At 44.3% G+C, this 122,424-nt stretch overlaps 3 protein-coding genes across 5 annotated transcripts; 1 reads left to right on the forward strand and 2 right to left on the reverse strand.

Annotated features, from left to right (window-relative positions):
* Positions 1 to 2,208: 2,208 nt before the first annotated feature.
* LOC139409817 (sorting nexin-30-like) lies at positions 2,209 to 43,159 on the reverse strand. The gene is made up of 9 exons (XM_071155199.1): positions 42,894 to 43,159; positions 30,742 to 30,930; positions 22,029 to 22,139; positions 20,845 to 21,003; positions 18,697 to 18,886; positions 17,421 to 17,620; positions 9,534 to 9,626; positions 7,975 to 8,127; positions 2,209 to 3,009 (listed from the first exon to the last, which is right to left on the reverse strand). Exons 1-9 carry the CDS (start codon positions 43,032 to 43,034, stop codon positions 2,932 to 2,934), a joined length of 1,314 nt encoding a protein of 437 aa, XP_071011300.1. The 5' UTR covers positions 43,035 to 43,159; the 3' UTR covers positions 2,209 to 2,931.
* A 7,908-nt stretch (positions 43,160 to 51,067) lies between these two features.
* On the forward strand, positions 51,068 to 56,871 carry LOC139409818 (ints3 and nabp interacting protein). The gene is made up of 4 exons (XM_071155201.1): positions 51,068 to 51,513; positions 51,702 to 51,798; positions 51,994 to 52,084; positions 56,262 to 56,871. The coding sequence occupies exons 1-4, from the start codon at positions 51,489 to 51,491 to the stop codon at positions 56,367 to 56,369; spliced, it is 321 nt and encodes a 106-aa protein (XP_071011302.1). The 5' UTR covers positions 51,068 to 51,488; the 3' UTR covers positions 56,370 to 56,871.
* Positions 56,872 to 62,755: 5,884 nt separating this feature from the next.
* On the reverse strand, positions 62,756 to 97,573 carry LOC139408253 (uncharacterized protein KIAA1958). 3 transcript variants are annotated; one of them, XM_071151932.1, is made up of 7 exons: positions 97,394 to 97,573; positions 91,571 to 91,798; positions 83,360 to 84,233; positions 73,180 to 73,359; positions 65,453 to 65,647; positions 63,740 to 63,897; positions 62,756 to 63,552 (listed from the first exon to the last, which is right to left on the reverse strand). In XM_071151932.1, the coding sequence occupies exons 2-7, from the start codon at positions 91,775 to 91,777 to the stop codon at positions 63,403 to 63,405; spliced, it is 1,764 nt and encodes a 587-aa protein (XP_071008033.1). In that variant the 5' UTR covers positions 91,778 to 91,798; positions 97,394 to 97,573; the 3' UTR covers positions 62,756 to 63,402. The 3 variants fall into 3 exon arrangements, with proteins under 3 accessions (XP_071008033.1, XP_071008032.1, XP_071008031.1); XM_071151931.1 differs by having other exon boundaries at positions 62,777 to 63,552; positions 73,159 to 73,359; positions 97,394 to 97,564; XM_071151930.1 differs by lacking the exons at positions 62,756 to 63,552; positions 63,740 to 63,897; positions 65,453 to 65,647; positions 73,180 to 73,359 and adding exons at positions 75,737 to 76,252; positions 76,820 to 77,530; positions 77,659 to 77,748 and having other exon boundaries at positions 97,394 to 97,564.
* Between the last annotated feature and the right edge of the window lie 24,851 nt (positions 97,574 to 122,424).

Genomic DNA, 122,424 nt, shown 5'->3' on the forward strand with positions numbered 1-122,424 from the left:
AGAGAGAGAGAGTGAGAGAGAGAGGTAGAGAGTGAGAGAGAGAGAGTGGGAGAGAGAGAGTGGGAGAGAGAGGTAGAGAGAGTAGAGAGAGTAGAGAGAGACTAGAGAGAGTAGAGGGAGATTGAGAGTTAGTGAGCGAGAGAGAGAGTAGAGGGAGAGAGAGTGAGCGAGAGAGAGAGAGAGAGAGAGAGTAGAGGGAGATTGAGAGTTAGTGAGCGAGAGAGAGAGTAGAGGGAGAGAGAGAGAGAGAGAGGGAGGGAGAGAGAGAGACAGAGAGACAGGGAGAGAGAGAGAGACAGAGAGAGACAGAGAGAGAGAGGGGGAGAGAGAGAGACAAAGAGAGAGAGGGGGAGAGAGAGAGAGGGGGGAGAGATAGAGAGAGAGAGGGGGAGAGAGAGAGAGAGAGAGAGAGAGTAGAGAGAGAAGAAAGAGTACAGAGAGTACAGAGAGAGTAGAGAGAGAGAGAGAGAGACAGAGTAGAGAGAGAGTAGAGAGAGTAGAGGGGGAGTGAGAGAGGGTAGAGAGAGAGAGAGACAGTAGAGAGAGAGTAGAGAGAGAGAGAGAGAGAGAGAGAGAGAGAGAGAGTAGAGAGAGAGTAGAGAGTAGAGAGAGAGTAGAGAGAGTAGAGAGAGTAGAGAGAGAGTAGAGAGAGACTAGAGAGAGTAGAGGGAGATTGAGAGTTAGTGAGCGAGAGAGAGAGTAGAGGGAGAGAGAGTGAGAGAGAGTAGAGGGAGAGAGAGAGTGAGAGAGAGAGAGAGAGAGAGAGAGAGAGAGAGAGAGAGTAGAGGGAGAGAGAGTGAGAGAGAGTAGAGGGAGAGAGAGTGTGAGAGAGAGGTAGAGAGTGAGAGAGAGAGAGTGAGAGAGAGAGGTAGAGGGAGATTGAGAGTTAGTGAGCGAGAGAGAGAGTAGAGGGAGAGAGAGTGAGCGAGAGAGAGAGAGAGAGAGAGAGTAGAGGGAGATTGAGAGTTAGTGAGCGAGAGAGAGAGTAGAGGGAGAGAGAGAGAGAGAGGGAGGGAGAGAGAGAGACAGAGAGACAGGGAGAGAGAGAGACAGAGAGAGACAGAGAGAGAGAGGGGGAGAGAGAGAGACAAAGAGAGAGAGGGGGAGAGAGAGAGAGGGGGGAGAGATAGAGAGAGAGAGGGGGGAGAGAGAGAGAGAGAGAGAGAGAGAGAGAGAGAGAGAGAGAGAGAGAGAGAGAGAGGAGGGGGAGAGAGGTAGAGAGAGAGAAAGAGAGAGAGTAGAGGGAGAGAGAGTGAGAGAGAGTGAGAGAGAGAGTAGAGGGAGAGAGAGTGAGAGAGAGAGAGGTAGAGAGAGAGAGAGAGAGAGAGTAGAGGGAGAGAGTGTGAGAGAGAGTGAGAGAGAGAGGTAGAGAGAGAGAAGCATCCACTCTGCTCCATGGCTCTTCCCAGCAGGCCATTGTCTCACGTCAGATAGCGTCCCTCCTACGGGGGGCTCATCCCTCAAACGATCTGTCACGTAGGACGTGGAACACATCTCTAATAATCTACATTTTGCTCTTCTGCCTAATTCTAGTTCCTAATTCTGAAAATAACTCTCTCTCTGTAGCTATGACACACTGGATACTACGGAAACCCAATCACTTGAGTAAACTCCAGTTAGCAGCGGAGTGCAGGGCTTGTTTGAATGGCCATACGGTAGATAGTTTGCCAGCTTGTAAGGCACCAAAGTTCTGGGACTGTTCTCAGAAATCAGCAGGTTTCTGACTCTGACAGCTGGCAATGTGCCTTGCTACATTCAGCTGTGCTGTAGAACTCGGCACACTAAATCACAGCAGAACAAGATATCATGAAAACTCATTTGTGCATTAGCTAGAATTTACTAGGATTATTCAGCATTGAGTGTGTGTGAACTCGCATTGTTAGCATCCCTGCCTTTCATTATAGATTGATTTGAGACTGGTACAGCCAGCAAGCAGACACTAGCTACTGTAGCTGACGCGTTAGCTAGCTAATTTTAGTGTACATTACGAATTTCATAAATACCGATTCTTCCAACCACATAACACCTTCGTTAGATGTAGAATTAGGTAGTGAAGATTTATTAGCTTCAGGGTGATATTTTCTGGTCAGATCAAATCTGACTCCAGGGTGATATTTCTGGTCAGATTAAATCTGACTCCAGGGTAATGTTTCTGGTCAGATTAAATCTGACTCCAGGGTGGTATTTCTGGTCAGATCTGACTCCAGGGTGATATTTCTGGTCAGATTAAATCTGACTCCAGGGTGATATTTCTGGTCAGATTAAATCTGACTCCAGGGTGATATTTCTGGTCAGATTAAATCTGACTCCAGGGTGATATTTCTGGTCAGATTAAATCTGATTCCAGGGTGATATTTTTGGTCAGATTAAATCTGACTCCAGGGTGATATTTCTGGTCAGATTAAATCTGACTCCAGGGTGATATTTCTGGTCAGATTAAATCTGACTCCAGGGTGATATTTCTGGTCAGATTAAATCTGACTCCAGGGTGATATTTCTGGTCAGATTAAATCTGACTCCAGGGTGATATTTTTGGTCAGATTAACTCGGACTCTTTCAGAGGCTTTTAAGCAGACGATGTCACCTTTGTAACATTCTCGAATGTTAGCACAGCATATTGTGGCCAAACTTATTTTTAGCTATCCCATGAGTGTTTGCAAGTTATCAGACAGATCAGTGCAGGTGGCCGTTGCGCTACCTGACGTGAGACAATGCCCAGCAGGCAGGATGGGACGTTCCGACTGACTGGGTTTCACATATAGAAACACCAAAACTAAAAAGGACTTCAGTCTGTAGACCCAAAAGCCCATTTCCTTGGTCATCTCCCGTCGAGAGTATCTGTGTCTGTGTGTGACACTGGAAACTCGGGTAGAGAAGTGTTTGAGATGTTATGTCCACTTTCCAATGTGCTCCAAAGGGTAGCTGGCCGTTTCAGTCTTCCTCTGTTTCTGTCTCCTGTGGTTGCTTGTCCTGTAATACTGGAATGACAGACTCCCACGCTGCAAGGCACTGAAACGCACAGAGAAATGGTCGTGTTAACACACTGAAACACACAGAGAGATGGTCGTGTTAACACACTGAAACACACAGAGAGATGGTCGTGTTAACACACTGAAACACACAGAGAGATGGTCGTGTTAACACACTGAAACACACAGAGAGATGGTCGTGTTAACACACTGAAACACACAGAGAGATGGTCGTGTTAACACACTGAAACACACAGAGAGATGGTCGTGTTAACACACTGAAACACACAGAGAGATGGTCGTGTTAACACACTGAAACACACAGAGAGATGGTCGTGTTAACACACTGAAACACACAGAGAGATGGTCATGTTAACACACTGAAACACACAGAGAGATGGTCGTGTTAACACACTGAAACACACAGAGAAATGGTCGTGTTAACACACAGAGAGATGGTCATGTTAACACACTGAAACACACAGAGAGATGGTCGTGTTAACACACTGAAACACACAGACAGTAGGCACCAGAATGACACTGAATGCATCAAAAGACATGAGATGAAAAGGTTTCTAAAGTCATTCTTAGTTCCTCTACAGCCCATTCCTACTTCCTGTTGGCCCAGGCCCTGTTAGTTTCAATGTCACAAGTCACCAAAGGACTTTAATACATCTAGTTAGAATATGTTACTGTTTGTTTTTTCTTTATTTATTCAACCAGGTTCAGCTGACCTGAAACACTAGTAGGGATGGAGAACGTTCAGCCTCGTAGGGACGGAGAACGTTCAGCCTCGTAGGGACAGAGAACGTTCAGCCTCGTAGGGACAGAGAACGTTCAGCCTCGTAGGGACGGAGAACGTTCAGCCTCGTAGGGACGGAGAACGTTCAGCCTCGTAGGGACGGAGAACGTTCAGCCTCGTAGGGACGGAGAACGTTCAGCCTCGTAGGGACGGAGAACGTTCAGCCTCGTAGGGACGGAGAACGTTCAGCCTCGTAGGGACGGAGAACGTTCAGCCTCGTAGGGACGGAGAACGTTCAGCCTCGTAGGGACGGAGAACGTTCAGCCTCGTAGGGACGGAGAACGTTCAGCCTGCTGCACTGAAACACTAGTAGGGATGGAGAACGTTCAGCCTGCTGCACTGAAACACTAGTAGGGATGGAGAACGTTCAGCCTGCTGAAACACTAGTAGGGATGGAGAACGTTCAGCCTGCTGCACTGAAACACTAGTAGGGACGGAGAACGTTCAGCCTGCTGCACTGAAACACTAGTAGGGACGGAGAACGTTCAGCCTGCTGCACTGAAACACTAGTAGGGACGGAGAACGTTCAGCCTGCTGCACTGAAACACTAGTAGGGATGGAGAACGTTCAGCCTGCTGCACTGAAACACTAGTAGGGATGGAGAACGTTCAGCCTGCTGAAACACTAGTAGGGATGGAGAACGTTCAGCCTGCTGCACTGAAACACTAGTAGGGACGGAGAACGTTCAGCCTGCTGCACTGAAACACTAGTAGGGACGGAGAACGTTCAGCCTGCTGCACTGAAACACTAGTAGGGACGGAGAACGTTCAGCCTGCTGCACTGAAACACTAGTAGGGATGGAGAACGTTCAGCCTGCTGCACTGAAACACTAGTAGGGATGGAGAACGTTCAGCCTGCTGCACTGAAACACTAGTAGGGATGGAGAACGTTCAGCCTGCTGCACTGAAACACTAGTTGGGATGGAGAACGTTCAGCCTCGTAGCGACGGAGAACGTTCAGCCTGCTGCACTGAAACACTAGTAGGGACGGAGAACGTTCAGCCTGCTGCACTGAAACACTGGTAGGGACGGAGAACGTTCAGCCTCGTAGGGACGGAGAACGTTCAAATCAAATCAAATACAACAGGTGGAGACTGTCGTGTCTTTGGCATCATTAAAACTGAAGACCTATTTATCAAATAACTAATTATTATTACGTGATTAAACTACTTATTAATCAGAAGACTAATTGATCAAATATTAAAATATCTGAAAAGTTATATTAGGAAAATTATAACTTAAATTAGAAATCGGAATATTTTCCTTGGTGCCCCGACTTCCTCGTTAATTACAGTTACGTGATTAACCTTTTTGGGATAGGGGGCAGCATTTTCACTTTTGGATGAATAGCGTGCCCAGAGTGAACTGCCTCCTACTCTGTCCCAGATGCTAATATATGCATATTATTATTACTATTGGATAGAAAACAGTCTGAAGTTTCTAAAACTGTTTGAATGATGTCTGTGAGTATAACAGAATTCATATGGCAGGCAAAAACCTGAGAAGAAATCCAAACAGAAAGTGGGACATTGAGGTTTGTAGTTTTTCAAAGCTTGGCCTACTGAATACACATTGAGATATACATAAAGTTGCACTTCCTACGGCTTCCACTAGATGTCAACCGTCTTTAGAAAGATTCTACTATAAAGGAGGGGCTCATGAGACCTCTTTGAGTCAGTGGTCTGGCAGAGAGCCTTGGTCTCATGACGCGCGCTCCCGACAGAGTTCCAGAACTTTTCTGAAGGAATTCTCCGGTTTGAACATTATTGATGTTTTATGTTAAAAACATCCTAAAGGTTGATTCCATACATCGTTTGACATGTTTCTAAAGGAATGTAACGGAAATTTTCGAGTTTTGTCTGGATGAAGTGCCTGTGCCTCATGAAGATGGATTACTGGGCTGAACACGCTAACAACAAGTGGCTATTTGGACATAAATGACGGACTTTATGGAACTTTATGGAACAAATCAGTCATTTATTGTCAAACTGGGATTCCTGGGAGTGCCTTCTGATGAAGATCATCAAAGGTAAGTGAATATTTATGGTGTTGTTTCTAACTCTGTTGACTCAAATGGCGGATATTCCTCTGGGTGTTTTGTTTCTGAGCGCCGTTCTCAGATTATGCTTTTTCCATAAAGTTTTAAAAAATATATATTTTTAATCTGACACAGCGGTTGCATTAAGGAGAAGTCTATCTTTAATTCTGTGAATAACACTTGTATCTTTAATCAATGTTTATTATGAGTATTTCTGCAAAATCACCAGATGTTTTGGAATCAAAGCGCCAATGTAAACTGAGATTTTTGGATATAAATATGCACATTATCGAACAAAACAGACATGTATTGTGTAACATGATGTCCTATGAGTGTCATCTGATGAAGATCATCAAAGGTTAGTGATTCATTTTATCTATATTTCTGCTTTTTGTGACTCCTATCTTTGGCTGGAAAAATGGCTGTGTTTTTTTTACTTGGCAGTGACCTAACATAATCATATGTTGTGCTTTCGCTGTAAAGCATTTTTTTAAATCAGACACGATTGGTAGATTAACAATATGTTTATCTTTCATTTTCTGTATTGGACTTGTTGATGTGTGAAAGTTACATATTTCCCCCAAAAAATTTTGAGTTTCGCACGCTTCCTTTTCAGCAGAATGTTGTCGATAGAAAGGTTACGTCTTTATTGAAGACTCATCTCTTCAGTAGGTCATATGATTGAGTGTAGTCTGGCCCAGGAGTGTGAAGGTGAACCGAAAGGCACTGGAGCAACGAACCGCCCTTACTGTCTCTGCTGCTCTTTCCACTGGGATTCTCTGCCTCTAACCCTATTACGGGGGCTGAGTCACTGGCTTACTGGTGCTCTTCCATGCCGTCCCTAGGGGGGTGCGTCACTTGAGTGGGTTGAGTCACTGACGTGATCTTTCTGTCCGGGTTGTGCCGTGGGGGAGATCTTTGTGGGCTATACTCGGCCTTGTCTCAGGATGGTAAGTTGGTGGTTGAAGATATCCCTCTAGCGGTGTGGGGGCTGTGCTTTGGCAAAGTGTTGCGTTTCATTATTATTTATTTTACCAGGTAATTTGACTGAGAACACGATCTCATTTACAGAAACAACCTGGGGAATAGTTACAGGGGAGAGGAGGGAGATGAATGAGCCAATTGTAAACTGGGGATTATTAGGTGACCGTGATGGTTTGATGGCCAGATTGGGAATTTAGCCAGGGCACCGGGGTTAACACCCCTAGTCTTACGATAAGTGCCATGGGATCTTTAATGACCACAGAGAGCCAGGACACCGGGGCTAACACCCCAACTCTTACGATAAGTGTCATGGGATCTTTAATGACCTCAGAGAGTCAGGACACCCATTTAACATCCCATTCGAAAGACGGCACGCTACACAGGGCAGTGTCCCCAATCACTGCCCTGGGGCATTGGGATATTTTTTAGACCAGAGGAAAGAGTGCCTCCTACTGGCCCTCCAACACCACTTCCAGCAGCATCTGATCTCCCATCCAGGGACTGACCAGGACCAACCCTGCTTAGCTTCAGAAGCAAGCCAGCAGTGGTATCGTATAGTTTAGTTAGTTAGTTCCTTGTGTTTTGTCTTTTAGAGCAAACGGTACATTGGTGCCAGTCCAATTTCTATATTTACTATAATATTCAATGATTTCTATACAATGTCAATATATTTTGTATTTAACCGTGGGGGATTAATTTGCGCACACTATTGATTACAGTAGAACAAGCTATTCAATACCGGTTTAGGAGTGTCCACTTGGTAAATGTTGATGTTTCTCAGGTACTAATTTAGCTAAATACAGTATAAGTCATCACAAGTGCGACACGTGTTTGTGATGCTGTATGTTGAAGACCAAGACATAGAACTTAAATTCAACATATTGATTATGAATTTGGACATAAAAAAAACAGTGCTTTGACACCCAAACAGGAAGCAGCAACAGTATCGTTATCAAATTATGTTTTAGGAAAATTAGTTATACTTAATAATTGTTTAAAATATATAATAGACAGGTAAAAACGACGTAACGAGCTTAAAAACCTAATATGATGAATTGATTTTGATGATATTACTGAAAATTGGATCAATAAGAAACGCTTCCCTTTGCACCCTGTACTACCACCTGTATTAAATGGACATATGATAACATGAGCCAGTCTGTTGTAGTCTCCTGCTGTTACCTTCTCATAGTACTGGATGTTGTGGTCTGCCATGCCAGTGAGTAACTGTCTGAAGTCTTGTGTCTTGTTGTTCTGCCACTGGTCCCAGTCTGACTTCAGGTCAGCGTTAAAACACTCCACTCTGTCCTGGCACTTCTCCACGTCTGTAGGCACCTGTTGTAGAGAGGGGACAGAACTAAGCACCTGCTGTAGAGAGGGGACAGAACTAAGCACCTGCTGTAGAAAGGGGACAGAACTAAGCACCTGCTGTAGAGAGGACAGGGGACAGAACTAAGCACCTGTTGTAGAGAGGGGACAGAACTAAGCACCTGCTGTAGAGAGGGGACAGAACTAAGCACCTGCTGTAGAGAGGGGACAGAACTAAGCACCTGCAGTAGAGAGGGGACAGGGAACAGAACTAAGCACCTGCAGTAGAGAGGACAGGGAACAGAACTAACAGAATAATGCATTAGAGTATGGGTAAACTGCTAGGGACACATAGCACTCGAAGCAAGGCACTATGGGTAAACTGCTAGGGACACATACCGCAGCACTCGAAGCAAGGCACTATGAGTAAACTGCTAGGGACACATACCGTAGCGCTCGAAGCAAGGCTTTATGGGCATGTGGCTCTGCTTGGAGTCTGCTTCAATGGGCATAGCACTACGCTAAAAAGGGCTAAAGGAATGGTTGGGGAAAAGCCTAGATCATTAGCATTAGCATTGACTTAGTGCAAGCCTAGATCTATAGCATTAGCATTGACTTAGTACAAGCCTAAATCATTAGCATTGACTTAGTGCAAGCCTAGATCATTAGCATTAGCCTCTTATTTAGTGCAAGCCTAGATCATTAGCATTAGCATTGACTTAGTGCAAGCCTCGATCATTAGCATTAGCACTGACTTAGTGCAAGCCCTGATCATTAGCATTAGCATTGACTTAGTGCAAGCCTCGATCATTAGCATTAGTATTGACTTAGTGCAAGCCTCGATCATTAGCATTAGCATTGACTTAGTGCAAGCCTCGATCATTAGCATTAGCCTCTGATTTAGTGCAAGCCTAGATCATTAGCATTAGCATTGACTTAGTGCAAGCCTAGATCATTAGCATTGACTTAGTGCAAGCCTAGATCATTAGCATTAGCATTGACTTAGTGCAAGCCTAGATCATTAGCATTAGCATTGATTTAGTGCAAGCCTAGATCATTAGCATTAGCATTGACTTAGTGCAAGCCCTGATCATTAGCATTAGCATTGACTTAGTACAGAATTAGCACTGGATCATTACCACTGTACCACTGTCAACTACACTTGTTGCTTGCCTGCTCAGGAATGTCACATTCTTCATAGCTACTGTAGGTATGAGGAAAACTGAGTCATCCAACCAGACACAGAAAAACGTGTACTTATTCGTTTTATGACCTGCTATTAAACTAAGCTGTCTAAGTTTAAGCGCGTCTGTGTTTGAGTAACTGGTTTAGAGACATTGCTGTAGGCTCCTATGGATCTCAAAATGGCCCCCTATTCCCCTATATAGTGCACTACTTTTGGCAAAAGCCCATTGAGTGTTGACTAGACTAACCTTGGCTGTTGGTCTCTCTTCTTTCCGGAGCGCAGCAGCTTCCAGTTTGGCCTCATATTCTGCCTGGACGTTGTCCCTCTTCTTCAGAACAGCCTGGCAGAGCAGAAAGACACCAGATGTTACATCTATCCCACTCTCACATTCATACTGTTCATCATTACAATCCACACTTCTTATTCAAATCATAGTTTAATATCTGTTTTTAAAGGTGGAGGGAAAACTAATTCTTCAACTCAACTCCTCTTGTAGAAACAAGACTGGGTTAGTTAGTAGAGAGATGTGACTGAAACAAGACTGGGTTAGTTAGTAGAGAGATGTGACTGAAACAAGACTGGGTTAGTTAGTAGAGAGATGTGACTGAAACAAGACTGGGTTAGTTAGTAGAGAGATGTGACTGAAACAAGACTGGGTTAGCTAGTAGAGAGATGTGACTGAAACAAGACTGGGTTAGTTAGTAGAGAGATGTGACTGAAACCAGACTGGGTTAGTTAGTAGAGAGATGTGACTGAAACCAGACTGGGTTAGTTAGTAGAGAGATGTGACTGAAACAAGACTGGGTTAGTTAGTAGAGAGATGTGACTGAAACCAGACTGGGTTAGTTAGTAGAGAGATGTGACTGAAACAAGACTGGGTTAGTTAGTAGAGAGATGTGACTGAAACCAGACTGGGTTAGAAACAAGACTGGGTTAGTTAGTAGAGAGATGCGACTGAAACAAGACTGGGTTAGTTAGTAGAGAGATGTGACTGAAACCAGACTGGGTTAGAAACAAGACTGGGTTAGTTAGTAGAGAGATGCGACTGAAACAAGACTGGGTTAGTTAGTAGAGAGATGTGACTGAAACAAGACTGGGTTAGTTAGTAGAGAGATGTGACTGAAACAAGACTGGGTTAGTTAGTAGAGAGATGTGACTGAAACAAGACTGGGTTAGTTAGTAGAGAGATGTGACTGAAACCAGACTGGGTTAGTTAGTAGAGAGATGTGACTGAAACAAGACTGGGTTAGTTAGTAGAGAGATGTGAATGAAACAAGACTGGGTTAGTTAGTTGAGAGATGTGACTGAAACAAGACTGGGTTAGTTAGTAGAGAGATGTGACTGAAACAAGACTGGGTTAGTTAGTAGAGAGATGTGACTGAAACAAGACTGGGTTAGTTAGTAGAGAGATGTGACTGAAACCAGACTGGGTTAGTTAGTAGAGAGATGTGACTGAAACAAGACTGGGTTAGTTAGTAGAGAGATGTGACTGAAACAAGACTGGGTTAGTTAGTAGAGAGATGTGACTGAAACAAGACTGGGTTAGTTAGTAGAGAGATGTGACTGAAACAAGACTGGGTTAGTTAGTAGAGAGATGTGACTGAAACAAGACTGGGTTAGTGAAACAAGACTGGGTTAGTTAGTAGAGAGATGTGACTGAAACAAGACTGGGTTAGTTAGTAGAGAGATGTGACTGAAACAAGACTGGGTTAGAAACCAGACTGGGTTAGTTAGTAGAGAGATGTGACTGAAACAAGACTGGTTAGTTAGTAGAGAGATGTGACTGAAACAAGACTGGGTTAGAAACCAGACTGGGTTAGTTAGTAGAGAGATGTGACTGAAACCAGACTGGGTTAGTTAGTAGAGAGATGTGACTGAAACAAGACTGGGTTAGTTAGTAGAGAGATGTGACTGAAACCAGACTGGGTTAGTTAGTAGAGAGATGTGACTGAAACCAGACTGGGTTAGTTAGTAGAGAGATGTGACTGAAACAAGACTGGGTTAGTTAGTAGAGAGATGTGACTGAAACCAGACTGGGTTAGTTAGTAGAGAGATGTGACTGAAACAAGACTGGGTTAGTTAGTAGAGAGATGTGACAAACAAGACCGGGTTAGTTAGTAGAGAGATGTGACTGAAACAAGACTGGGTTAGAAACCAGACTGGGTTAGTTAGTAGAGAGATGTGACTGAAACAAGACTGGGGTAGTTAGTAGAGAGATGTGACTGAAACAAGACTGGGTTAGAAACCAGACTGGTTAGTTAGTAGAGAGATGTGACTGAAACAAGACTGGGTTAGAAACCAGACTGGGTTAGTTAGTTAGTAGAGAGATGTGACTGAAACAAGACTGGGTTAGTTAGTAGAGAGATGTGACTGAAACAAGACTGGGTTAGTTAGTAGAGAGATGTGACTGAAACAAGACTGGGTTAGTTAGTAGAGAGATGTGACTGAAACAAGACTGGGTTAGTTAGTAGAGAGATGTGACTGAAACAAGACTGGGTTAGTTAGTAGAGAGATGTGACTGAAACAAGACTGGGTTAGAAACCAGACTGGGTTAGTTAGTAGAGAGATGTGACTGAAACAAGACTGGGTTAGTTAGTAGAGAGATGTGACTGAAACAAGACTGGGTTAGAAACCAGACTGGGTTAGTTAGTAGAGAGATGTGACTGAAACCAGACTGGGTTAGTTAGTAGAGAGATGTGACTGAAACAAGACTGGGTTAGTTAGTAGAGAGATGTGACTGAAACCAGACTGGGTTAGTTAGTAGAGAGATGTGACTGAAACCAGACTGGGTTAGTTAGTAGAGAGATGTGACTGAAACAAGACTGGGTTAGTTAGTAGAGAGATGTGACTGAAACCAGACTGGGTTAGTTAGTAGAGAGATGTGACTGAAACAAGACTGGGTTAGTTAGTAGAGAGATGTGACAAACAAGACCGGGTTAGTTAGTAGAGAGATGTGACTGAAACAAGACTGGGTTAGAAACCAGACTGGGTTAGTTAGTAGAGAGATGTGACTGAAACAAGACTGGGGTAGTTAGTAGAGAGATGTGACTGAAACAAGACTGGGTTAGAAACCAGACTGGTTAGTTAGTAGAGAGATGTGACTGAAACAAGACTGGGTTAGAAACCAGACTGGGTTAGTTAGTTAGTAGAGAGATGTGACTGAAACAAGACTGGGTTAGTTAGTAGAGAGATGTGACTGAAACAAGACTGGGTTAGAAACCAGACTGGGTTAGTTAGTTAGTAGAGAGATGTGACTGAAACAAGACTGGGTTAGTTAGTAGAGAGATGTGACTGAAACAAGACTGGGTTAGTTAGTAGAGAGATGTGACTGAAACAAGACTGGGTTAGTTAGTAGAGAGATGTGACTGAAACAAGACTGGGTTAGTTAGTAGAGAGATGTGACAAACAAGACTGGGTTAGTTAGTAGAGAGATGTGACTGAAACAAGACTGGGTTAGTTAGTAGAGAGATGTGACTGAAACAAGACTGGGTTAGTTAGTAGAGAGATGTGACTGAAACCAGACTGGGTTAGTTAGTAGAGAGATGTGACTGAAACCAGACTGGGTTAGTTAGTAGAGAGATGTGACTGAAACAAGACTGGGTTAGTTAGTAGAGAGATGTGACTGAAACCAGACTGGGTTAGTTAGTAGAGAGATGTGACTGAAACAAGACTGGGTTAGAAACCAGACTTGGTTAGTTAGTAGAGAGATGTGACTGAAACAAGACTGGGTTAGTTAGTAGAGAGATGTGACTGAAACAAGACTGGGTTAGTTAGTAGAGAGATGTGACTGAAACAAGACTGGGTTAGAAACCAGACTGGGTTAGTTAGTAGAGAGATGTGACTGAAACAAGACTGGGTTAGTTAGTAGAGAGATGTGACTGAAACAAGACTGGGTTAGTTAGTAGAGAGATGTGACTGAAACAAGACTGGGCTAGTTAGTTATTAGAGAGATGTGACTGAAACCAGACTGGGTTAGTTAGTTACTAGAGAGATGTGACTGAAACCAGACTGGGTTAGTTAGTTACTAGAGAGATGTGACTGAAACAAGACTGGGTTAGTTAGTAGAGAGAGGTGACTGAAACAAGACTGGGTTACAGCCTTATTCTAAAATTGATTAAATTGTTTTTCCCCTCATCAATCTACACACAATATCCCATAACGAAAAATCAAAAACAGGTTGAGACATTTTTGCAAATGTACTAAAAATAAACTGAAATATCACATTTACATAAGTATTCAGACCCTTTACTCAGTACTTTGTTGAAGCACCTTTGGCAGCGATTACAGCCTTGAGTCTTCTTGGGTATGACACTACAAGCTTGGGACACCTGTATTTGGGGAGTTTCTCCCATTCTTCTCAGCAGATCCTCTCAAGCTCTGTCAGGATGGATGGGGAGGGTCACTGTACAGCTATTTTCAGAAAACTCCAGAGATGTTCGATCGGGTTCAAGTCCGGGCTCTGGCTGCGTTGTCTTGGCTGTGTGCTTAGGGTTGTTGTCCTGTTGGAAGGGGAACCGTCGCCCCAGTCTGAGGTCCTGAGCGCTCTGGAGCAGGTTTTCATCAAGGATCTCTGTACTTTGCTCCTTCATCTTTCCCTCGATCCTGACTAGTCTCCCAGTCCCTACTACTGAAAAACATCCCCACAGCATGATGCTGCCACCACCATGCTTCACCGTAGGGATGGTGCCAGGTTTCCTCCAGGCGTGATGCTTGACATTCAGGCCAAAGAGTTCAATCTTGGTTTCATTAGACCAGAGAATCCTGTTTCTCATGGTCTGAGAGTCCTTTAGGTGCCTTTTGGCAAACTCCAAGCGTGCTGTCATGTGCCTTTTACTGAGGAGTGGCGTCCGTCTGGCCACTCAACCATAAAGCCCTGATTGGTGGAGTGCTGCAGAGATGGTTGTGCTTTTGGAAGGTTCTCCCATCTCCACAGAGGAACTGACCAAGGACCTTCTTCCCTGATTCTTCCCTTCTTCCCTGACTCTAGGAAGAGTCTTGGTGGTTCCAAACTTCTTCCATTTTAAGAATGAGGTCACTGTGTTCTTAGGGACCTTCAAAGCTGCAGAAATGTTTTGGTACCCTTCCCCAGATCTGTGCCTCGACACAATCCTGTCTCGGAGCTCTACGGACAATTCCTTCTACCTCAATGTGGGACAGATGTGTGCCTTTCCAAATTATGGCTGATCAATTGAATTTACCACAGACTCCAATCAAGTTGTAGAAACATCTCAAGGTTGATCAGTGGAAACAGGATGCACCTGAGCTCAATTTGGAGTCTCATAGCAACGGGTCTGAATACTTATGTAAAGGTATTTTTTATTTATACCCCCCCCCTTTGTCTCCCCAATTTCTTGATATCCGATTGTGATCCAATTACAATCTTGTCTCATCGCTGTAACTCCCCAACGGGATCGGGAGAGGTGAAGGTCGAGTCACGCGTCCTCTGAAACATGACCCGCCAAAACACGCTTCTTAACACCCAAGACAAGGGTAGTTAGTAGAGAGATGTAACAAACAGGACTGGGTTAGTTAGTAGAGAGATGTAACAAACAAGACTGGGTTAGTTAGTAGAGAGATGTAACAAACAAGACTGGGTTAGTTAGTAGAGAGATGTGACAAACAAGACTGGGTTAGAAACAAGACTGGGTTAGTTAGTAGAGAGATGTGACAAACAAGACTGGGTTAGTTAGTAGAGAGATGTAACAAACAAGACTGGGTTAGTTAGTAGAGAGATGTAACAAACAAGACTGGGTTAGAAACAAGACTGGGGTAGTTAGTAGAGAGATGTGACAAACAAGACTGGTTTAGTTAGTAGAGAGATGTGACAAACAAGACTGGGTTAGTTAGTAGAGAGATGTGACAAACAAGACTGGGTTAGTTAGTAGAGAGATGTGACAAACAAGACTGGGTTAGTTAGTAGAGAGATGTGACAAACAAGACTGGGTTAGTTAGTAGAGAGATGTGACAAACAAGACTGGTTTAGTTAGTAGAGAGATGTGACAAACAAGACTGGGTTAGTTAGTAGAGAGATGTGACAAACAAGACTGGGTTAGTTAGTAGAGAGATGTGACAAACAAGACTGGGTAAGAAACAGGACTGGGTTAGTTAGTAGAGAGATGTGACAAACAAGATTGGGTAAGAAACAGGACTGGGTTAGTTAGTAGAGAGATGTGACAAACAAGACTGGTTTAGTTAGTAGAGAGATGTAACAAACAAGACTGGGTTAGTTAGTAGAGAGATGTGATAAACAAGACTGGGTTAGTTAGTAGAGAGATGTGACAAACAAGACTGGGTTAGTTAGTAGAGAGATGTAACAAACAAGACTGGGTTAGTTAGTAGAGAGATGTAACAAACAAGACTGGGTTAGTTAGTAGAGAGATGTGACAAACAAGACTGGGTTAGTTAGTAGAGAGATGTAACAAACAAGACTGGGTTAGTTAGTAGAGAGATGTGACAAACAAGACTGGGTTAGTTAGTAGAGAGATGTAACAAACAAGACTGGGTTAGTTAGTAGAGAGATGTGACAAACAAGACTGGGTTAGTTAGTAGAGAGATGTAACAAACAAGACTGGGTTAGTTAGTAGAGAGATGTAACAAACAAGACTGGGTTAGAAACAAGACTGGGGTAGTTAGTAGAGAGATGTGACAAACAAGACTGGTTTAGTTAGTAGAGAGATGTGACAAACAAGACTGGGTTAGTTAGTAGAGAGATGTGACAAACAAGACTGGGTTAGTTAGTAGAGAGATGTGACAAACAAGACTGGGTTAGTTAGTAGAGAGATGTAACAAACAAGACTGGGTTAGTTAGTAGATAGATGTGACAAACAAGATTGGGTAAGAAACAGGACTGGGTTAGTTAGTAGAGAGATGTGACAAACAAGACTGGTTTAGTTAGTAGAGAGATGTAACAAACAAGACTGGGTTAGTTAGTAGAGAGATGTGACAAACAAGACTGGGTTAGTTAGTAGAGAGATGTGACAAACAAGACTGGGTTAGTTAGTAGAGAGATGTAACAAACAAGACTGGGTTAGTTAGTAGAGAGATGTAACAAACAAGACTGGGTTAGTTAGTAGAGAGATGTGACAAACAAGACTGGGTTAGTTAGTAGAGAGATGTAACAAACAAGACTGGGTTAGTTAGTAGAGAGATGTAACAAACAAGACTGGGTTAGAAACAAGACTGGGTTAGTTAGTAGAGAGATGTGACAAACAAGATTGGGTTAGAAACAAGACTGGGTTAGTTAGTAGAGAGATGTGACAAACAAGATTGGGTTAGAAACAAGACTGGGTTAGTTAGTAGAGAGATGTGACTGAAACCAGACTGGGTTAGTTAGTAGAGAGATGTGACAAACAAGACTGGGTTAGTTAGTAGAGAGATGTGACTGAGACAACAATGGGTTAGTTAGTTAGTTAGAGTGACGTGAAGGAAATATGACTGGGTTAGTTAGTTAGCAGAGTGGTGTGACTGAAACAACACTGGGTTGGGTGGAACCAGAGTCATATGTAGAGAAAGTCCCTGGCTGTGGTTAGAACTAAGGAACGTGTTGGAGGTAAGAGGTCAGAGGTCAAATGGGAGACATGGGGTTGGAACTAAGGAACGAGGTCAGAGGTCAGGGTCAAATGGGAGACATGGGGTTGGAACTAAGGAACGAGGTCAGAGGTCAGGGTCAAATGGGAGACATGGGGTTGGAACTAAGGAACGAGGTCAGAGGTCAGGGTCAAGTGGGAGACATGGGGTTGGAACTAAGGAACGTGTTGGAGGTCAGAGGTCAGGGTCAAATGGGAGACATGGGGTTGGACAAGGCTGTGAATGTGTCAGGGGATATGTTTCTTAATACAAACTCTGATTGCCACACACACATCCCCACACACACCCACCCACACCCACCCACACAGCCGCTCACACCCACACACATCCCCACACACACCCACACACCCCCCCCCCCACCCCCACCCACCCACACACATCCACCCCCGCACACACACATCCCCACACACACCCACAGCCGCACACACCCATCCCCCCCCCACACACATACCCACACACCCACCCACTGAGTTAAGAGAAATCTAGCACTGTGGTACTCCTAGACTTACCTTCATGGCCTCGATATAGAGGACTTATTCTACTGTACCTTCATGGACTCGATATAGAGGACGTATTCTCGGAGCACGGGCAGGAAGTCTCCGCTCATATCCTGGGTGAGATCGTCCAGGGCGCTGGAGCAGTTAGCCATGCAGCTGGCCACGCCCTCCAGAGGCCCCTGTAGCTCCGCCTCCGACGCCGCCCAGGTGGTGTAGACTGGACCGTACTCCTTCAGCTCTGCTAGGTACTCTACACACACACACACACACACACACACACACACACACACACACACACACACACACACACACACGGAGGGGAGGAGTAAGGGACGCAAGTCAAAACCCAGCTGGTGTAGAATGGACCATAATCCTTCGGCTCCAAAATGTACTTTAGAGAGAGAGAGACAGAGAGGGGAAGAGCAGACCGAGATCACACAGTGAGACAGTCTGACAGAGTCCTAGCACAGTGAGAGAGTCTGACACAGTCCTAGCACAGAGAGACAGTCTGAAAGAGAGTCCCAGCACAGAGAGACAGTCTGACAGAGTCCCAGCAGAGTGAGACAGTCTGACACAGTCCCAGCACAGAGAGACAGTCTGAGTCCTAGCACAGTGAGACAGTCTGACAGAGTCCCAGCACAGAGAGACAGTCTGAAAGGGAGTCCCAGCACAGAGAGACAGTCTGACAGAGTCTCAGCACAGAGAGACAGTCTGACAGAGTCCCAGCACAGAGAGACAGTCTGACAGAGTCCCAGCACAGAGACAGTCTGACAGAGAGTCCCAGCACAGTGAGACAGTCTGACAGAGTCCCAGCACAGAGAGACATTCTGATAGAGTCCCAGCACAGAGAGACAGTCTGATAGAGTCCCAGCACAGAGAGACAGTCTGATAGAGTCCCAGCACAGAGAGACAGTCTGATAGAGTCCCAGCACAGAGAGACAGTCTGACAGAGAGTCCCAGCACACAGAGACAGTCTGGCAGAGAGTCCCAGCACACAGAGACAGTCTGACAGAGTCCCAGCACAGAGAGACAGTCTGATAGAGTCCCAGCACAGTGAGACAGTCTGACAGAGTCCCAGCACAGAGAGACAGTCTGATAGAGTCCCAGCACAGAGAGACAGTCTGATAGAGAGTCCCAGCACAGAGAGACAGTCTGATAGAGTCCCAGCACAGTGAGACAGTCTGATAGAGAGTCCCAGCACAGTGAGACAGTCTGATAGAGTCCCAGCACAGAGAGACAGTCTGATAGAGTCCCAGCACAGAGAGACAGTCTGACAGAGAGTCCCAGCACACAGAGACAGTCTGATAGAGTGAAGTATGAACCCACCTGACTGTTCTTTGATGATTCTCTGTGCTATCCTGTCGATAGTACCCAGCTTCTGTGTGAACATATCCAGGTAGTCTCCCATAGCAGAAAACTCCACGGGTCGGCCCCTCAGCTTGTACCCTCCGGTCACGTACTTCACCGACTCCCCCATCTTAGAGAGCAGGGCTAGGCCTTGTCTCTTATTCAGGTCCTGAGGAGAAACCACAACACGCAGGTTAACACCACGACACAACACGCAGGTTAACACCACGACACAACACGCAGGTTAACACCACAACACAACACAACACGCAGGTTAACGCAGGTTAACACCACGACACAACACGCAGGTTAACACCACAACACAACACGCAGGTTAACACCACAACACAACACGCAGGTTAACACCACAACACAACTCGCAGGTTAACACCACAACACGCAGGTTAACACCACAACACGCAGGTTAACACCACAACACAACACGCAGGTTAACACCACAACACAACACGCAGGTTAACACCACAACACAACACGCAGGTTAACACCACAACACAACTCGCAGGTTAACACCACAACACGCAGGTTAACACCACAACACAACATGCAGGTTAACACCACAACACGCAGGTTAACACCACAACACAACATGCAGGTTAACACCACAACACAACTCGCAGGTTAACACCACAACTCGCAGGTTAACACCACAACTCGCAGGTTAACACCACAACACGCAGGTTAACACCACAACACAACATGCAGGTTAACACCACAACACAACTCGCAGGTTAACACCACAACTCGCAGGTTAACACCACAACTTGCAGGTTAACACCACAACACGCAGGTTAACACCACAACACAACACGCAGGTTAACACCACAACACGCAGGTTAACACCACAACACAACACGCAGGTTAACACCACAACACGCAGGTTAACACCACAACACGCAGGTTAACACCACAACACAACACGCAGGTTAACACCACAACACGCAGGTTAACACCACAACACAACACGCAGGTTAACACCACAACACAACACTCAGGTTAACACCACAACACAACACTCAGGTTAAGACCACAACTCGCAGGTTAACACCACAACACGCAGGTTAACACCACAACACAACACGCAGGTTAACACCACAACACGCAGGTTAACACCACAACACAACACGCAGGTTAACACCACAACACGCAGGTTAACACCACAACACAACACGCAGGTTAACACCACAACACAACACTCAGGTTAACACCACAACACAACATGCAGGTTAACACCACAACTCGCAGGTTAACACCACAACACAACTCGCAGGTTAACACCACAACTCACAGGTTAAGACCACAACACAACTCACAGGTTAACACCACAACTCACAGGTTAACACCACAACTCACAGGTTAACACCACAACACGCAGGTTAACGCAGGTTAACACCACAACACGCAGGTTAACACCACAACACGCAGGTTAACACCACAACACGCAGGGTAGAGCCTTGTCCACCACTGTTACAACATTAGACTAACTGACATTTGAAAGACTTTGATTGGATACTCCTTAAAACTTGATTTGATTTACAGAGTTACGAGAGAGTGATATATACAGTATTGTCACGCCTCCCATGCTAACATACTATATAGAGCCCTGCATCAATGTTAAGCCTTAACCCTACCCATGCAAATGACCTTCAGACCAGGCCCGAATGATTCTGCCTAATTTAAGGCCCGGCCCGAAACCACAAACTTCCTCTGCTAGTCAGTCACTCCCTGAACCCCCCTGTGTAAATACGATTTCCAATCTTCTCAAATGTATCTCTGGCTCTGCTCAACGACGAAGAGACTTGACAGAGTACTTAGCTGTTGGCTACTTTTTGGTCTAAACTCCGACAACTCAAGGAACGTTATCATTTTTTTCTAAACAAATAATCTTTCCTGTCTTATTTTTGACAAGGTTGAAGCACTTCTGACACCATGTTATGATCAGTCAGACTTTACTGCAGCAGCAGAACACGAACAAATGGCTTCAAAATGTTATTGATCAATTTAATTATACCCGAGTCCTAACCATACCTCAGGCATTGATGAAAAACAGTCCTAACCCGATAACGTCTGGGCCCATCGGGCTCTGGTAGAAGAGCTCTACTAACATACCTTGGCAGAGAGGAAGGAGTTTAAGTGTTCGTTGAACGATAGGACAGGATGGTCAGCAACTCTCTTCAGGAACTTATCCAGAGCCTTCCTCCTCGTCTCAACAAACTCCTCAGAGAACCGGTCCACCACCCCCTTCATCACAAACTTCTCAGGGAGGGGCTGGAAGGGGCAGAGAGAGCACAAGAGAGATCGAGCAAGACAGGAGAGAGAGTGAGGAGAGTTGGTATGAGATGTGGAGACTTGGGTTAGGGTTAAGGGTTACCTACTGGTATGAGATATGTAGTCTAGGGTCAGGGTCAGGGGTTAAGGGTTACCTAATGGTATGAGATATGTAGTCTAGGGTCAGGGTCAGGGGTTAAGGGTTACCTAATGGTATGAGATGTGTAGTCTAGGGTCAGGGGTTACCTAATGGTATGAGATGTGTAGTCTAGGGTCAGGGGTTACATACTGATATGAGATGTGTAGTCTAGGGTCAGGGGTTAAGGGTTACCTACTGGTATGATATGTGTAGTCTAGGGTCAGGGGTTAAGGGTTACCTACTGGTATGAGATGTGTAGTCTAGGGTCAGGGGTTAAGGGTTACCTACTGGTATGAGATGTGTAGTCTAGGGTCAGGGGTTAAGGGTTACCTACTGGTATGAGATGTGTAGTCTAGGGTCAGGGGTTAAGGGTTACCTACTGGTATGAGATGTGTAGTCTAGGGTCAGGGGTTAAGGGTTACCTACTGGTATGAGATGTGTAGTCTAGGGTCAGGGGTTAAGGGTTACCTACTGGTATGATATGTGTAGTCTAGGGTCAGGGGTTAAGGGTTACCTACTGGTATGAGATGTGTAGTCAAGGGTCAGGGGTTAAGGGTTACCTACTGGTATGAGATGTGTAGTCTAGGGTCAGGGGTTAAGGGTTACCTACTGGTATGAGATGTGTAGTCTAGGGTCAGGGGTTAAGGGTTACCTACTGGTATGAGATGTGTAGTCTAGGGTCAGGGGTTAAGGGTTACCTACTGGTATGAGATGTGTAGTCTAGGGTCAGGGGTTAAGGGTTACCTACTGGTATGAGATGTGTAGTCTAGGGTCAGGGGTTAAGGGTTACCTACTGGTATGAGATGTGTAGTCTAGGGTCAGGGGTTAAGGGTTACCTACTGGTATGAGATGTGTAGTCTTGCATCAGGGGTTAAGGGTCACCTACTGGTATGAGATGTGTAGGCTGACTATCCTCCAACTTGGTCCTGAGCCAATCAAAGTCCTGGTAGCGTCTCCTCACGGTGTACTCTGGTAGGTCAAACTCCACCCGTGTTGTCTGGAGAGAGAGAGAGAGACATGGAGGGTTACACAGAGTACTGAGGTAGGTCAAACTCCACCAGTCTGGAGCAGGTATTCCCAAACTGGGGTACACACAATGCCGTCGGGGGTACCCCAAATAAAAATGGGATTCACATTTTCAAAAAAATACTATAAATATATTTCACTTTTTTTTTTTTTTAATTTCAAAACTTTTTTTCCCCCTTCACATTTTCAAACAGTCCATTTATATTTTCCATTTTTGGGTTAGGCTTTTTTCTCTCAGCCTCGTTTCACTGCCAAAAATACAATTAAACCATCTAGTGTTCAGCGAAATAACAACACAATGTCAAATACAAGTAGCCTTGTCAAATAATGAACATCCAATCACATGAACCGTTACTCTCTCGTGGGAATTCCACTAACGCTCCGTATGTAGCCAAACATAGCTGCTGCTCATGAAGGGGTCTGTACTGATGGAGCAAAGGCCATGACAGGGAGACACAGTGGAGTGGTAACACGCGCGCAAGCAGTTGCTCCTGACGCCACTTGGGTTCACTACAGCATCCACCGGGAGGGTCTTGGGTAAACTGCAGCATCCACCGAGAGGCTCTTGGGTACACTGCAGCATCCACCGAGAGGGTCTTGGGTAAACTGCAGCATCCACCGAGAGGGTCTTGGGTAAACTGCAGCATCCATCGAGAGGCTCTTGGGTACAATGCAGCATCCACCGAGAGGCTCTTGGGTACACTGCAGCATCCACCGAGAGGCTCTTGGGTAACCTGCAGCATCCACCGAGAGGCTCTTGGGTAACCTGCAGCATCCACCGAGAGGCTCTTGGGTAACCTGCAGCATCCACCGAGAGGCTCTTGGGTAACCTGCAGCATCCACCGAGAGGCTCTTGGGTAACCTGCAGCATCCACCGAGAGGCTCTTGGGTACACTGCAGCATCCATCGAGAGGCTCTTGGGTACACTGCAGCATCCACTGAGAGGCTCTTGGGTACACTGCAGCATCCACCGGGAGGTTCTTGGGTACACTGCAGCATCCACCGGGAGGCTCTTGGGTGAACTGCAGCATCAACCGAGAGGCTCTTGCTGCCAAGGGAATGCCTGACAGCTTGAAAGACATTTTGGACACTACAGTGAAAATGGTTAACTTTGTTAAAGCAAGGCCACTGAACTCTTGTGTATTTTCTGCACTATGCAATGATATGGGCAGCGACCATGTAACGCTTTTACAACAGAAGTGCGCTGATTATTAAGGAGCAAAGTATTGACACGTTTTTTTTAATTGAGAGACGAGATTAAAGTTTTCTTTACGATCATAATTTTCACTCGTCTGACCGCTTGCATGATGAGGAGTTTCTCACACGACTGGCCTATCTGGGGGATGCTTTTTCTCACCTGAAAGATCTGAATCTAGGATTACAGGGACTCACCGCAACTATAAACTGGATGCAGTCTATCACACTGCCATCCGTTTTGTTACTAAATCACCTCATACCACCCACCACGGCGACCTGTATGCTCTCGTCGGCTGGCCCTGCTAAATATTCGTCGCCAGACCAACTGGCTCCAAGTCATCTATACGTCTCTGCTAGGTAAAGCCCCGCCTTCTCAGCTCACTGGTCACGATAACAACACCCACCCGTAGCACGCGCTACATCTCATTGGTCATCTCCAAAGCCAACAAGCCTGTTTGTAGTAAAAGCATGGATCAGTCTCTCTGTATCAGCCTGAGAGAGAAACGACTGCACCGTGGCAATGTTCCTCAGGTGGTAAAAAGCTATTTTGGTCACATTCCTAATGTGTGATGCACAATGGAGTTCAGAATCTAAAATAACAACTAGGTTTTTAACCTGGTGTTTTATCTTTATTGCCCGGGAATAAAAATGTGCGTCGAGATTCTCTCTCTGTGCTTTGGCTCGGTATTGTCTTGATTTAGCTGTTGGAAGTTGAGCCACCCAACTATTTAAAATCACTAATACAGTCTAATAATTTATCCGTGGAGCTAAAATCCTCTGGTGACACAGAGATGTAAAGTTGTGTATCATCTGCCTAGCAGTGCAAATCTGTGCTTTCTGATAACGATGCCAAGGGGTTTCATATATAACAAACTGAACAGTAACGGACCCAAAATCGAACCTTGTGGAAAGACACATTTAATATGTATCGAGTTATGTTCACCAACAAAAACAACTATTGATCGGTTAAATAGGTCCAAAACCAAATCAGAACTGGACCAGAGAGGCCGCACTGAAATCCAAGAATACCGTAGGACTGTCCCCGACTAAAAAATAATATATCTCTCTCTCTCCTCCCTGTGACTAGAACCCATTGTCTCTCTCTCCTCCCTGTGACTAGAACCCATTGTCTCTCTCTCCTCCCTGTGACTAGAACCCATTGTCTCTCCTCCCTGTGACTAGAACCCATTGTCTCTCCCTGTGACTGTGTGACTAGAACCCATTGTCTCTCCTCCCTGTGACTAGAACCCATTGTCGCTCCTCCCTGTGACTGTGTGACTAGAACCCATTGTCTCTCCTCCCTGTGACTATGTGACTAGAACCCATTGTCTCTCTCACCTCCCTGTGACTGTGTGACTAGAACCCATTGTCTCTCTCCTCCCTGTGACTAGAACCCATTGTCTCTCTCCCTGTGACTAGAACCCATTGTCTCTCTCTCCTCCCTGTGACTAGAACCCACTGTCTCTCTCCTCCCTGTGACTAGAACCCATTGTCTCTCTCGCCTCCCTGTGACTGTGTGACTATAACCCATTTTCTCTCTCTCCTCCGTGACTAGAACCCATTGTCTCTCTCTCCTCCCAGTGACTAGAACCCATTGTCTCTCTCTCTCCTCCCTGTGACTGTGTGACTAGAACCCACTGTCTCGCTCTCCTCCGTGACTAGAACCCATTGTCTGTCTCTCCTCCCTGTGACTGCGTGACTAGAACCCATTGTCTCTCTCTCCTCCCTGTGACTGTGTGACTAGAACCCATTGTCTCGCTCTCCTGCCTGTGACTAGAACCCATTGTCTCTCTGTCCTCCCTGTGACTATGTGACTAGAACCCATTGTCTCCGTCTCCTCCCTGTGACTAGAACCCATTGTCTCTCTCTCCTCCCTGTGACTGTGTGACTAGAACCCATTTTCTCTCTCTCCTCCCTGTGACTGTGTGACTAGAACCCATCGTCTCTCTCTCCTCCCTGTGACTAGAACCGATTGTCTCTCTCTCCTCCCTGCTGCAGCGACAACCACAGAACATCAACAGTGTTTATAGCGCCGTCCTTGTTGCTGAAGCTGATACATAATTACAGCCACTTCTGTATGAAAAGATCTGTTTCCGATATCCCTCATTTGTTTAGGAAAAACATTCCCCATTCCCTCAACCCTTGCTCTCTTTGCGTGACACGTGTATGCATCAATAGGGCCTGACCTATACAGTATATCATAATCACATCAATAAATTGGTTCTAACAAACTCTGAACACCATAACACGCGTGACAGCAAGATGGATGCAGAGGACCTGATAAATAAACTCGAAACGGGGGAATGTTTACTGGTTGCCCAGGAGGTAAAGGGGAAGTCTGGCGTGTGGAATAAATGTGACTCGTTGTAGAAAATTCTGGAGATCAAGAAAAAGAAGGTAAGACGCAAGAGCCGAGGCCATATTATGTTTGCTGTTAGATTACAATATCGTTTTTCTGACCATTTGGAACAATGTAAACAACACTAAATAGATGACAAGCGTAGCAGAGAGTCTGTTTTTTTTTTATAAAACATTTATTACAGCCAAGACCGTCACTAAATGGAACGGTTTAGGCCTGTTTATTGTTTACACTAATTATTCAGTGGTCCCTTTGGTATTTTAAAACTAAAATGCTTGATTGCATTTCACACCATGAAGGACTTGTATGCTGTTTGATGACTTGAACAAATAAATTATTGATTGATGAAGTAAATTTCATTAAGTATTGAAATGTAGGCCTCTAAGTTACAGTATTAAGACTAAACAGGATGTGCTCTAAGGCCTACAGCCCCATGGTGGTTCTACAAGGCTGCTCCTATACTATTAATGATAATGACATGGTGGTTCTACAAGGGTCCTATACTATTAATGATAATGACATGGTGGTTATATACCACTAATGATAATGACATGGTGGTTCTATACTACTAATGATAATGACATGGTGGTTCTATACTACTAATGATAATGACATGGTGGTTCTATACTACTAATGATAATGACATGGTGGTTCTATACTACTAATGATAATGACATGGTGGTTCTATACTACTGATGATAATGACATGGTGGTTCTATACTACTAATGATAATGACATGGTGATTCTATACTACTAATGATAATGACATGGTGATTCTATACTACTAATGATAATGACATGGTGATTCTATACTACTAATGATAATGACACAGTGGCCCTATACTAAGTCTACTAATGATAATGACATGGTGGTTCTATACTAAGTCTACTAATGATAATGACATGGTGGTTCTATACTAAGTCTACTAATGATAATGACATGGTGGTTCTATACTAAGTTTACTAATGATAATGACATGGTGGTTCTATACTAAGTCTACTAATGATAATGACATGGTGGTTCTATACTAAGTCTACTAATGATAATGACATGGTGGTTATACAAGGCTCCTACACTAAGCCTACTAATGACAATGACATTACCTACAAGAGGGTTATACAAGGCTCCTACACTAAGACTACTAATGATAATGACATGGGGGTTATGCAAGGCTCCTACACTAAGCCTACTAATGATAATGACATTACCTACATGGTGGTTATACAAGGCTCCTACACTAAGCCTACTAATGATAATGACATTACCTACAAGAGGGTTATACAAGGCTCCTACACTAAGTCTACTAATGATAATGACATTACCTACATGAGGGTTATACAAGGCTCCTACACTAAGCCTACTAATGATAATGACATGGGGGTTATGCAAGGCTCCTACACTAAGCCTACTAATGATAATGACATTACCTACAATAGGGTTATACAAGGCTCCTACACTAAGACTACTAATGATAATGACATTACCCACAAGAGGGTTATACAAGGCTCCTACACTAAGCTGGTTAACTTTGTTATATTACCAGGTGACACTTCCACAGCGCACTGATGTGTTTCTGAATCCGCAGACAGCGACCAGTAGCCAACACGGGAGAAAGAGCATTTGTTATAAAATAATAAAAATGTTAATAAGTGTTGCACCATTGTTCTAATGTAATACAATCATATACAATGTCCGTAGCACATGTCCTAAACTGATGGACTGTGCCACCCCCATGGCCTCCACAATGGATCAGTCCACACAGACAGGAGCCAATCAGACAGGTGTCTTGTCCACCATATGTTTTTTACCCTGCTGAACTAAAGAAATGTCAGACAACCAACAGCCTGTAAATCAAACAATCAACCAGTCGACTAGATGGGGTTAGCCCTAAAGGACAGAGAGCTGTTTGGCATCTGTGTTGGCTCTAAGACCAAGTCTGTCCCCAAACAATTTGATTTGCTGGTTTTAAGCATTAAAAGTTCAACAAAACAAAGGAGATGATCGTGGACTTCAGAAAACAGCAGAGGGGACAGCAGTGGAGAAGGTGGAAAGTTTTAAGTTCCTCGGCACATCACAGACAAACTGAAATGGTCCACCCACACAGACAGTGTGTTGAAGACGGTGCAACAGCGCCTCTTCAACCTCAGGAGGCTGAAGAAATTTGGCTTGCCACCAAAGACACTCACACACTTTTACAGATGCACAATTGAGAGCATCCTGTCGGGCTGTATCACCGCCTGGTACGGAAACTGCTCCTCCCACAACCGTAAGGCTCTCCAGAGGGTAGTGAGGTCTGCACAACGCATCACCGAGGGCAAACTACCTGCCCTCCAGGACACCTACACCACCCGATGTCACAGGAAGGCCATAAAGATCATCAAGGACAACAACCACCCGAGCCACTGCCTGTTCACCCCGCTATCATCCAGAAGGCGAGGTCAGTACAGGTGCATCAAAGCTGGGAACGAGAGACTGAAAAACAGCTTCTATCTCAAGGCCATCAGACTGTAAACAGTCATCACTAAACTCAATATAAAACATGTACTTAATAAATGTATCACTAGCCACTTTATATAATGTTTACATACCCTACATTACTCATCTCATATGTATATACTGTACTCTATACCATCTACTGCATCTTGCCTATGCCACACGGCCTTCGCTCATCATATATTTATATGTACACATTCTTATTCATTCCTTTACACTTGTGTGTATTAGAGGTCGACCGATTATGATTTTTCAACACCGATACCGATTATTGGAGGACCAAAAAAAGCTGATACCGATTAATCGGACGATTTTTATTTATTTATTTGTAATAATGACAATTACAACAATACTGAATGAACACTTATTTTAACTTAATATTGAACATGTTTCATTATTTATTTGAGGCTAAATTGAATAAAAATCAATAAAAATCAATTTAGCCTCAAATAAATAATGAAACATGTTCAATTTGGTTTAAATAATGCAAAAACAAAGTGTTGGAGAAGAAAGTAAAAGTGCAATATGTGCCATGTAAAAAAGCTAACGTTTCAGTTCCTTTCTCAAAACATGAGAACATATGAAAGCTGGTGGTTCCTTTTAACATGAGTCTTCAATATTCCCAGGTAAGAAGTTTTAGGTTGTAGTTATTATAGTATTTATAGAACTATTTCTCTCTATACCATTTGTATTTCATATACCTTTGACTATTGGATGTTCTTATAGGCACTCTAGTATTGCCAGTGTAACAGTATAGCTTCCGTCCCTCTCCTCGCCCCTACCTGGGCTCGAACCAGGAACACATCGACAACAGCCACACTTGAAGCAGCGTTACCCATCGCTCCACAAAATTACTATAGTATTACATAGTAAGGTGTGTATATTACAGCAGTATACAGTATTACTATAGTATTGCATAGTAAAGTGTGTGTATTACAGCAGTATACATCATCGAGTATTGATTCGGTATCGAGTATCGTTTCGGTATCGAGTATCGTTTTGGTATACAGTATTTTGTTACTAAACCCGGTATCAGCATTGTTTTGGTATACAGTATTTTGTTACTAAACCCGGTATCAGTATCCAAGTCAAAGTTCTGGTATCGTGACAACACTGACACAATATCTGGGCTAGAATCCCAATTAGGCCAGACTATTGTGTTGGTTAGGAATGACCCTTCTGGCCTGGTTAAACCACACTGGTCACTGTGTTCACCATGGTTTCACTTCACAGTGCAGTGTTCAGTTTGGGGTAACCAGGGTAACCAGGGTAACCAGGGTAACCTGGGTAACCAGGGTAACCTCTAATCAGCCAAGGACCAAGTTCTTATTCTCAGACAACGTAAACACAACTAAACTAAAACCCTCAATCATTGGCAGGGTTTATAATCAGTGCTTCTTTCACCAGGGCGGTTATCCAACGCTGCCATGCATACGACCCTTATCACAAACACTGGACGGTTGCCATGATACAGTCCATCTACTCCAGTCCCATATCTATCCTCTGGACTGTGATTACTGTCTCCGTCCCAAATGGCACCCCATTCCCTACATAGTGCACTACTTTAGACCAGACTCATATGGGGCTCCCTATTCCCTATATAGTGCACTACTTTTGTCCTATGGGTCTTCCTATTCCCTATATAGTGCACTACTTTAGACCAGAGCCCTATGGGTCTCCCTATTCCCTATATAGTGCACTACTTTAGACCAGAGTCCTATGGGTCCTGGTCAAAAGGGAATAGGATGCCATTTGGGGCACAGTACCAAGCTGTTGTTCTGATGGACCCTGAACCCATTACCATTGGGACAGGGCATTCTGATTCAGCACTACAACAGAATACCCCATAATAATACTCCACATGAGGAGGGCTCTGAGAGGGGTGAGGGGTGAGGAGAGGTGAAGAGGGGTGAGGAGAGGAGAAGAGGGGTAAAGAGGGGTGAAGAGGGGTGAGGCGAGGTGAGGAGGGGTTAGGAGAGGTGAAGAGGGGTGAGGAGAGGTGAGGAGAGGTGAAGAGGGGTTAGGAGAGGTGAAGAGGGGTGAGGAGAGGTGAGGAGAGGTGAGGAGAGGTGAGGTGAGGTGAAGAGGGGTGAGGAGAGGTGAAGAGGGGTGAGGAGAGGTGAAGAGGGGTGAGGAGAGGTGAAGAGGGGTGAGGAGAGGTGAAGAGGGGTGAGGAGAGGAGAAGAGGGGGATGAGCGAGAAGGGAGAGACGACAACATTGTGTTGCTCCAGCCTCTAAGTTGGTCTATTTGATGACAGAATAAAAACAGAATTCTAACAGCAACAAAGCTTTATGGTTGAAAGGGTTGGGGCAGATGCTGTGTTTTCCCATCCACATTACAGGTTGTATTTTCCAGATCTGAGGTCCTTCAGCATCACGTGTCCTCCATCCACATTCCAGATCTGAGGTCCTTCAGCGTCACGTGTCCTCCATCCACATTCCAGATCTGAGGTCCTTCAGCATCACGTGTCCTCCAGAGGGTAACAGACTGCTTCTCCACAGACACATTGACTCTACCCACCTTAGTGACCACTCTGTAGGTGATGTAGGTCTCCATGGTGGAGACGTGTTTCTTCGGGTCGTCGACGGTGACGAAGAGGTCACGTGTTTCTCCATCCAGGTCGTCATCCAGCTGCAGCCGGTTCAGGAGGGAGGACGAGGAGGAGGGACTAGATGTCTCCACCGGCGTCCCATTGGGCAGAATTTGGTCCTAGAAGCAGGAAACATGAAGACCATAGAAACAGCTTAAGTAGTTGGATGTGTCCTAAATACCACCCAACATAGTGCACTACTTCTAACCAGAGAATACCACCCAACATAGTGCACTACTTCTAACCAGAGAATACCACCCAACATAGTGCACGACTTCTAACCAGATAATACCACCCAACATACACTACACTACAGACATGACTGGTACTCTACCGCTAATAACAGATCACATGACTGGTACTCTACATCTGTTATTAGATCACATGACTGGTACTCTACAGCTAATAACAGATCACATGACTGGTACTCTACAGCTAATAACAGATCACATGACTGGTACTCTACATCTGTTATTAGATCACATGACTGGTACTCTACAGCTAATAACAGATCACATGACTGGTACTCTACAGCTAATAACAGATCACATGACTTGTACTCTACAGCTAATAACAGATCACATGACTGGTACTCTACAGCTAATAACAGATCACATGACTGGTACTCTACAGCTAATAACAGATCACATGACTGGTACTCTACATGTAATCTAATAACAGATCACATGACTGGTACTCTACATGTAATCTAATAACAGATCACATGACTTGTCCTCTACATGTAATCTAATAACAGATCACATGACTGGTACTCTACATGTAATCTAATAACAGATCACATGACTGGTACTCTACATGTAATCTAATAACAGATCACATGACTGGTACTCTACATGTAATCTAATAACAGATCACATGACTGGTACTCTACATCTAATAACAGATCACATGACTGGTACTCTACATCTAATAACAGATCACATGGCTGGTCCTCTACATGTAATCCAATAACAGATCACATGACTGGTCCTCTACATGTAATCTAATAACAGATCACATGACTGGTCCTCTACATGTAATCTAATAACAGATCACATGAGTGTACTGTGTTGTTAGGTATTACAACTGTATCAGGACATCAAACCAGCATTGTAATAGTGGTGGGGAGGAGAGAGAGTTTTGTAATATAAGGCCCTAAAAGACAACCTCATTTAAAAGGAGCTGCTACTGCTGCTGGTGGAAAACACTGACAAAACTTTCCTGGTAGCCTGCCCAGCCAGCTGTGAGAGTTGGGCTTGAAGTGCTCTTTCCTAAACAGACAATAACAGTGTTAGCTAAAGTTAAACACTGATGTTAAAACACTGACAAATGATACCCAGGACAAATATAAGCACCCCCACCCCCTCAGGCCTAGCAGGACAAAGTCTTTCAACTCTCAACTCTCTCCGGAAGGATATGCCACCAGAACCCAGTCGGAGACTGAGATTGTGTCATCTATGGATCTGTTGACATTTCTGACATGTAAGAAATGGTGGTCGTGCATCTTGTAGTATGAACAGGGCTATAACATGATTGGGCAGGGACTGCTGCCAATAGCCAATGAGTACTCAGCATTTGAGACCAAAACAATGATGGCTTAGAGAAAAGAAACAACATGCACCGTTTGAACCACAGACTGGTGATGGAGACAGACTGGTGGAGCTGTAGAGAGAACGAGGTGATGGAGACAGACAGACTGGTGGAGCTGTAGAGAGAACGAGGTGATGGAGACAGACAGACTGGTGGAGCTGTAGAGAGAACGAGGTGATGGAGACAGAGACTGGTGGAGCTGTAGAGAGAACGAGGTGATGGAGACAGACAGACTGGTGGAGCTGTAGAGAGAACGAGGTGATGGAGACAGACAGACTGGTGGAGCTGTAGAGAGAACGAGGTGATGGAGACAGACAGACTGGTGGAGCTGTAGAGAGAACGAGGTGATGGAGACAGACTGGTGGAGCTGTAGAGAGAACGAGGTGATGGAGACAGACAGACTGGTGGAGCTGTAGAGAGAACGAGGTGATGGAGACAGACTGGTGGAGCTGTAGAGAGAACGAGGTGACGGAGACAGACAGACTGGTGGAGCTGTAGAGAGAACGAGGTGATGGAGACAGACAGACTGGTGGAGCTGTAGAGAGAACGAGGTGATGAAAACAGACTGACTGGTGGAGCTGTAGAGAGAACGAGGTGATGGAGACAGACAGACTGGTGGAGCTGTAGAGAGAATGAGGTGATGGAGACAGACAGACTGGTGGAGCTGTAGAGAGAATGAGGTGATGGAGACAGACAGACTGGTGGAGCTGTAGAGAGAACGAGGTGATGGAGACAGACAGACTGGTGGAGCTGTAGAGAGAACGAGGTGATGGAGACAGACAGACTGGTGGAGCTGTAGAGAGAACGAGATGATGGAGACAGACAGACTGGTGGAGCTGTAGAGAGAACGAGGTGATGGAGACAGGCAGACTGGTGGAGCTGTAGAGAGAACAAGGTGATAGAGACAGACAGACTGGTGGAGCTGTAGAGAGAACGAGGTGATGGAAACAGACTGACTGGTGGAGCTGTAGAGAGAACGAGGTGATGGAGACAGACTGGTGGAGCTGTAGAGAGAACGAGGTGATGGAGACAGACAGACTGGTGGAGCTGTAGAGAGAACGAGGTGATGGAGACAGACAGACTGGTGGAGCTGTAGAGAGAACGAGGTGATGGAGACAGGCAGACTGGTGGAGCTGTAGAGAGAACAAGGTGATAGAGACAGACAGACTGGTGGAGCTGTAGAGAGAATGAGGTGATGGAAACAGACAGACTGGTGGAGCTGTAGTGAGAACGAGGTGATGGAGACAGACAGACTGGTGGAGCTGTAGAGAGAACGAGGTGATGGAGACAGACAGACTGGTGGAGCTGTAGAGAGAATGAGGTGATGGAGACAGACAGACTGGTGGAGCTGTAGAGAGAACGAGGTGATGGAGACAGACAGACTGGTGGAGCTGTAGAGAGAACGAGGTGATGGAGACAGACAGACTGGTGGAGCTGTAGAGAGAACGAGGTGATGGAGACAGGCAGACTGGTGGAGCTGTAGAGAGAACAAGGTGATAGAGACAGACAAACTGGTGGAGCTGTAGAGAGAACGAGGTGATGGAGACAGACAGACTGGTGGAGCTGTAGAGAGAACGAGGTGATGGAAACAGACTGACTGGTGGAGCTGTAGAGAGAACGAGGTGATGGAGACAGACAGACTGGTGGAGCTGTAGAGAGAACGAGGTGATGGAGACAGACTGGTGGAGCTGTAGAGAGAATGAGGTGATGGAGACAGACAGACTGGTGGAGCTGTAGAGAGAACGAGGTGATGGAGACAGACAGACTGGTGGAGCTGTAGAGAGAACGAGGTGATGGAGACAGACAGACTGGTGGAGCTGTAGAGAGAACGAGGTGATGGAGACAGACAGACTGGTGGAGCTGTAGAGAGAACGAGGTGATGGAGACAGACAGACTGGTGGAGCTGTAGAGAGAACGAGGTGATGGAGACAGACTGGTGGAGCTGTAGAGAGAACGAGGTGATGGAGACAGACTGATGGAGCTGTAGAGAGAACGAGGTGATGGAGACAGACAGACTGGTGGAGCTGTAGAGAGAACGAGGTGATGGAGACAGACAGACTGGTGGAGCTGTAGAGAGAACGAGGTGATGGAGACAGACAGACTGGTGGAGCTGTAGAGAGAACGAGGTGATGGAGACAGACAGACTGGTGGAGCTGTAGAGAGAACGAGGTGATGGAGACAGACTGACTGGTGGAGCTGTAGAGAGAACGAGGTGATGGAGACAGGCAGACTGGTGGAGCTGTAGAGAGAACGAGGTGATAGAGACAGACAGACTGGTGGAGCTGTAGAGAGAACGAGGTGATGGAGACAGACAGACTGGTGGAGCTGTAGAGAGAACGAGGTGATGGAAACAGACTGACTGGTGGAGCTGTAGAGAGAACGAGGTGATGGAGACAGACTGGTGGAGCTGTAGAGAGAATGAGGTGATGGAGACAGACAGACTGGTGGAGCTGTAGAGAGAATGAGGTGATGGAGACAGACAGACTGGTGGAGCTGTAGAGAGAACGAGGTGATGGAGACAGACAGACTGGTGGAGCTGTAGAGAGAACGAGGTGATGGAGACAGACTGACTGGTGGAGCTGTAGAGAGAACGAGGTGATGGAGACAGACTGACTGGTGGAGCTGTAGAGAGAACGAGGTGATGGAGACAGGCAGACTGGTGGAGCTGTAGAGAGAACGAGGTGATGTGAACTAAATTGATTTTTTTTTAATTCTACATAGGGAATTGGAGGTAATAGGCAACTTTTTTAAGTTGAAAGGGCAGCTGTGCTACCTCTAGTCATTTGTGTCTTAATGACTTAATCAAACACTGTGCTTAAAGCATCAGACAAGCTCATGGCATATAGCAGATTTTTTTAAACACATAGGATGTGTCAATATATGGATAAATACACTTTTTAATATGTTGTCCAAATGGTCAATCAACAATTTTCAAAACAGAGCCCTATGGGCCTTGGTCAAAACAGAGCCCTATGGGCCTTGGTCAAAACAGAACCCTATGGGCCTTGGTCAAAACAGTGCATTAAATAGGTAAGAGGATGCCAGTTGAGATTCAGCCCATCACTGTGCATTCATTTACATGGGGTTCTGTTGCATATTCAGATCACAAGGCTAAGAAAGAATGGCCTATTGAGCAGATGAGCACAGGAAGCAAGCTCCTTATGGTACCCAAACTATGACGGTAAACTATGATAACAAATGAACACATTCTTGAAAGGATTTCTTTAAGGTCAGTCCAGTGATTTATGGAAAGATGGTTTAAAACAGCCTAATTCCTCGAGACCTCGGAGGCAGCATTAGTAATGCATTACACTGTGGAACGCCAGGAATGCTTCAACCAAGATTATGGGGAGGTTTGCAGGACACGGATTAAGGTCTATCCCTGGACTAAAAAGCTTAATCAATGGACAATCTATTGAAAATGCTTTTTAGTCCAGGATAAATCTCAGCTTCTACCAGCAAGCCATGACTCCTGAACAGCTAATCAAAGGGCTACCCAGACCCCTCTTTTACGCTGCTGCTACTCTCTGTTTATTATCTATGCATAGTCCCTTTAACTCCACCTACATGTACATATTACCTCAATTACCCTGAGTAACCGGTGCCCCCGCACATTGACTGTCCCGGTACCCCCTGTATATAGCCTTCACATTGACTCTGTACCGGTACCCCCTGTATATAGCCTCCACATTGATTCTGTACCGTAACACCCTGTATATAACCTCCACATTGATTCTGTACCGATACCCCCTGTATATAGCCTCCACATTGACTCTGTACCGGTACCCCCTGTATATAGCCTCCACATTGACTCTGTACCGGTACCCCCTGTGTATAGCCTCCACATTGACTCTGTACCGGTACCCCCTGTATATAGCCTCCACATTGACTCTGTACTGGTACCCCCTGTATATAACCTCCACATTGACTCTGTACCGGTACCCCCTGTATATAGCCTCCACATTGACTCTGTACCGGTACCCCCTGTATATAGCCTCCACATTGACTCTGTACCGTAACACCCTGTATATAGCCTCCACATTGACTCTGTACCATAACACCCTGTATATAGTCTCCACATTGACTCTGTACCGTAACACCCTGTATATAGCCTCCACATTGACTCTGTACCGTAACACCTTGTATATAGCCTCCACATTGACTCTGTACCGTAACACCCTGTATATAGCCTCCACATTGACTCTGTACCGTAACACCTTGTATATAGCCTCCACATTGACTCTGTACCGTAACACCTTGTATATAGCCTCCACATTGACTCTGTACCGTAACACCTTGTATATAGCCTCCACATTGACTCTGTACCGTAACACCCTGTATATAGCCTCCACATTGACTCTGTACCGTAACACCTTGTATATAGCCTCCACATTAACTCTGTACCGTAACACCTTGTATATAGCCTCCACATTAACTCTGTACCGTAACACCTTGTATATAGCCTCCACATTGACTCTGTACCGTAACACCTTGTATATAGCCTCCACATTGACTCTGTACCGTAACACCTTGTATATAGCCTCCGCATTGACTCTGTACCGTAACACCTTGTATATAGCCTCCACATTGACTCTGTACCGTAACACCTTGTATATAGCCTCCACATTGACTCTGTACCGTAACACCTTGTATATAGCCTCCACATTGACTCTGTACCGTAACACCTTGTATATAGCCTCCACATTGACTCTGTACCGTAACACCTTGTATATAGCCTCCACATTGACTCTGTACCGTAACACCTTGTATATAGCCTCCACATTGACTCTGTACCGTAACACCTTGTATATAGCCTCCACATTGACTCTGTACCGTAACACCTTGTATATAGCCTCCACATTGACTCTGTACCGTAACACCTTGTATATAGCCTCCACATTGACTCTGTACCGTAACACCTTGTATATAGCCTCCACATTGACTCTGTACCGTAACACCTTGTATATAGCCTCCACATTGACTCTGTACCGTAACACCTTGTATATAGCCTCCGCATTGACTCTGTACCGTAACACCTTGTATATAGCCTCCACATTGACTCTGTACCGTAACACCTTGTATATAGCCTCCACATTGACTCTGTACCGTAACACCTTGTATATAGCCTCCACATTGACTCTGTACCGTAACACCTTGTATATAGCCTCCACATTGACTCTGTACCGTAACACCTTGTATATAGCCTCCACATTGACTCTGTACCGTAACACCTTGTATATAGCCTCCACATTGACTCTGTACCGTAACACCTTGTATATAGCCTCCACATTGACTCTGTACCGTAACACCTTGTATATAGCCTCCACATTGACTCTGTACCGTAACACCTTGTATATAGCCTCCACATTGACTCTGTACCGTAACACCCTGTATATAACCTCCACATTGACTCTGTACCGTAACACCCTGTATATAGCCTCCACATTGACTCTGTACCGTAACACCTTGTATATAGCCTCCACATTGACTCTGTACCGTAACACCTTGTATATAGCCTCCACATTGACTCTGTACCGTAATACCTTGTATATAGCCTCCACATTAACTCTGTACCGTAACACCTTGTATATAGCCTCCACATTAACTCTGTACCGTAATACCTTGTATATAGCCTCCACATTGACTCTGTACCGTAACACCTTGTATATAGCCTCCACATTAACTCTGTACCGTAATACCTTGTATATAGCCTCCACATTGACTCTGTACCGTAACACCTTGTATATAGCCTCCACATTAACTCTGTACCGTAACACCTTGTATATAGCCTCCACATTAACTCTGTACCGTAACACCTTGTATATAGCCTCCACATTGACTCTGTACCGTAACACCTTGTATATAGCCTCCACATTAACTCTGTACCGTAACACCTTGTATATAGCCTCCACATTGACTCTGTACCGTAATACCTTGTATATAGCCTCCACATTGACTCTGTACCGTAACACCTTGTATATAGCCTCCACATTGACTCTGTACCGTAACACCTTGTATATAGCCTCCACATTAACTCTGTACCGTAACACCCTGTATATAGCCTCCACATTGACTCTGTACCGTAACACCTTGTATATAGCCTCCACATTGACTCTGTACCGTAACACCTTGTATATAGCCTCCACATTGACTCTGTACCGTAACACCCTGTATATAACCTCCACGTTGACTCTGTACCGTAATACCTTGTATATAGCCTCCACATTGACTCTGTACCGTAATACCTTGTATATAGCCTCCACATTGACTCTGTACCGGTACCCCTTGTATATAGCCTCCACATTGACTCTGTACCGGTACCCCTTGTATATAGCCTCCACATTGACTCTGTACCGGTACCCCTTGTATATAGCCTCCACATTGACTCTGTACCGTAATACCTTGTATATAGCCTCCACATTGACTCTGTACCGTAATACCTTGTATATAGCCTCCACATTGACTCTGTACCGTAATACCTTGTATATAGCCCCGCTATTGTTATTTACTGCTGCTCTTTAAACATGCTACTTTTATTTTCTATTTAACACTTTTTTTAAAATGTTATATTGACTTCTTAAAGCATTGTTGGTCTTGTAAGTAAGCATTTCACCTGTTGTATTCAGCATTTCACTAAGTTCCACACCTGTTGTATTCAGCATTTCACTAAGTTCCACACCTGTTGTATTCAGCATTTCACTGTAAGGTCTACTACACCTGTTGTATTCAGCATTTCACTGTGAGGTCTACTACACCTGTTGTATTCATCATTTCACTGTAAGGTCTACTACACCTGTTGTATTCAGCATTTCACTGTGAGGTCTACCTGTTGTATTCAGCATTTCACTGTAAGGTCTACTACACCTGTTGTATTCAGCATTTCACTGTAAGGTCTACTACACCTGTTGTATTCAGCATTTCACTGTAAGGTCTACTACACCTGTTGTATTCAGCATTTCACTGTGAGGTCTACTACACCTGTTGTATTCAGCATTTCACTGTAAGGTCTACTACACCTGTTGTATTCAGCATTTCACTAAGTTCCACACCTGTGTATTCAGCATTTCACTGTAAGGTCTACTACACCTGTTGTATTCAGCATTTCACTGTGAGGTCTACTACACCTGTTGTATTCAGCATTTCACTGTGAGGTCTACTACACCTGTTGTATTCAGCATTTCACTGTAAGGTCTACTACACCTGTTGTATTCAGCATTTCACTGTGAGGTCTACTACACCTGTTGTATTCAGCATTTCACTGTAAAGTCTACTACACCTGTTTTATTCAGCATTTCACTGTAAGGTCTACTACACCTGTTTTATTCAGCATTTCACTGTAAGGTCTACTACACCTGTTGTATTCAGCATTTCACTGTAAAGTCTACTACACCTGTTTTATTCAGCATTTCACTGTAAGGTCTACTACACCTGTTGTATTCAGCATTTCACTGTAAGGTCTACTACACCTGTTGTGTTCAGCATTTCACTGTAAGGTCTACTACACCTGTTGTGTTCAGCATTTCACTGTAAGGTCTACTACACCTGTTGTATTCAGCATTTCACTGTGAGTTCTACACCTGTTGTATTCAGCATTTCACTGTAAGGTCTACTACACCTGTTGTATTCATCATTTTACTGTAAGGTCTACTACACCTGTTGTATTCATCATTTTACAGTAAGGTCTACTACACCTGTTGTATTCATCATTTTACTGTAAGATCTACTACACCTGTTGTATTCAGCATTTCACTGTGTGGTCTACTACACCTGTTGTATTCAGCATTTCACTGTAAGGTCTACTACACCTGTTGTATTCAGCATTTCACTGTGAGGTCTACTACACCTGTTGTATTCAGCATTTCACTGTGAGGTCTACTACACCTGTTGTATTCAGCATTTCACTGTGAGGTCTACTACACCTGTTGTATTCAGCATTTCACTGTGAGGTCTACTACACCTGTTGTATTCAGCATTTCACTGTGAGGTCTACTACACCTGTTGTATTCAGCATTTCACTGTAAGGTCTACTACACCTGTTGTATTCAGCTTTTCACTGTGAGTTCTACACCTGTTGTATTCAGGATTTTACTGTAAGATCTACTACACCTGTTGTATTCAGCATTTCACTGTGTGGTCTACTACACCTGTTGTATTCAGCATTTCACTGTAAGGTCTACTACACCTGTTGTATTCAGCATTTCACTGTGAGGTCTACTACACCTGTTGTATTCAGCATTTCACTGTGAGGTCTACTACACCTGTTGTATTCAGCATTTCACTGTGAGGTCTACTACACCTGTTGTATTCAGCATTTCACTGTGAGGTCTACTACACCTGTTGTATTCAGCATTTCACTGTAAGGTCTACTACACCTGTTGTATTCAGCATTTCACTGTGAGTTCTACACCTGTTGTATTCAGGATTTCACTGTAAGGTCTACTACACCTGTTGTATTCAGCATTTCACTGTAAGGTCTACTACACCTGTTGTATTCATCATTTCACTGTAAGGTCTACTACACCTGTTGTATTCAGCATTTCACTGTAAGGTCTACTACACCTGTTGTATTCAGCATTTCACTGTAAGGTCTACTACACCTGTTGTATTCAGCATTTCACTGTAAGGTCTACTACACCTGTTGTATTCAGCATTTCACTGTAAGGTCTACTACACCTGTTGTATTCAGCATTTCACTGTAAGGTCTACTACACCGGTTGTAGTCAGCATTTCACTGTAAGGTCTACTACACCTGTTGTATTCAGCATTTCACTGTGAGGTCTACTACACCTGTTGTATTCATCATTTTACTGTAAGGTCTACTACACCTGTTGTATTCAGCATTTCACTGTAAGGTCTACTACACCTGTTGTATTCATCATTTCACTGTAAGGTCTACTACACCTGTTGTATTCAGCATTTCACTGTAAGGTCTACTACACCGGTTGTAGTCAGCATTTCACTGTAAGGTCTACTACACCTGTTGTATTCAGCATTTCACTGTGAGGTCTACTACACCTGTTGTATTCATCATTTTACTGTAAGGTCTACTACACCTGTTGTATTCAGCATTTCACTGTAAGGTCTACTACACCTGTTGTATTCAGCATTTTACTGTAAGGTCTACTACACCTGTTGTATTCAGCATTTCACTGTGAGGTCTACTACACCTGTTGTATTCATCATTTTACTGTAAGGTCTACTACACCTGTTGTATTCAGCATTTCACTGTAAGGTCTACTACACCTGTTGTATTCAGCATTTCACTGTGAGGTCTACTACACCTGTTGTATTCATCATTTTACTGTAAGGTCTACTACACCTGTTGTATTCAGCATTTCACTGTGAGGTCTACTACACCTGTTGTATTCAGCATTTCACTGTGAGTTCTACACCTGTTGTATTCATCATTTTACTGTAAGGTCTACTACACCTGTTGTATTCAGCATTTCACTGTATTTTTAGCCCGTGCGCGGCAAACTGACGCTATGAGAGAAAGGACATTGTTTAGTTTTCTACTTCTCCTGCTATTTGTAAACATAATGTATCTCTGAACAGACCACAGCTTGTGTTGGACGTGGCCCCATTTTCACTACACACATTATGATACAACAAGTTATACACAGTAAACAATCCCCATAGAGAGCATTGGCTGAGGCCAAACGGCACCCTGTTCCCTATGTAGTTCACTACTTTTTGGAGGGCTCTGGTCAAAAGTAGTGCACTATATTGAGAATCAGGTGCCATTTGGCCACAGGCCATGAGAAGGAGATGTCCCTGAGGAAAACACAGTGTCGTTGTCAGGCTGCGCTCCCCACGACTGGCACGGACATCCCACTCTGAAGAAACCAACAGTATCACAAAACGAGCTCAACTGTCTATGACTGTTTGTTTGTGTTTTAAATACCACTGCTTTCCAGACCATGGTTTTAAAATGACAACATCTGCTCTGTATCAACAACAGATTGAACGTTGTTCAAACCTGGACCTGGTATTCATGTGTATTAGGCTACGTGTGGTATTGTTATCTTGTGTTCTTTACAAACTACTGGTAGAAGGAATCTCCAGCTTGATGACTCCATCTTTATCCTGTGATCAGAAAACCTTTGGCATGGATTCATTTACAAAATGTTATACAGAGTTAAACAATGTTTTGTTAGGTCTTATTTTTTTTTTACTAGTGACAGTCACAACAAGCATCTATAGTTGATGCCATATGGTGAATTCACTGAATCCATGTAGCTTCAATAATCAATGGAAATCAGTCTCCAAACAGCTCTGTCACCAGATCGATTACACGTATACAGGATACACTGATAAAATGTCATATTGGAAAAGATATGTGGTCTGGCGAAGCAGATGAGCGTTCAGAAAACATAAATCTGAAAGCATTTGGTAACCAGGTTAGCCGGTTATTATCCTCAGCCCGTGTAAGACCAAAGTATCTAAACAAATCTCTATTTAACGTATTTATCTATCTATCTATCTATCATACCTTCTCTCCAATGCTGCTAGTGATGTTTCTGACATCTGGACTGGGTGTGAGAACTGCCTCCTCGGCTCCGAGCGGATGGCACATCTCCTGAATGGGCTTTTGTCCCGACGAAGCCAGCGATTTAGGGGTGCAGACACTCATTGTGCAAGCGAGGGGAAACCGAGAACGGATTTACCGGAAAATGTCTTAGTTTCTTGGCCTGGAATTATGGTTTGTTTTGTGATTATTTCCAATCCCGTGTATCAAATGCTGAACCCGCTGGCTGCAACCACACAACCGTCAGGTGACTCGCACCGCGCAGTCTCGGAAGTACAATAACAGTACCGGAAGTAATACAACGCTTGAGCCGGGGGGCGCGTTCGAGTGGATCACTTTTGTCAATTCGGGTGACAATCGTTGGTCAGATTCTTTCAAAGTGTGTTGCATTATTGGGATAAAATTGTCCCACTTGCACCTACATGTCCACTGCATGAACAATACAACCACCACAGGTAACCCAGTGGTTAGAGCATTGGACCTGTAACCAAAAGGTTGATAGATCAAATCCCCGAGCTGAAAAGGTAAAAATCTGTCGTTAACAAGGCAGTTAACTCACTGTTCCTAGGCCGTCATTGTAAATAATAATTTATTCTTCAATAACTTGCCTGGTTAAATGAATGTGATCAAAGGTTTTGACTGCACATTTCTGCAGTTGCTCCTCAACTTGAAGGCACTAATTGTCAATCATAAGTATTTTTTGTTAACCGATGTGAACGGGACCAAAGACATGACTGAAACAGAAAGCAGTTTGGAGGGAAAGAGGTATTCTGGAGAGAGACGTGCCTTGTGCATCTGAGCCACAATCCCCATATTCTTTGACCGTGTCAACCCAGCGGCCTCCTCAATGGATGAGTCCACTGAGACAGGTCTCCGGATTAGTCCACTGAGACAGGCCTCCTCAATGGATGAGTCCACTGAGACAGGCCTCCGCAATGGATGAGTCCACTGAGACAGGCCTCCGCAATGGATGAGTCCACTGAGACAGGCCTCCGCAATGGATGAGTCCACTGAGACAGGCCTCCGCAATGGATGAGTCCACTGAGACAGGCCTCCGGATTAGTCCACTGAGACAGGCCTCCTCAATGGATGAGTCCACTGAGACAGGCCTCCGCAATGGATGAGTCCACTGAGACAGGCCTCCGCAATGGATGAGTCCACTGAGACAGGCCTCCGCAATGGATGAGTCCACTGAGACAGGCCTCCTCAATGGATTAGTCCACTGAGACAGGCCTCCTCAATGGATGAGTCCACTGAGACAGGCCTCCGCAATGGATGAGTCCACTGAGACAGGCCTCCGCAATGGATGAGTCCACTGAGACAGGCCTCCGCAATGGATGAGTCCACTGAGACAGGCCTCCGCAATGGATGAATCCACTGAGACAGGCCTCCTCAATGGATGAGTCCACTGAGACAGGCCTCCGCAATGGATGAGTCCACTGAGACAGGCCTCCGCAATGGATGAGTCCACTGAGACAGGCCTCCGCAATGGATGAGTCCACTGAGACAGGCCTCCTCAATGGATTAGTCCACTGAGACAGGCCTCCTCAATGGATGAGTCCACTGAGACAGGCCTCCTCAATGGATGAGTCCACTGAGACAGGCCTCCGCAATGGATGAGTCCACTGAGACAGGCCTACTCAATGGATGAGTCCACTGAGACAGGCACAAATCAGGCAGCTGTCTCTTGTGCCATGAAAGACAAATCTTGTTTTCAAATATGGACCACTTTTGTCACACAGTAATTCATATACAGCACCCAAACAGTAGCTGTGCATGTGTAAAGTCACTGAAGCCAAGCCCCCCCCCCCCCTCCCTCCAAAAAAGTCCTATTACAACCTATGTGAAAGTGAAAGGGGGATATCGAGTCAGTTGTAAAGGGAAAGGGGGATATCTAGTCAGTTGTACAGGGAAAGGGGGATATCTAGTCAGTTGTAAAGGGAAAGGGGGATATCTAGTCAGTTGTAAAGGGGGATATCTAGTCAGTTGGAAAGGGAAAGGGGGATATCTAGTCAGTTGTAAAGGGAAAGGGGGATATCGAGTCAGTTGTACAGGGAAGGGGGGATACCTAGTCAGTTGTACAGGGAAAGGGGGATACATAGTCAGTTGGAAAGGGGGATATCTAGTCAGTTGGAAAGGGGGATATCTAGTCAGTTGTACAGGGAAAGGGGGATATCTAGTCAGTTGTACAGGGAAGGGGGGATATCTAGTCAGTTGTACAGGGAAAGGGGGATATCTAGTCAGTTGTAAAGGGAAAGGGGGATATCTAGTCAGTTGTAAAGGGGGATACCTAGTCAGTTGTACAGGGAAAGGGGGATACCTAGTCAGTTGGAAAGGGGGATATCTAGTCAGTTGGAAAGGGGGATATCTAGTCAGTTGTACAGGGAAAGGGGGATATCTAGTCAGTTGTACAGGGAAATGGGGATATCTAGTCAGTTGTAAAGGAAAGGGGGATACCTAGTCAGTTGGAAAGGGGGATATCTAGTCAGTTGGAAAGGGGGATATCTAGTCAGTTGGAAAGGGAAAGGGGATATCTAGTCAGTTGGAAAGGGAAAGGGGATATCTAGTCAGTTGGAAAGGGAAAGGGGATATCTAGTCAGTTGTAATGGGAAAGGGGATATCTAGTCAGTTGTAATGGGAAAGGGGATATCTAGTCAGTTGGAAAGGGAAAGGGGATATCTAGTCAGTTGTAATGGGAAAGGGGATATCTAGTCAGTTGTAATGGGAAAGGGGAAGTCAAAGTCAGAAGTTTAAATACACTTAGGTCGGAGTCATTAAAACTAGTTTTTCAACCACTACACAAATTTATTGTTAACAAACTATAGTTTTGGCAAGTCGGTTAGGACATGTACTTTGTGCATGACACAAGTAATTTTTCCAACAATTGTTTCCAACAATTGTTACAGATTATTACACTTATAAATCACTGTATCACAATTCCAGTGGTTCAGAAGTTCATATACACTAAGTTGACTGTGCCTTTAAACATCTTGGAAAATTCCAGAAAATTATGTCATGGCTTTAGAAGCTTCTGATAGGCTAATTGACATAATTTGAGTCAATTGGAGGTGTACCTGTGGATGTATTTCAAGGCCTACCTTCAAACGCAGTGCCTCTTTGCTTGACATCATGGGAAAATCAAAAGAAATCAGACAAGACCTCAGAAAAATAATTGTGTACCTCCACAAGTCTGGTTCATCCTTGGAAGCAATTTCCAAATGCCTGAAGGTACCACGTTCATCTGTACAAACAATAGTACGCAAGTATAAACACCATGGGACCACGCAGCCGTCATACCGCTCAGGAAGGAGACGCGTTCTGTCTCCTAGAGATGAACGTACTTTGGTGCGGAAGGTGCGAATCAAATCTTCCAAATGGACAATGACCCCAAGCATACTTCCAAAGTTGTGGCAAAATGGCTTAAGGACAACAAAGTCAAGGTATTGGAGTGGCCATCACAAAGCCCTAACCTCAATCCTATAGAAAATGTGTGGGCAGAACTGAAAAAGTGTGTGCGAGCAAGGAGGCCTACAAACCTGACTCAGTTACACCAGCTCTGTCAGGAGGAATGGGCCAAAATTCAACCAACTTATTGTGGGAAGCTTGTGGAAGGCTACCTGAAACGTTTGACCCAAGTTAAACAATTTTAAAGGCAATGCTACCAAATACTAATTGAGTGTATTTAAACCTCTGACCCACTGGGAATGTGATGAAAGAAATAAAAGCTGAAATCAACCACTCTACTGTTATTCTGACATTTCACATTCTGAAAATAGTGGTGATCCTAAGTGACCTAAAACAGGGATTTACTAGGATTAAATGTCAGGAATTTTGAAAAACTGAGTTTAAATGTATTTGGCTAAGGTGTATGTAAACTTCCGACTTCAACTGTACATTGACTACGTCCATCTCATTAATGTAGATCTAAATGACGGATCGCCTCTTATCAGCTCATCATCCCATTATGCCATAGTTTGTACATCTCAATTGTCAGTAGAAACACCATTTGTTTAAGTAAGTCAGCCATATGTTGTTGTTTTTTTACAAAATCAGTAAATGAGGCTGAATGAACTGTTTGGCTGCCAGACGAGGCTCCACTGATAGCCAGGTGTAGCGGTGGTAAGGATTCACTCCATGGGGAATGAACTGTTTGGCTGCCAGACAAGGCTCCACTGATAGCCAGGTGTAGCGGTGGTAAGGATTCACTCCATGGTGCTGAAAAGAAAGCTCAGCTGATATCCAGGTGTAGTGGTGGTAAGGAGTCATTCCATGGTGCTGAAAACAAGGCTCCACTGATAGCCAGGTGTAGCGGTGGTAAGGATTCACTCCATGGTGCTGAAAAGAAAGCTCTGCTGTTAAGACAGCTTTATGTAGACCAGTAGAGTAGAGGCACTTACAGAAGTTGTACACATGGAGGACATTTTTAGTAGCCTAGGGGCTGGGAAAAATGTGTCTTTTAAAAACGCATTTCATGCAATTCTATTTCATTTCACATGACCTGAGATTTTTTTTTAAACCGCATAAACGATCGAAATGGCAGACTACTTTGACACTGACAAACTGAGATCATTAAAAACGACCTTGTCTTGAATCCATCAATAGCCTAGGCCTAGGTGTGTGGAGACATATCGTAGGCTACAGTATGAGGAGGAAATTACAGTCCTAAAAATGCTTTCCAGTTTCACTGACTTACCCAATGATGCGCAGTTCACTTGCTGGTGATGGCCGATGCCAAAGTCTATCTTTCTCTCTTGTAAAACAATATTTGGAAGTAGATCTAATATATTGGTAGCCTACAGCATTATGTTCTCTTTTCAGCAGGAGCCATTTGCTTCACAACCCGTGTTTTCCCTCGATTGTATTCCAAATATTGCGAAAGGCCTTATTTTTCTCCGACAGATTTGCCGCACGTTCCCGACTGTAGGCTATTCCTTGTTATTTGGCTACGATCCACATGCTATTTTAAAAAGAAGCTATTGATCCTCAGTGGCTAAATTATAAGCCTTATCATGGTGTAGTGGGCTATTCTGAATTATTTCATTTATTTATGAACACACAGCTGTTATTCTATATCTTTGTCACATCTATTTCAATTCATCAGGGGTGCGTGCTGCAGTTCCCCCAGAACCCTTTGTGCTGCTATGATTCTATAAGGAAATAAATGTTGAAGTGCAACGCTGGAGAGATGAGAGTTGCTACGGTCACAAGACGCAGGCCTCCTAATTGTCCTTAGAATTTCTAAGCAAACAGCTGGAGGCAGGGCTTTCTCCTGTAGAGCTCCATTTTTATGGAACGGTCGGTCTGCCTACCCAAGTCAGAGACGCAAACTCGGTCTCAACCTTTAAGTCTTTACTGAAGACTCAGTATGGAAAGGCTCTGGAGCAACAAACTGCCCTTGCTGTCTCTGCCTGGCCGGTTCCCCTCTTTCCACTGGGATTTTCTGCCTCTAACCCTATTACAGGGGCTGAGTCACTGGCTTACTGGGCTCTCTCATGCCGTCCCTGGAAGGGGTGCGTCACCTGAGTGGGTTGATTCACTGATGTGGTCATCCTGTCTGGGTTGGCGCCCCCCCTTGGGTTGTGCCATGGCGGAGATCTTTGTGGGCTATACTCAGCCTTGTCTCAGGATGGTAGGTTGGTGGTTGAAGATATCCCTCTAGTGGTGTGGGGGCTGTGCTTTGGCAAAGTGGGTGAGGTTATAACCTTCCTATTTGGCCCTGTCCGGGGGTGTCCTCGGATGGGGCCACAGTGTCTCCTGACCCCTCCTATCTCAGCCTCCAGTATTTATGCTGCAGTAGTTTATGTGTCGGGTGGCTAGGGTCAGTTTGTTATATCTGGAGTACTGTCCAATTCGGTGTCATGTGTGAATCTAAGTGTGCGTTCTCTAATTCTCTCCTTCTCTCTTTCTTTCTCTCTCTCTCTCGGAGGACCTGAGCCCTAGGACCATGCCCCAGGACTACCTGACATGATGACTCCTTGCTGTCCCCAGTCCACCTGGCCGTGCTGCTGCTCCAGTTTCAACTGTTCTGCCTTATTATTATTCGACCATGCTGGTCATTTATGAACATTTGAACATCTTGGACATGTTCTGTTATAATCTCCACCCGGCACAGCCAGAAGAGGACTGGCCACCCCACATAGCCTGGTTCCTCTCTAGGTTTCTTCCTAGGTTTTGGCCTTTCTAGGGGGTTTTTCCTAGCCACCGTGCTTCTACACCTGCATTGCTTGCTGTTTGGGGTTTTAGGCTGGGTTTCTGTACAGCACTTTGAGATATCAGCTGATGTACGAAGGGCTATATAAATACATTTGATTTGATTTGATGTCTATCAGAGCAGAGAGGGAGAGAGAGAGATCGTAGAACGCGAATGTCATTCTAGTAACGTGAGAGATACTGGCATGTTTTTCACACAGCCCCGGTCACCTGTTGGTCTCAAACATAGTTAAAAATGTTACGCAAACCATAAACCCGGGCCGGATCAAACCCGAATCAACTCTTAGAATATTAGGCCAGGGTTGAAAAATCTACGTTTTCACATTACATTTTTGGGGGCAACTCAAATGAACTTTGATCTCTTTTTTTCAATTTTTTTAGGGTTGCTGGATTGAATCTCTGAGCTGACAAGGTCAAAATCTGTCATTCTACCCCTGAACAAGGCAGTTAACCCCCCTGGCTGTGGCCGTCATTGTAAATAAGAGTTTGTTCTTAACTGACTCGTTAAATTTAAAAACAAATAGATATATTCCGGACTCCGACATTGCTCATTCTGATATTTCTTTATTTTTAGTTGTTGGATTATGTATGTATTGTTTTTTTTATTGCTAGCTATTACTGCACTTTTGGAGCTAGAAACACAAGAATGATATAGGTCGCGTGTCTGAGTTTTGGGTATGTGGTTCAATGAGAGGTTTACGTGGAAGACACACGACACACAAACACCGTTTTATATGTACCAGGCATTGATCAGGTCATCTTTGGATTATGGGAGTTTTGTATATGGATCGGCAGCCAAAACGGTACCACAGCGCCTCGATAGGATACAGTCAACGGCCCTGAGAGTGTGTGTGGTCACCTTCAGGACGACACCTGTTGAGGCATTGCAGGTCGATAGTGGGGAACTGCCACTGAGGATAAGGAAGGACAAACTGGCATTATTGTACTGGCCCGAGATTGAAAAGGAGTTCAGAAGGACACCCTGCGGTCACGGCAACTGGGGAATGCTGGGAGCGAGGAGTGGATAAGCAGAGGGCGTGCGGGTGGATAATTGGGCAGAAAGTGGTAGAATATGGACTGAGGGGGAGCGAGAGATTAGGGCCGGCAATTGCATTGGAGAACGTCCCTCCGCGGCTGTTTCTGAAACCAAGTGTAGATGTGGATATGATTGAGGGTAAGAGAGAATGTGGAGAGAACGTGAGACGGTGTTTAAGGATTTTTACAGATGGTTGAAAGGATATAGTCAGGGGCAGGGGTGTGTATCCCAGATTTCAACTCTAACCACTAGGCTACCTGCCTCCCCTCCACTCTAACCACTAGGCTACCTGCCTCCCCTCCACTCTAACCACTAGGCTACCTGCCTCCCCTCCACTCTAACCACTAGACTACCTGCCTCCTCTCCACTCTAACCACTAGACTACCTGCCTCCTCTCCACTCTAACCACCAGGCTACCTGCCTCCCCTCCACTCTAACCACTAGGCTACCTGCCTCCCCAGTAACATAGGAGGTGGGGAGTATGGGGTGTAGGAGAGAGGAAGTTATGTGGAGTAGACTACGGTTTGGGCACACAGGTTTGAATGCCACATAGTGGATGATAGGGAGAAATGAAACAGGTCTGTGTGATGACTGTTTAGCGGCACAAACGGTGGAACATGTGTTTTATATTTTGTGAACTGTATAACGTAGATAGGGAGAGATTGTGTTTGTGAAGGGTTAGAGAGGATGGACGGGGGTTGGGGTTTGGGTGGATTAGTGGGGGAAGGAAAGGGGAAGGGAAGTGGTGTCTAAGGCTCTATTTCACTTTCTTAGAGGAACAGGACTAATGAAGATAATTTAATATAGGTAGGCAGTCACCGGCCTCACACTCCAGGACAATAGGTGGCGTTGTATGGATCTTAAAAGTTGGATGCGATCCGCCAACCCAATCACAAAGAAGAAGAAGACGAAGAAGAAGGAGCAAACATTTCGCTGCGCCTGCAGATCTGTGTACTCGACCAAATAAACCTTGATTTGATCGATAGTCCCCAACTTGACAAAAACGATCCGCTCGAACGCGCCCTTAGTTGAAGTGGTCACGTTACTTTCTTTTTTGTTGATACACGAGTTCACCAGAGAAGTAAAACGTAGTTATGTTTTAGCGGCTTTGTTTCTGTATATAGCAACACAAATATATATATTTGTACGTAGAACTCAAGCATTCTATTCTTTGTAATAGTTATGTAGCTATTTGAACGACTGGTGAACATCTGCTTATCCTTGGTCGATTTGTCCCAGTGCTAATGCTAACTAGCTAGCACAGCGCTCTCTCTATCTTTTGTGTTGTTTAGGCTGCAGTCACTTCCTCTGACATGGCCTCGCCTGCACCTGGAGCGGGTAAGTCAAGTAGCAGAAGGCCGGGTAGTATAGCTAGTAGGTAGCTCTGAGCAAGGGTGTTTTCTGCTGCTTGCTGATGGCGAGTCATCTTCAAGTAGAACTGGACTACAGTTGGCTTTATTTGTGCTGATTCTGCATTTGTGTAATATTATTTAGTTGCTAATCAGTATTTTTTTTTCTCTACTCAGGATTCCAGAACAAGAACCGTGTTGCCATTTTGGCTGAATTGGACAAGGAGAAGAGACGCTTGATACAGAACTCCTCCATGAATAACCCTGGCGCCAGGTATCTGGAAGCATCTGGTTATGTGTGTGTGTGTGTGTCAGTGACAAACTTTGTCTGCGCTCCTTATAGTGAACTACTTTTGAACAGAGCCCTATGAGCCCTGGTCAAAAGTATTGCATTTATATAGGGTGTTGTTTGGGACGTAGACCCCAGTGCAGCCCCTGACCCATATCCCTCCATCCCTCTCGCCAACAGCATCCCTCTCTCCAGACCAGCCCTGAATAAAGACTTCAGAGACCACGCGGAGCAGCAGCACATCGCTGCCCAGCAGAAAGCAGCTCTGCAGGTAAGGCCTTGACCTCATTCTAAAATTTCAGAAATGCACCCCTCCCTCCTTGTTTCATCTGGGGGTAAGCATAGATCTATAAGTGATTGGACGGGTGTGAGCGAGGTGTTACCTAAACCGACCAATTCAGATCTGGGATTTCTTTGAGGACGGTAGGATGGAAGGATGCATTTCAGAAGTTTTTTTTTTAGGAGGGTCATAGGTGGCCCCAGAGCCATTCTGCATGATCTCTATAAATACAGAAAGGCAGGGGTCGGCAACATGTGGCCCACGAGTGATTTTTATTTTTAGGTTTAAAAAATACTAAAATTACTAGGAATAAAGCTAAGAATGAGTTTAATGTAGAAAATCTGTTCCCAAATATTCCCAAGACAAAAAAATGAAAAGATGTGACTGTATCTTAATGTAATCAAAGAGGAAAGTGGGATATCTAGTCAGTTGGAAAGGGAAAGGGGGATACCTAGTCAGTTGGAAAGGGAAAGGGGGATACCTAGTCAGTTGGAAAGGGAAAGGGGGATACCTAGTCAGTTGGAAAGGGAAAGGGGGACACCTAGTCAGTTGTAAAGGGGGACACCTAGTCAGTTGGAAAGGGAAAGGGGGATACCTAGTCAGTTGGAAAGGGAAAGGGGGATACCTAGTCAGTTGGAAAGGGGGACACCTAGTCAGTTGGAAAGGGGGATACCTAGTCAGTTAGAAAGGGAAAGGGGGATATCTAGTCAGTTGGAAAGGGGGATATCTAGTCAGTTGGAAAGGGGGATACCTAGTCAGTTAGAAAGGGAAAGGGGGATACCTAGTCAGTTAGAAAGGGAAAGGGGGACACCTAGTCAGTTGGAAAGGGGGACACCTAGTCAGTTGGAAAGGGGGATACCTAGTCAGTTAGAAAGGGAAAGGGGGACACCTAGTCAGTTGGAAAGGGGGATACCTAGTCAGTTAGAAAGGGAAAGGGGGATATCTAGTCAGTTGGAAAGGGGGATATCTAGTCAGTTGGAAAGGGGGATACCTAGTCAGTTAGAAAGGGAAAGGGGGACACCTAGTCAGTTGGAAAGGGGGACACCTAGTCAGTTGGAAAGGGGGATACCTAGTCAGTTAGAAAGGGAAAGGGGGACACCTAGTCAGTTGGAAAGGGGGACACCTAGTCAGTTGGAAAGGGAAAGGGGGACACCTAGTCAGTTGGGAAGGGGGATACCTAGTCAGTTGGAAAGGGAAGGGGGATACCTAGTCAGTTGGAAAGGGGGACACCTAGTCAGTTGGAAAGGGAAAGGGGGATACCTAGTCAGTTGGAAAGGGGGATACCTAGTCAGTTGGAAAGGGGGACACCTAGTCAGTTGGAAAGGGGAAGGGGGATACCTAGTCAGTTGGAAAGGGAAAGGGGGATGCCTAGTCAGTTGGAAAGGGGGACACCTAGTCAGTTGGAAAGGGGAAGGGGGATACCTAGTCAGTTGGAAAGGGAAAGGGGGACACCTAGTCAGTTGGAAAGGGAAAGGGGGACACCTAGTCAGTTGGAAAGGGAAAGGGGGATACCTAGTCAGTTGGAAAGGGGGATACCTAGTCAGTTGGAAAGGGGGACACCTAGTCAGTTGGAAAGGGGAAGGGGGATACCTAGTCAGTTGGAAAGGGAAAGGGGGATGCCTAGTCAGTTGGAAAGGGGGACACCTAGTCAGTTGGAAAGGGGAAGGGGGATACCTAGTCAGTTGGAAAGGGAAAGGGGGATACCTAGTCAGTTGGAAAGGGGGACACCTCGTCAGTTGGAAAGGGGGACACCTCGTCAGTTGGAAAGGGGGACACCTAGTCAGTTGGAAAGGGGGACACCTAGTCAGTTGGAAAGGGGGACACCTAGTCAGTTGGAAAGGGGGACACCTAGTCAGTTGGAAAGGGGGACACCTAGTCAGTTGGAAAGGGGGACACCTAGTCAGTTGGAAAGGGGGACACCTAGTCAGTTGGAAAGGGGGACACCTAGTCAGTTGGAAAGGGGGATACCTAGTCAGTTGGAAAGGGGGATACCTAGTCAGTTGGAAAGGGGGATACCTAGTCAGTTGGAAAGGGGGATACCTAGTCAGTTGGAAAGGGGGACACCTCGTCAGTTGGAAAGGGGGACACCTAGTCAGTTGGAAAGGGGGACACCTAGTCAGTTGGAAAGGGGGACACCTAGTCAGTTGGAAAGGGGGACACCTAGTCAGTTGGAAAGGGGGACACCTAGTCAGTTGGAAAGGGGGACACCTAGTCAGTTGGAAAGGGGGACACCTAGTCAGTTGGAAAGGGGGATACCTAGTCAGTTGGAAAGGGGGATACCTAGTCAGTTGGAAAGGGGGATACCTAGTCAGTTGGAAAGGGGGATACCTAGTCAGTTGGAAAGGGGGACACCTCGTCAGTTGGAAAGGGGGACACCTCGTCAGTTGGAAAGGGGGACACCTAGTCAGTTGGAAAGGGGGACACCTAGTCAGTTGGAAAGGGGGACACCTAGTCAGTTGGAAAGGGGGACACCTAGTCAGTTGGAAAGGGAAAGGGGGATACCTAGTCAGTTGGAAAGGGAAAGGGGGATACCTAGTCAGTTGGAAAGGGGGACACCTAGTCAGTTGGAAAGGGGGACACCTAGTCAGAGGGAAAGGGGGACACCTAGTCAGTTGGAAAGGGGGATATCTAGTCAGTTGTAAAGGGGGATATCTAGTCAGTTGGAAAGGGGGATATCTAGTCAGTTGGAAAGGGGGATATCTAGTCAGTTGGAAAGGGGGATATCTAGTCAGTTGGAAAGGGGGACACCTAGTCAGTTGGAAAGGGGGACACCTAGTCAGTTGGAAAGGGAAAGGCGGACACCTAGTCAGTTGTAAAGGGAAAGGGGGATACCTAGTCAGTTGTAAAGGGAAAGGGGGACACCCAGTCAGTTGGAAAGGGGGATATCTAGTCAGTTGGAAAGGGGGATACCTAGTCAGTTGTAAAGGGGGATATCTAGTCAGCTGTAAAGGGGGATACCTACTCCAAGTCTCAGAGCGAGTGACGTTTGAAACGCTATTAGCGCGCACCCAGCTAACTAGCTAGCCATTTCACATCGGTTACACCAGCCTCATCTCTGGAGTTGATAGGCTTGAAGTCATAAACAGCGCTGTGCTTGCGAAGAGCTGCTGGCAAAATGCACGAAAGTGCTGTTTGAATGAATGCTTCTGAGCCTGCTGCTGTCTACCATCACTCAGTCAGACTGCTCTATCAAATCATAGACTTAATTATAACATAATAACACACAGAAATACGAGCCTTTGGTCATTAATATGGTAGAATCCAGAAACGATCATCTCGAAAACAAAACGTTTATTCTTTCAGTGAAATACGGAACCGTTCTGTATTTTATCTAACGGATGGCATCCCTAAGTCTAAATATTCCTGTTACATTGGCCGACCTTCAATGTTATGTCATAATTATGTACAATTCTGGCAAATTAGTTCGCAATGAGCCAGGCGGCCCAAACTGTTGCATATACCCTGACTCTGCGTGCAATGAACGCAAGAGAAGTGACACAATTTCCCTAGTTAATATTGCCTGCTAACCTGGATTTCTTTTAGCTAAATATGCAGGTTTAAAAACATATACTCCTGTGTATTGATTTTAAGAAAGGCATTGATGTTTATGGTTAGGTACACATTGGAGCAACGACAGTCCTTTTTCACGAATGCACACTGCATCGATTATGTGCAACGCAGGACATGCTAGATAAACTAGTAATATCATCATCCATGTGTAGTTATAACTAGTGATTATGATTGATTAAGTTTAATGCTAGCTAGCAACTTACCTTGGCTTCTTAGTGCATTCGCGTAACAGGCAGTCTCCTCGTGAGGCAGGTGGTTAGAGCGTTGGACTAGTAACCGTAAGGTTGCAAGATTGAATCCCTGAGCTGACAAGGTAAAAATCTGTCGTTCTGCCCCTGAACAAGGCAGTTAACCCACTGTTCCTAGGCCGCCATTGAAAATAAGAATGTTATTTTTTTACACAACAAATGTTCTAATCTGGGAGGTAAACTTGAAGTATTCTATCATTTGTCTGTGTATTCAGATGGAATCAAGGCCAGAATGTACCAGAAGCCACCAAATTAGAGCTTCTTTGTCAAACACAATCTAACCAGAGGTCACTTTCTACTCTGTGAACTTGTGGAAAACAACCTAATCTTCCTTTATCTTCTGTTTGTAGCATGCCCATGCTCACTCTTCTGGATTCTTCATCACTCAAGACTCGTCCTTCGGGAACCTGATCCTCCCGGTGCTGCCCCGTCTAGACCCACCTCCACCAGCAGAATAACCTTAAGAAGAAAACACCCAACGGCTAAAAGCAGCAGGTGGTTTACAGATCACCTGTTGGGTGTTGACGAATGGCAGTGGGCCACAGATCACCTGTTGGGTGTTGACGAATGGCAGCGGACCACAGATCACGTGTTGACGAATGGCAGCGGGGCCACAGATCACCTGTTGGGTGTTGACGAATGGCAGAGCGCCACAGATCGGCCCTCATTTTTCCCAACGATTCTGTTGAATTGCCACTGTTCGGTCGACACACGGCACATCGTTTAGTGCACATGGCCGACGTTTGTTTCTGGTGTTTTCTCCGCGAACAGACAGTGACAACACTTTGTTACAAGGACTTTCTGAACAAGGTCTTGGATTGTTTGTTGAAGCTAAGGGTCATGTTATTTCTGTCTATTTTTGGTGCACCGTACATCATGTGGTTTTGAAAGACAAATGTCATTTTTCTAACATTTTTTATAAATGGAAAAATAAACAAATAAAGATCAAGTCAACAACAACATTTGGACCTTTTACTTGGGAATTTGCAAACTCATATTAAACCCAGACGTTATATTGTTACAACATAGAAGGAACCAGGGTTGGGTTTACTGTTTGATGATAAAACAAATCAATTACCAGCAAAAATATTGTAATTGGATTACTTTTGAAAAAACGTATTATTACTTGGATTACTTTTGAAAAAACGTATTATTACTTGGATTACTTTTAAATTCCGATAGGATGTTTGTGAAAAAAATAAAAAAATAATCGACACCTTTCTGTTTCCTCAATAACATTCAATTCAGCATTGAAAAAAAGAAAAAAGCACACGTTTTTTAGTTTGTTTGACCTGGGTGAGTCTGACCACAAGTCAGAGACCAATATGATGACACGTCAAATGTGTTTGATGGATCCTTTTCATATAATACGAAAGTAACAAGGTAATAAAATTACTGCGTTTGGGTAATCCCAAAAATCACATTAGTTATTACAATTTTGGTAGGTAACTAACGGATTATATTTAGAAAGTAATCTACCCAACCCTGGAAGGAACTATGAACATAGCTTGTGAAATAACACATATGGAATCATGTAGTAACCAAAAAAAGAAGAGTTAAATCAAAATATATTTTTGATTCTTCAAAGTAGCCACCCTTCGCCTTGACAGCTTTGCACACGCTTGGCATTCTCTCAACCAGCTTCATGGGGAATGCTTTTCCAACAGTCTTGAAGGAGGTACCACATATGCTGAGCACTTGTTTGCTGTTTTTCCTTCACTCTGCGGTACAACTCACCCCAAACCATCTCTATTTGGTTGAGGCCAGATGATTGTGGAGGCCAGGTCATCTGATGCAGCACTCCATCACTCTCCTTCTTGGTCAAATAGCCCTTACACAGCCTGGAGGGTCAAAGACACGGTGGTTGGAACCAAAAATCTTAAAATCAGACAAGGACAGATTTCCACCGGTCTAATGTCCATTGCTCGTGTTTCTTGGCCCAAGCAAGTCTCTTCTTATTGGTGTCCTTTAGTTGTGGTTTCTTTGCAGCAATTTGACCATGAAGGCCTGATTCACACAGTCTCCTCTGAACAGTTGATGTTGAGATGTGTCTGTTACCTGAACTCTGAAGCATTTATTTGGGCTGCAATTTCTGAGTCTGGTAACTCTAATGAACTTATCCTCTGCAGCAGAGGAAACTCTGGGTCTTCCTTTCCTGTGGCGGTCCTCACGAGAGCCAGTTTTTGCGACTGCACTTGAGTTAACTTTCAACGTTCTTGAAATCTTCAGAATTTCATGTCTTAAATTAACCAGAATTTTGTATGTTTTGAATATGGTGTCATTTTGTTCATAAACCATGTGCCATAGAATCAGTACATCAAATCTCTTACCAACTATATATGGCACAGCTGCAAAAAATGTTGGTACTTAAATGAAACTGGTATACTTTTTAATGTATCACAATTTTCTTTAACCAATTTTGGTCTTTAATGCCAACAGACACGTTCCTTACTTTTTCCCCACTTCTACTTGCCTCTTCCATTTTTGTGGTAATGCTGCAATTAGTTGGTTGTGATTCTGGGTGGAGCAGACATTTCCATATGTCTGTGTTAGCTGCATGTGTGACATAACTTCACCAGTCACATTTATGATAACATTTACAAAGATTAGGCCTTTTATTTTTATCCCAAAAATGATTTTTTTTATCAATTAGTTTGAGTTTTATAATATTTGTATTTTCTGGTGGATTAAACTGATTAAATTGCAAAAAAGGGAGAGGTTGTAATCTGAATACAGTGAGAGGTTGTAATCTGAATACAGTGAGAGGTTGTAATCTGAATACAGTGAGAGGTTGTAATCTGAATACAGGGAGAGGTTGTAATCTGAATACAGGGAGAGGTTGTAATCTGAATACAGGGAGAGGTTGTAATCTGAATAAAGGGAGAGGTTGTAATCTGAATACAGTGAGAGGTTGTAATCTGAATACAGTGAGAGGTTATAATCTGAATACAGGGAGAGGTTGTAATCTGAATACAGTGAGAGGTTGTAATCTGAATACAGTGAGAGGTTGTAATCTGAATACAGTGAGAGGTTGTAATCTGAATACAGTGAGAGGTTGTAATCTGAATACAGGGAGAGGTTGTAATCTGAATACAGGGAGAGGTTGTAATCTGAATACAGGGAGAGGTTGTAATCTGAATACAGTGAGAGGTTGTAATCTGAATACAGTGAGAGGTTGTAATCTGAATAAAGGGAGAGGTTGTAATCTGAATACAGGGAGAGGTTGTAATCTGAATACAGGGAGAGGTTGTAATCTGAATACAGTGAGAGGTTATAATCTGAATACAGGGAGAGGTTGTAATCTGAATACAGTGAGAGGTTGTAATCTGAATACAGTGAGAGGTTGTAATCTGAATACAGTGAGAGGTTGTAATCTGAATAAAGGGAGAGGTTGTAATCTGAATACAGTGAGAGGTTGTAATCTGAATACAGTGAGAGGTTGTAATCTGAATACAGTGAGAGGTTGTAATCTGAATACAGTGAGAGGTTGTAATCTGAATACAGTGAGAGGTTGTAATCTGAATACAGTGAGAGGTTGTAATCTGAATACAGGGAGAGGTTGTAATCTGAATACAGGGAGAGGTTGTAATCTGAATACAGGGAGAGGTTGTAATCTGAATACAGTGAGAGGTTGTAATCTGAATACAGTGAGAGGTTGTAATCTGAATAAAGGGAGAGGTTGTAATCTGAATACAGGGAGAGGTTGTAATCTGAATACAGGGAGAGGTTGTAATCTGAATACAGTGAGAGGTTATAATCTGAATACAGGGAGAGGTTGTAATCTGAATACAGTGAGAGGTTGTAATCTGAATACAGTGAGAGGTTGTAATCTGAATAAAGGGAGAGGTTGTAATCTGAATACAGTGAGAGGTTGTAATCTGAATACAGTGAGAGGTTGTAATCTGAATACAGTGAGAGGTTGTAATCTGAATACAGTGAGAGGTTGTAATCTGAATACAGTGAGAGGTTGTAATATGAATACAGTGAGAGGTTGTAATCTGAATACAGTGAGAGGTTGTAATCTGAATAAAGGGAGAGGTTGTAATCTGAATACAGTGAGAGGTTGTAATCTGAATACAGTGAGAGGTTGTAATCTGAATACAGTGAGAGGTTGTAATCTGAATACAGTGAGAGGTTGTAATCTGAATACAGTGAGAGGTTGTAATCTGAATACAGTGAGAGGTTGTAATCTGAATACAGGGAGAGGTTGTAATCTGAATACAGTGAGAGGTTGTAATCTGAATACAGTGAGAGGTTGTAATCTGAATACAGTGAGAGGTTGTAATCTGAATAAAGGGAGAGGTTGTAATCTGAATACAGTGAGAGGTTGTAATCTGAATACAGTGAGAGGTTGTAATCTGAATACAGTGAGAGGTTGTAATCTGAATACAGTGAGAGGTTGTAATCTGAATACAGTGAGAGGTTGTAATCTGAATACAGTGAGAGGTTGTAATCTGAATACAGTGAGAGGTTGTAATCTGAATAAAGGGAGAGGTTGTAATCTGAATAAAGGAGAGGTTGTAATCTGAATAAAGGGAGAGGTTGTAATCTGAATACAGGGAGAGGTTGTAATCTGAATACAGGGAGAGGTTGTAATCTGAATAAAGGAGAGATTGTAATCTGAATAAAGGGAGAGGTTGTAATCTGAATACAGGGAGAGGTTATAATCTGAATACAGGGAGAGGTTGTAATCTGAATAAAGGGAGAGGTTGTAATCTGAATACAGGGAGAGGTTGTAATCTGAATACAGGGAGAGGTTGTAATCTGAATAAAGGGAGAGGTTGTAATCTGAATACAGGGAGAGGTTGTAATCTGAATAAAGGGAGAGGTTGTAATCTGAATACAGGGAGAGGTTGTAATCTGAATACAGGGAGAGGTTATAATCTGAATACAGGGAGAGGTTGTAATCTGAATAAAGGGAGAGGTTGTAATCTGAATACAGGGAGAGGTTGTAATCTGAATACAGGGAGAGGTTGTAATCTGAATAAAGGAGAGGTTGTAATCTGAATAAAGGGAGAGGTTGTAATCTGAATAAAGGGAGAGGTTGTAATCTGAATAAAGGAGAGGTTGTAATCTGAATAAAGGGAGAGGTTGTAATCTGAATACAGGGAGAGGTTATAATCTGAATACAGTGAGAGGTTGTAATCTGAATAAAAAGGCCATTCTTGAACATGGGGTGAGACAGTCTTACTGATCTGCTAGAGAACCAGTTTGGATTTAAGCATAACGTTTGTATGACTGAAGCCTTCAGTGAGAGGTCTAATGCTTTAATATGTAACATGTGCCATGTTATCTGCTACAATTTAGTGTTCTGTCACACACAAGTAAATCAATGCATTTCATTGCCTGGAGAACCCATTTAACTTTAAATGGTTGCAAGTATGGCCTCCTTGTCTCTGTTGATGCTGTATGGAAATGTCTTGTGCTTTAGTCCGACCCCTCAGAAACACAGAGGTCGGAGTAGAGGGCAGCCATACTACATCACCCGTTGAGCAGTTTGGAGTTTACGGACACAACGGCAAGAGATGGCATCAAGGACACTCCCGACCAGATTATTTTTTTATTGGGGGGGGGGGGGGGGTGTTTCTGTTGGTCAACAGGAAGGTGTTGAGGGACCCGTTTCCTTGTGATGATTTTTAAAGCTTGCTTCATAGTCTGGACTAATCTTTCGACGAGGCAGTTCGTTGCAGGGTGACACAGCGCTGATTTTGATGTGATGGATTCTGTTGCTTCAATGAATGACCGGAACTCTTCAAACACCAGCAGGGGGACATTATCACTAACGAGTTGCGTTGGCAAGCCGAAGCGACTGAATATTGACTAACTTTTCGATGGCTCTCTCTGCTGAAGTGTTCTTCATCACTGCAACCTCAGGCCATTTGCTGTGTGACTAGGAACATACGATCCTCCAGTCTAGGGTTTTCCAAACTCGGTCCCAGGGCCCACCCTCGGTGCAGGTTTCTGGTGTTTTTTTTGCCCCTAGAAAAACTCATCATCAAGCTTTGATTATTTTAAACAGCTGTGTAGTGTTAGGGGCAAAAAAACTAAACGTGCACCCAGGGAGGAGCCCTGGACAGAGTTTAGGAAACCTTGCTCCAGTAGGCCTGCATGTGGACTCGCTGCCAAGGCCCCTCTGGGAAGTCCCATGAGTGTAGCAGCGCTAGCTAAGGCACGTTCCTCGTCATGTGACATGCAGAACAACACTTGGCCTAGTCTTTGATAACTGCATCCTGGCCACCAGAAGTAGCTGTGTGCAATCTCCTTCATTCACACCACAGTGCCCTGAATAGAGTTCTTCAAGGAGCTGCATGATGACTTGGAAAGCCCCAGAGCAAGCAGTACTGAACTGTGAGCTCGTTTCTTCTCACCGGGTAAGGATTTAGGCTGTCCCGACAGCTCTCCTCCTTTCCCACGAGTGACAATGTACACAACCTCAGACATCACTGGATCAGTACGGGTGCCCTAAAGGGGCAAACTAAAATATCAACACATATCTCATCTCAATTAGCCCTAAAATCCCTAGTTTGAAAGCACCTGTTTTTCTGGAAGCTGTGCCATTTCCTTCCACGTGAGCCAGCCCTCTAGCAGTTCGAGTTCCAACCAATGAGATTCAACACCTCGCCATTTGAGTGACAGCTAGCAAGATGCACACACACAGCGAGCGCAGTGTGACATAGTACGCAATTTTCAGGGACTCCTTTTGGCTCGTGAGCGATACTTTCAAAACTACTGGCTAAAAAGTTTACAAAAGTACCGGAGAATCTCTTTAAAAACAACACTACATAGACCATCAAAAAGTACTGGAGAATCTCTTTAAAAACAACACTACACAGACCATCAAAAGTACTGGAGAATCTCTTTAAAAACAATTACATAGACCACCAAAAGTACCGGAAAATCTCTTGACAAAAATAAGATCCTTATTTGAACAGTATTTTCCAATGTTGTTCTCCACTACTAAAAACACTTTAAAGCATTAGCACATCGTTCAAAAGGCTAAATAAATGTTACACATTACAGTAAATCAAACATTTGTGCACTACAATGTGTTTTTAATGATAGTCATGGTGTCTGTCATCATTGATGGGTTAAGGTCATAGTGGGGGTGGCCAGACAAATGGAATGGAGCAATAACAACATTTCACTTGTTTTGAAATGGCAGTCGAGCATCACTGGGGATCAGAGGGCAAGCCTGGTCCCAGACCTGTTTGTGTCGTCATTCCAACTTGGCACGACAGCACAAACAGATCTGTGGACCAGGCTTTTATCATAAGGACAAGACAGACCAACACGAAGAACGTAGGCCGTACACAGCCGTCCCATCGCCTTTGACCACAGAACATCGGCCGCCATTTTCTGTTCATTTCCTGACGATTCTACATGTTAAAATTGCCACCGTTCGTCAAAACACCCGAGCAGGTAATCTACCGCAGATGGTGTTGGTCTGGTTTGTCCTACAGGCATCCGAGGACACACTTTCCGTCTCTGGGGTTATTTGCTGACTATGGGCAGCAGGTCTCCCTTGGTTTTCATGGTTTTGATCTTGGCTCTGATGGTGTCGTCCATGGCCTGCCTGCAGCGGTGGGCGTAGTGAGCCAGCGTCTCCTCTTTCTCGTCCCAAGGTGGCAGAGCGTGGAACACCTACGATTAAATAATACTTTATTAACACCCAAAGGACCAGCTAATACATACAACACTGAATAAATACCTACAACACTGAATAAATACAATGACAGACACAAATGATAAAAACCTAATCCCAGACTAAAAAAGCTCAATGGAGAGCCTTAGATTAAAATGTCCCCATCGGACGATAAGAAGGATTCACCTCCGGAGCGGCCAGGCTCAGCTCGGCGATGGCGGCCGTCCGTGAGATGGTGTTGCGGTCGACGCCCACGCGGTCGAACGCCACCTTCATGGAGACGCTGCGTCTGAACTCCTGCAGGGCCGCCATGTACCTGGCGATGACGCCCACCACGTTCTTCACTGGGGAGAGAGAGAGAGAGACAGGACCGACGGGGTTAAGTAATAGTAAAACAAATGCATTTGTTGTTTAAAAAGCTGATTATTTATTTATTCAACATGTTTCAGTACTAGAGAGCTCATCTCCTATCTTCGCATTGGCCACTTCTGTGATTCAGCGCCATCACCAGGCTTTGGTCCAAGTGTGCCCTCTATCCAACTCTATGGTATTGGGTACAGTACTGTAGTCCTGACTCTATTTAAGGACCATCTACAGTACTGTAGTCCTGACTCTGTTTAAGGACCATCTACAGTACTGTAGTCCTGACTCTGTTAAAGGGCCATCTACAGTACTGTAGTCCCGACTCTGTTTAAGGGCCATCTACAGTACTGTAGTCCTGACTCTGTTTAAGGGCCATCTACAGTACTGTAGTCCTGACTCTGTTTAAGGGCCATCTAGAGTACTGTAGTCCTGACTCTGTTTAAGGGCCATCTACAGTACTGTAGTCCTGACTCTGTTAAAGGGCCATCTACAGTACTGTAGTCCCGACTCTGTTTAAGGGCCATCTACAGTACTGTAGTCCTGACTCTGTTTAAGGGCCATCTACAGTACTGTAGTCCTGACTCTGTTTAAGGGCCATCTAGAGTACTGTAGTCCTGACTCTGTTTAAGGGCCATCTACAGTACTGTAGTCCTGACTCTGTTTAAGGGCCATCTACAGTACTGTAGTCCCGACTCTGTTTAAGGGCCATCTACAGTACTGTAGTCCTGACTCTGTTTAAGGGCCATCTACAGTACTGTAGTCCCGACTCTGTTAAAGGGCCATCTACAGTACTGTAGTCCCGACTCTGTTTAAGGGCCATCTACAGTACTGTAGTCCTGACTCTGTTTAAGGGCCATCTACAGTACTGTAGTCCCGACTCTGTTTAAGGGCCATCTACAGTACTGTAGTCCTGACTCTGTTTAAGGGCCATCTACAGTACTGTAGTCCCGACTCTGTTTAAGGGCCATCTACAGTACTGTAGTCCCGACTCTGTTTAAGGGCCATCTACAGTACTGTAGTCCTGACTCTGTTTAAGGGCCATCTACAGTACTGTAGTCCTGACTCTGTTTAAGGGCCATCTACAGTACTGTAGTCCTGACTCTGTTTAAGGGGTAGCTACAGTACTGTAGTCCCGACTCTGTTAAAGGGCCATCTACAGTACTGTAGTCCCGACTCTGTTAAAGGGCCATCTAGAGTACTGTAGTCCTGACTCTGTTTAAGGGGTAGCTACAGTACTGTAGTCCCGACTCTGTTTAAGGGCCATCTACAGTACTGTAGTCCCGACTCTGTTTAAGGGCCATCTACAGTACTGTAGTCCCGACTCTGTTTAAGGGCCATCTACAGTACTGTAGTCCCGACTCTGTTAAAGGGCCATCTACAGTACTGTAGTCCCGACTCTGTTTAAGGGCCATCTAGAGTACTGTAGTCCTGACTCTGTTTAAGGGGTAGCTACAGTACTGTAGTCCCGACTCCGTTTAAGGGCCATCTACAGTACTGTAGTCCTGACTCTGTTTAAGGGCCATCTACAGTACTTACTCCTAACTCGTGTGTTCTCTCCATCTCTGCTCCTCTTGGAGCTCTTCATCACCCTGTGGAGCTCCACCTCCTCAAAGCTGTCGAATAGGGCGGGGTTCTCAAAAGCCACGCCCTCATCAGGGAAACCCACCCCCATGTGGGAGGAGCTACCCGTCCCCAGCTCCATCTGGCTGGACGAAAGACCACGCCTCTTCTCTGAGGAAAAGAAAAAAACATTAAACCGATGGTCTCTGGCAGAAACATCACGCCATGTTTTTAACTATGGATGTATAATAGAGTGTCATTCTTCATCCACATGCCTCCCCACCCCTGCTGATGATGATCAGGTACAGTTTGTAGACTAAGCCTCAGACTAGACCTAATTATGTTCTATACTGAACAAAAATATTACATGTAATGTGTTGGTCCCATATTTCATGAGCTGAAATAAGAAGTGTCGGACAAAAAGCTTATTTCTCTCAAATTTTGTGCACACGTGTGTTTACATCCCTGTTAGTGAGCATTTCTCCTTTGCCAATATAATCCATCCAACTGACAGGTGTGGCATATCAAGAAGCTGATTAACTTCATTAGGGGAGGGGGCACTATTTTCACCTCCGGATGAAAAGCGTGCCCAAAGTAAACTGCCTGCTACTCAGGCCCAGAAGCTAGGATATGCATATATTTGGTAGATTTGGATAGAAAACACTCTAATGTTTCCAAAACCATTAAAATAATGTCTGTGAGTATAACAGAACTGATATGGCAGGCGAAAACCTGAGAAAAATCCATCCAGGAAGTGAGATTTTTTTATTTTTGTAGTTTTTTATTGAATGCCATTACAGTATCCATTGATTTAAGACTCAAATTGCACTTCCTATGGCTTCCACTAGATGTCAACAGTCTTTATAAATGGTTTCAGGCTCGTATTCTGAAAAATGAGAGAGTAAGACCAGTCTGAATGACTGGACCCTACAGTGTCCCAGAGGTTTTTCACGACCGAGAGCGCCCCTTTCTTGTTTACCTTTTATATACGTTATTGTCCGGTTGAAATATTATCGATTATTATGACTAAAAACAACCTGAGGATTAATTAGAAACATCATTTGACATGTAACTCCTCTACTTGGCTGGTTACTGTTTGTAATGATTTATCTGCTGGGAGATGTTCTCAGATAATCGCATGTTATGCTTTCGCTGTAAAGCCTTTTTGAAATCTGACACCGTGGTTGGATTAACAAGAAGTTAATCTTTAAACCGATGTATAACACTTGTATGTTTTATGAATTTCTATAATGAGTATTTCTGTTTTTGAATTTGGCGCTCTGCAATTTCACTGGATGTTGGCCAGGTGGGACGCTAGCATGATCATTACACAGGTGCACCTTGTGCTGGGGGACAATAAAAGGCCACTCTAAAATGTGCAGTTTTGTCACACAACACAATGCCACAGATGTCTGACGTTTTGAGGGAGCGTACAATTGGCATGCTGACTGCAGGAACGTCCACCAGAGCTGTTGCCAGATAATTTAATGTTAATTTCTCCAAAATAAGCATTCAATGTTGTTTTTGAGAATTTGGCAGTACGTCCAACTGGCCTCAACATATATAGCGTGTATGACGTTGTGTGGGCGAGCGGTTTGCTGATGTCAACGTTGTGCACAGAGTACCATGGTGGCGGTGGGGTTATGGTATGGGCAGGTATAAGCTACGGACAACGAACACAATTGCATTTTATTACATGTCAATTTGAATGTACAGAGATTATGGGACACTACCTTTCAAAGGTTTGGGGTCACTTAGAAATATCCTTGTTTCTGTCCATTAAAATAACATTTATCAGAAATACAGTGTAGACATTGTTAATGTTGTAAATGACTATTGTAGCTGGAAACGGCTGATTTTTAATGGAATATCTACATAGGCGTACAGAGGCCCGTAATCAACAACCATCACTCTTGTGTTAGCTAATCTAAGTGTATCAATTTAAAAGGCTAATTGATCATTAGAAAACCCTTTCACAATTATGTTAGCACAGCTGAAAACTGTTGTCCTGATTAAAGAAGCAATAAAACTGGCCTTCTTTAGACTAGTTGAGTATCTGGAGCAACAGCATTTGTGGGTTCGATTACAGGCTCAAAATGGCCAGAAATGAAGACCTTTCTTCTGAAACTTGTCAGTCTATTCTTGTTTTGAGAAATGAAGGTTATTCCATGCGAGAAATTGCCAAGGAACTGAAGATCTCGTACAACGCTGTGTACTACTCCCTTCACAGAACAGCGCAAACTGGCTCTAACCAGAATAGAAAGAGGAGTGGGAGGCCCCGGTGCACAACTGAGCAAGAGGACAAGTACATTAGAGTGTCTAGTTTGAGAAACAGACGCCTCACAAGTCCTCAACTGGCATTTTCATTAAATAGAATCCGCAAAACACCAGTCTCAACGTCAACAGTGAAGAGGCAGGATGCTGGCCTTCTAGGCAGAGTTCCTCTGTCCAGTCTCAACGTCAACAGTGAAGAGGCAGGATGCTGGCCTTCTAGGCAGAATTCCTCTGTCCATTGTCTGTATTATTTTGCCCATCTTAATCTTTTATTTTTATTGGCCAGTCTGAGATATGGCTTTTTCTTTGCAACTCTGCCTAGAAGGCCAGCATCCCAGAGTCGCCTCTTCACTGTTGACGTTGAGAATGGTGTTTATATACACACACGCACACACACACACACACACACACACACACACACACACACACACACACACACACACACACACGTATGTGGACACCCCTTCAAATGAAATGTTACTATTTCAGCTACACCTGTTGCTGACAGGTGTATAAAATCTAGCGCACAGCCATGCAATCTCTATATACAAACAGGCCTTTCTGAAGAGCTCAGTGACTTCCTAGTAAGTCAAATTTCTGCCCTGCTATGGCTGCCCCGGTCAACTGTAAGTGCTGTTATTGTGAAGTGGAAAGGAGCAACAACGGCTCAGTCGCGAAGTGGTAGGCCAAAAGCTCTGAAGTGCGTAAAAATCGTCTGTCCTCGGTTGCAACACTCACTAACAAGTTCCAAACTGCCTCTGGAAGTAACGTCAGCACAATAACTATTCGTTGGGAGCTTCATGAAATGGGTTTCCATGGCCGAGCAGCGGCACACAAGCCTAAGATCACCATGCGTAATGCCATGCGTCGGCTGGAGTGGTGTTAAGCTCGCCCCCATTGGACTCTGGAGCAGTGGAAACTGGCCCATTAGTTCCAGTAAAGGGAATTCTTAACACTATAGCATACAATTACATTTTAGACAATTCTGTGCTTCCAACTATGTGGCAAAAGTTTGAGGAAGGCCCTTTCCTGTTTCAGCATGACAATGCCCCCGTGCACAAAGTGATGTCCATACAGAAATGGTTTGTTTAGATCGGTGTGGAAGAACATGACCGGCCGGCACATAGCCCTGACCTCAACCTTTGCGATGAATTGGAACACTGACTAGTGGCCCAGGCCTAATCGCTCAACATCAGTGCTTGACTTCACTAATGCTCTCGTGGCTGAATGGAAGCAGGTCCCCTCAGCAATGGGTCCCCTTCCGACATCTAGTGGAAAGCCTTCCCAAAAGAGTGGAGGCTGTTATAGCAGCAATGCTCCAACATCTAGTGGAAAGCCTTCCCAGAAGAATGGAGGCTGTTATAGCAGTTATAGCAGCAATATTCCAACATCTAGTGGAAAGCCTTCCCAGAAGAGTGGAGGTTGTTATAGCAGCAATGTTCCAACATCTAGTGGAAAGCCTTCCCAGAAGAGTAGAGGCTGTTATAGCAGCAATGTTACAACATCTAGTGGAAAGCCTTCCCAGAAGAGTGGAGGCTGTTATAGCAGCAATGTTCCAACATCTAGTGGAAAGCCTTCCCAGAAGAGTAGAGGCTGTTATAGCGGCAAAGAGGAGACCAACTCTATATTAATGCCCATGATATTTGGAATGAGATGTTCAACGAGCAGGTGTCCACATACTTCTGGTTGTGTGTGTGTGTGTGTGTGTGTGTGTGTGTGTGTGTGTGTGTGTGTGTGTGTGTAAATATATATACGTTAAAATACAAATACAGTCATGGGAATCACAAATAAAACATCACAAATAATCACAAATAAAACATCACAAATCACACTGAAAAATAGTTACATTCCTACATAATCAATCATTTAAAAATTGGCCGAACGACACCAGAACATCAAGAGAAAATGGATTTTGAATTTTGTTCCACGTCTATAGTGAAGTCCAGCCAACCTTTTCATACAGGATATAGTGATCAAAACTGTCACCTGTAAGAAAACGAAGGGCACTATGGTAGATGGCATCCAAAGGTTTAAGAGTTTTAGCAGCTGCACTTTGATAAATAATATCACCATAATCAACAACAGATAAAAAGGTTGACTGAATAATCTGCTCCCTACTGCTTATAGAAAGGCACCATCTGTTTCTGTAGAAAAAGACAACGTTAAATCTTCACTTCTTAACCAGATCATGTGTTTTTAAACGTTATATCCAAATGCCTAAATATTTGCCTTCGAAAAGTATTCAGACACCTTTGGACTTTTTCAACATTTTGTTAGGTTACAGCCTTATTCTAAAATTGATTAAACACAATACCCCATAATGACAAAGCAAAAACAGGTTTTTAGACATTTTTGCTAAAAAACAGTACTTTGTTGGAGCACCTTTGGCAGCGATTACGGCCTTGAGTCTTCTTGGGTATGACGCTACAAGCTTGGCACACCTGTATTTGGGGAGTTTCTACCATTCTTCTCTGCAGATCCTCTCAAGCTCTGTCAGGTTGGATGAGGAGCGTTGCTGTACAGCTATTTTCAGGTCTCTCCAGAGATGTTCGATTGAGTTCAAGTCCGGGCTCTGGCTGGGCCACTCAAGCACATTCAGAGATTTGTCCCGAAGCCACTCCTGCGTTGTCTTGTCTGTGTGTTTAGGGTCATCGTCCTGTTGGAAGGTTAACCTTCGCTCCAGTCTGAGGTCCTGAGCGCTCTGGAGCAGGTTTTCATCAAGGATCTCTGTACTTTGCTCTGTTCATCTTTCCCTTGATCCTGACTAGTCTCCCAGTCCCTGCCGCTGAAAAACATGAGCTTCACCGTAGGGATGGTGCCAGGTGTCCTCCAGACATGACGCTTGGCATTCAGGCCAAAGACTTCAATCGTGGTTTCATCAGACCAGAGAATCTTGTTTCTCATGGTCTGAGATTCCTTTAGGTGCCTTTTGGCAAACTCCAAGCGGGCTGTCATGTGCCTTTTACTGAGGAGTGGCTTCCGTCTGGCCACTCTACCGTTAAGGCCTGATTGGTGGAGTGCTGCAGAGATGGTTGTCCTTCTGGAAGGTTCTCCCATCTCCACAGAGGAACTCTGTTACAGTGACCATCGGGTTCTTGGTCACCTCCCTGACCAAGGCCCTTCTCCCCCGATTTCTCAGTTTGGCCGGGTGGACAGCTCTAGGAAGCTCTGTTGGTTCCAAACTTCTTCCATTTAAGAATGATGAAGGCCACTGAGTTCTTGGGATGGAATCAGGATGCACCTGAGCTCAATTTCAAGTCTCATAGCAAAGGTTCTGAATACTTATGTAAAGGTATCAGTTTTTATTTGTAATATAATTGCAAAACTTTCTAAAATCCTGTTTTCGCTTTGTCATTATGGGGCATTGTGATGTCATTATGGGGTATTGTGATGTCATTATGGGGTATTGTGATGTCATTATGGGGTATTGTGATGTCATTATGGGGTATTGTGATGTCATTATGGGAAGGCTGTAACGTAAAAAAATGTGTAAAAAGTCAAAGGGTCTGAATACTTTCTGAAGGAACTGTATATGCAGGAACACGTTCGATTGGAGAACATGTAGTTCATCTGAAACATGCCTACGAGAGTTTTAAAAACAACATGAGTTTAGTTTTGCCCGTTTTAAGCACATCAGCTAGATATTCCTGCATAGCTATAAAATCTGACTGTAGTTTTGACAAAGCAGACATAATGGTATCATCTGCATATAGATGAAGTTTACAATTTAACAGATTGACCAATGGTGTTTATATTAGTAGTAAATGAGAAGTCCCAAAATCAACCCCTGTGGTACATCTTTATATACCTCTAGAAATTCAGACTTAACCCCATCCATCAGGATGGCCTGAGTTCTGTCACTAAGATCATCATGAAACCATGAACAGGTGTCAGAGCTCAGACCTATCGAGGACAACTTATTCAATAAAATTGCACGATCAACAGTATCAAAATAATTTGACAGGTCCACAAACAAAGCATAACATGTCATTGTAGTGTCTAAAGAATTGACAAGATCATTAACTACTAAAGTGGAAGCTGTAACAGTGCTATGCCCAGGACTAAACCCTGATTGGATGCCCAGGACTAAACCCTGATTGGATGCCCAGGCCTAAACCCTGATTGGATGCCCAGGCCTAAACCCTGATTGGTTTACATTCAAAATACATTTAAGGTAAAAAATAAAAAAATTGTACATCTACCAAGTTTTCTAGAATCTTCGCTAGACTAGGAAGCCTTGAAATGGACCGATAGTTATTAACATCTCTACTATCCACATCCTGAAGGAGTGGCAGAACAACAGCTGATTTCCAGACTTTTGAAATATTTCCTGATAACAATGTTAAATTAAAAAAAGTGGTTTATTGCGCCAACAATGATGGGCGCGGCAAACTTAAGCAGACCAGGGTCCGAGTGTTCGGTCCCTGTGTCTATTTTTCGTTGGATATTGCTAGCAAAGCATCCAGGACGTTCTTTTTCTGTATATAGATTAAAAGAAAAGCTTTGACTATCATTTCTCAGATCATTCAGTAAGTTTCCCCTGCCAGCATCCAGCCCAGTATCATTGTGAATAGACTTAGAAGTTCTTTCAAAGAGAGATAACCCCCGCTGAAATAAAAATGGTGATTAAACGCATCAATGATGAGGCCAGAGTCTGAATTAAATTTGTTGTGGTAGAGAGGAGGAATAGAACCCTACGGGGATTTGACACCTTCCCAGAATTTAGCCGGGTTCCCATTACAATCCAAAAGGGAGAATACACCAAATCAAAATCAAATCAAATGTATTTATATAGCCCTTCGTACATCAGCTGATATCTCAAAGTGCTGTACAGAAACCCAGCCTAAAACCCCAAACAGCAAGCAATGCAGGTGTAGAAGCACGGTGGCTAGGAAAAACTCCCTAGAAAGGCCAAAACCTAGGAAGAAACCTAGAGAGGAACCAGTAGAAACATATTTCGCTGGTGTATTTGTCAGAATAAGATCAGAGTTGACTTTGAAGGCTCTTTAGGGTTGGGCTCATGTAGTCTTAGTCATCAGCTCGGTTAGATTTAGGTCATTACACATGACTTTTTAGATTGGGAAATGCAGGCTTCAGACAATCACAATTTAGGTCACCCAGGATAATGACTTCTGACTTAGTAGAAGACAACAAACTAGTTAACTACTTGACCCCTATAACAATTATGGATACATTTTTATCCAGACAAACAGACAGGTAGTAGTGACAATTTTTTGGGAAAATTGATTTTAGTAAAGAGACAACTTGTTTTTTTTCTATCAAAATGGCCACTCCATCACCTCTACTCTGTCTGTCAGCGTTGAACACATAACCCTCAATATTAATATCCCATTATATAACATCCCATTGGGCTCATATGGTACCTGAGAAGAATGAGAGGTGCCTACCTGGGCGTAGTAAGAGCGTACCTGGTCGTAGCTGGTCTTGCAGGAAGTCACAGATGAGTTCAGCCTTCTTAGTGAGTTCCTGCTGCAGCAGCTCCTTGTCCTGTTTCAGACTAGAGATGGTCTCCCCCATCTGCTCACTGCGGCTACGCTCAACACTCAGCAACGCTCGCAGCCGCTCTATCTCACACAGAGCTGGTCCCACTGGCAACAGAGACAGGAAGGGTGAGACAGGATATAACAGTTTCAATATGTACATAATAATAATAATAATTATATTAACTTTATTACAGAAATAATTTTAAAGTACATAAAAAAGCTAAATGAAGTTAACACTGGGAGAGTGTCTATGGGTGTTGGAAAAGGCGTCATAGTTCAGAGAACATACAGAGTAGGGTCACTTTCAAACTAGTGTAGTCAGAACCCCCCCCCCCCCCTGGTTCCAACATATGAGAGAACACATGCAGAATGCACGAAGGCCAAATAAAAAGGAAACGGAAAACATTACGAGAGAAACTGGAACCTACCTGCTACTCATCTTTTCCCACTTGCTTTAAAACTCTATACAGTTATCGGTCCTGTGTTTTAATAAATAAAAGGGAGTTGGGAAAAGTTTTAAAATATCGATTAGCTATTTAGTACATACAGTTGAAGTCGGAAGTTTACATACACCTTAGCCAAATACATTTAAACTCAAGTTTTTCACAATTCCTGACATTAAATCCTAGTAAAAATTCCCTGTCTTAGGTCAGTTAGGATCACCATTTTATTTTAAGAATGTGAAATGTCAGAATAATAGTAGAGAGAATGATTTATTTCAGCTTTAATTTCTTTCATCACATTCCCAGTGGGTCAGAAGTTTACATACACTCAATTATTATTTGGTACCATTGTCTTTAAATTGTTTAACTTGGGTCAAATGTTTTGGGTAGCCTTCCACAAGCTTCCCACAATAAGTTGGTTGAATTTTGGCCCATTCCTCCTGACAGAACTAGTGTGACTGAGTCAGGTTTGTAGGCCTCCTTGCTCGCACACGCTTTTTCAGTTCTGCCCACACATTTTCTATAGGATTGAGGTCAGGGCTTTGTGATGGCCACTCCAATACCTTGACTTTGTTGTCATTAAGCCATTTTGCCACAACTTTGGAAGTATGCTTGGGGTCATTGTCCATTTGGAAGACCCATTTGTGACCAAGCTTTAACTTCCTGACTGATGTCTTGAGATGTTGCTTCAATATATCCACATAATTTTACTACCTCATGATGCCATCTATTTTGTGAAGTGCACCAGTCCCTCCTGCAGCAAAGCACCCCCACAACATGATGCTGCCACCCCTGTGCTTCACGGTTGGGATGGTGTTCTTCGGCTTGCAAGCATCCCCCTTTTTCCTCCAAACATGACGATGGTCATTATGGCCAAACAGTTCTATTTATGTTTCATCAGACCAGAGGACATTTCTTCAACGTTCTTTGTCCCCATTTGCAGTTGCAAACCGTAGTCTGTCTTTTTTAATGGCGGTTTTGAAGCAGTGGCTTCTTCCTTGCTGAGCGGCCTTTCAGGTTATGTCGATATAGGACTTGTTTTACTGTGCATATAGATACTTTTGTACCTGTTTCCTCCATTATCTTCACAAGGTCCTTTGCTGTTGTTCTGGGATTGATTTGCACTTTTCGCACCAAAGTACGTTCATCTCTAGGAGAAAGAACTCATCTCTTTCCTGAGCGGTACGACGGCTGCGTGGTCCCATGGTGTTTATACTTGCGTACTATTGTTTGTACAGATGAACGTGGTACCTTCAGGCGTTTGGAAATTGCTCCCAAGAATGAACCAGACTTGTGTAGGTCTACAATTATTTTTCTGAGGTCTTGGCTGATTTCTTTTGATTTTACCATGATGTCAAGCAAAGAGACACTGAGCTTGAAGGTCGGCCTTGACAACATCCACATGTACACCTCCTATTGACAGAAGCTTCTAAAGCCATGACATAATTTTCTGGAATTTTCCAAGCTGTTTAAAGGCACAGTCAACTTAGTGTATGTAAACGTCTGACCCACTGGAATTGTGATACAGTGAATTATAAGTGAAATAATCTGTCTGTAAACAACTGTTGGAAAAATGACTTGTGTCATGCACAAAGTAGATGTCCTAACCGACTTGCCAAAACTATAGTTTGTTAACAAGACATTTGTGGAGTGGTTGAAAAACAAGTTTTAATGACTCCAACCTAAGTGTATTTAAACTTCCGACTTCAACTATAGCTAGTCTTCAACACGAAACACTAATATAAAACTGTGACATACAGAATTGATTAAAGAAAAGTTGTAGAGAAACATGAAGAGATAAGTTTAAACCCTTATATGGCTGAGATCAAGGCTTGTCTATTTAAATATCCATTCAATAAGTTAGACACCATCGAAGGGGATTGACCATTTATTTCAGGGTAACATACTGTCAACGTTTCTCCTTCAGTCATTGGTCAAACATCATTACACACAACGTTTCTCCTTCAGTCATTGGTCTAACATCATTACACACAACGTTTCTCCTTCAGTCATTGGTCTAACATCGTTACACACAACGTTTCTCCTTCAGTCATTGGTCTAACATCGTTACACACAACGTTTCTCCTTCAGTCATTGGTCTAACATCGTTACTAACAACAATAACTTAATGCAGGAAAAATGGAAGTAAAGAACATAGAACCCTGCATTCCACTGGCGTCATGTCTTCTAGATTAGAAAACACGTCGTCCCACAGGCCATGTTCAAAATGGCACCAGATTCCCTAGAGAGAGCACTACGTTTGACCAGAGCCCTATATAGAGCACTACTTTTGACCAGAACCCATATGAAGGCAATAGGGTTTCGTTTGGGACAAAGACATGGTCTCATGTCTAACAGAAGGCAGACATGAATGATGACCTCCTTTCCTCCACAATGGTAGGATCCTCAGACCCTGACCTGCGGAAAGTCGTCAGGACATGTAACAATTCTCCTCTGACACATCCTCAGTCTACACTTATTGATGCATGCTTTCTTCAGTTTGGACGACTCCACCGACGTCCATCCATCCAGGGCAGAGCAGTGGAGGACGTACGCTGTGAAGTGTAGATACAGTGAGTTAACTGACACGTTGAGCAGTTGATGAGTCAATACATACATGGGCCCAGAGTAGAAAACACAAGTAACAATCACGTGTATGGCAACCTATTCCCTCTATATAGTATACTACTTTAGACCAGGTCCCTATTCCCTCTATATAGTGCACTACTTTAGACCAGGGCCCTATTCCCTCTATATAGTGCACTACTTTAGTCCAGGGCCCTATTCCCTCTATATAGTGCACTACTTTAGACCAGGGCCCTATTCCCTCTATATAGTGCACTACTTTAGTCCAGGGCCCTATTCCCTCTATATAGTGCACTACTTTAGACCAGAGCCCTATTCCCTCTATATAGTGCACTACTTTAGACCAGAGCCCTAGTCCCTATATAGTACACTACTTTAGACCAGGTCCCTATTCCCTCTATATAGTGCACTACTTTAGACCAGAGCCCTATTCCCTCTATATAGTGCACTACTTTAGACCAGGGCCCTATTCCCTCTATATAGTGCACTACTTCAGACCAGGGCCCATGCATTAACAATCTTCTACTCCTCCTCACCTATGATTGCGTCCACCGTTCGGCGGTCAAGAATCTTCTTGCCGTCAGGTACTTTCCCCCTCCTGCCGAAGGCCACCGCCCCTATGAGGTCTTCCTCGGTGAAGAAATGCTCGAATAGGAGATGAAAGAGTCTCATGCAGTTCCCTCTGGCCTCCTGAAACATGGCAGCTAGCTGCAGGGAGGACAGCAGAACTCCCGAGCCGGGGTAGAGCTCCTGCTGGCCCTGCAGCTGCTCCCTGTGACGGCCTCGCCAGCGCGTCGGCTCCGGCTGGGGTTGAAGTTGTGGCTGATGTGTCTCAAGATGGGACTGGAACTGGGTCTGTTGCTGATGGGTGTTGGGTTGATAAATGTGGGGCTGGGGATAATGACTGGGAGCTCTATCCTCATGGTACTGCCTTCGCTCCGTTCTCCTCTCTTCCTCTCTCTCTGTTTTCCAATCCTCCCCTCTCTCCATTCTCCAATCCTGCCCTCTCTCCATTGTCCTCTCTTCCCCTCTCCCTGTTCTCCTCTCTTCCCCTCTCTCCGTTTTCCAATCCTGTCCTCTCTCCGTTCTCCTCTCTTCCCCTCTCTCCGTTTTCCAATCCTGTTCTCTCTCCATTTTCCTCTCTTCCCTTCTCTCCGTTTTCCAATCCTCCCCTCTCTCCATTTTCTTGTCACGGAAAGACAGAACCTGGTGGATGACTGTCTGTAGACTCTGTAGCTGACCCAGATCTGTAGAGAACAACAGAGATATTTACACACTAAAACAAAACACAGAGCAATTTCTACAAAATGTGCCTAGGAGAAACCTTCCTCAATAGTGTAATTTGAAAACTAGCGTAGTTCCAGAATGGTCTCACCTATTCTAGCAACAAACTCTTCAACACGCCGCCTCTCCTCTGCCGGTTCGCTGGTCAGGCAGTGGCTTGAAGAGGTGGGCCAGATTACGTCTAAAAAAAAAAAAGGAGGAATCAGACAGGTTTATATAAATATTTTCCATTAAAAGTGGCAATGTGTCACTTTTTGGATGAGCCGAACAAACTCATAGAAATTAGAGTTATAGATCTGTCGCCGAGTCTAAGAAACGGCAGATCTGTTCTGTATGTGCTATTTCTATGCTTCCTGTTCTTAAGTTTAGTTTTTGCGTTTGTTGGTTTTTTTACTTTCAGTTTTGTCCACCAGCTTCAAACAGCTGAAAATACAATACTTTGAGTTATGGAAAATATAAATTTCACAGTGGTTTAGATGGTACAATGATTCTCTACACTGGCCTTTCTTGTTCTGTCACAAACTGAAATTAGGCAAACTTTTGAAATTTTGCAACCAGGAAATGGCGGAGCGATTTCTACATAGTGCATCTTTAACTATAATCCCTATGAGACATAATGACAACACAGTTTGGCTATACATTTTTTTTTTTATTACAGTTTATTTTACACAGTATTCACTGAACAATGCCTAGTCATAGGTCCTCAACAGTCATTCTGATTCCCATGTCAAACAAGACTAAATTTAGAGGAAAAAGTACTTCCTACCAGGAAGTTTAAAAAAAAAAAGACCGGTTGAGTTTGCGGGGAGCTTATATTCACGAGGTGGCCTTGACTGACAGCTCTTTGAAAACACCAAGCAACTTGGATGCAACGCTGCAGTAAAATCATCTCAACCTAATTTGGTGAAGCATCACTGGATCTGCATCTCCCCTTTGTTAAGTCTCGTGACGCGGTTCACAACAGCCCTGACGGACGTGTTGACCTGAGTTTTGAACAACCCCCCCCTTGTTCTATGCTGGCTAAAGACCTAGCTAGCCGGATGAAAGGGTAAACGAATGAATAAAACTTTAAATGATATTAGCTGCCACCCTACAGTCAGATTTTGGCACCAGTAGAGTAGCTTTAGAGCTATATGGGACACGCCCCTCTGCAAACACACCATCTCTGATGTTGGTTACAAGCCCCTACTTATTTAAATTAGGTGAAATAATAAATCATGTTACCATTGGTGTATTAAAAGTGATGTCACCCGATCATCTTAATAATCCCGCCTCCTGAATCCAAGTGTTTGGGGGAGTAACTTTATAATCAAACTTTAGCGATGTAGAAACAACATTTATAATTTATTCATACTTCTGATCTGGTTTCATCCAAATATCATCCAATTAAAAATGAAAAACATGATTTTGATTGGTCATGACATTTAAAAGCACATTTAATTGGAAATGTACATACAAATAACTAACCATTTCTCTCAAAGTAAAAAACAGCTCACTCCATCTTCTTGGAACAGTCTGGTGGACCTATAAAATGGGATTGAACACGTGCTCATTCACTGTTTCACATGAAGAAAAACAGTCTACTGTTGGCACCTTAATTCCCTAAATGGGACCCTATTCCCTATGGGCACTCGGCAAAAGCAGTGCAATACTTAGGGAATGGGGTGGGATTTAGGACGGATACATACAGTGCTCTCCTTAGTTACAGCATACAAGCAATCTCAATACAATGAAATCCGATTTCACAGAGCTACATTACACAAAATGGCTATAATTATATATGTGATCACTCAACAACGAAAAGGTTTAATAACTCACCTTATATTGAGATTAGTGGTGCGCAGGTCAGCCGTTTCTTCTTACTCATCCGCAACCTCCCGACTATGTGATAAAAGTTTAACATTTGAGGCCCGCAATCAACCCTAACATTGAAAAGGCACTGTACAGTCAGGGAAAGCTGAATCATTTTTTGACAGGTGTTTGGAAATTGCTCCCAAGGATGAACCAGACTTGTGGAGGTCTACAATTTATTGTAGGTCTTGGCTGATTTATTTTGATTTTACCATGATGTCAAGCAAAGAGGCACTGAGTTTGAAGGTAGACCTTGAAATACATCCACAGGTACACCTCAAATTGACTCACATGATGTCAATTAGCCTATCAGAAGCTTCTAAAACCATGACATCATTTTCTGGTATTTTCCAAGCTGTTTAAAGGCACAGTCAACTTAGTGTATGTAAACTTCTGACCCACTGGAATTGTGATACAGTGAATTATAAGTTAAATAATCTGTCTGTAAACAATTGTTGGAAAAATGACTTGTGTCATGCACAAAGTAGATGTCCTAACCGACTTGCCAAAACTATAGTTTGTTAACAAGAAATTTGTGGAGTGGTTGAAAAACGAGTTTTAATGACTCCAACCTAAGTGTATGTAAACGTCCGACTTCAACTGTATGTCAGTAAGGTATTTCTGTTAATTTAAAAATGTTATATAATGTGCAAAAATGTTTAAAAACCTGTTGTCGCTTTGTCATTATGGGGTGTAATGTGTAGATTGAGGATTTAATTATTATTATTTTTTAAATCCTTTTTAGTAAAAGGCACATGACAGCCCGCTTGGAGTTTGCCAAAAGGCACCAAAAGACTGACCATGAGAAACAAGATTCTCTGGTCTGATGAAACCAAGATTGAACTCTTTGGCCTGAATGTCAAGTGTCACGTCTGGAAGAAACCTGGCACCATCCCTACGGTGAAGCATGGTGTTGGCAGCATCATGTCTGGAAGAAACCTGGCACCATCCCTATTGTGAAGCATGGTGGTCGTAGCATCATGCTGTGGGGATGTTTTTCAGCGGCAGGGACTGGGAGACTAGTCAGGATCGAGGGAAAGATGAAGGAGCAAAGTACAGAGAGATCCTTGATGAAAACCTGCTCCAGAACACTCAGGACCTCAGGCTGAGGCAAAGGTTCACCTTCCAACAGGACAGTGACCCTAAGCACACAGACAAGATAACGCAGAAGTGGCTTAAGGACAAGTCTCAATGTGCTTGAGTGGCCCAGCCAGAGCCCGGACTTGAACCCGATCTAACATCTCTGGAGACCTGAAAATAGCTGTGCAGCGACACTCTCCATTCAACCTGACAGAGCTTGAGAGGATCTGCTGAGAAGAATGGGAGAAACTCCCCAAATATAGGTGTGCCAATCTTGCTGCGTCATACCCAAGAAGACTTGAGGTTGTAATCGCTGCCAACGGTGCTTCAACAAAGTACTGAGTAAAGGGTCTGAATTCTTACGTAAATGTAATGTTTATTTTTAATAAACTGGCAAAAATGAAACAAAAAAAATATTTTGCTTTGTCATTATAGGCTACAGTGTGCAGATTGATGAGGGGGGGGGAAACAATTTAATAAATTTCAGAATAGGTCTAACGTAACAATGTGGGAAAAGTGAAGGGTTCTGAACGAGACACCTCACTTTTTTAAATATATATAAATTAGCAAAAGTGTCTAAAAACCTATTATGGTGTATTGTATGTAGATTGATGAGGAAAATAAAAAAAAATATCAATTTTGAGAGTCTCATCATTCCAGTCATAATAGTTTCAAATCAGATCAAATTTGATTTGTCAAATACAGTGCCTTGCGAAAGTATTCGGCCCCCTTGAACTTTGCGACCTTTTGCCACATTTCAGGCTTCAAACATAAAGATATAAAACTGTATTTTTTTGTGAAGAATCAACAACAAGTGGGACACAATCATGAAGTGGAACGACATTTATTGGATATTTCAAACTTTTTTAACAAATCAAAACCTGAAAATTTGGCGTGCAAAATTATTCAGCCCCTTTACTTTCAGTGCAGCAAACTCTCTCCAGAAGTTCAGTGAGGATCTCTGAATGATCCAATGTTGGCCTAAATGACTAATGATGATAAATACAATCCACCTGTGTGTAATCAAGTCTCCGTATAAATGCACCTGCACTGTGATAGTCTCAGAGGTCCGTTAAAAGCGCAGAGAGCATCATGAAGAACAAGGAACACACCAGGCAGGTCCGAGATACTGTAATGAAGAAGTTTAAAGCCGGATTTGGATACAAAAAGATTTCCCAAGCTTTAAACATCCCAAGGAGCACTGTGCAAGCGATAATATTGAAATAGAAGGAGTATCAGACCACTTTTTCCGTTACCAAACCTAGGCTACCTTGCCTTCCCATATGTGATATGTGAATGTGTAATGTTTTCCCAAACCAAAGTTCGGTACTTATTGTGGTTTTGGGGGTCACGGGTTTGGCTGTCCGGTAAATTCAATTCAAAATGTTCCTTACTTTGTCTGTTGTGACCGGATTATTACGTCGGGCCTCAAGTTTCCACTCTGAAGTCATAAAATACCAGTTGGAAGCATTTCATGTGATTTGAACTCGTTGAGAAATGCCAACTGGTTAATGACCAACAAGCTGTGTCAACCATAAACTAAAAGTACATATATCATTATTGTAAACAAATTATAGTTTTTTTTAAAAACACAATAAATAGCTTTTTATACATATATAATGTTTTGTTGCATTTAAATGCTGTTGTAGAAGCCATTTCCTCAGTAGGTGAGGTCACCATGTGGGAGAAGTGTGTGCTCAGGATGATCGTTTCCCCAATAGTAATAACCACTTGGAGGAAAGTGGATTTCTCCCCAGTCGTATGTGGTAAATTCCCTCTTCCTTGGTTACGAACGCACCGTGACACTACCTCCTTCAGTGCCAGACGCCCTGACTAATAAAAGGTGTTGTGTCTGTAGCACGGTACATCTCCCACCCCTGGGGTAATGTGATGGCCTGTCTACGATAACGGGTGCAAGAGCAAAGTATGACCCCACCACTCGCCATCGCACAGAAGTACTTCCTGGCTGCGCCTCACAAAAAGGAGTGCGCCAATTAAGATTTTAAAGTTTGATTAACGTGCACATAGGCTTTAGTTGTTTTAACAGAATAGCATGAAATGGTTTTTTTTCAGCTCTGATTTACTTGAGGAGCAGGCCCCACCACACAGAGGAGCAGGGCCCCACCACACAGAGGAGCAGGGCCCCACCACACAGAGGAGCAGGGCCCCACCACACAGAGGAGCAGGGCCCCACCACACAGAGGAGCAGGGCCCCACCACACAGAGGAGCAGGCCCCACCACACAGAGGAGCAGGGCCCCACCACACAGAGGAGCAGGGCCCCACCACACAGAGGAGCAGGGCCCCACCACACAGAGGAGCAGGGCCCCACCACACAGAGGAGCAGGCCCCACCACCCAGTTTAGGCATAGACTTTAGGCCTAGTATTTTTACTTTGTAAATATATTTTTAGAGGTATTAGAGTTCACAGTGCGGACCGAACCGAGGTCCCCGTGCCAAACGGTTCAGTACACACATACGTGTCCTGTTACACCCTTAAGAGGCCTACACGATTCACAGAGAAACTGTCATGTCTTATGGAGCATGCAGCAGTGTTGCTGAACAGATTACAACAGACAGAAAAGACTGAAATAAAACAACAAAACAGACAGATACAGGTTTCCACCGGTATAGAAAAGGGGTAACGGTACATTATATTCTAGATGTTTAGAATCTCTTTAAATGCTCTCAGGTACACCACTCAGAAATGGCGAGGGGCCTTTTTGTGACAATTGGTTGTGTTTGTTTATGTATGACAGCAGGACCAGTGTGGTGACACACACACACACAGACAGGGAGGGCAAGAGAAGAGAAAAGAGAGCGAGTGAGAGAGAGAGTGAGAGAGCGAGAGGTTAACTGTACCTGTTGCCTCTCCTTTGGTCTCTGCTCCCAGGAGGTCCAGGTCAGGGTTCATCCCACTGGGAGAGGAGGGAGTCAGGTTCCCCAACGGCCCCTCAGATCCTCCATGGTTCAGCAGGTCTTCCATCAGCTCACTACCTGCCCCAGGGAGGGTGCTCAGGCCCTGGGTCGACACCGAAGACAGGTCCTGATGTCTGGGAGAACTAGTGCTCATCATGGAAGGTTTGGAGACAGAGCTGGAGATAGAGCCTCGGAGAGGTTTGTGAGGAAAGGAGTGGCCCAGCAGAGAAGACGACACACCACCAACCAAACAGTCGGCGTCCAGCTGCAAGGGTTTGTGTGGCAATGCATGGTGGGACAGGGAATTATTAGGTTTTGGGGACTGGGAGACTGAGTGAGAGGCTAGGCCTGAGTCAGTACCTACCCCTGCTGCTAGCTGGGCTTTAGGTACTGTGTAAAAGTCCTCAGCAGTCTCCTGCTTGATCTTCTTCACTGACTTGTCCCCCTGTCCCCTGTCCTCAGACCCTGGTCTCTGGGGGCCGGGCATGCCCCCCGGGGGACCCCTCTTCCTGGGTCTGTGATGAGGCTCGTAGTCTACGTCTCCATCCTCATCCGTCGTGGCTGAAGACTCACAGACAATATCAAACAGGTTGTTGTTATACTCCTCGGTGTTGTCGTCAGCCTCGGTGTTGTCGTCGCTGCAGTTGGAGAAGTCGCAGGAGTCCCGTGTCTGGCTGCTGTCACCTCCCTTGGCCTTGGTGGAGCGGCTCAGAAACCTCTCACCTCCTGGGCTGCTCTGACGGGCTGAGGCCCCTCCCTGGACACTGAGGCTGTCTGAGTTGATGCTTCGGCTGTCCTGGAAGCAGCCCCCCCGCTCCTTTAGAATCAGAAGTCAACAAATACATTTTACATGGATCGGGAATTTGACCTGGTGGAATGGCCCTGACAACATCAGAGAGAATACAGTGAAGCATTCAGACCCCGCGACTATTATCCACATTTTGTTACAGCCTCATTCTAAAATGGATTAAGTCGTTCTCTTCCGCCTCAATCTACACACAATACTCCATAATGACAAAGCGAAAACAAGTTTAGATTTTCTTGCAAATGTACTAAAAATACCTAAGTATTCAGACCCTTTGCTATGTATGACACTCTAGATTGAGCTCAGGTGCATCATGTTTCCAATGATCACCCTTGAGATGTTCCTACAACTTGGAGTCCACCTGTGGTAAATTCAATTGATTGGACATGATTTGGAAGGGCCTTGGTCAGGGAGGTGACCAAGAACCTGATGGTCACTGACAGAGCTCCAGAGTTCCTCTGTGGAGATGGGAGAACCTTCCAGAAGGACAACCATCTCTACAGCACTCCACCAATCAGGCCTTTATGGTAGAGTGGCCAGAAGGAAGCCACTCCTCAGTAAAAGGCACATGACAGCTCACTTGGAGTTTGCCAAAAGGCACCTAAAGGACTCTCAGACCATGAGAAACAGGATTCTCTGGTCTGATGAAACCAAGATTGAACTCTTTGGCCTGAATGCCAAGCGTCATGTCTGGAGGAAACCTGGCACCATCCCTACAGTGAAGCATGGTGGTGGCAGCATCATTCTGTGGGGATGTTTTTCAGCGGCAGGGACTGGGAGACTTGACAGGATCGAGGGAAAGATGAACGGAGCAAAGTACAGACCGATCCTTGATGAAAACCTGCTCCAGAGTGCTCAGGACTTCAGACTGGTGCGAAGGTTCACCTTCCAACAGGACAAGGACCCTAAGCACACAGCAAAGACAATGTAAGGGTGGTTTCGGGACAAGTCTCAATGTGCTTGAGTGTCCCAGTCAGAGCCCGGACTTGAACCTGATCGAACATCTCTGGAGAGACCTGAAAATAGCTGCGCAGTGACGCTCCCCATCCAACCTGACAGAGCTTGAAAGGATCTGCAGAGAAGAATGGGAGAAACTCCCCAAATACAGGTGTGCCAAGCTTGTAGCACTATACCCAATAAGACTCCAGGCTGTAATCGCTGCCAAAGGTGCTTCAACAAAGTACTGAGTAAAAGGTCTGAATAATTATGTAAATGTGATATATAAAAATATAAACCTGTTTTCGCATTGTCATTATGGGGTATTGTGTGTAGATTGATGAGGGGGGAGGGGGCTGTAACGAAACAGTCACAGGAAAAAGTCACAGGGTCAGAATACTTCCTATATGACCTTTCTATAAACTAGGGTACCAGAGGATGGGTACCAGAGGATGGGTACCAGTGAGGATTTCCCTGAAAAGGTGTTTCAGCTTTTAGAAGTCATTGATAATAATCTGACAATGTTTTAATGTCATGGGGCGGCAGGGTAGCCTAGCCTAGTAACCGGAAGGTTGCAAGTTCAAATCCCTGAGCTGACAAGGGACAAATCTGTCGTTCTGCCCCTGAACAGGCAGTTAACCCACTGTTCCTAGGCCGTCATTGTAAATAAGAATTTGTTCTTAACTGACTTGCCTAGTTAAATAAAGGTAAAATACATTTTTAAAAAATGAAGATGGGGGATCATAATCAATAACATCATAGTTATAATCAATAACATTCACAAGTTGATTTAAAACCGGTTTTTAACTGTTTTATTTGTCCAAATCCCAAGATTGTGTGACATAAAACATGACTTGCATTTTGGCTGTTGGATAGTTTGTGTATAGAGATCTCATTACATTTTGGCAGTGTAAACTGACGTTAAATTAGACATCGAACCAGGTATCAGGCTGTTGGATAGTTTGTGTATAGAGATCATTACATTTTGGCAGTGTAAACTGACGTTAAATTAGACATTGAACCAGGTATCAGGCTGTTGGATAGTTTGTGTATAGAGATCTCATTACATTTTGGCAGTGTAAACTGACGTTAAATTAGACATCGAACCAGGTATCAGGCTGTTGGATAGTTTGTGTATAAAGATCTCATTACATTTTGTGTGTCTTTATGTTACAGGTGAAAACGGTTTTCATGGACACACAAATCCCAAATTATGGAATGCTTCTAACCGAGAGTCACTTTACATTGACACTTAAAACCCTGTTCACTCATGACTGCACGGCCAGGCATGACTCCAACACCATCGTTAAGTTTGCCGATGACACAACAGTGGTAGGCCTGATCACCGACAACGACGAGACAGTCTACGGGGAGGTCAGTGACCTGGTCGTGTGGTGCCAGGACAACAACCTCTCCCTCAACGTGATCAAGACAAAAGAGATGATTGTGGACTACAGGAAAAGGAGGACCGAGAACGCCCCCATTCTCATCGACGGGGATGTAGTGGAGAAGGTTGAGAGCTTCAAGTTCCTTGGTGTCCACATCACCAACAAACTAACATGGCCCAAGCACACCATGACAGTCGTGAAGAGAGGCACGAGAAAACCTTTTCCCGTCAGGAGACTGAAAAGATTTGTCGTGGGTCCTCAGATCCTCAAAAGGTTTTACAGCTGCACCATCGAGAGCATCCTGACGGGTTGCATCACCGCCTGGTATGGCAACGTCTCAGCCTCTGACCGCAAGGCACTACAGAGGGTATTGCGTACGACCCAGTACATCACAGGGGCCAAGCTTCCTGCCATCCAGGACCTATATACTAGGTGGTGTCAGATAAACGCCCTAAAAATTGTCAAAGACTCCAGCCACCCTAGTCATAGACTTCTCTCTGCTACCACACGGCAAGCAGTACCGGAGTGCCAAGTCTAGGTCCAAGAGGCTCCTAAACAGCTTCCACCCCCAAGCCATAAGACTCCTGAACATCTAATCAAATGGCTACCTAGACTATTTGCATTGCCCCCCCCCCCCCTTTACACTGCTGTTATTATCTATGCATAGTCACTTTAATAACTCTACCTACATGTACAGATTACCTCAATTACCTTGACTAACCTGTAGCCCCACGCATTGACTCTGTACAGTACCCACTGTATAGTCTCCACATTGACTCTGTACCGGTACCCCCTGTATATAGTCTCCACATTGACTCTGTACCGTAACACCCTGTATATAGCCTCCACATTGACTCTGTACCGTAACACCCTGTATATAGCCTCCACATTGACTCTCTACCGTAACACCCTGTATATAGCCTCCACATTGACTCTGTACGGTTGTTACGGATACAGTTATCCTGTGTGTGTATCCTGTGTGTGTGTGTGTTTCTTTTCTCTCATTCTCCCCTCACAGGTGAAAATCATCACTCCCCAATCAGTCAACAATCAACCCATCAATCAGAAGACACACCTCCTCCTGTTTCCTACCCTATCACAGTTCCTTCCCCATGGTTTAAAAACCCCATCATTTGTTTGTTCTTGGTAGATTTCAGGAGAGCTCAATCTTTGTAATGCCATGTTGGTAGATCTCTGCTCTTGATAGATTTCAGTAGCTCAATCTTTGTAATGCCATGTTGGTAGATCTCTGCTCTTGATAGATTTCAGTAGCTCAATCTTTGTAATGCCATGTTGGTAGATCTCTGCTCTTGATAGATTTCAGTAGCTCAATCTTTGTAATGCCATGTTGGTAGATCTCTGCTCTTGATAGATTTCAGTAGCTCAATCTTTGTAATGCCATGTTGGTAGATCTCTCTCTTTGTGTATTAATTAACCTCTTCTTTTGTTTGAGCACCTCCAAATCACTTTGTCATCTCCTGTGAGTATTGTTTTTGCTTATGGTGTTTGCTGGTGGGAAAAGGGGAAACCAAGACAAGTCGCCCATGGGCATACACTACCCGTAGGTAAACTTTGTTAAAACACACTAGTTAGAACTGGGCGGACCACCCACTGTATTTTTGGTTAGTTAGTTAGCTGTTGTTGAAATAGGCTAGTCTAGCTTAGGGGTGTTTTGAATACTTATTGTTTCTTTCCTTGGGTCCAGCTCAGCCCCTTTTTCCTGCTTCCCCCCATTACCGTGTGTTTAGAAATAAACCCTGAGTTTGACGGTATTATTTCGGTTGTCGTGGTTATTTCGTTCACTTTTACTTTGTCACTATTATAATTTACATGAGTTATGTTACGGGTCTCACTACCATCCCCCCTAGACTGTCGGGCCAAAAGGGATTCGTAACAACGGTAACACCCTGTATATAGCCTCCACATTGACTCTGTACCGTAACACCCTGTATATAGCCTCCACATTGACTCTGTACCGTAACACCCTGTATATAGCCTCCACATTAACTTGGTACTGGCGGTGCCGTACAGTCCTAGCCCTGCAGTTCCGTAGCCCTGAGGAGTCGTACACTCCTAGCCCTGAGGAGTCGTACACTCCTAGCCCTGAGGAGTCGTACACTCCTAGCCCTGAGGAGTCGTACACTCCTAGCCCTGAGGAGTCGTACACTCCTAGACCCGAGTTGCCGTACAGTCCTAGACCCGAGTTGCCGTACAGTCCTAGACCCGAGTTGCCGTACAGTCCTAGACCCGTGTTGTCGTATAGATGGAGTTGTCATGACGTTGCCCTCTTTGGGTACAGCAAGCCCCATCCCCCTCTCCCTGCCTCCCCCTTGCCTCCTTCAACTAGGCTGCTGTGGTCAGAGAGAGGTCGTAAATTCCTTAGGAGAAGACCCTGCCTCATGGACACACAGTATAAGAGACAGAGTGAAGTTTCATAGAGAACAAAGGAATTTCTTCCACCTCACAGAGCTTGAGGTCCGAACAAATTTCAGGTTCCGGAGAAAGTGTAAAAGATGGGTGAAGAATCCAGCTACGAACTGGTCCGTTTGTTACTTGGTGAAGCTCATGGGAGACGGTGTGACCACATTACCATAACGCTGTTTATATAATAGCCTCAGATATGAGGTTTACATCTAATTGTTGTATAAGATGAATGAGTGAGTATGATACTGTTTGTAAAATTGTGTGATGTGATTTTGGACTGTTTAATGAAGGAAACTCCAATTCTCTTTTGAGTTGAACTAAATCAGAGGACCGCCACTGAGCCCAGTTAGGGTCAGGCATCCTGGGACAGCCCCTTTTCTGCAATTCCGAATAAAACCCCAACTTTGAGAAATTCTCAAGTAGACCATGTTTTCCTCCATTACGAGGGGACAAAGGTTGTAGACCATTGCTGAATCTTCTAACCATACCACGTGGTTAAACTCTTAGACTATCGATACCGACAGAATAAGAACAAGTCTTTGATATTAATTACTAGTCTGCAGCTAGGAATTCGGTATCATTGAAGAACGACAACCGCCGAAACAGCCATTCTACAACAACATGAATGAATGTCACTCTGAACTATCCCCTCTAACCACGAGAGAGAGAGACGGACAATTCTACAAAAGAAACACACTTTTCAAGAGCGATCAAGACGACACAGTGAGCGTAAATATATATATTGATTGCAATTGTTCCCGAATGAGTGAGCGTTCATGTGCAAAGGATTAGCATTTCAATTGTTATAATTATCAACTCTGTAGTAACTTCTCAGCTGACCTCCACTCCCCGTTTTGTCCACCAAGCCACGATGCCGGTTTAGCCCACATTCCCTTATCATTTCTTGTAACCATATTTACTTTGTTTGTTTATGCATTTCTGTGAATTACTTAGTTAGTTATAAATAAATGATTTAAGACAATTGATGTATGGATGACTCATAGTGAAGACTGGGTTCGTGCAGATAACCAACAATTTACGACGTTTGGAATGAGACTGACGTGAGGTAAAGTAAATAATTCATTATTTCGAAGACTAATTGATCAGATAAAATATCTGAAAGGTTATATTAGGAAATTATAACTTTGTAATCTGAATATTTTCCTTGGTGCCCCGACTTCCTAGTTAATTACGGCTACATGATTAATCAATTTGATCGTGTAATACTAATTACAGAGAATCTTTGATAAAAACTAAAAGTCTTCAGTTTAATGACAGACACGACAGAGTTATGGGCCAATTTGCATATATTAACTTTTATTCCTCTGAGTTCACATTTGGAACTGCATGAAAATAATTGTTATTTTAGTTTCAAACCATTGAAACCATTTAGAAATGTTTATCCCAATGTCACATTATTTACAGAAAAACAAACTGTCCACTGATTGTAAACTCTTACAGTACTGGGTTGAACCCCCTTTGCCTCCAGAAAAGCCAGACTTCGTCAGGGAAAGTTGCTCAATCGGTATCAAGGGACTTAAGGCATGCCAGCAAAACATTCCTCGCTCCATTAAATCACCGCCACCAGCCTGTAGTGTTGACACCAGGCAGGATGGGGCCATGACTCATACCGCTCTGCTGCTCATTTTTTCTTTACCTTTATTTAACTAGGCAAGTCAGTTAAGAACAAATTCTTATTTTCAATGACGGCCTAGGAACAGTGGGTTAACTGCCTTGTTCAGGGGCAGAACGACTGCTCGGGGATTTGAACTTGCAACCTTCCGGTTACTAGTCCAATGCTCTAACCACTAGGCTACCCTGCCGTCCCTCATGCTAAATACTGAGCGCCATCAGCTTGACAACAGGAACCGGGATTCGTTGGACCAGGCAATGTTTTTCCACTCCTCTATTGTCCAGTGTTGGCCGTTGGAGCCACTTCCTCTTGTTTTTTTATCTGATTGGAACCTGGTGTGGTCATCTGCTGCAATAGCCAATCCGTGAAAAGGACCGACGAGTTGTGTTCCGAGAAGCCGTTTCTGCACACCACTGTTGTACTGCACCGTTATTTGCCTGTTCGTGGACCACCTTTTAGCTTGCACGATTCTTGCCATTCTCCTTCGACATCTCATCGACGAGCTGATTTTGGCAACAGGATTGCCACTGACCGGATATTTTTATGTTTGTCGCACCATTCTCGGTAAACCCTAGACACTGTCGTGCGTGAAAAGCCCAGGAGCCCAGCCGTTTCTGAGAACCGGAGCATTGGAACTGGCACACCTGGCACCGACAATCATACCACGCTCAGTCGTGTAGGTCACTTGTTTTACCCATTCTAACATTCAATTAAACAGTAACTGAATGTCTCGATGCCTGCCTGCCTGCTTAATATAGCAAGCCACGGACACGCGACTCACTGTCTGGAGGAGCGAACCATTTTTGTGAACGGGGTGGTGTAAACTGGCCACAGTGTACATTGCAGTGCCATAAATGCCTATCCTGGGCTCCAGTCGGTTTCTGCCCTCTTGCCAACCCAAACATGTTCAGCTTGTCAATAGAACAGTCAAAATCACAAACATCTGGGACAAAAAAAAAAACACCTACCTTCTGGCCTGTTTTACAGGTGGCGGGGAGGGGCCAGTGGTAGGCGTGGCCCGCGCTGCACCCCCACATGGCGGTCAGGTTCCCATGGGAACCCTCGGTAAGCAGGTGTTTGAGGTTCGGGATGAGAGCACAGATGGTGCCGTGACTGTGGGCCCAGCGGACCAGCTTAGACAGGTTCTCTGAAGAAGTGTGCAAGCAGTCTTCCATCGTGAGTTGGAGCCGTTTCCCCTATGGAAAAATGTATATTACTTATTCATAATAGAAGTGTGAGTTCAAATCAAAATCTAATCAAACTTCGTCACACGCGCCTAATACAATAGGTGTAGACTTTACCATGAAATGCTTACTTAAAGGCCCTTAACAGTGGCCCTTAAAGGCCCTTAACAGTGCAGTTTAAGAAGAACATATTTACCAAGTAGACAAATACAAAGTAATAATAAAAAGTAATTGTTAGTGTAATTTAATTAATATATATATATATATATATATATATATATATATATATATATATATATATATATATATATATATATTATTGAAAACCCTTAATCTATTTTATGAGAATTTGTAAGATTATTTTTTGCATAAAATAGACGGAGACCAGTCTTTTTAATAATAGGTAACAGAATTTATTCTCCCACTTAACCAACAGCAACAGTTTATATACAGATCATGACGTCATTTCATTGCTTTAACAGAATCCCCTCCTCTCGACCGGGACAAAGTGAGGTGAAAAGTTCATTCTAACTTACTAACACACTCCCAGGTAACTTTTGACCCCTCAACATTATCGATCACCACTGAGCTGACAGTTCTAATTAACAGATAACCTAGGAATGCACTCACTGTCTTATCTAAAAACCCCAGAGCTAAGTTTCTGTGGGTTCAACCATAGGTTAACGACCTTATGGGTTGGGGACTGTGAAAACACATTCGTTTCTTCCTAGTTGGAATGGTGTTCATTAACTTTAATTACTCCTTGTCCATGTCACACAATCCCATCGTATGAACTCATATTGTTAATCAGATATAATAAAACAGAGTATTTTATTTGTAACTAAGTTTACTTACAGTTCCATTTAAAATGATTTGTTCAGTCATTTAATCATAATTTTACCAACAGTAATACAATAAGAATAACGAGGCTAAATACAGGGAGCATCAGTACAGAGTCAGGGTGTAGGGGTACAGGCTAGTTGAGGTAATCTGTACATGTAGGTGGGGGCAAAGTGACTATGCATAGGTTACAAACAAACAGCAGCAGTGTACAAAAGGGAGGGGGAACGGGGGTGGGGGTCAATGTAAATTGTCCGGTGGCGATTTTATGAATTATTCAACAGTCTTATGGTTTGGGGGGGGGGGGTAGAAACGGTTAAGGAGCATTTTGGTCCGAGACTCGGCGCTCCAGTACCACTTGCTGTGTGGTCTCTGACAATTTTATAGGCTTTCCTCTGACACCGCCTGGATGGCAGGAAGCTTGGCCCCCGGTGATGTATTCACCCTGCCTTACGGGCAGATGCCGAGCAGTAATAGGTCATCTGTCTGGCCCAGCGGCTTTGTGAACGTTGACCTGTTTAAAGGTTTTGTTCACATTGGCTACCGAGAGCGTTATTACACAGTCATCCAGCACAGCTGGTGCTCTCGTGCATGCTTCAGGGTTGCTTGCCTCGAAGCGAGCATAAAAGGCATTTAGCTCGTCTGGTAGGCTCACGTCACTGGGCAGCTCGAGTCTGGGTTTCCCTTTGTAGTCTGTAATAGTTTTTAAGCCCTGCCACATCTGACGAGCATCAGAGACGGTGTAGTACGATTTAATCTTAGTCCTGTATTGATGCTTTGCCTGTTTGATGGTTCGTCTGAGGGCATAGCGGGATTTCTTATAAGTGTCCGGATTAGTCTCCCGCTCCTTGAAAGCGGCAGCTCTAGCCATTAGCTCGATGAGAATGTTGCCTGTAATCCATGGCTTCTGGTTGCGATATGTACGTACAGTCACTGTGGGAACGACGTCAACGATGCACATCCGTGTCTTGCATTCCTCAATGCCATTGGATGAATCCCGGAACATATTCCAGTCTGTGCTAGCAAAACGGTCCTGTAGTGTAGCATCCGGGTCATCTGACCACTTCCGTTTTGAGCAACACGGAATTCACTGGTACTTCCTGCTTTAGTTTTTGCTTTTAAGCAGGAATCAGGGAGGATAGAATTATGGGCAGATTTCCTAAATGAAGTGCGATGGAGAGCTTTGTATGCATCTCTTTGTGTTGAGTAAAGGTGGTCTAGGATTTTGTTTTTTCCCTAGTTGCACATGTGACATACTGGTAAAATGTTGGTTAAACTGATTTAAGTTTGCCTGCCTTAAAGTCCCTGGCCACTAGAAGCCCCACTTCTGGGTGAGCATTTTCTTCTTTGCTTATGGCCTTGTAGAGTTGGTTGAGAGCGGTCTTAGTGCCAGTATTGTTCTGTGGTGGTAAATAGATGGCTACGAATAATATAGATGAGAACTCTCTTGGTAGACAGTGTGGTCTACAGCTTATCATTAAGTATTCAGGGGCCAAATGGGATCTAGTCATTCTGCATTAACGCCCGCTCCCTTGTCAGGGCTAAATGGGATCTAGTCATTCTGCATTAACGCCCGCTCCCTTGTCAGGGCTAAATGGGATCTAGTCATTCTGCATTAACACCCGCTCCCTTGGCAGGGCTAAATGGGATCTAGTCATTCTGCATTAACGCCCGCTCCCTTGTCAGGGCTAAATGGGATCTAGTCATTCTGCATTAACGCCCGCTCCCATGTCAGGGCTAAATGGGATCTAGTCATTCTGCATTAACGCCCGCTCCCTTGGCAGGGGCTAAATGGGATCTAGTCATTCTACATTAACGCCTGCTCGCTTGTCAGGGCTAAATGGGATCTAGTCATTCTGCATTAACACCCGCTCCCTTGGCAGGGCTAAATGGGATCTAGTCATTCTGCATTAACGCCCGCTCCCTTGGCAGGGCTAAATGGGATCTAGTCATTCTGCATTAACGCCCGCTCCCTTGGCAGGGCTAAATGGGAATCTAGTCATTCTGCATTAACACCCGCTCCCTTGGCAGGGCTAAAACACAGGTTTCTTCCTAGGTTTCTGCCTTTCTAGGGAGTTTTTCCTAGCCACCGTGCTTCTACATCTGCTTTGCTTGCTGTTTGGGGGTTTCAGGCTGGGTTTCTGTACAGCACTTTGTGACATCGGCTGATGTAAAAAGGGCTTTATAAATACATTTGATTGATTTTCCACAACATGTTCATTGATCCTCTCGTTTTAGTAGGGTCTGCTTTGTTCGACATGTTAGGAGTTGAGACATAAATAGGGTATTATTAGAAAGGTCAAGGTCTCCTCTATTCCAGTCAAATAGTGTCTCAATGTGTTTCGGTGTCCATATGACCTCGTGTTGGACCAAACCTCAAATGCAAATAGCAAGTTAACACTGCTTGTTGTCAAAGAGGAAGAAGTTGCGAGTGGCATGGGGAGGGGCTTGGCGTCTGTGACCCCCCCCCCCCAAAAAAATAAGCAGTTGACAGCATCATTTTCAATTTAAGTTTTTATGAATATACAACTGAATTTTTAACATTGATTTCCAATGGTATTGTATTTAATCTGGTAAAAGCTGCTGAATGTGTCCAAAAACTGCAATTTATTTGTAGATGATCTACCAGGGTTTGCCCTGCCTACTATCCTGTAATGGCTAATGGAGCACGTTACAATCTGCTAGCAACAGTCCGCTCACACTCACCACTGCTCAACTCCATAGTAATTCGTAGAGTTGAGTTTAAGGCCTTTGTGCAGACTGTACGTCAGATTCAGTCTTTTACGATTATCACATCACTGTATGTGATATTAATTAAAATCTTGATATCAAGCTGGTTAAATTGGTACAGGCTTACGTCAACATCAGCGGTGTATTTGATCTATGCATGTACCAGCAGCGCAAGCCTCTCGTACCAGCAGCGCAAGCCTCTCGTACCAGCAGCGCAAGCCTCTCGTACCAGCAGCGCAAGCCTCTCTACGGTTATGCGCGAGAGAAGTGAGTTCAGAAAAACTGAACATATGAATCTTTAAAAAAAGTTTACACATATAAACTTCATATGTCCCAAGTCAGAATCAAAAGAAGCTTCCCCAAAATAACATGGTAGAACGTTTATTTTGTTTGGATATTTTCTGCATTTATCAAAATTCCATCATGTAAACAAGATTATTAGGGAAATCGTTCCTTCTTGCACAGCATGTAAATGTTTAAAAATCAAACTATTATATTACTCTGACAAATTGTGTGCATACTCAAGTGTTCCTATTGGTCAGTCACTGGGATCAGCTCGGAACACCTGACACGATAAAGACACCACCAGAACGGTCAGAGCCTACGACCTAGACCCTGTTACACTGAACGAGCCAAGATGTCCAACAATCGTTTACGATGTAAAAATGTGCCAACGATGTGGAAGTGTCTGCAAAATCACAGCATAAGACAGCTAAAATCATACAGTCTGTAGAGGGTTTAAGGCCGGGAATACACTACACAACCTTAACATGAATTCGCTACATTTTTGCCATCTCAGACAAATATTCATGATCTGGCTGAAATCCTATGAACTTGGGCTAGGATCATTACGTTGAGACTCGCATAGTTTGAGCAGGTCAAGGACGCACCAATGATGGCTGTTCTGTTCTCCAGACCCCTGTCGGATGTCCTGACATGTCCTAAATTTAGGGTTTGCATGTTATAGTATGAGCAGTGCTACAGCATGATTGGGCAAGGACTGCTCCCAATAGCCATTGAGCATTCAGCATGTGAGACTAAAACAATGGGCGGATTCAATTATGTTGAGCCCAGGCCGATGCCTGTCACATCTGGTGAAAACGGGGAGGGAGGCATGTCCTTCTCAAATGGAACAGCTCTGTCATTTTGTCAACAAGGCAGCATGGTGCATCGCCCATAAACATACATATATTTTCCATAAAATACATATTTTAACATTTTCTAATTAGTTTTCATTGGGAAGGAAGAAAAATACGTTTTATCAAAAGCAATCCCTTTTGCAAGGGAAACCACAGAATCCTTGGTACTTACATAAAACCTCCACTCACCCGAGGCAACAGGCAAAGCAAAACGAACCAATATTACATCAGTGTCCTACATTACATGACAGAAATAAATAAAAAATATAACGACATGAAATTAAGACCATATTCTGCGCCTCAATACTTTAAAAAAAATACATCGGCACCTATTTGTTTTCTTCCTACGACAACCGAGAAAAGCAGGGCAGGATCAACTAGGAACTCATTGTGTGAACACCCTCGTCCTGTGGTTTTAGGGTGGATGGGAAGAAAGACTTGGGGACAAGGACATCGGGAAATGTGAGCACGTCCAAGTTGTTACGATTTCAGAAGTCGTGTAGTGTGTACCGAGCATAAGACAACTACGGCAAAGAACGGCCTACTGTTACAATTACTAGATATTTAGCAACACATAAAATATTGTTCATAGCCCATTTTGTTATCAGTGGCTAACACATTGATATAATGTTAATTCTGGGCTGGCTAGTCATTTCAACCTTTCTGCATATCGCTACCTATCTAGCTTGCTAATTATCTAGCTGGGCCCGCGGCTAACATAACACACCCGAGCTAGCCAGTTATCTTGCTAGCTATTCAGCTATTTCAAATCAAACAGCAGCCCGAATGTGAAGCTAGCTTTCGTCTACGGCTAACTAGCTAGCTACGGTCGTTAGCGTGATCCGACTCATAGAACAAAGAGACGCCTATCTCTCTGTTATTGTCAATAAACACTTACCTTTACACCGGAGACTCTTCATATAGATATTTCTTCTAATATAAAAGGAAGGAGTTGTTTGGGATGATAATAAGTAACAATCAGCGGTCAAAGCAAGCGATAGACCACTCCGACTAGCTGGATAGTGAGAGATATTTTATTCTTCTTCTTCTCCAAAACATAGAAATAAAACGAGGCCTTACCGGAAATACGTCGATTCGGATATGTAGCTACGTCATCGTGTTGTTATGAGAGATGAAAATGATCATCTTATTCATAATAAATACAAATACAGGACAATTTGTAACATGTACAAAACATGTGGAAGGATGAGAAAACTGAGGACAAAGTATGGGTTGATGTTAGGCTCATTGTATTAACAAAACTGGAAAGTTAAACTTAAAAAAAAAATTTAAAACATGTTTACATTCATTAAATCAATAGGGGGAATTCAAAAATAACTCACACTAGCTGCTTTTTAATTTTATTTCTAGAAAATGTAGATGGGTTTAGACTGTTGATAAGAACCCTCCACCGGTAATGTTATCAACTTTACCCACAAATAAATCTGGTTAGTGTACAGTGCATCCTCATTTTATTGCGTTACAGCCTTATTCTAAAATGTATTAAACCGTGTTTTCCTCGTGAATCTAAACAAAATACCCCATAATGGCAAAGCAAAAACAGGTCTTTAGAATTTTTTGCAAATGTATGAAATAAAAAAAAACATATCACATTTAGTAGGATAAAATGTATGCTCTCACTACTGCAAGTCTCTCTGGATAAAAGTGTCTGCTAATTGACAAATGTAAATTCATCACAAACTCAGTACTTTGTTGAAGCATCTCTGTCAGATTACAGCCTCCAGTCTTCTAGGGTACGATGCTACAAGCTTGGCACACCTGTATTTGGGGAGTTTCTCCCATTCTTCTCTGCAGATCCTCTCAAGCTCTGTCTGGTTGGATAGGCAGAGTCGCTGTATAGATATATTTGCACATATGGGCATTTCCACCGCCATTTCTCGCATAGTACATTTTACTGACACAAAAAGATCTGTTCGACATTTATAAAATTGTCCGGACACTTCCTATTTCTTCAGCTGTTGTGATTTTTTTTATTATTATGGCATGACTTTACTGTGGATGTAAATGTGGTTACTGTTCCGACCAGCAAAATACATTTATGAACCGGTTCCACCCAAAACAAAAGTACCAGTTTTTGTAATAAATAAATCCTATCTGATAACTCTAGTAGCTTAAACTCTGAGAGGAAAAAAGGTTCCTTATAGAACCAAAAAGGGTTCCATCGCATACAGAGCATTCGGAAAGTATTCAGACCCCTTCCCTTTTTCCACATCGTTAAGTTACAGCCTTATTCTAAAATCAATTGATTTAAAAAAAAAATCCTCATCAATCTACACAAAATACCCCATCAAGACAAAGCAAAAACAGGTTTTTAGAAATGTTTGCAAATGTATTAAAAATAATAAATAACTGAAATACCTTATTTACATAAGTATTCAGATCCTTTGCTATGAGACTCAAAATTGAGGGATGTTTTTCAGCGGCAGGGACTGGGAGACTAGTCAGGATCGAGGGAAAGATTCATGGAGCAAAGTGCAGAGATCCTTGATGAAAACCTGATCCAGAGCACTCAGGACCTCAGACTGGGGTGAAGGCTCACCTTCCAACAGGACAACGACCCTAAGCACACAGCCAAGATAATGCAGGAGTGGCTTTGGGACAAGTCTCTGAATGTCCCTATGGCCCAGCCAGAGCCCAGACTTGAACCTGATCGAACATTTCTTGAGAGACCTGAAAATAGCTGTTCAGCGATGCTCCCCATCCAACCTGACAAGAGCTTGAGAGGATCTGCTGAGAAGAATGGGAGAAACTCTGCAAATACAGGTGTGCCAAGCTTGTAGCGTTGTACCTAAGAAGACTCGAGGCTGTAATCGCTGCCAAAGGTGCTTCAGCAAAGTACTGAATAAAGGGTCTGAATACTAATGTGAATGTGATATTTCAGGGTTTTTTTATATACATTTGCAAACATTTCTTACCGTGTTTTTGCTTAGTTGTAATGGGATTTTGTGTGTATATTGAGGGGAAAAAACTATTTAATTTGAATAATGCTGTAACATAACAAAATGTGGAAAAAGTCAAGGGATCTGAATCATTTCCAAACGCACTGTAAATGGAACCCTAGAGGTTCTATATAGAACACTGTCAGAACCCTAGAGGTTCGATATAGAACCCTGTCAGAACCCTAGAGGTTCTATATAGAACCCTGTCAGAACCCTAGAGGTTATATATAGAACCCTGTCAGAACCCTAGAGGTTATATATAACCCTGTCAGAACCCTAGAGGTTCTATATAGAACCCTGTCAGAAACCTAGAGGTTCTATATAGAACCCTGTCAGAACCCTAGAGGTTCTTCTTCACTGAACCCTGCCTGGTGCCATTTATGAATTATGGCTACTATTATTAAATTAAAATATGTTGAGCTTAGAATATAATTTAATAAACAATTTAATAAATGGACAAAAGAATAACCGTTTTAATTTGTCATTATATGCAAACATCATTTGGAAATATGTTTGACCCTGTACCGGTACCCCCTGTATATAGCCTCCGCATTGACTCTGTACCGGTACCCCCTGTATATAGCCTCCACATTGACTCTGTACCGTAACACCCTGTATATAGCCTCCACTTGACTCTGTACCGTAACACCCTGTATATAGCCTCTACATTAACTCGGCACCGTAACACCCTGTATATAGCCTTCACATTGACTCTGTACCGTAATACCCTGTATATAGTCTCCACATTGACCCTGTACCGGTACCCTCTGTATATAGCCACCACATTGACTCTGTACCGTAATACCCTGTATATAGTCTCCACATTGACCCTGTACCGGTACCCCCTGTATATAGCCTCCACATTGACTCTGTACCGTAATACCCTGTATATAGTCTCCACATTGACCCTGTACCGGTACCCTCTGTATATAGCCACCACATTGACTCTGTACCGTAATACCCTGTATATAGCCTCCACATTGACTCTGTACCGGTACCCCCTGTATATAGTCTCCACATTGACCCTGTACCGGTACCCCCTGTATATAGTCTCCACATTGACTCTGTACCGGTACCCCCTGTATATAGTCTCCACATTGACCCTGTACCGGTACCCCCTGTATATAGTCTCCACATTGACCCTGTACCGTAACACCCTGTATATAGCCTCCACATTGACTCTGTACCGGTACCCCCTGTATATAGTCTCCACATTGACCCTGTACCGGTACCCCCTGTATATAGTCTCCACATTGACCCTGTACCGGTACCCCCTGTATATAGTCTCCACATTGACTCTGTACCGTAACACCCTGTATATAGTCTCCACATTGACCCTGTACCGGTACCCCCTGTATATAGTCTCCACATTGACTCTGTACCGGTACCCCCTGTATATAGTCTCCACATTGACCCTGTACCGGTACCCCCTGTATATAGTCTCCACATTGACCCTGTACCGTAACACCCTGTATATAGCCTCCACATTGACTCTGTACCGGTACCCCCTGTATATAGTCTCCACATTGACCCTGTACCGGTACCCCCTGTATATAGTCTCCACATTGACCCTGTACCGGTACCCCCTGTATATAGTCTCCACATTGACCCTGTACCGGTACCCCCTGTATATAGTCTCCACATTGACTCTGTACCGGTACCCCCTGTATATAGTCTCCACATTGACCCTGTACCGGTACCCCCTGTATATAGTCTCCACATTGACCCTGTACCGTAACACCCTGTATATAGCCTCCACATTGACTCTGTACCGGTACCCCCTGTATATAGTCTCCACATTGACCCTGTACCGGTACCCCCTGTATATAGTCTCCACATTGACCCTGTACCGGTACCCCCTGTATATAGTCTCCACATTGACCCTGTACCGGTACCCCCTGTATATAGTCTCCACATTGACTCTGTACCGTAACACCCTGTATATAGTCTCCACATTGACCCTGTACCGGTACCCCCTGTATATAGCCTCCTCATTAACTCTGTACCGTAATACCCTGTATATAGCCTCCACATTGACTCTGTACCGTAACACCCTGTATATAGTCTCCACATTGACCCTGTACCGGTACCCCCTGTATATAGTCTCCACATTGACTCTGTACCGTAACACCCTGTATATAGTCTCCACATTGACCCTGTACCGGTACCCCCTGTATATAGTCTCCACATTGACTCTGTACCGTAACACCCTGTATATAGTCTCCACATTGACCCTGTACCGGTACCCCCTGTATATAGCCTCCACATTAACTCTGTACCGTAATACCCTGTATATAGCCTCCACATTGACTCTGTACCGTAACACCCTGTATATAGTCTCCACATTGACCCTGTACCGGTACCCCCTGTATATAGTCTCCACATTGACTCTGTACCGTAACACCCTGTATATAGTCTCCACATTGACCGTGTACCGGTACCCCCTGTATATAGCCTCCACATTGACCCTGTACCGGTACCCTCTGTATATAGCCTTCACATTGACTCTGTACCGTAATACCCTGTATATAGTCTCCACATTGACCCTGTACCGGTACCCTCTGTATATAGCCACCACATTGACTCTGTACCGTAACACCCTGTATATAGTCTCCACATTGACCCTGTACCGGTACCCTCTGTATATAGCCACCACATTGACTCTGTACCGTAACACCCTGTATATAGTCTCCACATTGACCCTGTACCGTAATACCTTGTATATAGCCTCCACATTGACTCTGTACCGTAATACCTTGTATATAGCCTCCACATTGACTCTGTACCGTAATACCCTGTATATAGTCTCCACATTGACCCTGTACCGGTACCCCCTGTATATAGCCTCCACATTGACTCTGTACCGTAACACCCTGTATATAGTCTCCACATTGACCCTGTACCGTAATACCTTGTATATAGCCTCCACATTGACTCTGTACTGTAATACCTTGTATATAGCCTCCACATTGACTCTGTACCGTAATACCCTGTATATAGTCTCCACATTGACCCTGTACCGGTACCCCCTGTATATAGTCTCCACATTGACCCTGTACCGGTACCCTCTGTATATAGCCTCCACATTGACTCTGTACCGTAATACCCTGTATATAGTCTCCACATTGACCCTGTACCGGTACCCCCTGTATATAGCCTCCACATTGACCCTGTACCGGTACCCCCTGTATATAGCCTCCACATTGACCCTGTACCGGTACCCCCTGTATATAGTCTCCACATTGACTCTGTACCGTAACACCCTGTATATAGCCTCCACATTGACCCTGTACCGGTACCCCCTGTATATAGTCTCCACATTGACTCTGTACCGATACCCCCTGTATATAGTCTCCACATTGACTCTGTACCGATACCCCCTGTATATAGTCTCCACATTGACTCTGTACCGTAATACCCTGTATATAGTCTCCACATTGACTCTGTACCGTAATACCCTGTATATAGTCTCCACATTGACCCTGTACCGGTACCCCCTGTACATAGTCTCCACATTGACCCTGTACCGGTACCCCCTGTATATAGTCTCCACATTGACTCTGTACCGGTACCCCCTGTATATAGCCTCCACATTGACCCTGTACCGGTACCCCATGTATATAACCTCCACATTGACTCTGTACCGGTACCCCCTGTATATAGCCTCCACATTGACTCTGTACCGGTACCCCCTGTATATAGCCACCACATTGACCCTGTACCGGTACCCCCTGTATATAGTCTCCACATTGACTCTGTACCGGTACCCCCTGTATATAGTCTCCACATTGACTCTGTACCGTAATACCCTGTATATAGCCTCCACATTGACTCTGTACCGGTACCCCCTGTATATAGCCTCCACATTGACTCTGTACCGATACCCCCTGTATATAGTCTCCACATTGACTCTGTACCGATACCCCCTGTATATAGTCTCCACATTGACTCTGTACCGTAATACCCTGTATATAGTCTCCACATTGACTCTGTACCCTAATACCCTGTATATAGTCTCCACATTGACCCTGTACCGGTACCCCCTGTACATAGTCTCCACATTGACCCTGTACCGGTACCCCCTGTATATAGCCTCCACATTGACCCTGTACCGGTACCCCCTGTATATAACCTCCACATTGACTCTGTACCGGTACCCCCTGTATATAACCTCCACATTGACTCTGTACCGGTACCCCCTGTATATAGCCTCCACATTGACTCTGTACCGGTACCCCCTGTATATAGCCACCACATTGACCCTGTACCGGTACCCCCTGTATATAGTCTCCACATTGACTCTGTACCGGTACCCCCTGTATATAGTCTCCACATTGACTCAATACCGGTACCCCCTGTATATAGCCTCCACATTGACTCTGTACCGGTACCCCCTGTATATAGCCTCCACATTGACTCTGTACCGGTACCCCCTGTATATAGCCTCCACATTGACCCTGTACCGGTACCCCCTGTATATAGACTCCACATTGACCCTGTACCGGTACCCCCTGTATATAGCCTCCACATTGACTCTGTACCGTAATACCCTGTATATAGTCTCCACATTGACCCTGTACCGGTACCCCCTGTATATAGCCTCCACATTGACTCTGTACCGTAATACCCTGTATATAGTCTCCACATTGACCCTGTACCGGTACCCCCTGTATATAGCCTCCACATTGACTCTGTACCGTAACACCCTGTATATAGTCTCCACATTGACTCTGTACCGTAATACCCTGTATATAGTCTCCACATTGACCCTGTACCGGTACCCCCTGTATATAGCCTCCACATTGACTCTGTACCGGTACCCCCTGTATATAGCCACCACATTGACCCTGTACCGGTACCCCCTGTATATAGTCTCCACATTGACTCTGTACTGGTACCCCCTGTATATAGTCTCCACATTGACTCAATACCGGTACCCCCTGTATATAGCCTCCACATTGACTCTGTACCGGTACCCCCTGTATATAGTCTCCACATTGACCCTGTACCGGTACCCCCTGTATATAGTCTCCACATTGACCCTGTACCGGTACCCCCTGTATATAGTCTCCACATTGACCCTGTACCGGTACCCCCTGTATATAGTCTCCACATTGACTCTGTACCGTAACACCCTGTATATAGTCTCCACATTGACCCTGTACCGGTACCCCCTGTATATAGCCTCCTCATTAACTCTGTACCGTAATACCCTGTATATAGCCTCCACATTGACTCTGTACCGTAACACCCTGTATATAGTCTCCACATTGACCCTGTACCGGTACCCCCTGTATATAGTCTCCACATTGACTCTGTACCGTAACACCCTGTATATAGTCTCCACATTGACCCTGTACCGGTACCCCCTGTATATAGTCTCCACATTGACTCTGTACCGTAACACCCTGTATATAGTCTCCACATTGACCCTGTACCGGTACCCCCTGTATATAGCCTCCACATTAACTCTGTACCGTACTACCCTGTATATAGCCTCCACATTGACTCTGTACCGTAACACCCTGTATATAGTCTCCACATTGACCCTGTACCGGTACCCCCTGTATATAGTCTCCACATTGACTCTGTACCGTAACACCCTGTATATAGTCTCCACATTGACCGTGTACCGTTACCCCCTGTATATAGCCTCCACATTGACCCTGTACCGGTACCCTCTGTATATAGCCTTCACATTGACTCTGTACCGTAATACCCTGTATATAGTCTCCACATTGACCCTGTACCGGTACCCTCTGTATATAGCCACCACATTGACTCTGTACCGTAACACCCTGTATATAGTCTCCACATTGACCCTGTACCGTAATACCTTGTATATAGCCTCCACATTGACTCTGTACCGTAATACCTTGTATATAGCCTCCACATTGACTCTGTACCGTAATACCCTGTATATAGTCTCCACATTGACCCTGTACCGGTACCCCCTGTATATAGCCTCCACATTGACTCTGTACCGTAACACCCTGTATATAGTCTCCACATTGACCCTGTACCGTAATACCTTGTATATAGCCTCCACATTGACTCTGTACTGTAATACCTTGTATATAGCCTCCACATTGACTCTGTACCCTAATACCCTGTATATAGTCTCCACATTGACCCTGTACCGGTACCCCCTGTACATAGTCTCCACATTGACCCTGTACCGGTACCCCCTGTATATAGCCTCCACATTGACCCTGTACCGGTACCCCCTGTATATAACCTCCACATTGACTCTGTACCGGTACCCCCTGTATATAACCTCCACATTGACTCTGTACCGGTACCCCCTGTATATAGCCTCCACATTGACTCTGTACCGGTACCCCCTGTATATAGCCACCACATTGACCCTGTACCGGTACCCCCTGTATATAGTCTCCACATTGACTCTGTACCGGTACCCCCTGTATATAGTCTCCACATTGACTCAATACCGGTACCCCCTGTATATAGCCTCCACATTGACTGTGTACCGGTACCCCCTGTATATAGCCTCCACATTGACTCTGTACCGGTACCCCCTGTATATAGCCTCCACATTGACCCTGTACCGGTACCCCCTGTATATAGCCTCCACATTGACCCTGTACCAGTACCCCCTGTATATAGCCTCCACATTGACTCTGTACCGTAATACCCTGTATATAGTCTCCACATTGACCCTGTACCGGTACCCCCTGTATATAGCCTCCACATTGACTCTGTACCGTAATACCCTGTATATAGTCTCCACATTGACCCTGTACCGGTACCCCCTGTATATAGCCTCCACATTGACTCTGTACCGTAACACCCTGTATATAGTCTCCACATTGACTCTGTACCATAATACCCTGTATATAGTCTCCACATTGACCCTGTACCGGTACCCCCTGTATATAGCCTCCACATTGACTCTGTACCGTAATACCCTGTATATAGTCTCCACATTGACCCTGTACCGGTACCCCCTGTATATAGCCTCCACATTGACTCTGTACCGGTACCCCCTGTATATAGCCACCACATTGACCCTGTACCGGTACCCCCTGTATATAGTCTCCACATTGACTCTGTACCGGTACCCCCTGTATATAGTCTCCACATTGACTCAATACCGGTACCCCCTGTATATAGCCTCCACATTGACTCTGTACCGGTACCCCCTGTATATAGTCTCCACATTGACCCTGTACCGGTACCCCCTGTATATAGTCTCCACATTGACCCTGTACCGGTACCCCCTGTATATAGTCTCCACATTGACCCTGTACCGGTACCCCCTGTATATAGTCTCCACATTGACTCTGTACCGTAACACCCTGTATATAGTCTCCACATTGACCCTGTACCGGTACCCCCTGTATATAGCCTCCTCATTAACTCTGTACCGTAATACCCTGTATATAGCCTCCACATTGACTCTGTACCGTAACACCCTGTATATAGTCTCCACATTGACCCTGTACCGGTACCCCCTGTATATAGTCTCCACATTGACTCTGTACCGTAACACCCTGTATATAGTCTCCACATTGACCCTGTACCGGTACCCCCTGTATATAGTCTCCACATTGACTCTGTACCGTAACACCCTGTATATAGTCTCCACATTGACCCTGTACCGGTACCCCCTGTATATAGCCTCCACATTAACTCTGTACCGTAATACCCTGTATATAGCCTCCACATTGACTCTGTACCGTAACACCCTGTATATAGTCTCCACATTGACCCTGTACCGGTACCCCCTGTATATAGTCTCCACATTGACTCTGTACCGTAACACCCTGTATATAGTCTCCACATTGACCGTGTACCGGTACCCCCTGTATATAGCCTCCACATTGACCCTGTACCGGTACCCTCTGTATATAGCCTTCACATTGACTCTGTACCGTAATACCCTGTATATAGTCTCCACATTGACCCTGTACCGGTACCCTCTGTATATAGCCACCACATTGACTCTGTACCGTAACACCCTGTATATAGTCTCCACATTGACCCTGTACCGGTACCCTCTGTATATAGCCACCACATTGACTCTGTACCGTAACACCCTGTATATAGTCTCCACATTGACCCTGTACCGTAATACCTTGTATATAGCCTCCACATTGACTCTGTACCGTAATACCTTGTATATAGCCTCCACATTGACTCTGTACCGTAATACCCTGTATATAGTCTCCACATTGACCCTGTACCGGTACCCCCTGTATATAGCCTCCACATTGACTCTGTACCGTAACACCCTGTATATAGTCTCCACATTGACCCTGTACCGTAATACCTTGTATATAGCCTCCACATTGACTCTGTACCGTAATACCCTGTATATAGTCTCCACATTGACCCTGTACCGGTACCCCCTGTATATAGTCTCCACATTGACCCTGTACCGGTACCCTCTGTATATAGCCTCCACATTGACTCTGTACCGTAATACCCTGTATATAGTCTCCACATTGACCCTGTACCGGTACCCCCTGTATATAGCCTCCACATTGACCCTGTACCGGTACCCCCTGTATATAGCCTCCACATTGACCCTGTACCGGTACCCCCTGTATATAGTCTCCACATTGACTCTGTACCGTAACACCCTGTATATAGCCTCCACATTGACCCTGTACCGGTACCCCCTGTATATAGTCTCCACATTGACTCTGTACCGATACCCCCTGTATATAGTCTCCACATTGACTCTGTACCGATACCCCCTGTATATAGTCTCCACATTGACTCTGTACCGTAATACCCTGTATATAGTCTCCACATTGACTCTGTACCGTAATACCCTGTATATAGTCTCCACATTGACCCTGTACCGGTACCCCCTGTACATAGTCTCCACATTGACCCTGTACCGGTACCCCCTGTATATAGTCTCCACATTGACTCTGTACCGGTACCCCCTGTATATAGCCTCCACATTGACCCTGTACCGGTACCCCCTGTATATAACCTCCACATTGACTCTGTACCGGTACCCCCTGTATATAGCCTCCACATTGACTCTGTACCGGTACCCCCTGTATATAGCCACCACATTGACCCTGTACCGGTACCCCCTGTATATAGTCTCCACATTGACTCTGTACCGGTACCCCCTGTATATAGTCTCCACATTGACTCTGTACCGTAATACCCTGTATATAGCCTCCACATTGACTCTGTACCGGTACCCCCTGTATATAGCCTCCACATTGACTCTGTACCGATACCCCCTGTATATAGTCTCCACATTGACTCTGTACCGATACCCCCTGTATATAGTCTCCACATTGACTCTGTACCGTAATACCCTGTATATAGTCTCCACATTGACTCTGTATCCTAATACCCTGTATATAGTCTCCACATTGACCCTGTACCGGTACCCCCTGTACATAGTCTCCACATTGACCCTGTACCGGTACCCCCTGTATATAGCCTCCACATTGACCCTGTACCGGTACCCCCTGTATATAACCTCCACATTGACTCTGTACCGGTACCCCCTGTATATAACCTCCACATTGACTCTGTACCGGTACCCCCTGTATATAGCCTCCACATTGACTCTGTACCGGTACCCCCTGTATATAGCCACCACATTGACCCTGTACCGGTACCCCCTGTATATAGTCTCCACATTGACTCTGTACCGGTACCCCCTGTATATAGTCTCCACATTGACTCAATACCGGTACCCCCTGTATATAGCCTCCACATTGACTCTGTACCGGTACCCCCTGTATATAGCCTCCACATTGACTCTGTACCGGTACCCCCTGTATATAGCCTCCACATTGACCCTGTACCGGTACCCCCTGTATATAGCCTCCACATTGACCCTGTACCGGTACCCCCTGTATATAGCCTCCACATTGACTCTGTACCGTAATACCCTGTATATAGTCTCCACATTGACCCTGTACCGGTACCCCCTGTATATAGCCTCCACATTGACTCTGTACCGTAATACCCTGTATATAGTCTCCACATTGACCCTGTACCGGTACCCCCTGTATATAGCCTCCACATTGACTCTGTACCGTAACACCCTGTATATAGTCTCCACATTGACTCTGTACCGTAATACCCTGTATATAGTCTCCACATTGACCCTGTACCGGTACCCCCTGTATATAGCCTCCACATTGACTCTGTACCGTAATACCCTGTATATAGTCTCCACATTGACCCTGTACCGGTACCCCCTGTATATAGCCTCCACATTGACTCTGTACCGTAACACCCTGTATATAGTCTCCACATTGACTCTGTACCGTAATACCCTGTATATAGTCTCCACATTGACCCTGTACCGGTACCCCCTGTATATAGCCTCCACATTGACTCTGTACCGTAATACCCTGTATATAGCCTCCACATTGACTCTGTACCGGTACCCCCTGTATATAGCCTCCACATTGACTCTGTACCGTAATACCCTGTATATAGCCTCCACATTGACCCTGTACCGGTAGCCCCTGTATATAGCCTCCACATTGACTCTGTACCGGTACCCCCTGTATATAGCCTCCACATTGACTCTGTACCGGTACCCCCTGTATGTAGCCTCCACATTGACTCTGTACCGTAATACCCTGTATATAGCCTCCACATTGACTCTGTACCGGTAACCTCTGTATATAGTCTCGTTATTTTATTGTGTTACTTTTTTTTCTTAAACTTTAGTTTATTTAGTAAATAGTTTCTTAACTTTATTTTCTTAAAACTGCATTGTTGGTTAAGGGCTTATACGTTTTTCAGTTCACGGTAAGATCTGCACCTGTTGTATTTGGCACATGTAACAAATCAAATTTGATTATTGCACACAGTGAGACCATGCAACATGTGATTTGTTGAGCAAATTTTTATTCCTGAACTTATTTAGGCTTGCCATAACAAAGGGGTTAAATACATATTAACTCAAGACATTTCTGCTTTTTTTATTTTTTTATTCATTTGGTAACTTCTAAAAACATAATTCCATTTTGACATTATGCGATATTGTGTATAGGCCAGTAACAAAATATCAATTTAAATCAATTTTGTGGAAAAAGTCAAGGGGTGTGAACACTTTCTGAAGGCACTCTGTGTGAGGTCTGCTGAGGTTGAGAACAGAGCAAACGCCTCTTCAACCTCAGGAGGCTGAAGAAATTTATTCTGGCCCGCAAGACCCACAAACTTAAACAGATGCACAATCGAGAGCATCCTGTCGGGCTGTATCACCGCCTGGTACGGCAACTGCACCGCCCGCAACCGCAGGCCTCTCTGGAGGTTGGTGCAGTCTGCCCAACGCATCACCGGGGGCAAACTACCTGCCCTCCAGGACACCTACACCACCCGATGTCACAGGAAGGCCATAAAGATCATCAAGGATAACAACCACCCGAGCCACTGACTGTTCACCCCGCTATCATCTAGAAGGCGAGGTCAGTACAGGTGCATCAAAACAGGGACAGAGAGACTGAAAAACAGCTTCTATCTCAAGGCCATCAGACTGTTAAATAGCCATCACTAGCCGGCTACCACCCGGTTACTCAACCCTGCACCTGAGAGGCTGCTGCCCTTTATACAGTACATAGACATGGAATTACTGGTCACTTTAATAATGGAACACTAGTCACTTAAAAAAAAATTTAAAAAATAAATAAATAAATATTTAACCTTTAACTGGGTAAGTCAGTTGAGTCAGACATCAAGGTCTGACTAAATGCAGTGGGGGGGGGGGCAACGCCTCAGTATGGTGGGCGGGATTTCAAAGGTAAAGGTGTTGTCAGTTCTGTTGTGAGATAAAAAAAGTCATAGCAAAAGGACGTGCTCCCTAACGGGGCCAATTGCTCTGGACCTATGTGAGCATAACATTACAGAACTAATCTGATCACGTATCGGACTACAACTCAAGATTCACTGAGATTCTACACGTCTACAACCACACTACCCAGGTCTTCCTGAAGCTGAACCGTCACAAGGCATGGCAGATGAGATCGTTAGTGACAACGGGCCCCGAATTCTTGAGTTCCGAGTTCCAAGAAATGGCAAAGCAGATTGACTTTAAGCACATTACCTCCCTCAGAGTAACACATTACCTCCCTCAGAGTAACACATTACCTCCCTCAGGGTAACACATTACCTCCCTCAGAGTAGCACATTACTTCCCTCAGGGTAACACATTACCTCCCTCAGGGTAACACATTACCTCCATCAGAGTAGCACATTACCTCCCTCAGGGTAACACATTACCTCTCTCAGAGTAGCACATTACTTCCCTCAGGGTAACACATTACCTCCCTCAGGGTATCACATTACCTCCCTCAGGGTAGCACATTACCTCCCTCAGAGTAGCACATTACCTCCCTCAGGGTAACACATTACCTCCCTCAGGGTAACACATTACCTCCCTCAGAGTAGCACATTACCTCCCTCAGGGTAACACATTACCTCCCTCAGAGTAGCACATTACCTCCCTCAGGGTAACACATTACCTCCCTCAGGGTAGCACATTACCTCCCTCAGGGTAGCACATTACCTCCCTCAGAGTAGCACATTACCTCCCTCAGGGTAACAGACACGTGTAAAAGGATAAAGGTGCTAAAGGATGCAGCATAACATAGAGTTAAGGAGGAGTAAAACTGATTTAACTCTGCAATTAAACAATTTAAAAAAAGATCAAACAGTGAAAATGATTGTTTATGCCACCAGAAGTACCAGAACTAAACAGCCCAAAAACTGAGAGGTGCCGGATCCTGTTCCGGCAGGTTCTGGCTCAAATTAACCACTGTTGTTGTTTGGATGTGATATAACTGTTGAAACATGATGTTATCAAGGTCATTTCCTTAGTATGTGATGTTACAGTTCGACATGTCGTAAAAGCTGGAGCTTAGAGATAATGAGTTTCCCACTAGTAATTACCAGTTACAAGGGTGTTAACGGAGATGTTTCCCCAGTCGGATGCTGCTATTTACAAGATGTCATGAACACAGACAATAAATAAGTCTGAAGACAGACAAAATAGTTGCATAACACACTCTCTTAAAGGGTTACTGCACTTCCTGATTTGGCCTTTGTTTTTTGTTTGTTTTTAATCCATGCTCATTAAGAAATGCTAGCGGCCATGAACAAACTATATTAATTTGGGGACAGGTCGAAACACATTAAACAATTCATGGACATTTAGCTAGCTGACTTGCTGTTGCTAAATAATTTGTCCTGGGATATAAACATTGGGTTGTTATTTTACCTGAAATGCACAGGTCCTTTTTTAGGTCTAGTCAGATGCTTGTTGACGCTCTAGTCAGACGCTTGTTGACGCTCTAGTCAGACACTTGTTGACGCTCTAGTCAGACAGACGCTTGTTGACGCTCTAGTCAGTCAGACACTTGTTGACGCTCTAGTCAGTCAGACGCTTGTTGACGCTCTAGTCAGTCAGATGCTTGTTGACGCTCTAGTCAGTCAGACGCTTGTTGACGCTCTAGTCAGTCAGATGCTTGTTGACGCTCTAGTCAGTCAGATGCTTGTTGACGCTCTAGTCAGTCAGACGCTTGTTGACGCTCTAGTCAGTCAGACGCTTGTTGACGCTCTAGTCAGTCAGATGCTTGTTGACGCTCTAGTCAGACACTTGTTGACGCTCTAGTCAGTCAGACGCTTGTTGACGCTCTAGTCAGTCAGACGCTTGTTGACGCTCTAGTCAGTCAGACGCTTGTTGACGCTCTAGTCAGACGCTTGTTGACGCTCTAGTCAGTCAGATGCTTGTTGACGCTCTAGTCAGATGCTTGTTGACGCTCTAGACAGACGCTTGTTGACGCTCTAGTCAGACGCTTGTTGACGCTCTAGTCAGACACGCGAACAGTTTAGATGAAATGATTGAATAACATGTATGTGTACATTTTATTTTGCAACACGAGCGGTGCGGTAAACATGTTAGGCTACACCAAATGTAGACAACAGGAGTGGAGAGATATGATTTATTTATTTCAGTACTTGAGAGAATGTGAATGGGCAGTTAGCACCTCTACAGATGGTATGTATCTGTAGCGGGGCCATCTGTAGAGGGGTCATCTGTCTTGTAAGGATCTGTTGCAGAGAGGGTAATCTACCTTTACCATCGGTCCTATTAGTCAACGTACAATCAATCTATTGTAAAACAGACTAACTACGAGAATGTATATCCTACCAACGGGACATTAAAAATTGTAATATCTTATGTTTCACCGAGACGTGGCTGAACAACGACATGACTAACATACAGCTGGTGGGTTTTAAACTTTTTCAGCAGCATAGAACAGCAGCCTCTATTAAGACAAGGGGCGGCGGCTAATGCATATTTGTGAACAACAGCTGGTGCACGAAATCTAAGTCTCAAGGTTATGCTCGTCTGAGGTAGAGTATCTCATGATAAGCTGTAGACCACATTATCTACCAAGAGAGTTCACCTATATTTTCCGTAGCTGTTTACATACCACCACAGACCGATGCTGGCACTAAAACTGCACTCAATGAGCTGTATCCGGCCATAAGCAAACAGGAAAACGCTCATCCAGAGGTGGCGCTCCTAGTAGCCAGGGACTTTAATGCAGGGACACTTAAATCCGTTTTACCTCATTTCTACCAGCATGTTAGAGAAAAAAAAACTCTAGACCACCTTTACTCCAAACACAGAGACGCGTACAAAAGCTCTTCCACATTTGGCAAATCTGACCATAATTCTATCCTCCTGATTCCTGCATACAAGCAAAAACTAAAGAAGGAAGCACCAGTGACTCGGGCAATAAGAAAGTGGTCAGATTTTAAAATAAAAAAATGTATTTAAAAAATATGTATTTAACCAGGTAGGCCAGCTGAGAACAAGTTCTCATTTACAACTGCGACTCAGGTCTGAATAGTTGAATCGTAAAAGTTTTGTGATAGTTTCTGGTTATTAATTTTTGGTTTGATTGTTTAGGTAACACCAGTGAATTGGAACAGGAAGTTAAGGTATTCTAACATTATAATCTGTTTCCATTGCGTGAAACCATGTCAGGTCGGTAAAGGGGATTGCAGGTTGAGTTTATTTTATTTTAAAGGGACAGTGCACATTAATCACAGTTGTGTGTGTCTAATGGCAGGGTTTTCCTATCAAGCATTTTCAGAGACTGTTTGCAGACAGACTGAATTCGGATTTAATGTTACAAAGCAAGCTTGGAGCGCACGTTCAATTAAATATAATGAACCATTGAGGAAATGTAAAACTAATGATTGGAGGGAGTACAATGGAATTATCATTATTAGGTTTATTAGGCTTTATTTGTAGTAAATGTTTGGGTTTGAGAAGATTTCCATGTTTCCATGTTGCCCAGAGACAAGATATCTTAAAGGGGTACACTCACATATGGAATATTATAAGTTTTATTTTCTGAGTTTTGATTAAACACAGGAATTATTTTGATAAGGGAATGCTCTGGGAACCTGGGATACAACATGTAGAAAATGTTAGATGGTTTTTCTTTAATTTGTCTAATATAGTATGAAACACGACTGTAAAAGGGTGGTATGACCTTTGACCTCTATCATGGCTTTCTGTTGCGGTCTGATCAGCCTCATGGAAAGGGCCATTTGAATAATGATTTTGAGGTCATCTGTGACACTGATTTTAAAGGTAATTGATAATTATGAATGAGTTTGACATAGTTGCAATTTGAACCAATGAGAAGACAGAAATGGCATAGCCTTGGATTAATGGTAGACTTATGTTAAGTATCAAGAACCTAATCCAAGCCAACAGGACAGGGATATATGACATCTGTGGGGATTCAGGATTATTGAGAGCATCGAGATAACTTTAATCAACCTATGTAATAAACTTAGAGATTGCCACCATAGACAGGTGATTTTTCTACAATCCATGAGTTCAGACAGGGAGACAGTGAGACACTTAGTCAATATTTGGAAACAGAAACCATATTTGATACTGACTGCTATGAGGAAGAGCGACAGACAGAAGGAAGGGCAGACGGAGGAGCCCTCCCCGCACTGCTGAGACTTTGCAGAGAGAAGATAGTGATACCGAATGGGTAGATAACAGGGGAATGAAAGCTTAGTTGGTTTCGGGAGCTAAGATGTTAGACACTGAACCATGGTCTAGAAATGATTGACATAAGGATAATTGACTAATCTTACCTAAGCCATTGTTATGCGGCAATATGGGCAGGGCCATGTATCAAGAGGGGGTAGGTTAGGATACTTTGTGGCCTATTGGATAATCAAAAAAAAAATGTGTAATAGATAAATAGAGCAAATATAGCAATAATTTAAATAATGGATAATGCCAGACAGAACAAGTAGACATAGAAGTTGAAGATATACTAGCAGAACACATGAGAAGACTGTTTGTTAACCAAACCCGTATGTCCAAGATTTTGTGTCCGACAGGTGAATTACAGGAGAAGGTGATTCACTCAATGCAACTAGGAGACTGGGTATGGATCCAGTCCCTGAGGAGAACAGACGGGAAGCAGGCCCGTTGGGAGGGACAATACCAACTACTCCTGGTGATAGCCTTCACGGTGAGAATAGCTGAAAGAGCTACCTGGGTTCATATCACACATTGCAAGAGGGTAAGACACAGTGACACTGTCGAACAATCACAGAGTTAGGAGAAGAACCGAATACCAATAGGGTTCGAGGTGGAAACTGAATGGAATGGATTCAATATACGGCCAAATCAGTAGCGAAAGAAGAATGTTATGCCTGTGCCACAGCAAACCTCAGTTGACAACCATTCCCTTTCCATTTGATGGAATTGATGCACCGAGGGGAATGGCCTGTATGGTAAAGCTGTTCATGAAGGCAGGGAAGCCAGACAATGACAGTTGCATTGATCTGCATTATCTGTACCCCCATGTGCCCATTACATCCAGACTTTCCCCTTTCACAGTTACAGGAGGACATTAATATTGTATGGCTCAATACATCACACACGGATGGGACGTAGGGGAAGTAAGAACATGCAATAGGACAGAGAATGTTACAACCGACAAGACAATGAGGGAGTGGTTGGTTGTGTGGAGATCTGAAGCTGTGGCCTAACCTGCCTACAAATTGAACCGGTATTTGTGCACTAGTGCAGTTAGGCATGCCCTTGTCAAACACAAAGACCTAGGGCCAGGTAGAAGAGAGAGAAGGAGTGCTCCGTCAGGATCTTTTGACAATAGAGTTTACATTGATAGCATTGGAGTTCAAAGCTAGGAATCAGATATGGGCTGGATGGGAATCAGATATGGGCTGGATGGGAATCAGATATGGGCTGGCTTGGAATCAGATATGGGCTGGATGGGAATCAGATATGGGCTGGATGGGAATCAGATATGGGCTGGTTTGGAATCAGATATGGGCTGGCTAGGAATCAGAAATGGGCTGGCTAGGAATCAGATATGGGCTGGCTAGGAATCAGATATGGGCTGGCTTGGAATCAGATATGGGCTGGATTGGAATCAGATATGGGCTGGATTGGAATCAGATATGGGCTGGATGGGAATCAGATATGGGCTGGATGGGAATCAGATATGGGCTGGCTTGGAATCAGAAATGGGCTGGATTGGAATCAGATATGGGCTGGGTTGGAATCAGATATGGGCTGGCTAGGAATCAGATATGGGCTGGATGGGAATCAGATATGGGCTGGTTTGGAATCAGATATGGGCTGGCTAGGAATCAGATATGGGCTGGATGGGAATCAGATATGGGCTGGATGGGAATCAGATATGGGCTGGATGGGAATCAGATATGGGCTGGCTTGGAATCAGATATGGGCTGGATTGGAATCAGATATGGGCTGGATGGGAATCAGATATGGGCTGGCTTGGAATCAGAAATGGGCTGGATTGGAATCAGATATGGGCTGGGTTGGAATCAGATATGGGCTGGCTAGGAATCAGATATGGGCTGGATGGGAATCAGATATGGGCTGGCTAGGAATCAGATATGGGCTGGATGGGAATCAGATATGGGCTGGATGGGAATCAGATATGGGCTGGATGGGAATCAGATATGGGCTGGCTTGGAATCAGATATGGGCTGGATTGGAATCAGATATGGGCTGGGTTGGAATCAGATATGGGCTGGCTAGGAATCAGATATGGGCTGGATGGGAATCAGATATGGGCTGGATGGGAATCAGATATGGGCTGGGTTGGAATCAGATATGGGCTGGCTTGGAATCAGATATGGGCTGGATAGGAATCAGATATGGGCTGGATGGGAATCAGATATGGGCTGGCTTGGAATCAGAAATGGGCTGGATTGGAATCAGATATGGGCTGGGTTGGAATCAGATATGGGCTGGCTAGGAATCAGATATGGGCTGGATGGGAATCAGATATGGGCTGGCTAGGAATCAGATATGGGCTGGATGGGAATCAGATATGGGCTGGATGGGAATCAGATATGGGCTGGATGGGAATCAGATATGGGCTGGCTTGGAATCAGATATGGGCTGGATTGGAATCAGATATGGGCTGGGTTGGAATCAGATATGGGCTGGCTAGGAATCAGATATGGGCTGGATGGGAATCAGATATGGGCTGGATGGGAATCAGATATGGGCTGGGTTGGAATCAGATATGGGCTGGCTTGGAATCAGATATGGGCTGGATAGGAATCAGATATGGGCTGGATGGGAATCAGATATGGGCTGGATGGGAATCAGATATGGGCTGGCTTGGAATCAGATATGGGCTGGGTTGGAATCAGATATGGGCTGGCTAGGAATCAGATATGGGCTGGCTAGGAATCAGATATGGGCTGGCTAGGAATCAGATATGGGCTGGCTTGGAATCAGATATGGGCTGGGTTGGAATCAGATATGGGCTGGCTTGGAATCAGATATGGGCTGGATAGGAATCAGATATGGGCTGGATGGGAATCAGATATGGGCTGGATGGGAATCAGATATGGGCTGGCTTGGAATCAGATATGGGCTGGGTTGGAATCAGATATGGGCTGGCTAGGAATCAGATATGGGCTGGCTAGGAATCAGATATGGGCTGGCTAGGAATCAGATATGGGCTGGCTTGGAATCAGATATGGGCTGGCTAGGAATCAGATATGGGCTGGATGGGAATCAGATATGGGCTGGCTTGGAATCAGATATGGGCTGGCTTGGAATCAGATATGGGCTGGATGGGAATCAGATATGGGCTGGCTTGGAATCAGATATGGGCTGGATTGGAATCAGATATGGGCTGGGTTGGAATCAGATATGGGCTGGCTAGGAATCAGATATGGGCTGGATGGGAATCAGATATGGGCTGGATGGGAATCAGATATGGGCTGGGTTGGAATCAGATATGGGCTGGCTTGGAATCAGATATGGGCTGGCTTGGAATCAGATATGGGCTGGCTTGGAATCAGATATGGGCTGGATGGGAATCAGATATGGGCTGGCTTGGAATCAGATATGGGCTGGATTGGAATCAGATATGGGCTGGGTTGGAATCAGATATGGGCTGGCTTGGAATCAGATATGGGCTGGATAGGAATCAGATATGGGCTGGATGGGAATCAGATATGGGCTGGATGGGAATCAGATATGGGCTGGCTTGGAATCAGATATGGGCTGGCTAGGAATCAGATATGGGCTGGCTAGGAATCAGATATGGGCTGGCTTGGAATCAGATATGGGCTGGCTTGGAATCAGATATGGGCTGGCTAGGAATCAGATATGGGCTGGATGGGAATCAGATATGGGCTGGCTTGGAATCAGATATGGGCTGGCTTGGAATCAGATATGGGCTGGCTAGGAATCAGATATGGGCTGGCTAGGAATCAGATATGGGCTGGCTTGGAATCAGATATGGGCTGGCTTGGAATCAGATATGGGCTGGCTTGGAATCAGATATGGGCTGGCTTGGAATCAGATATGGGCTGGATTGGAATCAGATATGGGCTGGATTGGAATCAAGCATCTTCTGGTGGTTAACTTTCAATTAAAATGTAGATTGGATCAATTATATCTACTATAACCAACAGCGTTTCATCAACTATACTAGAGAGGCAATAAAAGGTTTAGCAGGACAAACCGCGGCAACTAGTTTGATGGTATGGCAGAATAGAATAGCCTTGGATATGTTACTGGCTGAAAAGGTTGGGGTGTGTGTGTGAAATTCGAAGCAGAATGTTGTACTTTCATCAACAATAACACAGCTCCAGACGGATCAGTGACCAAGGCCCTGGCTGGTTTAACCACATTAGCTCACGAATTAGCAGAGAACTCTGGGGTGGATAATGCTCTAACAAATTGGTTTGACAGTATGTTTGGGAAATGGAAAAATGTCCTAATCAGGGTGTTGTGGGCAACTTTCACCTGTATGAGTGTTTTGGTTCTGTGTGGATGTTGTTTGGTTCCCTGTGTGAGAGGTTTGATTACCAGGACTCTGGAGAGGTCAACAGATGGTGAGGTATGGACTGATTCCAAGCTCCGGCCAGTGGGATGACGAATACGGGCCTCCAGGCCTAGGAGATGGCTCCGTTTCTTGTAATACGAGGGGCCAATGTTGGATGAGACTGTTTTTGAGGGTTAAGACTGTTTTTTAATGAAGATTGTAATATAAGATATAATAAGATTGTAGTATCTATATATATATCTATATATATATATAATATATAACAGTCATTGATGAATATCGAATGTACATACATGTATATCATGTATATACATGAAAATCGAATGTCATTTTTTTTATGAAGATGTAATAAAAATCCTAACAGGAAGTGTTATGATCGGATATAGGCCTATAACAGTCATTGATGAATATCGAATGTACATACATGTATTGGTTTGAATTAATCTTGGATACCATTTAAATTTCCAGATAGTACATGAGGTATCAGTGTGTATTATTTAGTCATTAAGGGTGGATTGATAATGGGAATTATTTGATCATGTGAATGATTAGAATATTCCACCCTGAAACCATATGATTGTATGAAATTGATTAGAATCATGAGATTATTCTAATGATGTGTGTGAGTATGTTAGTGTGAATGTGTGTGAGTATGTTAGTGTGAATGTGTGTGCGTGAGAAGCCAGTATAAAATGAATGGTTTTGTATAACCAACCAGCGCTCCCGTAAATAAACTTTCGTAGCTGGGCCTCCGTCTGATTCATTTCAACCAGTTTCTTACAAATTCTGGGCTTCAGGCTGAGTAGTTAATTGAATTGGGTTATGAACATTGAGAACATAATTCTCGTGACAACACCTCCCTCTGCAACTGGATCCTGGACTTCCTGACGGACCGCCCCCAGGTGGTAAGGGTAGGAAACAACACATCCACCATGCTGATCTTCAACATGGGGCCCCTCAGGGATGCGTGCTCAGTCCCCTCCTGTTCTCCCTGTTCACTCACGACTGCATGGCCAAGCACGACTACAACACCATCATCAAGTTTGCTATGACACAACAGTGGTAGGCCTGATCACCAACAACGATGAGACAGCCTATAAGGAGATCAGAGACCTGGTCGTGTGGTGCCAGGACAACAACCTCTCCCTCAACGTGATCAAGACAAAGGAGATGATTGTGGACTACAGGAAAAGGAGGACTGAGCACACCCCCATTCTCATCGACGGGGCTGTAGTGGAGCAGGTTGAGAGATTCCTCAAAATCCTCAGATCCTCAAAAGGTTCTACAGCTGCACCATCGAGAGCATCGTGACCGGTTGCATCACCGCCTGGTATAGCAACTGCTTTGCATCTGACCGTAAGGCACTACAGACGGTAGTGTGTATGGGCCAGTACATCACTGGGGCCAAGCTTCCTGCCATTCAGGACCTATATAATAGCTGGTGTCAGAGGAAGGCCCTAAAAATTGTCAAAGACTCCAGCCACCCCAGTCATAGACTGTTCTCTCTGCTACCACACAACAAGTGTTGCCGGAGTGCCAAGTCTAGGACCAAAAGGCTCCTTAACAGCTTCTACCCCCAAGCCACAAGACTGCTGAACAATTAATCAAATGATCACCGGGACTATTTACATTGACTACCCCCCATTTGTTTTGTACACTGCTGCTGTTCTCTGTTTATTATCTAAGCATAGTCACTTCACCCCTACCTCCATCTACCTCCATCTACAAATTACTTCAACTAACCGGTAGCCCCGCACATTGACTCTGTACCCTAACACCCTGTATATAGCCCCGTTATTGTTATTTTAGTGTGTTACTTTACTTTAGTTTATTTGGTAAATATTTTCTTAACTCTTCTTGAACTGCACTGTTGGTTAGGGGCTTGTAAGTATGCATTTCACGATAATGTCTACACTTGTATTCGGTGCATGTAACAAATGTTTGATTTGATCGAGGAAAATAACACTGTGCCTTGCGTGAAAGCCCCTGTTTTTCCGGATGACAGGGGCCGATGTGAGCAGAACATTTAAACGTTAACAATCACACACAGAATGCCAGGGAACATTCTCAAAAATCTCAATCTATCCTTGTCCCGGTCTGTAATCCCAGCAGGTTTCAAGATGACCACCAATGTCCCTGATCCAAAGAGCTCCAAAGTAACCTGTCTAAATGATTATCGTCCTGTAGCACTCACATCAAATGCTTTGAAAGACTGGTCATGGCTCAGATCAACAGCATCATCCCAGACACCCTAGACTCACTCCAATTCACATACTGCCCCAACAGATCCACAGATGATACCATCTCAATCTCAATTGCACTTCAAGAGGGAAAATACCTATGTGAGAATGCTATTCATTGACTACAGCTCAGAGTTCAATACCATAGTGCCCACGAAGCTCATCACTAAGCTAAGGACCCTGGGACTAAACATCTCCCTCTGCAACTGGACCCTGGTCTTCCTGGCGGGTTGGCCCCAGGTGTTGAGAGTAGGCAACAACACTTCCACCATGCTGACCCTCAAAACGGGAGCCCCCCCCTCCCTGCTGTTTCCTGTAGTCGACAATCAGCTCCTTTGTTTTACTGACATTGAGGGA

The sequence above is a fragment of the Oncorhynchus clarkii genome, chromosome 5 (assembly GCF_045791955.1).
Source record: "Oncorhynchus clarkii lewisi isolate Uvic-CL-2024 chromosome 5, UVic_Ocla_1.0, whole genome shotgun sequence".
Taxonomy (NCBI): domain Eukaryota; kingdom Metazoa; phylum Chordata; class Actinopteri; order Salmoniformes; family Salmonidae; genus Oncorhynchus; species Oncorhynchus clarkii.

What these genes read in the sequence shown, in the direction of transcription:
- LOC139409817 (XM_071155199.1), bottom strand. Translation starts at nt 43,034, where the DNA reads ATGAGTGTCTGCACCCCTAAATCGCTGGCTTCGTCGGGACAAAAGCCC. An exon ending in AATCATCAAAGAACAGTCAG is followed by an intron (nt 17,621 to 18,696) that starts GTGGGTTCATAC and finishes GTGTGTGTGTAG; the next exon opens with AGTACCTAGCAGAGCTGAAG. An exon ending in ACATCCAGTACTATGAGAAG is followed by an intron (nt 3,010 to 7,974) that starts GTAACAGCAGGA and finishes TGTGCGTTTCAG; the next exon opens with TGCCTTGCAGCGTGGGAGTC.
- LOC139409818 (XM_071155201.1), top strand. Translation starts at nt 51,489, where the DNA reads ATGGCCTCGCCTGCACCTGGAGCGG. An exon ending in ATGAATAACCCTGGCGCCAG is followed by an intron (nt 51,799 to 51,993) that starts GTATCTGGAAGC and finishes TCTCGCCAACAG; the next exon opens with CATCCCTCTCTCCAGACCAG. An exon ending in AGCAGAAAGCAGCTCTGCAG is followed by an intron (nt 52,085 to 56,261) that starts GTAAGGCCTTGA and finishes TTCTGTTTGTAG; the next exon opens with CATGCCCATGCTCACTCTTC.
- LOC139408253 (XM_071151930.1), bottom strand. Translation starts at nt 91,777, where the DNA reads ATGGAAGACTGCTTGCACACTTCTTCAGAGAACCTGTCTAAGCTGGTC. An exon ending in GACCAAAGGAGAGGCAACAG is followed by an intron (nt 77,749 to 83,359) that starts GTACAGTTAACC and finishes TTTTTTTTTTAG; the next exon opens with ACGTAATCTGGCCCACCTCT. An exon ending in AACGGTGGACGCAATCATAG is followed by an intron (nt 76,253 to 76,819) that starts GTGAGGAGGAGT and finishes TACACTTCACAG; the next exon opens with CGTACGTCCTCCACTGCTCT.